Source organism: Chrysemys picta, chromosome 13, assembly GCF_011386835.1.
Source record: "Chrysemys picta bellii isolate R12L10 chromosome 13, ASM1138683v2, whole genome shotgun sequence".
Taxonomy (NCBI): domain Eukaryota; kingdom Metazoa; phylum Chordata; order Testudines; family Emydidae; genus Chrysemys; species Chrysemys picta.
Window position 1 is genome coordinate 52,447,062 of NC_088803.1, and position 143,144 is coordinate 52,590,205.

General features: G+C 47.8%; 4 protein-coding genes across 8 annotated transcripts; 1 reads left to right on the plus strand and 3 right to left on the minus strand.

The window, feature by feature from the left end:
* Positions 1-803: 803 nt before the first annotated feature.
* Positions 804-57,919, minus strand: RAD21L1 (RAD21 cohesin complex component like 1). 5 transcript variants are annotated; one of them, XM_008172185.4, is made up of 14 exons: positions 47,166-49,054; positions 46,235-46,336; positions 36,269-36,445; positions 34,904-35,033; positions 26,549-26,648; positions 24,367-24,473; positions 22,934-23,119; positions 19,174-19,275; positions 18,235-18,348; positions 16,017-16,246; positions 12,653-12,755; positions 9,450-9,589; positions 6,961-7,038; positions 804-2,294 (listed from the first exon to the last, which is right to left on the minus strand). In XM_008172185.4, the coding sequence occupies exons 3-14, from the start codon at positions 36,410-36,412 to the stop codon at positions 2,106-2,108; spliced, it is 1,623 nt and encodes a 540-aa protein (XP_008170407.2). In that variant the 5' UTR covers positions 36,413-36,445; positions 46,235-46,336; positions 47,166-49,054; the 3' UTR covers positions 804-2,105. The 5 variants fall into 5 exon arrangements, with proteins under 5 accessions (XP_008170407.2, XP_008170408.2, XP_065422385.1 ...); XM_008172186.4 differs by lacking the exons at positions 46,235-46,336; positions 47,166-49,054 and adding an exon at positions 55,849-57,919; XM_065566313.1 differs by having other exon boundaries at positions 46,235-49,054.
* On the minus strand, positions 29,563-33,391 carry LOC135975384 (uncharacterized). The gene is made up of 2 exons (XM_065566275.1): positions 31,740-33,391; positions 29,563-31,140 (listed from the first exon to the last, which is right to left on the minus strand). The coding sequence occupies exons 1-2, from the start codon at positions 32,278-32,280 to the stop codon at positions 30,638-30,640; spliced, it is 1,044 nt and encodes a 347-aa protein (XP_065422347.1). The 5' UTR covers positions 32,281-33,391; the 3' UTR covers positions 29,563-30,637.
* Positions 57,920-60,245: 2,326 nt separating the features above from the next.
* Positions 60,246-67,676, plus strand: TMEM74B (transmembrane protein 74B). Its single transcript, XM_024108923.3, has 2 exons — positions 60,246-60,403; positions 61,341-67,676. The coding sequence occupies exon 2, from the start codon at positions 61,381-61,383 to the stop codon at positions 62,050-62,052; it is 672 nt and encodes a 223-aa protein (XP_023964691.2). The 5' UTR covers positions 60,246-60,403; positions 61,341-61,380; the 3' UTR covers positions 62,053-67,676.
* A 7,477-nt stretch (positions 67,677-75,153) lies between these two features.
* On the minus strand, positions 75,154-87,247 carry PSMF1 (proteasome inhibitor subunit 1). Its single transcript, XM_008172184.4, has 7 exons — positions 86,996-87,247; positions 84,329-84,481; positions 83,303-83,385; positions 81,761-81,955; positions 79,207-79,260; positions 76,973-77,131; positions 75,154-76,812 (listed from the first exon to the last, which is right to left on the minus strand). Exons 1-7 carry the CDS (start codon positions 87,122-87,124, stop codon positions 76,761-76,763), a joined length of 825 nt encoding a protein of 274 aa, XP_008170406.2. The 5' UTR covers positions 87,125-87,247; the 3' UTR covers positions 75,154-76,760.
* Positions 87,248-143,144: the final 55,897 nt, after the last annotated feature.

Sequence of the window (143,144 nt, forward strand, 5' to 3'; positions counted from 1 at the left end):
AATTTTTTGCTTCAGTCTTCACGGCTGAGGCTGTTAGGGAGATTCCCAAACCTGAGCCGTCCTTTGCAGATGACAAATCTGAGGAATTGTCACAGATTGAAGTGTCACTAGTGGAGGTTTTGGAATTAATTGATAAACTTAACAGTAACAAATCAACGGGACCAGATGGCATTCACCCAAGAGTTCTGAAAGAACTCAAATGTGAAATTGCAGAACTATTAACTATGGTTTGTAACCTGTCCTTTAAATCAGCTTCTATATTCAATGGCGTTTTAAATATTGGCGTTACATTAGCTATCTTCCAGACAATGACTGGCAATTACAGACCGGTAAGTCTAACGTCAGTACTGGGCAAATTAGCTGAAACAATAGTAAAGAATAAAATTGTCAGACACATAGAAGAACATAAATTGTTGGGCAAAAGTCAACATGGTTTCTGTAAAGGGAAATCATGTCTTACTAATCTATTAGAGTTCTTTGAAGGGGTCAACAAACATGTGGACAAGGGGGATAAATTCATGGAGGTTAAGTCCACTAATGGCTATTAGCCAGGATGGGTAAGGAATGGTGTCCCTAGCCTCTGTTAGTCAGAGGGTGGAGATGGATGGCAGGGGAGAGATCACTTGATCATTACCTGTTAGGTTCACTCCCTCTGGGGCACCTGGCATTGGCCACTGTCGGTAGACAGGATACTGGGCTAGATGGACCTTTGGTCTGACTCAGTATGGCCGTTCTTATGTTCTTATGTGTCTGTTGGTTTTGACACTTTACAGTTGATACCAACAAGATAAGAAGATGTCTGCTTTTGCTTTTTACAGATTTAATCTCAATGGTTTGCACACAAAATACATCAACATTTTGTTAAAATTTCTTAATGTACATTACCATCTCACATTTCAGTATATTTAAGATAACTAATTTCTCAATGCAGAAAACACCAATTTACAACATTGAAACAAAAGTGACAGAACATCGTAGGAGAAAAGGAAGGAAAAGATATACTAATGCACTGAGTTAGTTATATATAAATTTAACAAAGAATTTTAAATGTCAACAAATAATTTTTAAAAAAGTAATCTTTAAGAACAATTCTGAGCAGTATTTCATAGTTTAACATGTCTTCCTGATGTTATATGAATATTTTGAGTCTGGAGGAACTTCTCTACAATGCTCTAAAGAACCAGCAGAGTAACAGAAAATGGAACTATTAGTGTTCTAGAGTAAGAGACATGGTCGGCAGTGTTTGAAAATCTATTAGAGCTTAAAATATAAAGTTTAAACTCTCCTTGTAAGAAAGTTATAATTTTAAAATGGACTCTAATGTTTCTAATAAAGACCACTTAAAGTATCACTGTTATCACAAAGTAGCAAAATATGCTTTAGTGGTGTTATCCAATAAAAATAAAGTTAAAAATAAATACAGATGACTTTCAGTTATGAAATAAACAGACTGTACCATGGCTTGTGATAAACTATATAAGTTTTCAGAGATGTACACAAGTTGAATATCTACATTAGTTAGTAGGGTTTCATGGACCATTACATATGGACATTTGTATCTCACTTATACAATGCCACAGGAAATAGTCAAATCTATTCATGTACCCTGTGACATCTGGACTGAATATTTAATAGGCCTTTTTTGAGAAAAAAAAACCTAGTGCAAAAGATTTTGGCTTAACAGTTTTTAAAAACAGTGTCTGTTGTAACTCTAGACAGGTTTTACAGAACTTTCACGGAGATTTTTAAAAGAAATTTAATATTAAATACAAAAATTTGCTCGAGTGGAATGTTTATTTTTAGCTTTTCTCCAGTAACAAAATATTGAACTATTGATAATATTAAACAAAATATTTTTTTAAAAACCTAAACCTCATAATAAACATCTTCTCCATGGATAACCATGAAATATATATTACACCTACACAAGCTATTATATAACCCGGAGAGGAGGTGCAAGGATGATATAGGGGGAACTATTTGTCAATTCCCCATGGTCTGATGAGACCTTCAACTCCCTCCTCTGGAAAAAAGAATTTTTGAAAAACTCAGAGCACAGTTTTTAAGCAGTCTCTCTGAATGGTATGTGTAGGCTATGCTAGCTCTCAGATAGTATGGAACTTTGTACCCACAGTCGCTATAATATCAGCATAGGGAGCGCACTGTGTAAGCTCAATCGCCAGCTGTTTCTTTAGAACAAGGAAGCTGTAAAACTTGGCTGAAACTTGTTTCCGGTCATTGTTCCTACAGAGCTCCAAAAAACTGACAGAACTCACTCCTGATTTGTTGATGTACTGTATAGAAAAAGAAATGGAAAAATATAGTTAGGTCAGTTTAACTGCTAATAAAACTAGATCCCATGGTGTTGGAACCAAGGTACTGATTTTACAAACATTTTTGCACGGGAGTAAATATTTACAGGATTGAGGCCTTAAGATGGTTTCTTATCTGTATGTTTTAATGTATGTAATTTTCCTAAAGTTATTTATAAATTTTACAGTGTTGCCAACTCTTACAATTTTATCACAAGTCTCACAATATTTTGTGTTTTCTTAACCCCCCTCCCCCCACTTCTGGAATCAAGAGATTGCATGGGAATCTAAGCTTTCGTTTAAAAAAAAATTCTAGCCTTTGTGGTTGTGCAGAAAAGCTTGAAAAGATAAAGCAAGTGAATCCTAACGGGGCCAAAATGCAAAAGGCAAACAAAAAGAACCTAACATTTATTTAAAAATCTCATCATTTTGGGGGGTCTGAGTCACGGTTTTTGGATGGTTGGAGTTGGCAATACTGTTGATGATACAAGATGCAATGTATCCCATAAAAATCTACTTAGGCCTTGATCCTGCAAAACGTTACATGTCTATTTACAGTACAAGTCATTAGTTCCATTTAATTCAATGGGACTACTCAGATCCATAAAAACAATCACACGTGTAAGGCTTTGCAGAATTGCCAGTCCTTATATTATAATTTACTGTGGCTTTTGCTATCTTCCCTACTAAGTACAGCAACTACCATTAAAAATACAGTAAAGTCTATCACAACTTGGTAAATGTTTGTGTGATTTTTGTAAATGGCCATGTGTGACTATATAAACATACACACATGTATCACACCGGATATGTGTGTACACACACACACACACACACACACACACACACACACACACACACACACACGTATATCACACACAAAAACTATGTTAAAAGAAGCTTATTAAGGTTGCAAAATCAAGCACTCCAAAGTTAGGAAATGCTAGAATTAAAGTTGCCTGTACCCCCCTTGTATGTTTGCATTATGATACATTCTTTAATTCTAGGATCACTTACTATTTTTTTCACAGAATCCCTGCCTCATTCAGTGCACAGAATAGTCTAAGCTCAATTAATGCACAGTTATTCAATATTTTGTTTTCTCCTAATTGTTCAATGTGTGTCCCATGCCTTATTTACCACACATTATTCAAATCTTGTTCTGAAGAGAAAATTATTAATTTTCTCATGGGTTTTTCTATAGTACTCATCACTATAGCATCAAGAGAGTGAAGCTTTATAAGGGGGTCTTGCCCCCTGTACCACTTCAGTTCCTTCCACTGCTAACCCAGAGAAACCATAATAAGACTTTGAGAAAGAGGGGATGGTGGGTGGGAACTGTGAATATGCAGTCATCTCACAGAACTCTGGTTACAAGGAAGTAACCTTCATTTCTTCTTCGAGTGGTTCTGCATATTCCCAATTATGTGCAGTGCTGAAAACTCAGGAGGTTGGAACAGAGTCCTGATTAAATAATGACTGAAGCACTGACTCCAGGAGTGGTGGAAGCTCTCTCAAAGGAGGGGGGGGCACCAGCACCCGAACCGTGACCCCAGCTCCCTTGCCACCCCTTCTCCCTGAGACCCTGCCCCCACTCCGCCTGTTCTCCCAAGGCCACCGTATGTAGGTTCAATATGGATGCCATGCAATCCACCAGGTCGTAGAACTGAAAAGTATCCTCAAAAGGGGAAGAACCAGAAAGCACACCCACATGTTCATCAGTTGACATCAGCCCATCAGGTGACATCAAAGTCAGTATCCATTTGTTCTTGTTCAAAAAGAGGAGCTATCTCCTCGTCCTTCTCTTCAGATAGTGTATCAGGTACCATTGCCTGAGCTGCCAATGGATCTGGTTCAACTAGATCCAATGATTGCTGAGACACTGGATCCTTAGCAGATGAAACATCACCTCTCCATCCATAAGGAGGCTGATTCAGAAATTCCTGCAGTGCAATGCAACGGGGCCATGGAGACTAGGACTGCCAATCTCTCCAACAGATGGGATCCGGAAACACACCATAGGAGGAGAAGCAAAGGAGTGAGGGAACCCAGGCTGAGGAGGCATGAACTGGGATGAATCAGGTGTCTTAATTCTTTCTTTCCTCCTCTAAATGAGGATACTACCCCAGAACCACTATGGATCATACCAGAGACAACAACAGAACCAGAAGGCAAAGAGAAATAAAAGGTGAGAAAGATCTGCCAGAGGATCTTGCAGGAGTCTTAGGAAGAGGATGCATTGATGGATCTGGAGAAAGAATATCTCCTCTGCTGTTCTCTTTCCTGGTGAAGAAGACATGGACCATGGAATGAATGACACCCGTCTCTTCTTCATCGTCCTCTGCCTCTCAGTTGGATCTGATGAGTGATGAGAAGCAGGAAGGTGCACATCACACACCACTGTAAAAGTCCTCTTCAGGTCTGAGGACAGTCTCTGAACAGAAGCAGAGGATGGAGCCTGTCCCACAAACTTAAGTACCAGATCCAAGTTTGAAGTTGAACCCAGAACCAACTAGAGTTGCAGAGTCCGAACCACAAACGCCATGTCAGACTTGGATGGAGCTGGTAAATCTGACGTACAGAATCTGGCATTGCTAACACTGGCTGTCTTCTCACTTGTCTTCTTCCTCAGAACAGGTAAGGCTGGAGCCAACCATGTGGCTCCAGGATCCTCAGCAGGAAGATGGCCTTCTAACACCAGTGGTGCCTTCGAAGCCCTGCAGCTTTAACAGAAGGATCCAGAGACCGAACTATTGAAGACCCCAATGTCCTGGGAACCTTTAAGCAGCGTAGTCTTGCTGGAGGAAGCCTCAGGATCTGAAACTGATCTCTTAGGCTTCAGATCTGATGACCATCTAGAACCAGAGGATTTAGCAGCTAAATCCTCCATAAGCAGAAGCACCTTCAGTCTATTCTATCTGTCTTTGCATGCTCTGGACATGAAATCCTGGCAAATGGAACACCCAGAAGGAGAATTATCTTCAACCCAGCACTTCAGACATCTAATGTGGTCATCCAATGCCAGGAAGACAGCTGGGCACAAAGTACATCTCTTAAATCCCAGCTTCTTCTTCTTCTACTGTTCCCCCATATCATGGAACTGAACCTACCAACTCTCCTTAACTATCTACACTTATTACTTAACTACACTGCACACTAAGAACAACAACTAAAACTATCAAAGGCACTATCAAAGGAGGAAAACCCCTGGATCTGAATGGACTGGAATGGTTCACTTCTGTCTGCTGCAGCAACTGGAAGGAACTGAGGTGATAGAGTGCAGTGCCCCCTTACATAGTCTTCCCCTCAGAACATTCAAAAGCATTGAGGGGAAGGCTGGGGCAGGGAGTGGGGGTGAACATGCGCTCTAATAGGCAGTGCTTGGAGAAGGTTCTACTGTTAGGTACCACCAGGTGGGGCAATGTTCATAAGTGGGAATATGCAGAGCCATTTGAAGAACTATTAATTCTTTACCCCAATCTCTCAGACCCAGTCTCCCCACAGCCATCTCCCAGGCCTGGTCTCATCCCTCTGTTTTCTATTCCTCCCAGGCTCCTCCACCAACTGCCTGGCACAGTCATCTGCCTCCACTCCCAGATCTGGCTTATGTCCCCTCTACATTCAAAACAGACAGCTGCCTCTTCAGTGGTGCCTCAGTGCCAGCCTGGGGGCAGGGGAGAGAAGGAGGGCATCAAGAGCACAGGAGAGCCAGTCTCCCTGCTCTCACTTCTGATGCCTGGCCCACAGCAGTCCAGACCTGTAATTTCAGGGAAGTCCTGCTCAGTCCTGGGCTGGAGAATGCCAGATTCTGTATGAATCTTCTGAGTTTTTAGCTGTGAAGCTCTACTAAGCAATTGTTGCAATTGTTCAAAGACTTACAATTTGGCCAAATTTGGGCAGATTTTCACAGGGAAGGCAAACAGCACCTCCCTGACGTAAAGGCAAAAACCTTTGTCAAATTTCAAGATCCTGCTCCAAAGCATATGGACACAAGAGCGTCTTAAAATAAAGATCATCAGAATTTTTTTAATATGGGCAAAACAATGTACGTTTCCCTAACATCATTCTGAGAAATGTCCGAATCATTTGGGCTGAAATTTTCCAAAAAATTTAGCCTGATGCAGACACCCAGCATGTAAAACGTTAGCTTGAACAGTTTGGCAAAATTTGGCAAAGTTATGAGCAATTGAAAATAGGGTCTTACAATGGGAAGTGTCGGGCAACCTTAATAACAGGCAGTGCTACCAGACTCCCCAATAATAAAATCATGGTCCAGTGTTAAAACAAACTTCAGAGTGAGAAATCAAGTACTCCAAAGTTAGAAAATTCTAAAAATTCCAAAAACTGTGCAGGATTTGCCACTATACACAGCATTCTGAAGCCTGAGAGTATCCATGTCAACACAAAATAAAACGTGGTTGTATCACACATGAAACTTTTACAGAGACCAAGTATCAGAGGGGTAGCCGTGTTAGTCTGGATCTGTTAGTCTTAAAGGTGCCACAGGACTCTCTGTTGCTTTTTACAGAGACTAGTTGCACATGTAACGTATCAACAAATGGCAAGTGGTTGTACATTATATTTTATGGTTCAATCCAAGTCAACAGCTGATTTAAAAAGCATCTAATGGCTAAATCCAACGTCATACCCGTAAAGTGTTCAATATTCGAAGAGTTCTTTTGTTCCACCTTCTTTCTTCACTGTCTTGATCATTCCTCACCATCTCCTGTATAGGAGATTAATACAAGCATTAGATGTAATTTATAAAAAATCACATGCCAAAATGTTAAAAATGGGACAAGTATTTTAGCTCGCTCATTTAAATTCCAACAGTTATTTACCTCCCTACCTGGTAAACTTCATTTTTTAAGGCTGCAATTTTTTTCTTATGTGGCCCATGTGTTATCTATTTTGACAATGCCTAACCACATCAGAGCTGTATTAAGGGGAAAGCTGGGTATTTTGGTAGTTGTGTAGGGGACAGTTGGGGCTTTTGGCACCTGTGGAGTACTAGGCTGTAAGGAATTGTAAAAACATTAGATAGAGATTGCTACTCAGATGGGCTCAAATCTTGTTTAACAGCATTTTACTTACTATGCCAGCAGCCCCACTGACTGCAGTGGGGCTACTTGCAAAGTAAGGCGCTTATCAATGTGAATAAGCATATCAGAACCTTTTAACTATTTTGCTACTGTTCATGGGCCAATCTGGCATTTAAAATGTTATCTCTGTATTTTGGAGTTAATGACCTATTAAGATGAATGGGGGCACTTCACACCACTCATAGCTACTGTTTCAAGCTGCCTGCAGACTCAAGTTTAAACTTGGTGCAAATTTTAAAGATTTTTTTCACAACCATTAAGGTCAGAAACTTTTTTTAAATGAAAGCTCACATTCTGCAGCAAGGAGTTGATTCAAGGCAAATTCCAAATGCTTGAATGGTGGAATACACGGGGCCTTACCAAACCAGGGTTTCATATTTGTGCAAATTTTGACAACCACAGGAAAAACTTGACAAACATGAATTCTACATTTTTAAAATAAACAACTTCTGTATTCATTTTTATTTGAAATTTTGGAAGGATATTGTTTTTACTGGCTTCATCTTCTCCTTACAGAAAGGAGTATGTATTACCAGTCTTTAATATCTCAGTATTTTTTACAGTAACTAATTTCCCCACCCCATAGGCAAGGCACAGACTTGTGTTCTGCAGGAGTGATTGCAATGCCTCTGCAATCTCCACTGGAGAGTCGCAACTACCAGATTCATAGTCAGTGTGTATGCACAGACTCCGCCCCAGCTTGTTCCCAACCCTCACCTGCACCAGACTGTTCAGTCTCCCTCTGTGGTGCACAAAGGACGTAGAGGTCCCACCACACCCTTCTACAGTGCACTACAGCATGGCTTTAAAAGCAGCAGAATGTATTGTGGGACCCACCACATTGGTGTAAATTAGGGTTGCCATATCTGAACTTTCAAAAAAGAGGACACTCCATTGGGGGGGTAGCCCCGCCCCCTAGCCACTCCCTCCCACTTCCCGCCCCCTGGCAGCCCCCCCAGAACCCCCAACCCATCTAACCCCCCCTGCTCCCTGTCCCTGACTGTCCCAATCCCTCTCCACACCCCTGCCCCCCTGACAGCCCCCCCAGAATCCCCGACCCATCCAACCCCCCCTGCTCCCTGTCCCCTGACTGCGCCCCTTCTCCAACTCCCCAGCCCCCTTACCGTGCCGCTCAGCTTAGAGCAGGTGTCAGGTTCCGCGCCCCAAGGAGCGCCCCGCCCAACCCGAGCGCTGCCGAGCGGCATGCTGAGGCTGTGGAGGAGGAGGGAAGTGGGGGAGGGGCTCTGGCTGCCGCTGCCAGCGCCACCACCGTGTTCCCTCACAGGCACACAGCCCCGCCCCCCAGCGCTGCCGAGTGGCGTGCTAAGGCTGCAGGGGATGGGGAGAGCTGGGAAGGGGCTTTGGCTGCCGAGGCCCCAATGCGAGCGGCACTTGGCTGCCCTGTCAGCCGCTTTTCGGTCGATAAATAGGCGACCTGGGGGGGAAATCCCGGACATTTTTAGATTTCTAGAAATCCCTACAGCTATTTAAAGAGCGAAAAGCCAGACATGTCCGGGGAAACCCGGACATATGGTAGCCCTAGTGTAAATATAAACTCTGTGTTATAGCAAAACCCTCAAATTAAAACTAACAAAACAAAGACATTTTCTAGTTTTGCTAAGGACACTAAAAGACTTTATAATGTCCAGGGTGATGTTACTAAATATCAGCGAGATCTGAAATCCTATCCTTGATAAAAATGGCCATAACATGTATCTTTTTCAGCACACATAAATAATAATTAGGTTAAATTCATAAGTAGTTTATAAAGAGTTAATAAGTGAATAGATATTTTAATAAATGGTTAATAAATTGGTAGAGCATCCAACGAGTTTGCTTATAAACATGGTTTATAACCATCCATAAGGCATTTTACTAATGTACTTAAAACATCTATAACACAAGCTACTCATGCCTGTAACATACGTAATAAATAATTAATAGATGTTACAAATCTCTGTAAATGGAAACGTAATATAAAGCGTTGCTAATAAATACATGCATTGGTTCTTTTACATTTATTGAAGGTGCTTACTATAGCCTCATCAATGTTATTAGCATCCTCATTTCTGCCATTCTGTAATGCCAACACAAATGAATCGTCAGTAATAGTTCTCTCCGTTTCTGTCTGAGCTGACTCTTGCAGGCAACTTGACTCTTCTCTTATCAACATCTCTATATTAACAAGAAAACAAAGTTTAAAATGAAGTTACATTGACTCTCAAAAATCAACCCCCATTAACACCTAACGATCATGGAGGATAGGAATCAAAATGAGTGCTGAGCAGGAGCTGCATACCCAATGGTACTTAGGGACAAAAAACTAGTGGAAGAATTTTCTTGGAAGCATTTAAAGACCGACCTTTCACTTGCAAGAAAACTGTGCAAACTTTACAAAAGAAATGACTGGTTAAGAAGCAGACTTATTTACCATGGAATAAACACTGTTTTCCACTGCAAGTATAATTCTCTCAACACATCCTACAGTGAAATTCAGCAAGTGACAATATCACAGTCTACTCAATGTGAAGTATAATGCTAGTAGTCACATTCTCAAATTAATAAAGGAGGAGGAGTAAATAAGAAAAGGGACCAATTCCAGCACTGGAATAAAAGGTGCAATTTCTATTGTTTTCTCTGCACTCATTTATGCCAGGGCTGAAATTGATCTAAGTGATACTAGTGCCAAAAAGAGGCAGAATGGCTGTATGTGCTGAGAGAGCTAGTCTGTGGTCTGTAACACTTCTGTCCACACTTCCTTTTGCTTGTTTGGTTACCATGGGTAAGAAGACTTAGCAAGCAGCCGTCATGCAGAAGTGGATTAATGTGTATGTGATACAGGCTGGGTATGACGTGCTGTTTATTCACTACCATTGGGCAAACATTAAAGTATGCCTATACATTTTTATAATTATGGCATGAGGCTGCTCAAAATGAACTGGGTGAATCTGGGTCTGAAAATCTTTTTTAAAAGAGACTGAGTACACTGCTAAGTACTGAGGAAGAATAATTGTGGATATAGAGGTATCCTAATCTATTCCTCTAACTGACTTCTTGACAACATTACAGATTGTTTTCTCTAGATGAATTGAGAACCAAAAATGGGTGGAACACCTGTAATCAAGCGTTTCCGGAAGAAACATGTCTCTTTCTGGATGTTCTGCAAAGTCTCAGTCATCCAGAATAGAATACACCTAAATAGCTGTTTTGGGACAGTGGGCTATTATTGATCAATCTCAGAATAAAATGAAAGCCTTCTTTGGTTTCAGTGGTGTCCTAGATAAAGAGACCCTCACAAACCTAACATACCACAGGGAGAAAAGGAAATGTGCTAACAAATGTACTATGCCTCTTATTCTTAAGCATTTTTTAAACAGGACGTTGAAGTATTTACAAAAGCAAAATATGTATTTCTTCTTTATAACTAATTAGGGCTGTCAAGCAATTAAAAAAATAATTGCAATTAATCACACTGTTAAACAATAATAGAATACCATTTATGTAAATATTTTTGGATGTTTTCTACATTTTCAAATATATTGATTTCAATTACAACACAGAATACAAAGTGTACAGTGCTCACTTTACATTTATTTTTGATTACAAATATTTGCACTGTAAAAAACAGAAGAAATCGTATATTTCTGTTCACCTAATGTAAGTACTGCAGTGCAATCTCTTTATCATGAAAGTTGAACTTACAAATGTAGAATTATGTACAAAAAAATAATTGCATTCAAAAATAAAACAAGGTGAAACTTTAGAGCCTACAAGTCCACTCAGTCCTACTTCAACCAATCGCTCAGACAAACAAGTTTGGTTACATTTGCAGGAGATAATGCTGCCTGCTTGTTTACAACATCACCTGAAAGTGAGAACAGGTGTTCTCATGGCATTGATATTTACGTGCCAGATACACTAAAGATTCATATGTCCCTTCATGCTTCAACCATCATTCCAGAGGACATGAGTCCATGCAGATGATGGGTTCTGCTCGATAACAATCCAAAGCAGTGCAGATCGACGCATGTTCATTTTCATTATCTGAGTCAGATGCCACCAGCAGAAGGTTTTTTTTTGTTTTTTTTTTTTTTGGTGGTTGGGGTTCTGTAGTTTCCACATCAGAGTGTGGCTCCTTTAAGACTTATGAAAGCATGCTCGACACCTTGTCCCTCTCAGATTTTGGAAGGCACTTCAGAGTCTTAAACCTTGGGTTGAGTGCTGTAGCTATCTTTAGAAATCTCACATTGGTACCTTCTTTGCGTTTTGTCAAATCTGCAGTGACAGTTTTCTTAAAACGAACATGTGCTGGGTCATCATCCGAGACTGCTATAACATGAAATATATGGCAGAATGCAGGTAAAATAGAATAGGAGACATACAATTCTCCCCCAAGGAGTTCAGTCACAAATTTAATTAATGCACTATTTTTTTAACGAACATCATCAGCATGGAAGCATGTCCTCCGGAATGGTGGGTGAAGCATGAAGGGGCATTGCAATGCTGGCTACAAAAGTGCCATGCAAATGCCTGTTCTCACTTTCAGGTGACGTTGTAAATAAGAAGCAGGCAGCAGTATCTCCCGTAAATGTAAGCAAACTTGTTTGTCTTAGCGATTGACTGAACAAGAAATAGGACTGAGTAAACCTGTAGGCTCTAAAGTTTTACATTGTTTTGTTTTTGAGTGCATTTATGTAACAAAAAAAATTTACATTTGTAAGTTACACTTGCACAATAGAGATTACTCTACAATACTTGTATGAGGTGAACTGAAAAATACTTTCTTTTGTTTATCATTTTAACAGTGCAAATATTTGTAATAAAAACTAATATAATGTGAGTACTGTACACTTTGTATTCTGTGTTGTAATAGAAATCAATACATTTGAAAATGTAGAAAAACTTCCAAAATATTTAATAAATTTCAATTGGTATTCTATTGTTTAACAGTGTGATTAATTACGATTAATTTTTTAATCACAGTTAATTTTTTTGAGTTATTCGCGTGAGTTAACGGCGGTTAATTGACAGCCCTATAATTAATATAATTGTTGTAACAAATTGGTTAAGTGGGTAACCAGTTTTCTTAAGCTTTTCTTGCCTTTCTGGTTTGTGCAGTGATGCACATTGAATGTTTTGTGTCTGAAACACTAAATAAAATGTGTGAGTTTAAAAAAATATTTTCTGGTGGTTAAATAATAAAATCAGTTGGGACGAGCAGAATTATAAAAATTTCACCTGTAGTCTCTCTCTCTCGTCTTGTTTCTTCAGTTTCAGACTCTGTCTGTATACCTTTTCTTCCAGTCTTAAAGCCATGATACTTAAAGCAATTTGCAAACAACTGTAAAAACAAAGATTTGTTTCTTGAAGAATGTAACTTCAGATTAATAACTAACAACAAAACATAACAGAAAATACAAGGAAATGATGGACAGTTACTGTATATTAATTGCTTTGATCCAAAATTTAAAGCCATTGACTCAGACCCTGTTAACAGAGAATTTTGCTGAGATTCTCTAAGTCAGGAGTTCTCAAAATTCATTGCACTGCGACCCCCTTCTGACAACAAAAATTGCTACACAACCCTAGGAAGGGGGAGCATTAGATGTAACTTATAAAAAAATCACATGCCAAAATGTTAAAAATGGGACAAGTATTTTAGCTCACTCATTTAAATTTCAACAGTTATTTACCCCTTCTGACAACAAAAATTGCTACACGACCCTAGGAAGGGGGGACTGAAGCCTGAGCCCACCCGAGCCCTGCCCCTCCGGTTGGGGGGTGGGGTAGGGGATAAAGCTGAAGTCTGAGGGCTTCAGCCGCAGGCAGGAGGCCTGTAACCTGAGCTCAACTGCCCAGGGCTGAAGCCTTCAGGCTTCGGTCCCAGATGGTGGGGATTGGGCTTCAGCTTCAGCCCCTGGCCTCAGCAAGTCTAAGCTACCCCTGGTGACCCCATTAAAACGGGGTCGTGACACACTTTAAGGTCCCAAGCCAGTTTGAGAACCGCTGTTCTAAGTGAGAAAGTGGCAAAGCTAACATTGGCCTGGATCATCTCCCTCTCCCCCCCCCCCCACCAATAATGAACCCCACTGGAGTGGGATAAGGGAAAGAAAAATCTGTGAGGTTATTCACATGGGAGTTTCTCTCATATAGTTGTGGGGCCATGATTTGTCTCCATGTGGAACAGGGTGTCTGTGGCTCTGTCCCTAAACCTTGCAGATCTGAGGGATCTGTATGGATCCAAAGGATTAACAAGAGGTTAGGGCCATCTGCATGGAAGCCTGTGCCTCAATACCTGCTCTTGCACTCCAGTTCCTCTTCCAGGAGCTCCCCTGGAACACTCTTAAAGGGAGGAATGACCCACTAAAGAGGTGCCCCATATAAAAGGTAATAGAACCTACATAATCTCTGTGGGGCCAGTAGGGGGACACTATATGCTTCCTTTTGCCTTACTCCCACCCAGGTTGGGCTCTCCCAGCAGTCTTCATCCCATCATGGACCCTGAACCTACAGAAGGTTGTCTGGAAGGTCCCTGAAATCATGGGAGAGGAAGCAAGGAACAGTGCCACCAAGCAACTGATACCTCCCTCCTGTGTAAAAGAGGTGAGGCTCCATGCCTGGAAGGTCCTTCCATGCATGATTTGACCTGTTTTTCCAGCCAACATCCTTCAGCATAATAAGAAGACAGTGTTCGAGAGATTCTTATCTTGTAATGAGCTAAGAGATGTAGACATGGCTGGATACAGAGATACGTTTTAGGTCAATGGCACACTACCTAAGTACATTATTATCAAAAAAGATGTAGTACAGTGTCTTATTGCAATTAACCAAGGAAGGTTTGTACTTAAAATGAAAAATTAAAACCATAAGTTGAGATTTTGAAAGCAGTGCAGGGGATTTTGCTACACAAAGACATGTATCTAAATCCCCTGCACTGCTTTGAAAATATTAATCATTATATTTCATGCAAATAGCCTCACTGGTTTCAGTTGCCTTCCTCTAAAATAGTTAATATAAGGGAAAATTAAAAACATTTGAAATAAAAATATAAATACAGATATACCACAGGCTTCTGGTTTAAACATACACACTGTTGTTCAGGATTCACAACATACTTCTTCCTTCTGCTTTGCTTCAACAGAAGTCTTCTTGTGATAATGTTCTATTCTAATTACTTTATTTCCATTATACTGAAAGACTGAAGTCTTTTGTCTAACACTCGATGGACCAAGATAGAGACAGCTGTTCACTATACCATTATTGAATAGCTGAATTCTGACTGGCTTAGAGAAATGACTTGTGTGCTTCCGATAAGAGCTTAAAGTACAGTTTTGTTTTTTTAAAGTATGTTCTATATGTAACTAGATGAAGTTTTATTTTAAATCAGTAAATAAGTAGCCACCACCAGTAATCTGATTAGCTGGCACTATTTCCATTTGGTGCAACTGAAAACATGTTTCAGAAACTAAAATGAATGAAATGACAATGTCAGTAAAACTGGACATGTCCACAGATATTTCAAACAATTTTAACACCATTTCTCTGTAAGGCTTCTTGTCTTATAAGACTGTTAGAATGTTCTTTCTAAGGGCTGGTCCACACTAACCCCCCACTTCAAACTAAGATACGCAACTTCAGCTACGTTATTCACGTAGCTGAAGTCGAACTATCTTAGTTCAAACTTACCGCGGGTCCACACACGGCAGGCAGGCTCCCCCATCGACTCCGCGTACTCCTCTCGCTGAGCAGGAGTACCGGCGTCGACGGCGAGCACTTCCGGGATCGATCCCAGAAGATCGATTGCTTACCGCCGGACCCGGAGGTAAGTATAGATGTACCCTGACATAAGGCTCTTACTACAACAGTACAGCATCAGGTCAAGTCACACATTTTTCCTCAAGCTGATCTTATTTGGTTCTATGAATTTAAAGGTTAGTAATTGTTTTTCCTGGAATTCATTGTTCAAAACTAGGACTTCCTAGAATATAATTCCTACTCAATTAGATTATAGTAATAAAACAATAATCATAATACATTTGTATTTACTTGGCAGCCTGAAGACCTCAGAACACAAACAAAAAAACAAAAAAAAAAGTACTTTGAAATCTATGGATGGAAAGCACTATATAATATTTTTATTACTATTATAACAAACAATAATTGCAGAAGGTCAATATGGTCTAGTACTAATTACAGAGCTATAAATCAGAAAAATAATAACGTACCAGCGTGCAATCAACGAAGGGCTTATATGTGAAATCACAAACATACGCTCACATTTCTATGCCCTCTTGTACTGATTCTTGGAATTTTGAAGATTAAGGGCCTGAATTCTAGAGATGGCAGACTTTTCTGTAGAAGCAAATACCAGAGGATACAAATATATTCATCAGATGTCCAATTACCTGAATTTCTGTACAATTAGATAATGTTCAATTATTAATATTTTCACCTGCAGTTTATTGGACACACAGTTACTTGTGCACACAAAATGAAGCCTGCAGAATTGGAGACCATCTCTGATAATCAGGTCCTAAATATGCAACAATCCCATCACGTATATGGTAATGTCGTAACAGCATACAAAGGCATAAACCGTTACCGTTTGTAGCTCAGCATTAATCAAAGGCTGTGTAGTACGGGACAGAAGTTTATCTACTCCTCCTGACTTCTTCCACATCATCAACTTTCTTGTAGGGGGTGCAAGATCCAACATAGTAAGAGTATCCATGCAGTTGCTAAGCTGTTTGTAAATAGTGCTGCTGCTGAGCTCCTTCACTACATCAACAAGCAACTTCCTCTTTCTTTTAAAGCTCCTTCTCCCTATGACAACTAAGCATAAGAAACAGTCACAAACATGGACGTTTATCACTTTTTCTGATGGACACTTGTCTATTACTGTACTAGAGGGGTTGGGTATCACAGGACACATCGGAAGTAAATGATGCTATTCAAATTGAATTATTTTTTCCATATTTTCATTGTTCAGCATGTTGGTGATCTGAACAGGAGCTCTCCCTTACTCATAGTTCTGAGGACAGCATATACTGTAACAAGAGTGTGGAATGGGGAGGGGCTGGCTTGTGATCTTCTTAATGCAGAAACTTGGATATTAGGCCATCCTGACATTGCTGACCTTCCCCTTGTGGGCCATTTCCCCCACTTTACTCCCAGTCCTCAACTCTCTTCGTAAAACATTTCTGCAGCAACTTAGAGGGCATTTTGTTTATTGCATGTGTACTGGTAACTCTTCTTGAGAGGCCAAAAGTATCACCTTCGTCTCCAACACCCTCACATCCTGAGGTCAATCTTTCAGCTTAAACAAAAAAAAAATGTCAATATGGCAACCACCAGCCAAACAATAAGGGACATTTTGACTCCAGTTTAGAACATTTTCCTCTAATTTCTTGTTGAATTATGAACATATACAAACAAGTTCTGATGCTTTAAAACTTAAGCATGAATATAATAGTTGGAATAAAAAGGACAGGCTGGAAATAGTTTAGAAAAAAGTTGAGTGAACAGGAGAATTACATTGACAATGAGGGGACCTTTTCACCAAAAGTTTTCAGAAAGACAGCCTCTTCATTTTATTGGGAATTCTGTATACTCTCAAGTTCAAATACCTCTAAGTGCAGGAAGATTTATGAATATTGTACTGAAAAAGCTGTAAAGTAATGGTTTATTTAAGTAAGAGGACACGATTAAGTGTGTGAGAGACAGGCATTATACCTTGAAAGCAAGTACCTTCCACCAACAGAAGTAGGTCCAATAAAGATATTATCTCACCTCCCTTGTCTCTCAGGCAGTTTACTCTACTGAGAAGTTAGCCAGGCCAAGAATTGCTAACGTCCTTAAAAAAGTAGTATTTTAGGATTAATGTCTGGTTTTGTCAGTTTTAACCCTTTAAGATGCTGAATGAGGAGACATAGACACCAACACATGGAGACACACATTTATGATATACATGCATCTCAATAGTCATTTGGCAGGAAGGTTGGAAAATGTAAGCATTCTAAGGTTTAGTTTCAATATGAATGGTGGGGGCGTTTATTTCATAACATTCTTTTCCATTGTACTATTTTATATAGTTGATAACACCCACAAATGTACCACATGAGTTGGCCACTGGATGAAACAAATTACACTTTCATTTCTTGTATCTCCAAGGACTGATGATGTCTCTTTGAGACTTCCAATTTTAATCTTCTTGAATAAACTGACTTTGAACACCTGTTAATCACAGTAATGAGGAAAAATTTTCCTTTTTCAATATCTTAGGGAAATCTTTATGTTTAAGTAAAATTAAGACCATGAAACAAAGCAAACCCTGAAAATTCACCCTGGAATCAGAAAGTCAATGTTGGTTCTTTCTGGCTACAACTCACCCACAAAGATTCTGCAACTAGAACTGAGTTAACAATTCCGTTGATGGTATATGAGCCAGAATAGAATACAGTTCACTCTCCTATAGCAATATTGGTTTTGCATTGCTAACAGGAGTGAAAAATAATAAAACTTATTTTAGTAAGTGGAGAGGACTGTGAATAAACATTGGGAGTGGATCAGTTGATGTAAGAAAATGCCCTTTTTGCATGGTAACTTTTCAGAACAGAACTGAACTTTGACAGCAGGAACAGATGAAATGTAAGTAAATAAAAATAATCTCTGATACAAATATTATTAGTAATAATGAGTGAGTAGAGTAAAGCAAGTAATATAACTAGAATAATTTTATATAACATGCTTTTCCTGGTTTTCAATGTAGCAGGAATTGTAATATTTGTATGCACCTAACAGGAAACTGATTGAACTCTGACCTGTAGCATCAACAGGCTCAAGTGTAAATCCTTCTTTTTCATTTGTCAACAGCGTAGATTCACTCATCTGGTGGCTTTCTTCTGGATGCATAGAACCTACATAGCTGAAATTCACTGTAAAACACACATCCCACAATCCAATAAAAATATTTTAATTAATTCATTTGGAATCAAAACACAAATATTAGAGTTAGAAAAAGGAGTGTAAGTCTTAAGGTACACAGAATTTTTTTTCTCCCTGAAACTAATTTCTAAAATAATATTTTAATACACATATTTTGCACTTCTGCAGTTTCTTTCATTATAGGAACATAGGACTGGAAGAGACTTCCTGGGTCATCAATTCTAGTCCCCATCTATCACGGGTAACCCCATCAGATAAACTCATACATTAATTTATCAAGCTCCATCGTAAATCTAGATATCTTTTTTTCCCAAGTACACGTACTGGAAGGCTGTTTCAGAACCTCACTCATCTGATGGTTAGAAACCTGCTTCTGATTTTCTGCATAAATTTATTCGTAGCCAGTTTATACTCATTTGCTCTTGTGCCAACACTGTCCTTTAGCTTAAATAGCTTTTCTCCTTTCCTAGTGTTTACTCTCTTGATGTATTTATAAAGAGCAGTCATATCCCCTCCCATCCAAGGAGCTGATATCAAACTAAACCTCACAACATCCTCTGAGGTAGAAAAAAGGTATAATGTAAAAACATGTTTATATCAATGTTGAGTTACAGACAAGGAATTCCAAGAATTAATTATACCTGAAAGGGGAACAAAGTATAAAAGAAAAAAGGAAAACAGAATCCAAGACAGTAATGAAGCAAAGGATACGATTCTGATCGCATAATGCCTGCATAACACTAGTATTATACATTAACAAATAAGTGAAGTGCTGATTTAGGTAATCAGAAGGAACAGAAACACTACAAACTCACCCACTGCATTATCATCAGGAAGTTCCTGTGACAAAGGAACTTCTTCCTCCATATCAAGAATCTCATAAATTAGGCTATTTTGCTCAGTCTTCAGCAGATTTTCTTGAAAATAAAATGCATAATTTTAATCACTCTAAGCTTTAGTGGTAATAAAACAAATGACCCAGCCAAGTGTTACTATTTAAATATTAGTCTTGCGTTTAAAGCAAGAGACCAACTTAAACAAGTCTAAAGATTTAGAATTAAAGCTTTCTTAATACAAAACAATGTGTATAAAGGAGAGAATTAGACTTAATTTTGAATTTTCTGCCTTTCACCTGTGAAAGTATGATCTTTAATGTTGTTTAAAAATAGTTTTTTATATATAACTTCCTTATTCTAAAAACAAACCCCCAAACCTGTTCTAGCTTATATACAACGGTAATCACCAAAAGCTAAATATATACATTTCAAAATTAAAACTAATCTGTACATTATATTTTACAATACCCTATGGTATATCAACTACATTCATACAAATGTAAATTTATATCTCAAATAAGAAGCTATTAAGTAAATCATAGGTGATCTGGTCAACAGGGTAGACATATATTAAAATGTTTTAAAATAGCATTATTTATGCAATAGGCCAGCAGAATCCATTATAATGAATTATTTAGAAGGAATTATATAGAGCTCAATCCTGCAAGATGCTGTGCATCTCCTGCGAAATCAATGGGAGCTCAGGGTGCTTGGCTAATCAGAAGAGGTGTGCAGAACCTTGCCAATGAGGCCTCAGTGCTTACAGAGAGTGCTTTATAATTAGTAAAATTCTATGTGAACATGTCAAAATTGATTAACTCATATTACAAATTAATCACTTACTAGACAACTGTTTGTAAACAAACTATTTTGAGATAAATAAGTAGAAAATAACACCATACTTTGGTAACATGTCTATTATTTTATATTTTTACATTTTGCAAAATCATAATGAAAATTTAACAGACCATGCACAAAGTGTACTTAGAAGCACATTTTTTTTAAAGTGCTGGAAGAAGAAAAAAATTATTGTTTTTAACTTTCAGGGGGGAAACATAGATGCAGAAACATAGATGCCCACTTATCTGAATAATTTTTTTTGACAAGTAAAATATAAACTTTTTTTTAATTTCATCCTCCTCATAATAGCAAGAGCAGCTGAGTTAAAATGTGTATACCAATTTTTATACAAGTTTTTTTTTATAGTTTCATTATTAACCCTTAAAATAAATGGTTTGTATGTAAATTCTAAGACCATTAATTATAGCGATTTACAGTGCTGTCCTTCAAAACTGCAGGCATGACGACACACTTGAGTTGCCATTAATTTCCAAATATTTCTTTTGAGAAAAGTATTTTGTTGTAGTACAAAAGGAAAGGCTGTAGTTCTAAAATGTTTTTGCTTGGATATAGATGCAAAAAACAAAAGCTGAGGAAAATGTACTGAAACCAGTTTTAAGCATAGATTTCAAATGATGATTTACTTATGATGTTTTATTATGGAAGCACCACTTGCAGTGACATAGGGCACGGCTACACTTGCAGATGTAGAGCGCTGTGAGTTAAACCCGCCTTCGGAGAGCGCATTAGGGAAAGCGCTGCAGTCTGTCCACACTGACAGCTGCTTGCGCACTGGCGTGGCCGCATTTGCGGCACTTGCAGCGCCATTGGAGCGGTGCATTATGGGCAGCTATCCCAGCATCCAAGTGACTGCAACGTGCTTTTCAAATGGGGAGAGGGGTGGAGTGTGACTGGGAGTGTGTTGTGTGTATGTGGGGGGAGAGAGAGTGGGTTTTTGGGGGGCTGAGAGCATGTCAGCATGCTGTCTTGTAAGTTCAGACAGCAGCAGACCTCCCCCCGCCTCTCTCTCTCTCTCTCTCACACACACAGCATTCCCGGCTGTCAGAAATGGAGCTTTCAAACAGCATATACGCATTCCTACAGTGATTAAAAACAATGACAAGAGTGGCCACTTGACTTAAGGGGATTATGGGACCTTTCCGGAGGCCGATCACAGTGCCGTAATGCAACACCTTGTCCACACTGGCGCCGCGGCTGTACAGTGGGTGTGCAGCAAATGTTATTCCACTCGCCGAGGTGGAGTACCAGGAGCGCTGTAGCCGCAGAATCAGAGCGCTCTATGTGCCTTGCCAGTGTGGACGGGGAGTCAGCTGGGGTGCCTGGGGCTCCTTTATTGCGCTGTAACTCACAAGTGTAGCCAAGCCCATGGTAAAGGCAGAGCTGAGTTTTGCACTTAAAGCAGCGACTCAAGCGCTTTGTTACATATGAAGATACGGCATATCCTTCCCCAAACTGCTGTACTTACTCTTTGGGAACAGAATTAATTTTCTCAGAATTTACAAGTAAATTGTTAATTAGATTGAGTTAAAATTAATTAAAAAAGAGATCCTCTAAAAATGTGGCATACAATGTAGGGCTGTTTAATTGTCCTGAATGATCTTAATAACAGAATAATACAAACGATTCGGACTTTATTTACAGTTAAAACTCACTCCATAGACTACATCTGAAGACTTTATTTTTTAGGATTAATGGTAATTTCTCCCTGTTTATTCTTTATAACTGAATGTTTCTCCCCAGCAAGGGGCTAACAAATAACATTCCATTACAATTAATTCTGTCTAGAACTGCCCTCTTTCAAAATGCCTGCTATCCCATTTTTCTCAAGAAGACTCAGGACATAACTTGTCCACAGTTAGGTGATCATTTTGAGAAGGTCACCTATCTCCCATTGTTCTCAATGGGAGTGTGGCCATAGGGTGCTCTTAACAAAAAAGTTGAGTGGCTTCACTCTTACTGGAAACAGTGGAAAGTAGTGGTCATTTTTAAATGGGGTATATTGACTGAGGGAAGATATGGCCTCAGTCCTTCTGAGAACAATGGACTATTGAAACCATTTTGCAAATGGGCAATTCTATGTAAGTTTCACTGAAGAAGATTCTTATATACAAGCTTGTGCTGATGGAGAGACTTTCATTGGTTAAAAAAAATGACAAACAGTGACAATTAATGCTAAACATTTATTTTCAAAAGCAAACTGTTGCACCAGATCTACTAAACAGAGGACAGAAGGGGGAAGCCAGGGATATAGTGTGGGAGTGGATCAGTGGGGAAGGGGAAAACTGGTTTGTATGCACACATATGCACGTGCTGGGAAATGTGGGGTGAAGGAGAGCGGGCCAAACAGGTGACACAATGAGGTGAAATAAAGAAAAAAACCTAATGTATTTTAAAATATCACTTTAATTTAATCTGGAACCCAAAACATTAAAATGCTTTAATCAAAATCATATGGTTATTTCTTGGTGTCACAAAAGGGCAGAGTTAAGATTGTCTGAATGCCCTAACTGTGCATTTCCATATCTTAACATGTTTGAATTTCTTTTAAGTTTAACTTTAACTCTCAATTTCCTGGTTTTATAATGCCTGATTGTGGAATAATTGGAACATTCCCGTAATGTATTTTACCCTAAATTGCTGATATGTACTCTCAACCTTAATTTCATTTTAACGGAGTTTTTGTCTGGGATTATATAAATGAGCTCAGTTTATTATTAAGTAGTGAAAAACTAAAAGTGCAAAAGGAAACACAGTAAATTACAGAAAAAATGTTTTCAAATGCAAGTTCTATTTTTATTTACATTTTGTGTGGGGTTTTTACAGTAAAAATACTTTGGATAGAATTGATTGGATTGTGTTAATCTATGACAAACCATACCAATCATATCCCCAGGAACATCTTCGTCTCCAAAACCATCAAGTTTGAATTCATGTGTGTCGTCACGTAGTATGGATTTGTCTCCAGTGGTGCTCACTGAGCTGTGATCAGGCAAGAGACTATTAGTACTCATTAATATGCCATCATTGAAGAAGCTATGTCCTCTTAGTATTTCAGTCTCCTCACCTGAACAAACATATATAATTACTGACAACTCCTTCTGTCAATACAGATAAAATACACATATGTCAATTTCCTCAGAACTTTATAAAATTCTCAAAATGAGGTTGCATTACAGAACAAACAATTTAAGCTAATTCAGTAAAAACACAAAATATATTAGGCTATGTCTACACTGTGCACTGTACAGTGGCACAGCTGTGCTGCTGTAAGGTACGCAGTGTAGCCGCCCTTTGTCGGCAGGAGAGAGCTCTCCTGCGGACAAAATAAAACCACCCCCAATGAGTCTGGTGTGTTTGTTTTTTCCACACCCCTGACCCACAGAAGTTTTACCAACGAAAGTGCAATGTAGACATAGCCTTGGGCTTGATTCTCCTTTACATTAAGGCCTCTTTACATTCCTCTATCAGAGGAGTGGTTGTGTTAGCTGCTCAAGTATGATCAGCACTCAGGCTTTAATCTGTATTCTCTGATGGGCCAGCCAACTCAAGTGAGAGATTTTTGTGTGTGGACGGGACTTGGGTTGGGGTTAGGTAAGAAGTGAAGTTAACTTTGCAGTGAACACAAGCCTAAATTGCATATATTATGTTTACACTTACTTAAAGGGGCATCAGCATAAATGAGAATTACGCCCATTAGGTTTTAAGTCACTTAGGGTAGGTCTACACTTACCTCCGGGTCCGGCGGTAAGCAATCGATCTTCTGGGATCGATTTATTGCGTCTTGTCTAGACGCGATAAATCGATCCCGGATCGATCCCGGAAGTGCTCGCCATCGACGCCGGTACTCCAGCTCGGCGAGAGGAGTATGCGGCATCGACGGGGGAGCCTGCCTGCCGCGTCTGGACCCGCGGTAAGTTCGAACTAAGGTACTTCGAATTCAGCTATGTTATTAACGTAGCTGAATTTGCGTACCTTAGTCCGAAGTGGGGGGTTAGTGTGGACCAGGCCCTAGAGCCCATTTCAAAGCCCACTTTAGCCAACAGGTGGATTTTCATTGACTTCAGTGGTCTTTGGATCAAGCCCAAAGAGAATAAGTAGACTCCGTAATTACAACAAGCAAACAAATCCTTCATATGAGTAAAAATAAGCTTTATGAACTTGAATACAGTAATTAAATCTTAAAATGTAATTTTATAAATCATTAACAATGTAAATGCATTTGCTTATGAAGTACAATTCTAATAATTTAGAAAAAATGGTGGTAAAAATTCTTACACATTTTTCAAATTCTAATTTATCAGCTGTTCTCACCAAAATTCCCATCACTGGGAAGCACAGTCATTCTGTAATCTTCTGGAAGTGTGATGTCTTCAGGTCTGCTCTGATTCAAAGTAAAGTGTTCAGCAACATCAATGGCACTAATGAGAAATGTAAAGATACAAAAAACAACATGAATTGAAACCCATTGGCCATGTTGCTGCAACGCAAAAAGCTTGTAACCTGAGGGTTCTCAAACTTCATATGTTTTTCTTTAAAGACAAAAAGCAATAAATTACTACTTTTTAAGGCTCCAAAACACCCCAGCTGATGTCAACTCTTGTTCAGGGAGAAAGGCAATCTCCTAGGCGACCAGAACCCAAACCACTTAGGGCTTTATTGATTAAAACTGACACTTCTAATTGCATCTAGAAGCTAAAAGGAAGACAGCATAGCTACTGGAAAATAGATGCTATATATTCCCTACATTTGATACCTCGAAGCAAACAGGCAGCTGCCTTCTGTACTTGCTGAAGCTTCTAGGTAATCTTCAAAGAAGTTTGCACAGCACATTAAATAATCTAGTCTCAAAGTCGCAGAGGTACAATGACTATGGTAAGGTCCACACTGGAGAGAAAAGCGTTTAGGGAATATCTTCACTACCAACGTTAAAGCACTGCCGCGGCAGTGCTTTAATGTGGCTGTGTAGTCGTGGCACCAGCACTGGGAGAGAGCTCTCCCAGTGCTGTAAAAACCCACCTCGACGTGGGCAGTAGCTACCAGCACTGGGAGTGTGGCTCCTAGCGCTGGTGCAATGTCTAAACTGCCACTTTACAGCACTGACTCTTGCATTGCTCAGGGGGGTGTTTTTTCACACCCATGAGCGAGAAAGGTTCAGCGCTGTAAAGTGGCAGTGTAGACAAGGCCTTAGATTAATGCACTGAGGGCAGGTCTTCACTACCCGCCGGATCGGGGGATTGATTTATAGCGTCTTGTGTAGACGCAGATAAATTGATCCCCAAACACGCTTTCCGTCGACTCCGGAACTCCAGCTCGCGAGAGGCGGAAGCGGAGTCGACGGGGGAATGGCAGCGGTCGATTCGCCGCCGTCCTCACAGCCAGGTAAGTCGACCTAAGATACGTCGACTTCAGCTACGCTATTCGTCCCCCCCCCCCCCCCCAGTGTAAACCAGGGCTTAAAAAGAGGAGCTACTGGCTACTGACACTACCTCCAACTACAGGAGCAATTTGTAATCAAGATATATCCCTTGACTGCAAACCTGCTTGACAGGGGAAAACATCATCCCTATCACGTTCTACAAAAACTTATTTTTGCCTACCAACCACACCTTCATCTTGTCCAACTTCAGCTTCTATTATTTTTTTCACATACAAGTCCCATTTTCTGCCAGATACAATGTCACATAATGGACTCCTCAATATAGCATATCATCTGTAAATTAAACCCTATAAACTCTTTAGATAATTTGAAAGAGGGAGCTCCATCATTGTTCCTCACACAGTGGCACATTGTACTACTTGATTAGACTGAAAACAATTATATATTTTTTATCTGTAAGCTACAGGTTTTCTGAAATTAGATTTATAGCAAAAAATAGCAAAGACTTTCAGATCCAAAATAACTAAATTTATTGAGATGTAAAAGGAAAATATCTGTGAAGGTGTACTATGCTTTGGCTCTGACCCTCACTAAAGTCCATCAAAAACAAGTGTTTTAGTTCCCAGCTCTTAGCTTTTGAAGTGTCAGCATGCTGCCTCCCATAGCCTACCAGCCCTCAGGGAGCAAAAGACCAGAATTTTAAATTCAATTTTAGATCATAGCAGTGAAGGACTGCTATGCCATGGATCCAGGCTACCCTGTTCTTACAACCGAATGAAATTTAGGCTACTTGGGCTGCCTCCTCTGGAGCACAGCAGTTCAACTTTTCTGTATCTAGTATTCATTCAAATAAATTAAATGAAAAACTTCTAAAGCCTACGCTGAAACAATTACTTCATTGTGTTCTGTGTTCATAAAATGGGATTGGAAGAACTGTACCAATACATAATTCTATGACTTAGAATATGGAAGAATCAGGTTATCAAATTCAAATAACTGGAATGACTGTACCACCTGCATGCTGAGTAAGGGTCAGATAATAAGCAAGAACATACATTTTTACCTCTAAGAAAATGAGGCCAGACAAAATATAAAAAAAAGTTGAGAAACATTTACTTCAAGTCAGGTAGCTGTGTGTCAAAATCAGGAAATTCTTCAGGCAATGTAATGGAATTATAAGCAGCTTCAAAGCTCTCTTCTGGAAGATCAACAAGTCCTAAAAGAAATGGAAAACATAACAAAATGAGCAGTGATAAGGAGTCATGTTCTCACAAGTGTTTACAATAAGACTGTTAATCTATCAAGGAATTCTGTTGCCATCATCAACTAAGTTTGCCATTGTCATTAGGACCCCAAAATGGAATTTAATCTTTAATTTATGTACATTTCAGAGGCATACTATTTATTGGCATACATACAAATGAAAATGCCTGAAAAATGCTAGAGGTTCTGAAATGCTGTCAATCTACTGGAACTACTATAGAACTGATGAATGAAATTGTTTTTAATTGTTCACTTTATTAATGTAACTTCATAAGTAAAGTTTTATGAATGAAACAATATTCATTCATAAAACCGGGTACCCCAATAACTGGCTAATTAACAATTAAGATGCTTGTTAAGAGCCATAGCTGTTCAGTCAGCTGCCTTTGTAAGTTTCACTATCAATCCAATTCCTGCTTAAATCACTGAGGGTACGTCTACACTACGAAATTAGTTCGAATTTATAGAAGCCGGTTTTATTGAAATCGGTTGTATACAGCCGATTGTGTGTGTCCACACAATAAAATGCTCTAGGTGCTCTAGTCGGCGGACCGCGTCCACAGTACAAGGCTAGCGTCGACTTCCAGAGCATTGCACTATGGGTAGCTATCCCACAGCTATCCCACAGTTCCCGCAGTCTCCGCCGCCCCTTTGAATTCTGGGTTGAGATCCCAATGCCCGGATGATGCAAAACAGTGTCGCGGGCGGTTCTGGGTACCTGTCGTCAGGCCCCTCCCTCCCCCGTCACAGCAACGGCAGACAATAGATTCGCGCCTCTTTACCTGGGTTACCTGAGTTACCTGTGCAGACAACATGGAGCCCGCTCAGCTGAGCTCACCGTCACCATATGTCCTCTGGGTGTCGGCAGACGTGGGACTGCATTGCTGCACAGCAGCAGCTGCTAACTGCCTTTTGGCGGTAGACGGTGCAGTAGACTGGTAGCCTTCATCGGCGATCTGGGTGCTGGCAGCCGTGGGGCTTGCCTTTTGGCAGTAAATGGTGTATTACGACTATTAGCCGTCCTATTACAAGTCGGGTCATCGCACGTTAGCAGAGTCTTCCCCGAGCAGCCGATTGTGCAATAGGCCTGAAGACCATCGTCATACGCCGCCCCGTATTTGCTGCCAAGCACCCAGAAAGATGCCGAGGGCTATCAGTCACGCTGCACCGTCGTCTTAAGATGTAAAAAATAGATTTGCTCTGTATTCATTTGCTTCCCCCTCCCTCCGTCAAATCAACGGCCTGCTAAGCCCAGGGTTTTCAGTTTAATCTTTGGGGGGAACATTCTGTGTGACAGTTGTTTGTGTTTCTCCCTGATGCACAGCCACCGTTCTTGATTTTAATTCCCTGTGCCTGTACGCCATGTCGTCACTCGGCCCCCCTCCCTCCTTCCCCTAGTCCGTCAGATACTACGTTTGCGCCACAGCTCAGAGAGCCGAGAAGCGGTTCGCGCCTTTTCTTTGAATTCTGGGTTGAGATTCCAATGCCCGGATGATGCAAAACAGTGTCGCGGGCGGTTCTGGGTACATGTCGTCAGGCCCCTCCCCCCTCGTCACAGCAACGCAGACAATAGATTCGCGCCTTTTTACCTGGGTTACCTGTGCAGACAACATATCACGGCAAGCATGGAGCCCGCTCAGCTCAGCTGAGCTCACCGTCACCATATGTCCTCTGGGTGCTGGCAGACGTGGGACTGCATTGCTACACAGCAGCAGCTGCTAACTGCCTTTTGGCGGTAGATGGTGTAGCATGAGTGATAGCCATGGGGCTGGCAGCCGTAGGGCTGCATTGCACCAGCCCCTTGCCAGGCGATGGTATATTATGACTGGTATCCATCGTCGTCGTATTGGTGTGGCTGTCAATCATGGCCACCTGGGCAGACATGCTACTGTTTCGATGATGATGGCTACCAGTCGTAATATACTATTTTCTGCCAATTGCCCAGTATTGTCTGCTAAGCACCCAGAAGAGGCCGAGGGCGATGCTGGGTGCTGGCGGACGTGGGGCTGGCAGACGTGGGGCTGCATTGCTACACAGCAGCAGCCCCTTGCCTTTTGGCAGATGATGGTATTTTATGATTGGTAACCGTCGTCATCGTACTGGAGAGGCTGTCACTCATGCTGCACCGTCGGCTGCCACCTTAAGATGTAAAAAATAGATTTGTTCTGTATTCATATGCTTCCCCTTCCTCCGTGAAATCAATGGCCTGCTAAGCCCAGGGTTTTCAGTTTAATCTTTGGGGGGACCATTCTGTGTGACAGTTGTTTGTGTTTCTCCCTGTTCCTGTACCTGTACGCCATGTCGTCACTCGGCCCTCCCTCCTTCTCCTGGTCCATCAGATACTACTTTCGCGCCTTTTTTCTGACCAGGCGCCATAGCTAGCACTGGGATCATGGAGCCCGCTCAGATCACCGCGGCAATTATGAGCACTATGAACACCACGCGCATTGTCCTGGAGTATATGCAGAGCCAGGACATGCCAAGGCGAAACCCGGACCAGGCGAGGAGGCGATTGCAGCGCGGCGACGAGAGTGATGAGGAAATTGACATGGACATAGACCTCTCACAAGGCACAGGCACCAGCAATGTGGAAATCATGGTGTCACTGGGGCAGGTTGATGCCGTGGAACGCCGATTCTGGGCCCGGGAAACAAGCACAGACTGGTGGGACCGCATCGTGCTGCAGGTATGGGACGATTCCCAGTGGCTGCGAAACTTTCGCATGCGTAAGGGCACTTTCATGGAACTTTGTGACTTGCTGTCCCCTGCCCTGAAACGCCAGGATACCAAGATGAGAGCAGCCCTCACAGTTGAGAAGCGAGTGGCGATAGCCCTGTGGAAGCTTGCAACGCCAGACAGCTCCGGTCAGTCGGGAATCAATTTGGAGTGGGCAAATCTACAGTGGGGGCTGCTGTGATCCAATTTGCCAGGGCAATGAAAGACCTGGTGATAGCAAGGGTAGTGACTCTGGGCAACGTGCAGTCAATAGTGGATGGTTTTGCTGAAATGGGATTCCCAAACTGTGGCGGGGCCATAGACGGAACCCATATCCCTATCTTGTCACCGGAGCACCAAGCCACCGACTACATAAACCGCAAGGGGTACTTTTCAATGCTGCTGCAAGCCCTGGTGGATCACAAGGGACGTTTCACCAACATCAACGTGGGATGGCCGGGAAAGGTACATGATGCTCGCGTCTTCAGGAACTCTGCTCTGTTTCGAAAGCTGGAGGAAGGGACTTTCTTCCCGGACCAGAAAGTGACCATTGGGGATGTTGAAATGCCTATCGTGATCCTTGGGGACCCAGCCTACCCCTTAATGCCATGGCTCATGAAGCCGTACACAGGCAGCCTGGACAGGAGTCAGGACCTGTTCAACTACAGGCTGAGCAAGTGCCGAATGGTGGTGGAATGTGCATTTGGACGTTTAAAAGCGCGCTGGCGCAGCTTACTGACTCGCTCAGACCTCAGCGAAAAGAATATCCCCATTGTTATTGCTACTTGCTGTGCGCTCCACAATATCTGTGAGAGTAAGGGGGAGACCTTTATGGCGGGGTGGGAGGTTGAGGCAACTCGCCTGGCCGCTGATTACGCGCAGCCAGACACCAGGGCGGTTAGAGGAGCACAGCAGGGCGCGGTGCGCATCAGAGAAGCTTTGAAAACGAGTTTTGTGACTGGCCAGGCTACTGTGTGAAACTTCTGTTTGTTTCTCCTTGATGAACCCTCCAAACCCCCCCCCACCGACCCGGTTCACTCTACTTCCCTGTAAACCAACCACCCCACCCCACCCTCCCCTCCCGCTTGCAGAGGCAATAAAGTCATTGTTTTTTAACATTCATGCATTCTTTATTAGTTCCTTACAGAGGTAGGGGGATAATTGCCAAGGTAGCCTGGGATGGGTGGGGGAGGAGGGATGGAAAAGGACACACTGCATTTTAAAACTTTAACTCTTATTGAAGGCCAGCCTTCTGATGCTTGGGCGATCATCTGGGGTGGAGTGACTGGGTGGACGGAGGCCCCCCCACCGTGTTCTTGGGCGTCTGGGTGAGGAGGCTATGGAACTTGGGGAGGAGGGCTGTTGGTTACACAGGGGCTGTAGCGGCGGTCTCTGCTCCTGCTGCCTTTCCTGCAACTCAACCATACGCTCGAGCATATCAGTTTGATGCTCCAGCAGACGGAGCATTGCCTCTTGCCGTCTGTCTGCAAGCTGACGCCACCTATCGTCTTCAGCCCGCCACTTGCTCTGTTCTTCCCGCGATTCAGCCCGCCACCTCTCCTCTCGTTCATATTGGGCTTTTTTCATCTCCGTCATTGACTGCCTCCACGCATTCTGCTGTGCTCTATCAGCCTGGGCGGACATCTGCAGCTCCGTGAACATCTCGTCCCTCGTCCTACGTTTTCTCTTTCTAATGTTCACGAGCCTCTGCGAAGGAGAAACATTTGCAGCTGGCGGAGGAGAAGGGAGAGGTGGTTAAAAAAGACACATTTTAGAGAACAATGGGTACACTCTTTCATTACAAGGTCGCATATTTCGGCTTGCAGGCAGCCATCGTAGGCCACAGTGTTTTGGCTTTTTTAACCTTCTTAACATGCGGGAAAGGTTGCAAACAGCAGCGCATTTCCCATATCAAGGATGAATTGGGTTGTCCATTTAAAATGGGGTTTCAATGTAAAAGGAGTGGCTGCGGTTTCCCGGTTAACATGCGGCACAAACACAAGTAAACCCCCCCCCCCCCCACACACACACACACGATTCTCTGGGATGATCACTTCACCCCTCCCCCCACCGCGTGGTTAACAGCGGGGAACATTTCTGGTCAGAAGAGCAGGAACGGGCGCCTCTGAATGTCCCCTTAATAAAATCACCCCATTTCAACCAGGAGAGCTTTCTGGAGATGTCCCTGTAGGATTTCCGCTCCATCCCCATACACGTTAACAGACTTTTCCAGTAGATGTACTGGCCGCGATTGCCAGGGCAAAGTAATCATTAAACACGCTTGCTTTTTTTTTGTAATGTTTACAAATAGTTACAAAGTTACACTCACCAGAGGTCTCCTGTGTGCCCTGAGGGTCTTGGGTGAGTTCGGGGGTTACTGGTTCCAGGTCCAGGGTCACAAACATATCCTGGCTGTTGGGGAAACCGGTTTCTCCGCTTCCTTGCTGCTGTGAGCTACCTACAGTACCTCCATCGTCATCTTCCTCGTTCCCCGAACCGTCTTCCCTGTGTGTTTCTCCAGTGAGAGAGTCATAGCACACGGTTGGGGTAGTGGTGGCTGCACCCCCTAGGATCGCATGCAGCTCCGCGTAGTAGCGGCAAGTTTGCGGCTCTGCCCCGGACCTTCCGTTTGCTTCTCTGGCTTTGTGGTAAGCTTGCCGTAGCTCCTTAATTTTCACGCGGCACTGCTGTGTGTCCCTGTTATGGCCTCGGTCCTTCATGGCCTTGGAGATCTTTTCTAATACTTTTCCATTTCTTTTACTGCTACGGAGTTCAGCTATCACTGCTTCATCTCCCCATATGGCGAGCAGATCTCGTACCTCCCGTTCGGTCCATGCTGGAGCTCTTTTGCGATCCTGGGAGGACTCCATCACGGTTACCTGTGCTGATGAGCTCTGCGGGGTCACCTGTGCTCTCCACGCTGGGCAAACAGGAAATGAAATTCAAACCTTCGCGGGTCTTTTCCTGTCTACCTGGTCAGTGCATCTGAGTTGAGAGTGCTGTCCAGAGCGGTCACAATGAAGCACTGTGGGATAGCTCCCGGAGGCCAATAACGTCGAATTCCGTCCACACTACCCCAATTCCGACCCGCAAAGACCGGTTTTATCGCTAATCCCCTCGTCAGAGGTGGTGTAAAGAAACCGGTTTAAAGGACCCTTTAAGTCGAAAGAAAGGGCTTCGTTGTGTGGACGTGTCCAGGCTTAATTCGGTTTAACGCCGCTAAAGTCGACCTAAACCCGTAGTGTAGACCAGGCCTGAGACTTGCACTGTTTCAGTATTGTAACTTCTGTTCACCATTTATTACACTTGCCTACAGTGTAACTTCTGTTCACTGTTTGCCATCCATTATACTTGTCTATATTGTAACTTCTGTTCACTGTTTGCCATATTGTAATTCAAACCCCATTTTAAAACGCTTACTCCATTTTGTAAGGGCTTGCTGCAACCTTCATTTTTGCAAACCCTGCTGTAATCTTATTAGTTTAGTTTAGATGTGTGAATGAGGTATGTATGGATGATGGAATCAACCTCCAGCCCCAGCCTGTCCTGATTAAATAGAGTTCAAACACCAACGGCTGAAGATGCAGACAAGAGCCCTAACAAAGTAAAAAGAATCCACCCTAAAAAGAAAAGGTACAATAGAAGGAAGATCAAAGCCCGGTCCAAGGCTGAAAGTCATGTCTGCCATTGACGGGTGATCAATCACCAAACCTGGAGGCAGCGTGACACAGCAAGACCTATAGACTCTGGATTCAAACTAAAGCCTACAAAAAGGATGGGTGAGATGGAAAACTTTGGAGGAGGGCAACATTCTGCTGCCAACATGGAAGGGCATCGGTGCATGCCCAACAGAGACCCAGCTCGTCCTTGTGCCCGGCTTTCCTGGCCAGTTAGCCGCCACAAGCTACGAACCCAAGCTGCAAACTCAAGCCACAGACTCAAGCAGGACTGGTAACTATGCAGCAGCTGCAGAACATCTGATGGATGGATGTGTGTGTGTGTGTGTGTGTGTGTATATAGGTATTAGGTATAATGTGTGTGTATAAGGATTAAGATATTAGTTATTGGTCATAAATCAAATTGTCATAATAAATGTGGCATCTTTATCTTGTCCCCTTTAATAAGATCCTGCTAGTTTTTATTGGTATAACACTACTAACTAATAACTGTTCAAAGATCATGGAAAATTTTGGCCACTAACAACCACTATGGCCAGGTATACCCTAGGAAATTAGGTTGACATAACTACATCGCTCAGGGGTGTGAAAAATCCACACCCCGAGCGATGCAGTGAAACTGACCTAATCCCTTGGATAGACAACGCTAAATTGACAGGAGAATTCTCCTGTTGACATAGCTACAACCTCGCGGGGAGGTGGAGTACCTGCACTGACTGGAGAAGCGTCTCCCATTGGCATAGGTAATGTCTTCACTGAAGCACTGCAGCTCTGCCGCTGCAGTGGTTTATGTGACGGGATCCCTGGGGTGTTGCTTGGGATTGTGGGACTGCGGTGCCCCTCTTAACTCTCCAGCCTGGGCTGTCTCTTGCAATGCTTTGCTAGTGACAAGCAGCAAACCCCTCCAGGTGCTGTTATCACTCAACACAACTGCATGTGGAGCCTCAAACCCAGGTAGAGTGCATGAATGCTCCCAGAGCCACTCATGAATCATACAGAGAAAGGCATGAGCCAAATGCCCCCAGCTTCCAGCCTTGTAATTCAGGAATATACCATCTTGCACTGCTCAAGACCCATGGGGCCACTCTGTTCTGTTTTATACCCGTCCCCTAGTCCAGTGGTTTTCAAACTTTTTTTCTGGCGACTCAGTTGAAGAAAACTGTTGATGCCTGCGACCCAACAGAGCTGGGAATGAGAGGTTTGGGATGTAGGATGGGCTCGGGATTACCCCGGGCGGCTCCCGGTCAGCGGCACATCAGGAGTGCTAAGGCAGGCTTCCTGACAGTCCTGGCACCGTGGACCACGCTGCGGCCCGGAAGCAGCCAGCCGCAGGTCCAGCTCCTAGGCGGAGGCGCGCAAGTGGCTCCGCACAGCTCTCGCCAGCAGGCGCCGCCCCACCAACCAATGGGAGTGCAGAGCTGGTGCTCAGGGCGGGGGCAGTGCGCGGAGCCCTGTGGCCCCCCTGCCTAGGAGCCGGACCTGCTGCTGGCCACTTCCGGGCACAGCGCAGTGTCAGAACAGGTAAGGACTAACCTTCCTTAGCCGGGCAGCACTGCTGATGGGACTTTTAGATAGAACAATGGCTTTCAGCAGATCATAACCTTTCCCTTGATAGATCACATGGCATGCTTTAGGTGAAATATCACAATTATATATAAATGATGAATATGGGGGTTACAGGGCACTCCCCCGAGGTATAGAGTGTCACAGTTTAAGTGTAGACCTGCCCTAGACCATAAAAAGGTTAAAGGACTTGAGAAAGATCATATAATTACTCAATGGTATGTTTAGGAATAGAGCAGAATTCGGTACATACCTGGACGAAAGGCCATCTTCATTTTCACTAGAGCTTCACTGCAGTCTGCCAAGAGGTACTTTGCCTTCCTATGATAGATTCGCACCACTCCCAAAAGCAAGTGTCCTGAGGTGCGCAGAGCAATTTTAACCTTTAATAATTTTTTTAATGGTTCAAGTATTAATATTTGTGGCAAAATCATTAAGACAAAACAATTTCAGTTATTATACAAAGCAAAAGGTGTACTAGTGAAGTCTTGGAAAAAATTCTTTATCTGCTAGCTAATTATAGAAAAGTAGCTCAATTAAACAATAAAACAACACAGTATGTGTCATTCTGAGATATTCAGGCTAACACAGAGTTGGAGCTCAAGAGCTATTGTCACTGAGGCCTTGGCTACACTGGCGCTGTACAGCGCTGCAACTTGCTGCGCTCAGGGGTGTGAAAACGCCCCCTCCCCCGAGCGCAGCGAGTACAGCACTGTAAAGCGCCAGTGTAATCCGAGGCTGCAACACTGCACGGTCGCTCCCAGCGCTGCAAGCTATTCCCCTCGGAGAGGTGGAGTACATACAGCGCTGTGAGAGAGTTCTCGCAGCGCTGGCAGCGTGACTACACTCGTGCTTCACAGTGCTGCCACTGCAGCGCTGGGAAGTCCCGAGTGTAGCCAAGGCCTTAAAAGAAGACAATTCCTGGTGGATAACGTACTGGACTAGGACTCAGAAGACTTCGGTTCTGTTCCTGGCTCTGCCACACTTGCTATGTGACCTTGGTTGGGGTATGGGCTTACTACAGGAAAATGATAAAAGACAACACCACCACATCACCTGTGGGCGAACACTTTTCACTGAGGCTACATCTACACTACAGGGGGGGGTCGATTTAAGATACGCAAATTCAGCTACGTGAATAGCGTAGCTGAATTCGACGTATCGCAGCCGACTTACCCCGCTGTGAGGACGGCGGCAAAATCGACCTCTGCGGCTTCCCGTCGACGGCGCTTACTCCCACCTCCGCTGGTGGAGTAAGAGCGTCGATTCGGGGATCCCCGAGAGGTCGATTTCTACCCACCGATTCAGGCGGGTAGTGTAGACCCAGCCTAAGTGATCACTTATCTGACCTCTCAGTCCTCATCCTCAAAGGAAACCTGCACAACACCTTCAAAACATGAGCCTGGGAGATTAAAGGCGTAACTTTGATAGCCACTAAAAATCATGGGAGCAGAGAGACTGAATTTATTGCTTATTATAACAATCTATGCCATTAACAACCCTCCCCCCCCCGACTTCAAATATTGACCTTTACAATATTTGTTGATATATTCTTTTTCCCCAAAAAAAGGATCTACCTTTCTACAACTGGACTTAAACATCTCAGTCAGTTACATACCTTTGGTGAAATGATCTTCTCAATAGTAGTCTCCAAATTGCATTCAAATATGTGAGTTTTTGTGAGCTTCTTCTCCCAGTGAGCGGCGAGCCATATTTTGGCCAATGGCCCACGCTTGTTCATAAACAAATGCATATAGAACATGTTGCCTATACTCAGTAGCTGAATTCACATGAACTAGGGAAAAACATAAGAATTAATCTTAAAAATTTGAATACACAATGTTAATGGAGATTAAAGAAAACTGACTTTAATGTTCATTATAAGATAAAGGGATAAAATACTTTGGATTGGAGTACTTGTGGCACCTTAGAGACTAACAAATTTATTTGAGCATAAGCTTTCGTGGGCTACAGCCCACTTCTTCGGATGCATAGAAGAAGTGGGCTGTAGCCCACGAAAGCTTATGCTCAAATAAATTTGTTAGTCTCTAAGGTGCCAGAAGTACTCCTGTTCTTTTTGCGGATACAGACTAACACAGCTGCTACTCTGAAACCTACTTTGGATTGGATTTTCAGGCTGTTCAGGCCTGCAAAATGTTTGTGTAATTAATCCTATTGTGTGTAGAAATTGTATGACTATGCATGAAAATGTGTCTGGTTAGCTGTTTCTGTGCATAATAGTGGCAACTACACAATTACACATTAATTTTGGGCCCCTAAACTCTCTAAAAATCTAGATCTTTCAGTAAATTATTAGAAGCCATCTGCTTGTTACAGCCACATACACCTCTAATTTTGATAGGGACATATGTCAGATAATCTGTATAAAGTAAAGTGATAAACTGTAAGCTATGCTAAACATTTCTGTTAGAAATCAAAGAGCAGGTGTTTTTTGAGCGGAATGCTTTTTTTTTTTAAAGAACTTGGCTCAGTAGTAGAGAAGAAAAGGGAATATGCAAAAAGCAGGGGAAATGGAGAAAAAGTAGGAGAATTAAAAGGAAATCGATATTGAAAAGAAAAAAGGGCATGAAGTACACCCAACTACAAAAGATACTCTCTTTTGTAGTACTACCTTATAAAGAAAAGAAAGGACCGTTTCTAGCTTCTCAGGGTGGGTAGAGACGAATAATGATACTTACTTTCCTTTGTAAAGTGCTTTGAGATCTACAGATAAAACGTGCTATAAAAGATGTAAGTATTATTATCTCATGACCTGTACAGACTCAAGAAGCAGCCATTGGCTGTCTCCCACCAGATAGAGGGGAAAAAGAGGCTGCCATACTCATTACAATCCCTACTGAAGAAAGGAGCTACTGCCTCTGAAGTACCAGTGAGTCACAGTAGATGGCATTCTAGGGCATGGACTTCCCAAAATGCATTTTAATAAAATGTTGCCATGGTCTTCAGAAAAGGAAGGAGTAAAGGGAATACTATAGATCTGCTGAAAGAAGAAAGTACAAGCAGTTACTTTTCAGATCCTTTTCCAAATACCCTTCCTCTACTTCCTTCTTGTGAATAGCCACCCATTGTTCCTCTCACTCCAATCTACTTTTTTTCACTTTGCACATATTGAAAAACTTGGTCAGTATTATTCATTCTGTACAGTGGCTTTGTAATGTGCTATGACAGAAACTATAAAAAGTTTCTTTAAAGTCTTGGGGGGAGGGAAGGAATTGAAGAGAGCAGCTAAGGCATCCTAGTCCTTTCCACTCCCCATGGACAAGTGTTGTAGTATTGTTTCATAGCAAGTGGAGGCTCATGAGGGGAGCCAAGTGTGTGTGTGTGTAAATGGATAGTTATGACAGTTGGATGAAGGCTTTATCTTTGCTAATGGGACAGTTTTGAGTTAGGAAGCAGCTTTTCATGAAAGAATGGATATGAGAGGAAGAAGTTAGGGCTACAAGGGTTTTCCTTTGTAGGGGATGAGTCTGGAAATTGGAAAGGTTTCACTACCATGGGGATTCAGTTTATAGGAAGATAAGCAGATTCCAGGTGTGGAACATTGCAAAAGCAGACTGGAATGGAACAGAAAGTTTCTGGCCTTCCATCCCCTCTTTCCAATCACCACCAACTAGCCGTCCAGCCTCTTGCACTCCTCCTCTGAGTTTGCCACAACCCATGAAACTGTGAACACCGGAGGGTGCAAAGCAACTGAGATTTGGAACACCCATCTCATTAGCACACACACAACTCAATGTGGAAGTTCTGGAACCACTGCAGAAGGGTCTAAATTTGTTGGTGCAGGGAAGAGAATGTTTTCAAAACATGTGCTGCCCACCTAAGATTTGTTTAGTTTGCAAGAATAGAGAATGAGTGTGAGGGGTATTTGGGGAAATAAAGAGGCGGGGGGTAGATGGAGAGGGGAAATAAAGTTGGAGAATAGAAAAATGTGTAGGGCCAAGGGCTAGGGGAGCAGCTATGAACGAGGTATGTGGAGAAAGCAGGTTGTAAGCCATGTATATGCAGTGGAGAACGAGGTGAAAGAAGGGGTATGTGGGGATGAGAGGTGTATTATATGGCATGTAGAGGAAAGGGGTATAGGATGAGGGGGAAACGTGGGGAGGGGGCACAGGGAGAAGGTGCAGGAGAGATGTGGGGCAGGGATGATGGATCATGTGTAAGAGGAGGGTGGTAGAGGGAATGAGAGGGGTACATGGGAAGAAGACAGAAGGGGCAGGGGTATGATAAGGAATGGGGGTACAGAGTGAGTGGGAAGATAAGGCATATATAAGAGGAGGGGTGAATGGAATGAAGGGTAGAGGCAATATAGGGCAGGAGGGGGCATATATGGAGTAGGGGTATGATAGGACATACCGCATAGGCTGGGTGTGTGTGTGTATGGGGTGAGGGCAGGGGTGATATAGGGCACTGGAGTACATGGTGAGATGGTATGTGTGGGTGTACGGGGTAAGGTGGTACAAGGCATGGGGAATGCAGGTTGGGGAGTATGTGGTACTCCTGAGGGCATTCTGTGCCAAAAAAAAATAAAAAAATTGTGCCAAAAAAATTAAAAATTCTGTTCACAATATTTTAAAATTCTGCAAGTTTCATTTATCAATAAATAAATGCAGAGGCTCCAGCATGGCAGTGGGGAGCACAGGCCACTGGCTGCACGAAGGTGGGAGATCACCCTGCAGCCTCCCCACCCCCGGTCTCAGCAGTGAAGCTGCAGCAGACCCTGACATAGCACAAGGCCTGGGCCTGCCCCAAAACCACTCTGGGGTCCTGCCCCTCTGAGCCAGGTGCACTAGGTGTGGGGCAGGCAGGCTCAACCAGGCAGAATCCAAATGTGAAGGGGCATTGTGTGGGGGGATCCAGGTGTGGGGTGAGAGGGTTCTGTATGGGACAATCTGGGTGCAGGCAACTCAGTGGGGGAGGGGTGTCTAGGTGAGGGGGATCTGAATGCATAGAGGTTCATTAGGGGTAGGTGGGTGAGTTCTAGGTGCAGGGACAATGGGACTCTGCAGGGGCTTCCAGGTGAAGGTGCTCAGAGGGGGGATCTGGGTGCTAGGAGAGTGGGGCTTGGTGGGGTGGGGGTCTGGGTGCAGGTAATTGGGGGTCAGTGGTATGGGGGTCTGGATGTGGGGGCTCAGGGGGGTGCAGGGGGTGGGGGTTTGAGTGCAGGGAGCTCACTGGGGCGTGGCCTGGGTGCAGGGGTCGGAGTCTGGAAGCTAGGGGGGCTCCAGATGCAGGCGCTGAGGTTCAGTAGGGTGGGGTTCGAGTATGGAAAGCTAGCGAGGGTTCTGGATGTACCAGGTGAGGCTTGGCTGGGGTTTCTGGGTATGGGAGGTTTGGCTGCACGGGGGTTGGGTGGATGAGGGAGCAGCTCCCTGCACAGTGACCCCTCTCCCCACAGCTGAGGAACGATGTGGGCCAGAAGCAGGGGAGGTAGCTGAGCTTCCTGCAGCTGGAGGAGGTTTCTGGGGGTGGATCTGACACAGCCCCAGCAACTCCTTGCAGGGGAAGAGGAAGTCCCGTCCTCTACTGCCTCCACCCCAGATGGGACTAGCAGCTGATCCCAGCTCAGGTTCGGAGCCACTGGCTGGGGTGTCCCCAGCCCCACGGTGATTTACCTCTCCTCCGGCTGCCTGAAACGACCTACCTGCACTGCTAGGGAGGGGTATGTGACTGCTCTTGCAGCTTCCCTTTGCTTCCCTGTCAGAAAGTCATTTTTCTGCGGGGAAGCAAAGAAAGCTGCAGGGGACATGAATTCTGTGCACATGCAGAGGCGCAGAATTCCCCCAGGAGTGCTGTGGGGAGTGCAGGTATATGGAGTGAGAGTGATATAGGGCATAGGGTGCAGGTTGTTTGGAGTGGGGGGTGTAGGGGATGCTGGTGAGGAGTACACAGGGGTGTATGGGGTGTACATGGGGGTGCAAGGTAGGTGTGTCAGGGTGCATGGTAGGGTACATGGGGGTATGCGGTGATGGGGTGGAGGACATGGGGTGTACATGAGGCTGTAGGGGGGGAGTAGTGAGGTGAGGGGATGCAGAGCAGGGGTGATGGAGGTCCTGGGGCTGCAGGGTGGGGAACATGGGGGTATGGGATGAGGGGGACAGAGGGTGTGGGGGGGTGCAGGGTGGGGCCGTGGGGGTGTTGTTGGGCGGGGGGCGCTCGGGCAGTCAGAGGCCCCTGGGGGAGACCGTACACACAGCGCAGCGGCGGCCGCCCCACCCCGAGTCAGTCGAGCCCCTGCCGGCTCGCCCGCAGCCCGCCCTTCTCTCCTCAGCACAACCGCCGCCGCCGCCAGTCCGACTGCGCACGCGCAACTGTGGCGCGAGGCGCCAACCGCCGGTGGCGCGAAGACCCCGAGGGGAGCGCGTGCCGCCGAGAAGGGGCTCGCGCTTTGCAGCCGGGGAGCGAGCGAGGGCGCGCGCACGGAAGCCGGGCTGCAGCCGCCAGTGGGGTGGGCATGGGCGTCCCCCCAGTGCAGAGGGGCTGCCGGCGTATGGAAATGCCCCTCTGTTGCTGGTGTGATCACTGCAACACGTTATTGGTTAGGGGCCCAGCTGCTGTTTTCAGGCCTTTGTTGCTGTATATTTGAGTCTGCCAGAACAATAAACAAACAAAAAAATAAAATAACCAAAAACTATAAACACCGGAAACGGTGTGTGTGTGTGTGTGTGTTATGCGATATGTATAACATCAACATACAAATGGACAAACATACCTTTAGTTATACCTGCCACTGACTCTGCGGGTAACCATGAATAAGCCACTTCTCTTTCTGCCTTCATTTCCCCAGCTGTACGATCAGCAAGTACCTAACCTCCCTTGTAAAGCACTTTGAGATCCTGAGGAAAGGTGTGATATTAGTGCAAAGTGCTATTATTAATGATTATTCTATTTATTATCAAGAGCTTTTTGTGGGCTCAGGCCCAGATCCTGCAATTGCTACACACACTGTGGGGGAGGGATAGCTCAGTGGTTTGAGCATTGGCCTGCTAAACCCAGGGTTGTGAGTTCAATCCTTGAGGGGGCCACTTAGGCATCCGGGGTAAGATCAGTACTTGGTCCTCCTAGTGAAGGCAGGGGGCTGGACTCAATGACCTTTCAAGGTCCCTTCCAGTTCTAGGAGATGGGACATCTCCATTAATTTAACTTTAGACACAGGATGTTAGGAAATTGTTTTTTTGTGGCAGTATGTTTGGTTAGGCTGCCTTGGGTTTTGAAACTATCTTTAAAAGAAAAACAAACAGACGCACATAACTGACAACATTTAGAACAAACATCCACGTTTACCCATGGCCCTAAGCCTACTTTAAAATGAACTAAAAGCAGCCTTCACCTCTAGGAAAAGGGACAGACTTTTATTGAAATTCACCTTGCCTATCAGTGAAGAAATGTGTTTGCTAGATTGGCTAATCCAATTTACAGTGGTTGCCCTCTAAAATCTTTCATTACCTGCTCCCATTGAAATCAATGGCAAATCTCCAGTTTACTTTAATGGCAAGAGACAAACAAGTATATTCACCTGTCTGAAATGTGTACTGATCAAGCTACTCTCTGCTATATTCTTTGCTCAGTGGGATATCTGAGTGCCTAAGCTAACATCCATAGGACACAATAAATTCACATTAATTAATAAAAATATGTGTAATGGCTTATTAATTGCACAGCACCGATCACCATCACACCTAGGTACACTAAGAAAGGGCCAAATGCTGCTTTCAGTTATATGGGTATAAATCCGTTGGCTGCAATGCAATTACTTTGTGTTTACACACGGGTATAGGAGAGCAGAATCTGGCCCATAGAATGGAAAGCTGATCTCATGCTGGTGTAGGTAGGACTATTTCCCTTGAACTTGGTGGAATTATACTGGTGCAAGTGAATGCAGAACAAAGCTTATAAGAGCCGACACTAGCTCTTCTGAAATGATGGCCCTTTTTCTCCCACCACCATGCTAGCCCCTCAACAAATGTCAATAGAAAATAACCCAAAACAAAATCAAATAAACCCAGAACAAAATCAATCAGCCCGATGCAAAAGACGATAAACAGGCCTTGTGCCCCGCCACCCTCCAAGCTCAGACTCTGGGGCTCCCTCATGGAGAATGGATTCCAAAGGGCGACAGCCCTCAGCGGAAAGGGAGTTGCCACTGGTCAGAGTTTTACGATAGAAGCCGGCAGCAAGAACATCTGAATTGAACTCAGACATCATGATGGGCCAAGATGAGAGGTGTTTCTCAGATAACAGAGTTCCAGGCTATTCAGAACTTTGAAGATTCTCACTGTCATCTCAGAATCACACAGTAAGGCAGTGAAGTGACTTGAGCACCTGTTTCTACACAGAGTTCCTAGTGTAACACTGACAGACCCCAGTTGTCGGTGGGCGGGATTAAACCTGGGACTTCTGGAGCTAAATGCATGAGCTAAAATCCACATGGCCTTTAGCTAAGGCAGTAGAGCAGACTCATTAACCTCTCTCTCTAAGTGGTCTCGGTGCCACTAGATGGGACAGAACACCACACCCAGAAGGTGTGTGAGTTACACTAGCATTCTGCATCATCTGAAGGATCTGAGCTGTTTCATTTACTCCAGGTAGCTATGCACATATGCAAGAGTGAGCTGGGTTCCATTCTGCCTCCTCTAGTCTCAACAGACATGCCAGCTACGTTCCAGATGTGCCTGCTTAGACTATGAGGCGGAAATCTGGACACAGCTGGATTTTCACATCCCTGATTTCATATGCAATCCTGGCAGTGAGAAAAAAACTACTTTGATTTGTGAACTGAGCACATTTTAAATGAGACTCAATATAGAACCCCCCAGTGTCATTTTACAATCCCTTTTCCAAAATTGCATTTTAAAGAGTAACTTACGTGACCTGGACACCAGGAGGCACTGCCCCTGTAAAGGATAAATCTGGTGATCTGACAGCTGCACTAACAGACACTTCTTCAGTGAATGACACTAAGGGCAGCTCATCGTGAGACTGACAGACAAGTCACACATGCTGGTTTTGCAAGTTCTAGAGAATTAACACAATGGTACATTTCAGTTCATACTCCTGCAGGGAAGAAGGTTCTCACTGCTTTTCTGCAATTCTGTCGCTGTGACTCTCCCGACATATATCAAATTACCCAAAACATTTGCATTGGTGCTAGCTCAAAGTGCATCTGAGTTACTCTGGCTTTGCCCAGTAAGAACCTTCCTTCCCTTTCCGCTTTCTTCATTCAAGAAGGCAGAAGAAGCAGGAACCTGAGTGAGGTGGGAGCATGGCTGAGGGCAGAAAGCCCAGCAAACTAGGGGCTCTTTTGAAAGTCACCCCGTTTTTCATGTCTTATGCTGGGTAATGTTTAACTCCTTCCTGCTCCTATATTCTAAGTCACCCTATGTAGGAGGTGCTCTGAGGGTGCTATTGTCTATCTAGGGATGTGCTGGAAAGGCACAAACCCTGGGCTCCTGTTGCAGTGTGTGGGAAGCTTTTCTGGTTGGGGGTTCCTTATTCTCTCTGTCCTAATGAGGAGTTCCCTTTGAGCCAGCACTGCAGATGGAAATGACTCATCCGGTCCCTGCAAGACTGCCCCAAATTCTGCAGTGACTCCATTTGTATGTGCATTGATAGTTGCGTGCCCAACCGTTGAGCACGTCTGGTAAGCGTGATTGGCTGTACGTCTGCATGCACACAGGTGCATGGTTGTAGATCGCTGTCTCGCAAACAGGACACCCCTGGAAATTTTCCATGAGCTCCAGCGGGAACCTCCTAGCACAGCAGATTCAAAATGTAAACAAGGCCATTTTCCCCAAAGCCTGCAGGGCTCTCTGAGTGAAGCTGAGAATCACCCCAGCACACCACTCTCTCTAGGAGCTTCATGGTGATGACTGCAGAGTTGTTGTAGCTCTGTTGGTCTCAGGATATTAGCGAGACAAGGGGGGGTGAGGTAATATCTTTTATTGGCTCAAGGCAATCACTCTGCTCTTGAATTAACTCACGCAGAAAAATGATAAAAACCCAGAACTTATCACCCCTGGGTGAACACTTTTCACAAAGTGATCACTCTATATCTGACCTCTCAGTCCTCATTCTCCAAGGAAACCTGTACCGCACCTTCAAAAGACGAGCCTGGGAGCTTAAATTCATAACTGTGCTAGACACCAAAAATCACAAAAATAATAAAGACACTGGATTTATGGCTCATTACAACACTCTGTAACCCACTAACCCTCCTTTGTCCTACAGCTGTAGAGGTGTTAGCTGCCCACTTCACTTTGAATGGTCTCTCAGTGGTTTGAGCATTGGCCTGCTAAACCCAGGGTTGTGAGTTCAATCCTTGAGGGGGCTACTTGGGGATCTGGGGCAAAATCAGTACTTGGTCCTGCTAGTGAAGGCAGGGGGCTGGACTCGATGACCTTTCAAGGTCCCTTCCAGTTCTAGGAGATGGGATATCTCCATTAATTTCTCTTGCAACATATGTTAACCCCTTATCTGTTCCACCTTGTATTTAGCTGTGACTCGCTGAGTACTATCTCAAAAGTTCAAAAGCTTCTCCCTCACCAACAGAAGTTGGTCCCATAAAAGTTATTACCTTGCCTACCGTGTCTCTCTTATGTTGATGATATAATTTAGTTTCTTGCAAACATTTCAAGAGATAGGGGTTTTTCCTTTCAGCCCAAGGACTTTGAATGGTCTGATTTAAACACAGTGAGCCTTGTTTTCTCATTTACATCAACTTTACACCAGTGTGAGAACAGAACCCAGTGCAGTTCTGGGAACCTCCTGTAGAATGTACCAAGAAACAGAAGGCAATTTGTAGAAGGGAAATGTGGGCTGGAAGAATTGATGTAGGGAATTCAATATAGCTTGATGAGGAGACTCAGAGGTGCTGTGTCAACCAGCAAACCTCTAACTGGCAGGAACACTGGGCAGGGGATCATGCCGGGTGCTACGGGAAATGATAAATAAAAGTCATGACATGAAATTTCAGAAAAGCTCTGGTCAGACTAGAAATCACAGAGAGCAAAAGTTAGACTCTGTTGTTTCTGGTGGAGAATCCTTTGTTTCTGAACTGCAATGGTGGTGATATAGTGTGTAACTGGCCAGGGGTGAGCTGATAACACGCTGAATGGCACCCTGTCCCTCCCCCTCGCCTCCCACAAATGGTTTCAAGGGGTAGCAGGTCAACCCCATTGATAAATATTCCAGCACAAAGAGGAAAGCAAAGAGAGTTTTCACAGCCTGATCACATCCACTTTGCTTTACATTAAAGCCAAGCACAGATGACAGCCTCCTGGGCTTCAAAGCCTCAGCCTGACACATCAGCTGCCGCTGCCTCTCAGCGCCAGGGACAATTCTTCACCCTGTTGCTTTCCCCATCTCCCCGGTGGCCTGGTGCTAGCGGGAGATAATTAGACTTCAATTATCATCGGTTATATTTTCACACGTTTCCCATGCAAATCCCTGGCACGTCTAGTGGGTTCTGGCCCATCCCCCGAGCAGCTTTTGGCGTTAAAAAATCGATCCTTTGCCTTCTGGTTCGCATATCTGCTGGTGCTAGACCCCCTCTAGGAGAAGTACTTACCTTACAGCACCTGCAGCGTGGCAGATCAAAGGTTGCATTTCCTTATGGGGGATGACTGGTTCCTGGCATGGGGTACTTGTCCTTCCTTCCGCATGGGTTTCACTGGGAGAGGGATAAGCTGCTCATTATACACACATTAGGCCTGAGTGATCGCCCTGCAGTAGGTCAGCTCATTAGCAGGTGTCACTGAAGTCAGTGGGAACCTCTCGAGACAGCTACAGAGAATCCACAGAAAGAGGAAGAAAATGGAGCAGGATGGAACGGTTTTTTATTATTATTATCAGGACACAGCCCCATTAACACAGTCACTGCTGGTGTCTCTACAGCCTCCTCCGTTAGCGGCTGGCTCTTCCACCTCCTTTCTCCTGTTGGCAATCAAAGGCTGTTTGCAATTCCATTCTCCTGGCACTGGGCTATTCCACAGGTGGAGCCATGGCACAGGCTAACCCCGTCTAACAAAGCTCACGTCTCCTGAACAGACTTTGCTGGCTCTGGAGAATTCATGCCCTCCTTTAAAGAAAACCACCCAAGGTGTCCCAGTCACCACATCTCACGTAGGGAAGGGTGCCTCACTACAAATTATTCTTAAAGTGGCTTGAATACAATGGGGGGGGGGGGAGAACCAATCATGGTGGCCTTTCTGGAAGATGCTTTGCCAGACACATGTTATCTGTCTCAATACGGGGTGACATTTAATAGCCTGGAATCTACAGGAGGTCAGACTAGAGGATCTACTGGACTTTTGGGGCCTTCAGCTCTGAATATATGTATCAGACTGGAAGTCACTATCTGGAGAGTCTGCTGGCACAGGAGTGCATGGGACAGCAAGAGACTTCCAGAGCAGTTCTAAATAAGTTCTGTTCTGTTCTTTTCTTTTTTTAAAGGACAGTTCTGATTAAGTCTTAAAAAGAAATTAGTTAATTGAACTTACAGTGCAATAACTTTGAACATTTCCTGCCTTGGTCATGGATTCAGCTGGGATCTGCATTTCCTGTGTCCCCATTGGATATCAGATGGAACTCCTTGCTGTCAAAGATCAGTAAAATGCCAGCACCAGTCGCAGTTATGGAGATACTGGAGTAAAGGCAGGTATCTCTGAAAGCTCTTCTGCAAATATATTATACTCCCACGCGCATACACACACACACACACACACATTCAGATTTAGCAGATAGTTATTTCTATTGATAAGACTGTGTCTTTTCTGAGCTGTGGGTGCATTTTCATGGAATAAAAAGCATAAATCACAACCACTGTAGCACAGTGATAAGCAACCTATGGCATGCGTGCCAAAGGCGGCACGCGAGCTGATTTTCAGTGGCACTCACACTGCCCGGGTCCTGGCCACCGGTCCGGGGGGCTTTGCATTTTAATTTAATTTTAAATGAAGCTTCTTAAACATTTTAAAAACCTTATTTACTTTACATACAACAATAGTTTAGTTCTATATTACAGACTTATAGAAAGAGACCTTCTAAAAACGTTAAAATGTATCACAGGCACGTGAAACCGTACATTAGAGTGAATAAATGAAGACTCGGCACACCACTTCTGAAAGGTTGCCGACCCCGGCTGTAGCATCATGCTGCCACAACTTTCAGTCTCTGGGAACCTTCCTTTCCCTAACGACCATGATAACAGAAATAACAGCTGTCATGGAAGCACTAATCCATAGATGTCAAAGGGCCAGATTCTGATACAACTATTCATTATCTGTGTTAGCTTGACACCTACGAGCCCAGTCATGGAGCAGGACCCTGTTGTGCTAGGTGCTGTACAGACACAGAACAAAGAGAAGTTCCTTGCCCCAGGAGCTCACAATCTAAGTATAAGACAAGAGACAACAGATGGATACAGACCAACAGGAAAGTGCAAGGAAACAATGAGACGGTATTGGTCAGTACAACAGGCAGAGATCCCAGCACGCTAGCAGATGTGCTCTTAGCTACGTCCATACAGCAGCTGAGAGGGTACTTCCCAGTGCGGGTGGACAGATATGTTCTAGCTCCGCTTGAGCTAGTGTGCTAAATGTAGCAGCATAGCCATGGAGGCACGGACAGCAGCTTGGGCTAGCCAGCCCAACTACAAGCCTGTGTGACCCTCTGGGTACATTTGTGGCTAGCCCAAGCAGCTGGCTAGGCCGCCACAGCCACACTGCTATTTTTAGTACGATCGCTCAAACAGAGCTAGTGTGTGTCTGTCTACCCACCCCAGAGAGCACCCATGCCAGCCTGTGTAGACACACCCTTAACTCTGGTTTAGTGGAACCTTATTCCATGAGGAGTCCCATGGACTAATGAGAGTACGGTGATTCTGAATGGCAATAAGGATGTCAGAATCTGGCCCTTAGGTATTACACCAAATCACTTGACAGGCTTCCTTCAATTTGGAAGCTCTCATGAGGATGTGCCCCAAGCCAGGGGCAGTGCGTTGGGAAGTGAAAAGGAAGGTTCATGAAACACGCACGCCTGGGGCAGTCTTTTATTGTGCATGTTGAGATGTTTCCCAGAAGGGGCGTTTGAGTAGAAAACATTCCCTGGTGTCCACTGAAGGAGGCCTGTGTGCCGGGACCATCGTGATCAGCTAGGCTGAAGACACCAATACTGACGTGGCAGTAACACCGATCGATGGAGAGTGTTTCAGACCCTTGATTCAGTTCATGGAGAGAATCTCTGCGTGGCACTGACCAGCTCAGCCCTAAAAGAAGCAGTCACAATTTATGCCTCAGGATGGCCATTAAAAAAAGAGAGCGATGATTTGTTATTTCCAGAGGGCTTTAACATTGACCTGACCATCAATTCTGTTCCCCAAATAGCTTGAGCTGCCTTATGGGATGGAGTTCCTCCTGCTTGTCTCTCCTTTCAGGGATGGAGTCGAGCCTCCGGTGGGAACTGGAGCACCCATGTCTTCTGAACTGGACCGAGCTCTGGCGCGGATCGTCTCCCTGCTCGGATCTGAACTCTCCCAGTAAGCGCATTCCACTTTCAGCTCCTGCATGCTGGTGTGCAGTTGTAACAGCTTCTCCAGCAGCTGCTGATCCTGGAGCTGCATCTCTGACTGGAGCAGGGCATAAAAATAAATATATAGCACAGTGATGCTGGGTCTTTAGCACTGTATCAGCCTTTGGTTTATGAAACCCTTATTCCATCCATCCAGAGAAGGGGGGAAACAAATATCAGGGGCACAGTCCAGCCACTGCTGTGAACTGCCTGATCTAAACGTGATGGAACCAGTGCTGGAAACCCTCAGCTTAACCTTCATCCCCTCCCTCCTTGCTACAGTCTTCCAGCACTTACTAGCATTTCTGAGGGGACTTTCTGAAGGGGGAGTGGACATGGGGGAACAGGCTGAAGCCCAAGGGAGGTAGGGTTGGCGAGTCACGGGTGAGGGGTTGTTGAACATGGCTGTCAGAGTTTGAAAGGTGGGTGGACGAGGCTGAAAGAATGAAGTGATCTTTACGATGAAGGGACAGGCTGGAAGGATCGGAAGTGTGGAAATGTGGGGTAGGTCATTGCATCGTAGGCCTTGTCTACACACAAAAGTAGCAGTGCTCTAAGTACACGGGTGAGGTTAAAGCAATACAGCTCCTCGAATGTGGACAGTTATATTGGTGTAGAGGTGCCTTGTACTGGTCTAGCTACTCCTGTGGGAAGGAGGATAAGCTATAAGCATAAGGCACCTTTATACTGCTATAGCTGTGTCCACACCAGGAGTTATACTGATACAGCTATTTCAGCAGAAAAAAGATCACCCCCTTAACCAAGATAGTTAAGCTGGTATAAATCCTGGCCATACATAAAGCCTGCAACATCAGCTGCTTCAGATTGTAGAGTATGAGTAACCAAACATGAGAATGGAACAGTAGAGTGCGTCACGGAAGAGGGAACATATGGGATAACTCATTGGGATCAGAGAAGTAATGTGCTAGTTCCTCAAAATGGCTCAACTCTTCCTTGTCTTATTCATGCAAGTAGTACCAGTTGTCACGGAGTATTGGGGAACTCAGGGCCCTGCACCCCCGGCTTCCTGCGATTCACCATGACTCTCAGCCAGCCAGTAAAGCAGAAGGTTTATTTGGATGACAGGAATACAGCCCAAGACAGGTCTTGCAGGCACAGACAACAGGGCCCCCCTCAGTTAGGTCCAGCTTGGGGTGCCAGGGCATCCCGCCCCCCCCCCCTTTGGGGGGGGGGTCAGAGCCATCTCTGCTTCCCAGCCATCTCTCCAGCCCGCTTCCAACACTCTGCCTTCAGCGACCCCTCCCACAGCCTTTGTTCAGTTTCCCGGGCCAAGGTGTCACCTGGCCTCCAACCCCTTCCTGGGTTCTCATGTTACACACTCAGGTATTCGCCTTCGGGCAGACTCCCATCCCCCAATGCAGACTATCCTAGCCACACTCCCCTGTCAGCATTCACAGACCACAGTAAGAACAGGCCCAGTTCGTCACACCAGTCAAGATAGTTAAGTCCCAAGGTGACTGTGAAGAGTTACAGGGGAGCTCACAAAACTGGGTGACTGGGCAACAAAATGGCAGATGAAATTCAGCATTGATAAGTGCAAAGTAATGCACATTGGAAAAAATGATCCCAACGTGTGTAATGATGGGTTCTAAATGAGCTGTGACCATTCGAGAAAGTGATCTTGGGAGTCATCGTGGATAGTTCTCCGCAATCTTCAGCTCAATGCGCAGCAGCGATCAAAAAGGCTAACAGAGTGTTAGGAACTATTAGGAAAGGGATAGAAAATGAGATACAAAATATCATAATGCCACTATATAAATCTGTGCTGCATCCACACCTGGAATGCTGTGTCCAGTTCTAGTCGCCCCATTTCAGAAAGGATCCAGTGGAACAGGAAAAGGTTCAGAGAAGGGTCAACAAAGATGATCCAGGGTATGGAATGGCTTCCATACGAGGAGAGACTAAACAGATTAGAGCTGTTCAGCTTAGAAAAGAGATGATTAAGGGGAGAAGGGATTATTGTAGATGCCTATAAAATCATGAATGGGATGGAAAAAAGTGTTATTTACCCTTTCCCACAATACAAAAACCAGGGGTCACCCTATGAAATTAATAGGCAGCAGGTTTTATACGAACAAGAGGCAGTACTTTTTCCACACAATACACAGTTAATCTGTGGAACTCATTGCAATGGGATGGTGTGATGGCCAAAAGTATAAATGGCTTAAAACACCAAACAAACTTAGTATGTCCCTCAAGGCTATTAGCCAAGATGGTCAGGGATGCAACTCCATGCTTGGGATGACCCTAGATGTCTGACTGCCAGAAAGCAGGAGGGCAAGATGGGGTGGATCTCTCCAAGATTGCCCTGTTCTGTACACTTCTCCTGAAGCTCTAGTACTGGCCACTGGTGGAGATGGGATACTGGGCTAGAGGGACCACTGAGCTGACCCCGTATGGCAGCTTTTGCGTTCTTATGTAGTCAGTGACACCATTTGCATGTGAAAGTTGAGGAAGAATTGACCTATTCATGACAGTGAATGATTTCACAATCATAAGGGGTAAGGGCTGATGTAGCTGAGGTTGTCTTGTGCTGTCTGGGAACTCCCAACAGATCAGGGCACCATACATCAGCTTTCCAATATAGAAAGGTCCTATAACAGTGACCCTCTCACTGCAGTCCTTGGAACACCAGTTGTCCATTGATTTTTTCTGGCTGTCCCACACAATGAAACAGTGAGAGAAGCAAGCAGTGGAAGGTTTGGGGTTAGGAGGTGATGTGATGGCTGGGGGATTGGCACAGCAAGTGGACCCATGAGGGAATCTCTCTCCCTTACCCCATGGTCAGCACAATAGTAAAGTTGGAGTAAACCTGTCTGTAGAGCAGATAAAACTGGGCTTCCCGATCAACCGAATGGTGTAGCCTAAATGGGTGCTGCCTTGCAACCACACTTTGCTGGAGATCAGAACTTCGTAGATTGGAAGGAATTCAGCCATCCCAGACTTCAAAGAAAGCATGAAGAGAACCTGAGGCCAATCCAAAGTCCATGAAGTCGGTGGGAATCTTTTCAATGATTTCAATGGACTTTGGGTCAGGCCCTGGATGAGTGAAGCTGCAGAGGGACAGAGACTGCATCTTCCATTCAGCACTGTTCTCCTCTGAACCGCTAGGGAGGGATAAAACTGAATCAGCTTGGGCAGAAATGGAGGTGCAGAATCAGGGTCTAGCTGAATGCAACGAGCGATGGACATAAAAACAGAGCAACTCTCAAAACCCTGCCCTACGGTGACCAATTGTTATTGAGCCTGGCGCCGCTGCCCATGCGCAAAGCTGGGTTAAATTCAGGCCGTTAAGGAGGCCTGTGCTCACAGACAAGTCCCTTTTAGCTCTGCTGAATAACGTGAAAGCAGCCCTCACCTTGCCCCCGGGCTGTTATGTCACTGTGGGGTCCGCAATTCTAAATGACTATCATCATCTTGGCTATGTTTCTGGGTCCCTCAGGAAAGGGCCCATGATAGAATATCATGGAAACATGGGGTGCACTCCACTGGAAATGCCCCTCTCCTTGTATGGGATCTCGTCTGTGAATGGACGATGGGGCCTTTAAACCTTGAATGGGCATGGGAAAAATGCTCCGTTGTGTTTTTAAATGAAAGCTTAGATTCTAGAGAATACGGTGCAGTTTATTAGTGTATTCGGTAGCACCTAGAGAATCCAACTGAAATCAGAACCCCACTGTGCGAGGGGTTGTACAAACATATAATAAGAGACAGTCCCTGCCCCAAAGACCTTACAATCTAAACAGATAAGGCAGACAAAGTAAGGATTATACTATCCCCATTTTGCAGGTGGGAAAACTGAGGCACAGAGGGAGTACATGTCTTGCCCAGGGTCACGTGATGAGTCTGTTGCAGAGCCAGGAATTGAACCCAGGTCACCAGCGTCTTAAGTTTAGTTGCAGTCTATGTGACAGTCCTAATTCTGCAACTCTGGTCATGTTTCCACGATTGCCAAAGGTTAGTGATTTTGAGTATGTTCAAGTGTTTAATTGTGAATAGGGGTGTGAAAGTGTGTGGGCATGAGCAAGGAGACACCATGATTAGGGTGAAAGGGGATGTATCGTGCGTGTGTGCGCGCATATTGCCATCTATTGTTTGTATTTAGAGAGTCTATCTAAGCACTTGACCAGGTGTGTAACAGCAAGGCAGCAGGAGCGTTCGAAAGTGCCTCAGTAGACGCAGTTCTTTGCCTCAGTATGAAGCTACCCTGGAGCTTTTAGCTGGCTCCAGAAATGCTCAGCTGTTTTTCTCATAATCAAGACCTGACCTTTCAGTCACCTTGAGCTGCATTCAGCTGCTGGTGTTCAGTCTGCTGTGGAAAGCTATGAATACTAAAGAGGCAGGAATGAAACTTTACCTCCCCAGCAGAGCTGGGAGCGAATGGCAGCTCTGCCCTGGGCCAGGATGGAGTTCAGCATTCACACACACACACACACACACACACACACACTCTTCCCCTTTTCCTCCAGCAAAATAACAATGCACTGGAGGAACCTAACTGAACAGAACCAGCGTCACAGCCCTGCTCATGTATCTCTCTCTTTCCCCTTTTCCATTTTTTCACTCCCACCTTTCCTCTTTCTCCTCTCATTTATGGGCCATTTATCTGCTTCGCATCTCACTCTCTCCTTTCTCTCTTCTTCACTGACAAGCAGGCTCTCCCTCCCTTTCATACTGTGCTGCCACTTTCCTACCGGCCAATCCCTTCTTTAACCCCTCTTCTAATTCCTCTTCTCAGCCCCCCCCCCCCATCTCTCTGTCCACCAGTGGTGTCTCTCTCCTTCCCTCCGACCCTATTTCTCGCTATTTTCCCAGCCCTCCCACCATCTCTCCCCCACATCCACTGCCGCAAGCTCACTCTGATTTTTCTCCCTCTAACCCCTCTCTCTTTTCCTTTGGCATCCCTGAGTGTGGTGCTCCCCTGCTGCTCCTCCTCCAGACTTGTAGGTTTTAATCTTGGCCTTCTCCTATCTAGCCATCCAGCCCATCCTGGTTGCCATGGTATCGGAGCTCCTGAAGTCTCTATTCCAGGGTTTTTCTTCTTGTAGATCATTTGGCTTTGTGGTCAGCCCTCCCGAGTAGCAGAATTTACCAGGGAAAGCGTCTTCTACCATCCTCAGCTTACGTATCTTGGGGGGAAGAGGATCCCTGCTCATCCTTTAACCACTGCCCACCCCGGCAAGGAGCACTTCAGGTTTAAGGTGACTGGGATTGCTTCCCCGTGCACGCCGACCCAAACCCATCAGAATCTGGGTGGCATTCTGGATTAGGCAGCCAAAGGTGGTGACATAAGGAGGACTTTGCTAAGATCACCCCCAGGTGCATGGAGTGATCTCCCCCACAGGTATGCTATTGCCAGACTAGCCCATGATGTAACACTCAAAGGTATTCCCAGTGCTAGGAGCTTTAGAGGCTGGGATATAAAACTGATCACATGGTAAGTTCACAAGCTCCCTTTCCACCTCACCGGCTGCTCTACTCCCCAGCTTCATTCCACTCCAGACCTGCTGAGCATGGGCTAGCCAGTGCTGACCCAGCTGTGGTGAAAGGGACACGGTGCGCACATGCGTAGCACAGAGCAAAGGGGGAGGCTGGGGTCAGCCAAAGAGACTGTCTCAAGAGACAACAAGGAGGGGGGAGACAGCCCTTCCCAACGGGGGCAGGGGGAATCCTCGGGGTAGGAGGTAGCCCTCCTTCCCAGCAGGAGACCCAGGCTACAGCAGTGCTACAGGGACACAGTGGGTCCTGTGGAGCTAGCGCCCGCCAATGCAGGGTGTGGGAGGAGGTTTACTGCGGCAGGTGAGGAGTCAGGAGGTGATTGGGACAGACAGCAAGGAGCACTCTACAGTGTCTAATGGGGGAAGGTCAGCAGGTAAGGATACCAGGGATTAGTCATTCTGGGAACAGGTGCCTCCTGGGTTCTAATCACTGGCGCCAACTCCCCCATGGCCTTGGACGAGTCCGGTAGGGCCTGAGCCTGTTGAAGTTAGTAGGAGTTTTGTCACTTACTTCATCTGGAGCAGAGGAGAACACGATCTGGTCGGCCTGTTTCCCCCGCCGTCCCTTTGAAATAAAACCTACCTAACTCACAGCAGTGCAAGGGGATTCGGCACCTAGGGCGTGCAAAACGCACTGAATGTGAAAGTGCCATATAAATGCTAATTGTGATTAGAGAGGGAGACTCATGCCTGACGTGCAGACTATTTGCTTACATGTGTTTGTCAGTGCGCCTCTGTGTCTGTCTGTGTGGGCACACGTGTGGGTTTGCTGCTGGGAACGTGTATTGCTGCTGGCAAATGCATGTTTCTCTGAATGTTTCTGCATGTATGTTTGTGTGGGGTTCTGTACGAACGAATGTTCATGCTTGCATGTTTATTTCAAAGGTGTGTGCACAAACACTGACCGAGAACAGCCCCTCTCTGTGGCGGTGTGAGCTTGCACGTGTGTTTATGCAGGAGCTTTGTGTGTGTTTCAGTGTGTGGGTTTGCATGTCCCCCTGTGCTCGCAGCCTTGGCTGGGTGTGCGTGTGCATGTTTGCATCTCTCCCTGACTGCGCAGAGGGAAGGGAGGGCTGTAAAATTGAAGATGTCTTACCAGTTCTCTCCTCAGCCAGGCCAGCGTGTGCTCTAGATGCAGTTTCTGCTCCTCCTCCAGCTGCATTCTGGCAGCCCAAAGCCACCAGGCAATCTGCTACCCTGCTGGCTGGGCACACTCATGGGCCTCCTAAGCACGCTGGGACATCGTCTCTCTGCTACCACCTCGTCCTTGAGCAGATCAGAGTCGGCTGCACAAGCTCTGCAGCTTCCACGGTGCAGCAGCACCGAGCAGTGAGCAGAATAAAAGCAACTGGTGACTCAACTTTGAAAATGTGTGTTTTTGACTGCGGCACTCCAAGCAAAGCAGGGAGGCAGTAGTGAGTCATGGAAAACACCACCTGACCTCAAGTGCTTTGACAGAGAATACAGGAGAGGGCTCCTGGCCTCTGTCAAAAGAGAAAACAACCCAAGCTAAGCAAGAAGGCCAAGAGCCTCTCTCTCTCACGGCAGATGCCCACCGGGCGGGAAGAAGGAGCACACAGCAGCGGGGAGAGGCGGGCAGGAAAAATGCGAAGGGAGCTTGTTATTCTGGTGGCAGTGTTTCAAGTGCAATCGCTCAGGTTAACAAATGCAGAGTGGAGAGCAGAACAAACATCAGGTGGATTTAGTGATTGTCTTAACTGCATAAAGCAGAGCTAAGCGAGGAAGCTAACCCAGTGCAGAGACGTAAGCAGAGCATGCAGACAGCGCCACATGGATTGGTCAAGAGAAGGTGAGAGAAAAGTCCTGTTGGGCCATCAGGTTCCTTTTCCCACAAGTCCAAGAGAGGGATGGTAGCAGGGAGGAAACTGATGCCACCTCTCAGCATAGACAGGCCTGATTCATCCCTGCACTACTCCATTTTCATTGCAGTGTAACTCGACTGACATCGTATGGGCTACACCGGCATACAACTGGAGTGGCACCATGGTGAACCAGGCTCCAAGTGTAGACAGTGTGTACGTTCACACACATCTCAGGTACTTATATGGACCCATCACTGCAGTATTTTAGCATCTCGCAACACCCCCACGGGGCACGGCAGGGCTGTTTGCCACATTTTACAAATGGGGAACTGAGGCACAGAGAGGCTAAGTGACTTCCCATGGTCTCAAAGGGAGGCTGTGGAAGAACAAGGAACGGAACCTGGGTCTCCCAGGTCACAGGGTAGGACTCTAACCACTCAGCCATCCTTCCTGGGTGTGCACACACACATGTGCCCTTGTGGTGGGTGCCTAGGATGAAGATTTACAGCTCTGACACACATCAGAGGACCTGGGATTGACTGGGGTGTACAGACACCGGGAGCAGTCCACTGGGGACAAGACGGTTGAGGGCATCGTGTCTGCCGACAGCTCAAGGGCTCGAGGTGGGATTGTATTTGGGGAAGTGGAGCTCAGAGAGCGCTTCCTGGAAAGAAGAGCAGAGCATTAGTCACTGGGGAGCTGGAGGGAGCTCTCGGCCCTTTGCAGCAGCCACTTGTTAAAACCCTGCTGCCCTTTGGAAGGGAGAGTGAGGGGTTTCTCTGCTTCTCACGCCGTTCACTGCTCTGTGGATGCTGCTGTCCAGCCAGATGGCCCCTTGAGCTCCTTGCTTTTGTGTTGCCTCCCTTTCTCTTCCTCTCTGTCTGTCTGTGGTGAACCTCAGCTGTAGTGGTTCATCCCACCTCCTGGCAGTCTCCAGCCTGCTAATCAGCATCTTTCCACAGCCCCTCTGAGGTTTCTCTGCCAGGGTGGACTTAACAGCCACAGCTGCGCCCCTTCAGCTCTCTCAGCAAGCAGCTCCAATTTCACAGCCATACACTCTGCTTTAGAGAGAGCAAGGCTGCCTCTTTTATAGCCCAGCAGGTACCAGTTCCAGTCACATGCTCTCCAAATCCTGGCCTTAAAGGGACGGAGACCTGTAACTGACAAGCTAGTGGTGCCTGGCCTTTAAAGGTTCAGCTTGCTCTGTTGTGGGGCCTGATTCTCAGAGGATGGTGCTCAGCTCTTTCTAGGGTGACCAGATGTCCCGATTTTATAGGGACAGTCCCGATTTTTGGGTCTTTTTCTTATATAGGCTCCTATTACCCCCCACCCCCTGTCCCGGTTTTTCACACTTGCTGTCTGGTTGCCCTAGGTCTTTCAGACAATTGGACCCTCGCTGGCTGGGCACCCAAAGTCACTTGTCACTTCTGAAAATATTGGCCACCATGTTCTGAGCCCCATAAAAAGCAGCTCACAGACAAAAACAGTGAGATAATAAATTAATCATTGCTCTGCTAGAGGGCATCTTGGCTGGAATTTTTTTATTACTATGAATTCAATATAATTAGAAGTGTCTCTGTCTAGTCGATAGATCTGTCTCTTATGTCAGTATCTATCCATCTGTCTATTCACACACTTATGCGCACACCCTATGCACACATATTCCCATGTGGATGTATCATTCTGGATTAAGCATCTACCCTGATCTACCTGGTTCTGAGGATCTTTTCCTAGCCCTAGGAATGTGTTGCTCTGGAAATCTATGTACACGTGGTTAACATATTGGGATGCACTTTTGTTTATTTTTAATTCTGCTTTTAAGGCCCCAGTTATGGATGCATCCTGGGGAACAACAGATTCTAGGCTCCTGGAAAGCGTTGTGAGGTCTGACAAAGTACAAAGATGGAATTGGAGAAATGAGTGAGTGGCTGCATTGTATGTTCAGGCAGCATACCACAAAATTCAATGCACACGTCTTTAAACAATACTGTCGTGCTCAGAGATGCATCGATTCTAAGGCCAGAAGGGACTATTGTGATCATCTAGTCTGAGCTCCTGTGTCACAGAGGCCTGAGAACTGCCCCGGCAGAATTCCTCACCTGACAAAAACAGAGACTGGATCCCCGTATCTATGGAACAGGTACAAGACAGCGAATGACAGCGCAAACCTCCCTCACAATGCCCCAGCAATGTGCCCCAGCCGCGACCTTCAGAGATTGCTTCTAGGGGTGAGAGGAAAGTTCAGTCTCCGTTCCTAGTCAGTCCTTGGCCTCTCTGCTAAGGCTATTTACAAGGATGCCATTTAGTTCCCGCTGCAGTGTGGACACTTTTCTACACTGGGCTGAGACCTGCCGACTCAGTTAACAGAACTGGGTGCATCCCAGTCAAATCAAAAAGTGTGACAAAGCAGCTAAAATCCACACCCCCGCCCCAAAAACCCATTACCAATAGGGTAATTTTTTTTTAAAAGGTAACATTAAAGCTTACTCCGAGATGGATAATGAAGATAAAGGTAATCCATACAGTTAATCTTATGAACAGTAGTGATAATGGGCCAAATGTATCCATGGTGGAACTGTGTCAGCTACAATAGAATCATTGCTCCTGAGATAAATGGGGTCCAGTATTTTAGTCTATTCTAGTTAGTTCACCACACTCATCAGCATGGTGTCAGTCTAAGAACTGTATGTATTGTTATGGCTGAGATCCTGAAGCTGCCTGAGAGATAGCACTGCATTACAATGCCTGGGCATTGGGGTCTACATTCCCTAGGTGGCTTTGAATACCCCCAGGCCTCATATCATTTTGTACTTATGCCCACAACACAATCTCTAGGTACAGGCACTAAAACTAAAATAACACACCGTTTAGGAACAAATAAACTAAAACCACTCTCATGCCAGCAGGTCACCACAAGGATTGGGGAATGGAAGGGTTAACATCTGACATGTCTGGAATATGTCATGTGCTGTATGAAAGAAGCAGGTAGGAGAAATGTGCCAAGGAAGGCGCACTGGGGTGTGTGTGTGTGTCTCAGAATCTCAGACTGTTCTAGGGCCGGGGCATGGTCCTGCTGCTCTGCAGGGTGTTATCTGCCCATCTTTTCATCTGCTGTGTATTTCTACCTGCCTACTGTATGTTCCACTCCACGCATCCGATGAAGTGGGTTATATCCCACCAAAGCTGATGCCCAAATAAATGTGTCAGTCTCCAAGGTGTTACAAGGACTCCTCCTTGTTCTTGCTGATACAGACTAACACGGCGACCCGTCTGAAACCTATGAGCAATTTGCTTTATCATTGCACAGATCGGAACCTGTAGGGCCTAATCCCAGAGTCCATTGACATACATTGACTTAGTTTGCAGGAGCGGGGCCCTGGCCCCAGCCCCTATGGGACCCCTCCCTGCTTTGAGTGACGGGTGAAACGACCCCCCTGGTCTCTGCGTCGCCCCCCAGCACACGCCCAGCCAGGGATGGGCGTTCGCGGACTTTCTCCCCGGCAGGTCTCTCTCGCCAGCCGGGATCTGGTTCCTCGCGCTTGGCCTGAGCCTTAGCATCTGGCTCGGGGCTGGGCCTCACAGCTCCGTGCCCCCCCCTCGCCCTGCACCTCCCCTCCCCCCAGCCCGCAGGTATGTGCCCTCATTGGCTTGCCTCTCATCACCGCGCCCGCTCGGCCCCTCTGCCGGGCTCTCCGCAGCCGGCCCCATTGGCTGCCTGGCACGGAGGGGATGTCTCCCACCTGCTCCGCAGGGAGCCCGGTCCGGTCCGCCGGAGCAGCCCGCGGGCACGATCGCCTTGGCAGGGCGGCTCCGGCTCTGCCCAGCCAGGTAGGTGCCCCCGCGCCCTGGCCTTTCAGCCGCGCATTGTCTGGCAGCAGGTGCCGGATCTGCTCCATTGGGCGGTTGCGTGAGAACCTGGCGGCGCCTTTGTTTACCGGCCCCGGCCCCTGGTTGGATTCGCCCCCCCGCCCCCTGGCACTGAGAGGCGAGCCGGGCTCCGGCAGAGCCAGTTGGGGGAGGGGGACGCCGCTCCCCGCAGCGCCCCGGGGGACCGAGCCGGTTCCGGGGGCTCTGGCCGGTGGCTGAGTCGGGTGCTTTGGAGCAGGTGTGTCTGGCGGGGCCAGGTGCTGCTGGGGAATGTCGGGCGGCCGGGCCGGGGAGGGAGGAGGCTGGTGCTGAGCTGGGCGGGGGATTGCGTGACTCGACTCCCGGGGCGGCGGGGGCTGGACAGCGCAGCCCCGCCGCCGTCCTGACCTCCATCCATCCTTCCCGCGGAAGGGCACCGGGGGGCGGGGCGCGGCCCCGGCCGGAGCAGCGTCCCCCCCAGCGCCCAGGGCGGGTGGCAGAGCGGAGCTCGCCTGCGGGCTGCCCGGAGCCCAGCCCGGCCCCCGGCGCCGCCCGCCCGCAGTGCGCGGCCCGGGCAGGTAGGAGGAGAATAACAAGGGGGCGGGGGGGGGGGCATTGCCGTCTGCAGCCGGCCGGGGCTTCTCCATGCACCCGCAGGGCGATGCACCCGCAGCCCGCGGCGGAGGCGCTCGGCAGTGACCCCCGGCCGGCCCCTGGCTCGGGGGGTGCCCGGCCATGGGGCGCTGGGGCGCAGGGCGGAGGAAGCTCTGCCCTGCCCAGCGCTTCCCGAGCCCGGAGAGCGGCCGCTCGGCCGCCCGGTTGCGCTGAGCTCGCCGGGGCCCCTGGCGCTGCGGGGCGCGGCCCGGGAGCTGCGGGCTGTTCACAGCCCGGCCTGCGGGCCCGTCTCGTGTCTCCGCAGACCCGGCGCTGACGGGGATGCCCCGGGGAGCTGCTGGCCCATGGCGACTTCCTGCCCCCTGGAGCTGAGGGGCCTCGGGAAGGGCCCCGGGGGCTGCACAGTACCGCGGACAGCTCCCACCGCCGGCCTGGACAACGCCTCCTACCAGGCGCCGGAGGACGAGGAAACCTGGTTCCGGAGCGGCGAGGAGGCGGGGAGCGGCCCCGGGGGAGGCGCCGCCCGGGCCAGGGCGCAGCGGGGAGACCTCTCGCCCAGGTCGGAGGATGGGCCCCTGCCCGAGCCCGCTGGCCACTCTGTGGACTATGGGTTCATTTCGGCCTTGATCTTCCTCGTGAGTGGGATCGTGCTGGTGGTGATCGCCTACACCATCCCCCGGGAGCCCCGGGTGGACCCCGCCGCAGTGACGGCCCGGGAGATGGAGAGGCTGGAGATGTACTACGCGCGCCTGGGCTCCCACTTGGACAAGTGTATCATCGCAGGCCTGGGGCTGCTGACCTTGGGGGGCATGCTGCTCTCCGTGCTGCTGCTGGTCTCCATATACAAAGGGGAGCTGTACCGGAGACGGACCTTCCCGGGCTCCCGGGGGCCAAGGAAAACCTACGGATCTATAAATCTGAGACTGAGACAACTCAATGGCGATGGGGGACAAGCCTTGGTAGAGAATGAAGTCATCCAGGTGACAGAGTCTACAGCAATCAGCCAGGGGTCTTAGACCCCTCACTCCTGCTGTTCCGCTGGGGCCTTCACGCTTCTTCTTTAGGTGAACAAACCGCTAAAAGGGGTTTTTTAACTGTTCAACATGGAGGTTTTACATTAACTCCACAGCTCGGAGCAGAGTAGGACTATTGGAATGTCACCTACTGCAAGAAAATATCTGGGAGCAAGAACAGACATTGAAAATGCAGATCGGACACTCACCTGACGATTGGATATAACTAAGTACCTAGTCCAGCAGCCTTTTGGAAACCAAATGTTTCTTTTTCTATTTCATCTTGGGAAGAGCTGCTTTCCTAAGCCCTGGCATTAGAATGAAAGAAAACGTCAAGCTATCTGGAAGTTTTCTGTGCCATGTACAATACTATCTCCTCATGACCTTTGACTGACATGCAGTAATAAGTCTAGCCAAAGTTACAGATCAGTGGTCCTCTGCTAGGTTACTGATGGCACACAAAGCACATGTAGAGTCTGTGTTTTGGTTTTTTATGTAGGGTATAATTTTCAGCAGTAAACAACTTTTTAGCAATAGTTAATTGTAAAACTTGTGTGGCATCGAATCTGAGCTTTCACTGTTCCTAACTAAAAGGGAAGAATATGTGAAAAATGTGACCGTTTTTACAAGTTATGTGAATAGAAAAGACTTCTCCAATCCTTCACAATATTTGCGTTGACCTATCCTACTTCTGAAAGCGGGACAGAGAAATGGACAGCACACAATCTTCACTCCACCTACCAGTCACACCAGCAAATCCACGGTCCTCGAGCCTTTAAAAAAAATCTGGATCTTTGTCCAGAAGAAAAGAAATAGGAAAACGACTTGCATTTTAAACAATTTCCAGATTTTCATTTTAAATGAACGGTTCTTCCCCATTCAGAAGTCTGAGTCTGATCATTTGTGCTGATGCCAGGAGACATGGTCTGCAGTTAGGAGATGAAGTAACGTCTTGGCAATAAAACCTGAAATATAAGTAAAGCACAATATTCTGCATAGAGAGAGAAAAAACAGTATAAGTAGGAAGTTTAAAAGTGGAATTAGATAGGCAAGTAATCCAAACAAAAGGTGACATTTGCAGTGTACTGCAATAAATATATCATATATAATAGTATATAAATATATATATACTATTAATGGCTTAATTCAAATGTGGCTAGGCACATACAAATATAAATTTAAATAGCCAAACAAAAATGCTTACAAGCAAAAAAATAATTTTGCTTGTGATGGAATTGCTCGTCATATTTTATTTCAATGCTTCCAAAAGTTATCCATAAAATAACTATTAAAGTTCTCCAGCTTTTGGGGGGTTGTCAATACACAGGCAGGTATTTTTTCTAGCAGGTTGAGGTTGGTTCTTGCTATCATTATAAAGCTACAGGGATGAACTATGGTCTCTATCACCCTGGGGAAAAAACCTCCATTGAAGTACCACATTTCTTAATGGTCTCCAGAGGTCATGATCTGTGTGTAGTTAATTACAGCTCATGTGCTGTGTTCTTTAACTCCCTGTCAAGCGTTTAGAAGTCTTGGTGAAATCCTGCTAAACACCTGATCCAAAACCGCACTGAAGTCAATGGGAGTCTTTCCATTACCTTCACTGGGTTTGGATCAAGACCTAGGCCCCGGAGTGTGAGCCTCCTTCTGCTGAAATCAGTGGGAACCAACAGTGCAATCCTTACTCAGGCCTCTTATCCAACATCGTTGTGGAGGTTTGCTTGAGGAAGATCTGCAGGCCAGTAAACAGCGTGTGTACATCAGTGACTGAGGTTAAAATCAGTGGGCCAAATCGGTGCAGGTGTTGAGCAAACGCCACGCCCACTGAAGTCAACCAGCCTGACCCTGTCGGATGCAGAGCAGTAACTGACACTGGTATCAGTAGGTGATCAGGGCCCTCGGTGCTTTCCAGAAGGTGCAGAATAAGGCTCAATGGGAGTGGGTTTGGCCCCTTGGGATTAGTCATGTGAATAAAGGGCGCAGGGATCTGGCCCTAGGCTATAAACCTGATATAAGAACACAAAATTCACTTCCAATGATGTCTGGATTAAAGATTAAACCCCTCCAACAAATTAAAAGAACCCCCGGAATACCAAATTACAGCGATGAGGAGACCAGTTCTGAGAATAAACCCATTAAAGGAATAAAACTGCGACCATCCATTTCTATCACTTTAAATAAGATAAAATGCTTCTTAAGTGATGAAAGGATGAACCTGTTAGGAGATTAGATCTGCTGAACAATTGATTTATGTGAGTATAAGAAGGACTCCGTTTGTATTATAACATAAGACTGTTTAAGAAGAGAACTTAATGGAATCGGGCTGTCATTGCTTTCTCAATGTTACTGTATTATCCCTTAAGGAGGTCTGGAGGATGGGGAAGAAGAAAGCCCCTTGAGTGAAATATAAATATTTAGGATGAATGAAGTGTATCTAGGGAAAAATTCCATTAGAGAGAGAGGCTGCAGCATCAGACATCTCTAATAATTGAGAAAGATTTAAAAAAAAAAATCACCCAGATGCTGGTAAACTCTAATGTACACGCAATGTAAAGCCTCTGTTTTTGCTGGCAAACATTCACCTCACATATAGGTACAGATATCCACATGCATCCAGTACTTGCTCTTTTTTACAGTTTGCTTTACTTTTATTTTCTCTTTTTTTTTGGTTCTGCTCTTTGCCCAGTGATTTATTTGTTGAATTCATAAGATGGAGGAGAAAACCAACCCAGAGAGCTTGAAACTATGGACTAAGCTGAATAATAGGCAACAATGAATTTAGCAAGCGATAATAAAACCCACAAACATTCGAAGGTGAAGGGGAAATCTGTTCCTTGGCTGGGAAAATTTTTGATCTTAAGACCAGAGCTGCTTTCTATTAGCTTGGGAGTCCGATAGGCCCTAGAGCCAAGGATCAGGGTTTATTTGATTCTTTTAGGGCAGGAAGTGAGTTTCCCTCGCTTTTCCCACCCACTTGAATAAAATCACTGGCTGTCATTGGAAGGAACTTTGCGATCACTCTGGAAGACTCTCGACTATAGAGAGTCTTAATTCTGAAGTGGAATGAACCAAAATGAAACAGATCTCCACCCTAGTCTGTTTCACATGCCAGTTACATTGTCAGACCCTTTCACATTTACCTGTAAAACCAGGTTTGTTTGTAAATGGGTAATTATTTTCTGTCATGAGTTCTTCAATCAGAGAAAAATAGAAGTTATCATGAGAAACAAGAAAAGGGCTATTTAATCCAGGCCTCCCTGCAATCTTTGCTGATTCGACTTTGTGGATTTCTGCCTTAGGAGTATAAAAAGAAAGAGGGCATGCATGCTTGAGTGCTGGACTGTGTGTCCGTGGTGGCTTGCAGAGCTGTGCTTTACCATTACACTGCAGCAGCTGATCAGATGGGCTCTGCCTTCCAGGGGTTATATTCTCCTGCAGCAGGACTCAAGTAACTTCCATTTACCTTAATGGGCATTACTAATCTCCTGCAGAGGGAGAGTAGCGTACAATTAGTGCCCGAAGTGTGGCCTATGGAGGGGCCTCCATCAATGTGAATGGAGTGGGGAGGCTCATGGCAATCACATTCCTGTATCGGGTTGGAGCATTGCATGCAGGACCTGTGGTCTTCACCCAATATACCATGTTAAAGATAAAGGCAGCTGCCATCTGCTCCAGTTTATGCAAGTTACGCAGGGTTTGTGGCAAGTTGCCAATATGACCGTTGGATGACTGCTGTTAGAAACCATCGGGAGCTGGAGAAAGTCATTAGCACTGATGTGGAAAGATTTCCAAACCCACTGGGAAAGAATTGGTTCTAGAAATGAGCGAGATTAAAACATTCTTGAATTATCAGGCCCTGGACAGAATGGGTATGTGGGGATCCAGGGCACTGCACTGCATGGGAATGTGGAGACACAGGGCACTGCACTGCATGGGAATGAGGGGATACAGGGCACTGCACTGCACGGGAATGTGGGGATCCAGTGCACTGCAGAGCATGGGAATGTGGGGATCCAGGGCACTGCAGAGCATGGGAATGAGGGGACACAGGGCACTGCAGAGCATGGGAATGTGGGGATCCAGGGCACTGCAGAGCACGGGAATGAGGGGACACAGGGCACTGCAGAGCATGGGAATGTGGGTACACAGGGCACTGCAGAGCACGGGAATGTGGGGTTCCAGGGGACTACATGGGGACTGTTGCATAAGGGAAGTGCATCTTGGAACCTTAAGCCCCCTTGTTCTGAAGTTTAGGGAGAGAGGGGTTGATTCTCTGTTGCCCTGCACCTTGCACAGTCATTTACACGTGTGCAAAGTGGGTTAAACGTCTATCCAAGGTGCGAGGTAGGCCCAAAGACCACCGCTGGTGAGAAATGAACCCCTCCCCCGCCATATCTCAGAACATGGGGCTGCAGCTCGTCTGGCCTTTGCAATGCTCCTAGAGGAGCAATGGGACAGAAAGGGCCCAAGTTTCCAAACTGACTCGCATTTGCACCTGCAGCTTCGCCCACAGGGTTCGTTGTGCGAGCAAATACCACTAGGGCACTGCTTGCTCCGTTCTCAGTCTGACAAGCATCCCCAAAGAGCGCCTCACAGCAGTACCTACAAGGAGGCCCTTTCTCTCACTCCCGCCTTCTCCTGCTTGTGCAGTGTATGACGAGATCTTCAGATCCACTGACCGGCGAGGAAAGCGTTGTAAAGCTGTGCACCAGGAACTGGCAGCCGGCTTTGTTACACTGTAGTCCTGGTTATCTCAACCTCTTACGCTGTTGGAACAGAGACGAGGGCTGGGCTCGGGAACCTTAAACAGCCACATAATCAACTGTGGCTTGGTCTGCTCATGCCATTTGGCTTAAGCAATGGCTTGCGTGAAGGTGCTGGAGTCAGCTTCCATCAGACTCCTGATCTACAAACTGCTCCCCCAGTTGACTGTCTTGTTCACTGCAGATCAGGGTTGGTGGGAAATCATGCCAGGCCTTTCTTGCGAGCTGTGCCTTGCGCCTTCCGTCAGGAGGGGGCGTTCGGAACACCTGGCAGGTTTGGGAAACCAAGCGAGGCTTTTCTTACTGACGTCTCCCCTTCAGCCATTTCCCCTGTTGCTGGCTTGACCACCCTTACTGCTGGTGTTCTCGTGTGAGACCGAATGGGTGTGAAAAACCGAACTGAAATCTTGCAACGCATTCAGTTCTGTGATCTAGATGTGGGGCCTAGTCTGCAGTAGCTGAAGGGGCCCATTCACTCCCCTGCCTTATGAACCCCCATCTTCCCCCAACCTCTCGTGGGGGATGATCCAACAGTGGCCTTGGTTCTTTCAGAGGGGGATGAAGACTCAATTGACCAATATAAGAGAACTGTGAACTCTTTGTGCAACAGTCACTCGATTCCTCCTCTCTCCCACCACGATACCAGCGGCGTACAGCTACTGAAGCAGCCACGTGTTGTAAGAGCATTCTGCCTTGAGTAACGTGTCTGTGTCCTTTATTGTAAGCTAGAGCGATTAACAGGGAGCCCTGCAGAGCAGATGGATTTCTAGCTGGGGTTTCTCGAAACAGTGCCCTTATTTATTGAATTAGTTGTTGTTGTTGTTGTCTTCCTTGGACTAATTAAAATGATTCATAAAACACTCAGTCACTTTTCTGCCCTTTGGACACGCCGGTCTGTGGAGTGATCCTGTGCGATTGTTCTGCTCTCTAGCTGCTGGCGCTTTGGTTGTGTGCTGGTGTCCGTTTCAGTATCGATTGGCGTGAAATGCTGATATTGCTGGGGAGAGCTGGGCGCAGGGCCCAATCCTGCTCCTATTGAAGTCACCGTGAGTTTTGCCACTGACTACAGTCGGAGAGGATTGGGCCCATAAAGCAAGCTGGGTGGGGCAAGTGCCCTTGGACAACCTTGACAATGCCTTTCAGTCCTGACCTGCAGCCTCCCCGCTCTTCTTTGGGCAGGATGGGAGAAGGCATTGGGGGATTCTTTACCAGCCAACGCCAGGTTGTGGACAAAACTGAGATGTTGAGAACAAAATTAATCAAGGAACCAAAGGATGTGAAGGGAAGAAATTCTTTAATTGCTTGAGCCTGGGTGACAAACAAGAGGCATGGGCATTGCTGATTTATAAGCATAAATTCCAGCTAGTTGGCATTCCTGAAACCTGTTGGGGTGATTCGCAGGAGGAGGGTGTTAACCGCAGAACAAACGGGGAGGGTGAGAAGAGGGAACAAAGAGGCATTCATTTAGAACAAAATCAAGATGCTGAGAACAAAATCAATCAAGACACCCAAGGATGTGAAGAGAAGAAATTCTTACATTGCTTATACACCAATGCTAGGAGCTTGGTAATAAACAAGAGGAATTGGAATTGCATATTAGTGTGCATAAATTTGATCTAGTTGGTTTTACTGAAACCTGCTGGGAAGATGCATATGACTGTAATGTTAAAATCAATGGCTGTCACCTTTTTAGGAAGGATTGAGTGGGCAAAAGGGGAGGGGGACAAGCACTTCATGTCAAAAATGGCATTACCTGTTTCTGAGTCACTGGTAACATGGAAGAAAATTATCCTGAATGTTTATGGATGAACAGATAAATCACAAATGGGGTATTAGTTGATGTCTGCTACAGACCACCAGATCAGGGAACAGGATGACTGGCTCCTTATGCACCTCTCTAGAATGCGTGGGAGGAAAAAGGACAATTTCACAAAGCTGAAAACTATTACAAGCCAGATCAGCTGGGAGGAAGAATTCAATCCAAAAAATGTGAATGACAAGTAGGAATTGTTTAAGAACACCTTACTAGATGCTCAAAAAGACACAATCAAGGAAGAAGGCCATGTTGATTAAAAATTGATCTTGTTTAGAGGGGAAATGAAGGCAGGTATAAAAATGTTTATATAAAACAAATGGAAGAAAGGGGAAGTTAATAGTAATGAATATACTTCAGAACCTAGGAATTATAGAAAATTGATAAAGGAAGCAAAGGGAACTCTATGGCCAGCAGCATTAAGGACAATAAGGTGTTTTAAAATATTTTAGGAACAAAAGGAATCCTAAAAACGGTATTGGTCTATTACTAGATGAAAATGATAACATTATCAATAATAATGCAGAAAAGGCAGAATTGTTCAATAAATATTTCTGTCCTGTATTGGGGGGAAAACTGATGATGCAGTCATACCATATAACAACTCTCTTTCCATCCTACTAGTATCTCAGGAGGATGTTAAAGAGCAGCTACTAAAGTTAGACATTTTGAAATGAGCAGGTCTGGATAACTTGAATCCAAGAGTTTTAAACTTGCTGGCTGAGGAACTTGCTGGAGCTTCAGTGTCGATTTTCGATAAGTCTTGGAACACAGGGGAAGTTCCAGAAGCCTGGAAGAAAGCTCTTGTTGTACCAATATGTAAACCGGGTAAATGGGATGAGAGTCCCTTTAGCTCAGAAGTGCAGCACGCTGGCAGGGCAGCACCGGGACACTTGCCCCATTCATTTCAGGGATGAACAGAGGGTAGGAGAGGTCTGGGCTGTCTCCTTTCCCAGCACTGCACTCACAGGAGGAGTTTGCTGCCTGAGCCATGTCTTGCTCAACCAGAAGTGATGGGCTCAGGGCAGGAATTATGGCCTGGGTTATGCAGGAGGTCAGACAAGGTGAATGTAATGGTCCCTTCTGGCCTTGACATCTACAAATTTCGGCCTCCGAAGAGCCACAGACACAAGCAGTGTGATAGGCATAGCGAGTCATAAAGAGCAATTGTTGATTTCAGTTCCAGTCTCTCTAGGCACTTATAACACAGGGAGCACAGTGTTAGCGGGTGCAAGAGAGAACAGCAGAGCGAGCTGTTGGGGAAAAGAGACAGGCAGAGGGAGTCAGGGAGCCAGCAAGGCGCATCTGGATAGCGTACAGAGTGGGGGTCTCTCTAGGGGGGCAAAGGGGTACTGAAGACAAGGGAGGAGTGGGACACAGCAGGGAGAACATAGTAGGAAGAGATGTGACAATGGAAAGGGAGTACCGAGGCCTGGTGGCGCGACCCAGCTCTCTAACTCAGCATTTCTCAAACTTCATTGCACCATGACCCCCTTCTGACAACAAAAATGACTGTCTGGCCCAGGGCAGGGCGGGCGGCAGGGCCGAAGCTCATGTCACTTCTTTGCCCTTGCAGAGAATTGAAGGCTCTCCCATTTGCCTGACGCAGCGAGTGCTGTATCAGCACTGCATGGGGCTTTGGAAAGCACAAACACACAGTGATTATCTGAAATCCACCTTCTAGAGAGCTGGGCGGCTGCGGAGCCCAGCAGCTGTCCAGTGGGCGTTCTGTAATCCCAGTGGGCAGACGGTCTGCTGGATAAGTAGCAGCAGGAACTGTTCTCTGTCACTGGTCACCGGCCAGGCAGGTGTTGAGGAAATGGGACACAGAGGCAGGCAGCCAAAGGGTCCTCAGTGAGCTTGAGCTACTGCCACTCCTCTGGCAAGTACGGTTCTTCGACCATTACATTCAGGTGTCTTGTCTCTAAGCCACGGAGCAGTAGGGCTGTTCCTTTATTGCCTGAGGTGTGTATTGTCCAGCCTCCGTCTGTCTTTATGGCCTATCCTGTGTCTCACATGACCTGTTCCTTTACACATTCATCTGTTCAGGCTCTCCCACGTACATGGCCTCGGAAACGTCCGGGACACAGCTAATCTCAGCTCCCGCCGGGACTCGGAGGAGTGGGCTGTGGGGGATTCCATTCCATCCCACACAAGACGTGCGGAGCCGCAGACCCGTTCTTGGTTTGGGGAAGACTAGGGAGCCCAACCAGATTTATTGTTAATTCAAGCCTGACGCTGCTCTGAGAAGTGACTATGCTAAAACGGGCAGGTGGAGGTGTTCACGCCAGGGTTATTGTCTTGGTGTTAGTTATTGTTTTTAACAATGATCTTTTGTAGTGTGGTAGCATCTAGGAACCGCAGTCATGGAGCAGGACCCCATTGAACAGGGAACTGCACAAAAAGAGGATAGTCCCATCTCAGCTAAGGACAACCTGTTTGTCCCTGACTGCCAGCCTGTGAGGGGTCACAGGTCTCCAACCCCAGCAGCCCCGGGCAGTATTCAGACCCTGGCCACTCCCAGCAGCTCCCTAGAACCAGTGAGCAGGGGGGCTATCAGAGCTCTCAAAGCTCCTGAGTGGGGGAAGCATCCAACCTCACCACTTGGCTCAGAGGAGCTACTTAAGCCAGGAGGCAGCATAGGAAGTTGTCTGAGCAACTAGGTGAATCCCTGGTTGGCTGCCAGCCACTTTGGACCCTACCTACTTGCCTAACTCCTGCGCCTTCCTGCCTATTCCTGCTCTCCTTATCCCAGATCCTTCTCTGCTCCACCCATGACTCGGACTCCAGCTTTGACTCCCGCCTTGGACTCCCGCTCTGGCTCCCGACTCAGACCACGAGGCATGACCCCCCTCACCCCAGTTCTCACAGAGCCCTGCAACCTCACCCAGGAATCTGAAAGTCAAGCTGGTTCTTTCCCTGTTGTGCACCAGCCCCAGAGTGATTGTAAACATAATATAGCAGAACCCCTGCTCCAGTTGCCCTGTCATTAATTCTACCTAGTTTAGGGTTACCTTCTTATAGCAACTCCCCCCGCCCCCCAGCATGTCCTTCTGGGGCCAGCCCCTTAGAGCCAATCAGCTATGATTTTAGAGTGGCTCCTGCTTATTGGCTCTCCCTTTTCTCCAGCTGGTAAGAATTCTCATTTCCCATTAGCTTTTGCTTGTCTTAAATGGGGAAAGCACATGCTCCTAACCAATGACAAAGGCTTTGGGTGCTACCCATCAGATATTGGCTCTGTTCATATCTCTGCACCATCAGCAAGTTTAAAACTGGTAAAAGGACTCCCCCCCCTCCCCCCCAAGCAGCACATATAATTAATCTGTGGAACTCATTGCCAGAAACTCTCCTTCAGGACAAACGCTTTGTAGGATTCTCAAAAAGGTCTAGCCAGTTATACAGATCAGGAAGATGTCACCTTTGCTTTGACAGGGCTTTAAAATAAGGGAGACAAACTTGAACTGGCTGAAAAATGGGGAGGAAATTGTTAAATTGGGGAAACATTTTTCCTATTATACTTGTCAACATTTCTGACCGTGTTGACAGATTCTGAGCAGCTCATATATAAATCCCTCTGCTTTGAGCCATGAGTTGCTACTCTCCAAGGGGGGCCAGTAAGAAATGTCCCCTATGAGCAGGTTGTTCTATGAATTTCTAAAGTGACAAGGGGATTTAGGAACATGGGACACGTACTCATTTGTGAAAATCTCCCCCTTATTATCCACATTGAGGATTTCAGAGCCAGGATGAGGGGCTTTGGAGACCAGTGGTCTGACTCTATATTGTTACAAAATGAGAGGCCAAGTCAAACTGCCTTTTAAAACATATCCTTTTGTCTTTTCCCCTCCAGCATCACAGAGCCATGAGCCAGCTGGGGTTAAATACTGCAGCCAAAGGAATGTTGACACAGAGAAAAAAAACCCTCTCACACAAGAGCTCAACTGACTTTAATTGGCCTCAACAGAGCAGGCTGTATTTCTCCTCCTCCCCAAAGGTTGCAGCGCATGATTAATTCAGCCAGGAGAAAAGCAATGCCTCCTGCAGAGGAGAGCACAGTGTTGGTAAAGCCGCTGCTTCAGAAACTGCAGGGAAGATGATCAGTGGGTTGAATAAGGGGGTGCAGCTAATTGACTTGCAGATAAGCTGGCCGGTATTTAAACTGCGTTCTGTAGGCGGCCGAGCACAGTGGGCACTGAGAACGGAAAGGGCACAAGACAGGGGGAGTTCTGCTGTCCTAGCCGTGCGCATAGTCAAAGGGTTCGGCTTGAGATTTTTCCTCTTCACAAGAGCAAAATCTAATGCCCCCTCAGAAGCATCCACAGCAGCTCCTGGGTCTACAGAAGACTCCAATGCCCTTCTGCAGTAGTATTACCCCTATTTCACAGAGGGAGAAGCTGAGGCACAGGGAGGTGAACTGACTTGCCCAAAGTCAGAGGAAATCAGTGGCAGAGGCAGGTTTAGAACTGGGGCTTGCTGGCCCTCAGTTTTCTGCCCCGGCTCTTTCTATAGCTAACCATCCTGACAAATATAATCTACCCCCTTTCTGCCTCACAGCCACCCACAGGAGAGAGCCAACCCCCCTCCTTGCTACCACCACTGGGCATTCTCGGGCAAACGTTTCAGCGGGGAAAGGGATGGTGCTGGCTGCGTGGGAGCCCCTTGTGAGCTCCACAGTTAGGCCCAGCTGCAGCAGGGCAGGTGAGACATGGGGAGAGGACGCAGAAGAGGGTTCTGGCCTGTTCTGCTCCAGTGTGGTTGCTGACTCAGCTGCAGCACAGCAGGAAAGCAAACTGGGGTCTTGCACGGGGGACCGTGACGGGGGCTTTGCTGGGGTTCTTTAGCTATTGCACACGTGAGCAGGGACGAAAGGGTCTCACCGCTTCCATTGCAGGGAGAGGTCGGAACAAGCAAAGCTCAGAACACTGGCTGCTGTGGGAGCTGAGGGCGCTCAGCTCCTTGCTGGATCAAACCTTACACACACAGGAGCAGGGCATGTGCTCTCCCCACCACAGGCAGGGCAGCGGGAGTCCTGCTGCTCTCTGAGGCGAAGCAGCCTTCCTCTCGCTGCATGGGACATCTCTTAACCGTGCCCGCGCACACCCAGCTGTCCCTTTCTTGCCAGGGAGGGGCTGCTTTGGATCAGACTATCCGTGTTTGAGTGACTAATCTCCCAGAGCAGGGTGGCTGCGGGCTTCTCCGTGTCTTCTCCTGGCTATTCCGAGGGTGGGGAAATGGAGGAACGGGGGGACCGTTAAGCTCTGCCCATCCCACGCAATGACACTGGGATCTCACCTGCGCCTCTGTCCTGGCACTTAGGGATGATTTATGCCAGACGCAAGCATTAAGCACCAAGCCAGCTGTTGCTCCGCAAGTGGCATTAGCCAATAAACGTGCACAGTCCTCCTGGCAAGAGAGACAGCAGAGGAACGCGTTTGCCACTCAGGAGCCAGAACTTCCTACTGGCCCCCCCTTTGCATACCGGGACCGGCATGTTAAAATTCAATTCAATGCCCCACGCAGCATCTATCCGCTCTACCCCCACCATTGGGACAGCAGGGAAATGCAAGAGGTAGCCGTAGCTCACAACTGGGCAGATTATGCCCCCACCCCCCCCACCCCACACATTCCTGTAAGGAAGGGATGGAAATGACAGTTTCACTTGTTGTACTAAACTTTTCTAGGATCTTTGAAAAGCCCGGTTACCAACGGGCAAAACCTGCTTCTCTCTTTATAGCTACCTGAAACAATCACAGAGCCTCTGAAAGGGCTTTGAATAGCCCCAGCTCCAAAAGGGAGGGGTCTTCGAGGGGAGGGGGAGGTGCTTGAAGAATATGAAATTGCAGGATAGGTGGCGAGGGCAGGAGACTATCCCTGATGCAGGAGCTGGCCACGGTGCTGAAGTGATACCACCGGCTGATCCTCTCTAACCCATCCTCAGTTCCCAGCACAACTACCCTGAGAACCATAATGTGCTGGGAACTCAGCTGTTATCAGCTGCACCTGTCTGCAAGGGGGCTGAAAAGGAAAAGAGAGAGAGTGTGAGTGTGTGTGTGTAAAAAATCAAGAAGGGAAGGATTTATTTCCCCCCTTTTGCTTTCTCCTTTGGGACACAATTGCCTGAGTATGGCACCTAGGACCCAGGAGATCCAGTGATTTTAGACCACGTAGCCACAGGTAATGCTGATCTTTCCTTGGGTTGGACATTCACCTCACACAGATACCTTGTCTTCTAAGCAAAGTGCCCAGTACTGCTTGCTGGGGGAGAAGGTAACAGGCATGACTAATTTGTTTCACAGCCTGGATTTTCTACTCATAAAAAAAAAAAAAAAAAAAAAAAAAAAAAAAAAAACATGTGGATCCGGCCGCAACAATCTGAAATTTCTAACCAGGAAGAGAGGTGAGAGGGTGGGGAAGCCTGAGGAAACCTTTGCTTTGTCATTGAAGCAACGATGGAAGTGCTGAAATTTGGAGAAGTCACCTCGTTGTCTTAAGTCAGAGGAGGGAGCAGAGTCCAGGAAGCACACAAGCAGCAGTTCACCCAGTTTTTATTTTAGTTATCAGATCCTTTAAAAAAATTCAAACCAAGAGAAGAATCAGGAGAATCAGTCACTTACATTTTCAAAAGTAACTAATAACGCTGGGTCCCAGCCTAATGATCCTGCAACGGCAGGATTTTCAGACCATGCTAGGCACCTGCCCTCTGAAAATCAGGCCCCTCACCTCAGACACAGCGGCACCCCAAATCAGTAGTCACTTTGGAAAACTGACACCACTGAATTCGACTGGACAGGATCGGCAGAGGACGGGAACTGTCCTGTTAACATACTAGCCTGGTGTGACCGAATTAACGAAACGAAGAACAGCCATCTGAAAAATCCCTCCCGTAAAACACAAGGGAAGTCAAAGCACAACCGCTCTAAACGACCCCCCACCCCATTCTTACATCACCCCACCCAGAAACTAAACACCACCCTGATCTCAGCTACTCCAATGTCATTTCAGCACGCAGGGACTCCACCAAGACAGAGTTATTCCAGATTCGACCGAGCACGGGCGGAGAAAAAACATTCTCCGTCTTTATGCATGTCCCCAGCTAGTTCCCTTTGTGCGTTTGACAGCACTTGGGATAGAGTCAATGCATCTTCCCGATGTCTGTGTAAGATTCCCTCTCAGCAACAGGGGAGAGAGACTTAAAAACAGACACGTGGTCATAAGAACCTCACACACCAGCAAGGGAGATGCAGGGGCAGGATCTGAAACGAACGGTGACTTTTTTTTTTTTAATTGACTAGATTGCATGTTGGTGTCTCTAGATCTAGGGGCCAGATGATCAGCTGGGATAAATCAATGTAGCCCCACTGAAGCCAATGCAACGAGGTCTAGCTACACCAGCGGAGGATCTGGGCATGCTGCTCTAGAGGCAGAAATTCGAAGAATTAATCCATGGCCCCATTCAGCCCTTCCTAACCCCTTGCTCAACTGGCAGCTGAAGGGCCAAGGTGAGCCCAGAGCAGAGGAGAAACCACAGATGCCTTTACAAGCCCTTCTCACACTGCAGCTTCCTACATCAACACCTCAGTAGCTCACTGCGCTCCACACCAGGCCTGCTTGAGACGTACACTGGCCAGCTGGGAGCAAGAATGGAACGTGGGACTCTGCACCGGCAAGCTCGTCAAGACCGAGTCGTTACCAGACAGGTGGTGGGGAGTGAACGTTTCTCTCTAGCAACAAACAGCTGAGTAAATCCCAGAGCACACATCACGTCAGTCCCGAGAAGGCGATACAAGGAAAGCAAAGGAAATGACATCTTTTCAATACAGTTCTCATAGGGCAGTTCCAGTTCTGAATAACACACCCCAAGCAGCTTTCTGTTCTTAGCGCACGGCAGTCATGTTTCAACAGGTGTTAGATTACAAATGGCGAGGGATGTCCCCGGGGGATCAGGCGGAGAGATGAGATCCACACGCTGCCTTCACCGCTGTTCTATATGCAGTGAAACCTTTACAGCTGATCTGCGGTGTAGGGAAAGACTCTAGTGCCCGGGGAGAAAACTACTGCTGAAGAGAGTCTTCCGAAAAGGGGAAAGGTGGGGAAAAGGTGCTTCTCTCTCAGTGAAGTCTGAGACGGGAACGTCCTCACATGAACATGTCGTCGTATCCCGGAGGGGGAAGGTGATCTGGATCTGGCCTGCAACAGGATTGGAATGTAGAGAGCAGAGTTACAGAGTGAAAACTCCCCCCGCCCCCCCCGAAGAGTCCAGAGAGTTGGGTGCAGTTTGCGAACAACAGGAAAACTCCAGCACCGTTATAGCCAGTAAAGCAACGTACACGCACATCCAGATACCCACCCGGCAGAACGGCCGCTCCCTGGTCCAAATGGGTCGAATCTGGCACCTGGTGGAACGGCCCCAGGAGGAAGCCTGTTTGGGAGACCTGACGATGGGTCGATAAGAGGCCTTCGAAATCCGGAGCGGAGTGGATCAGCGATCATACCGCCCCTCCGGCCCCTGGGAGGAAGAAGAAAGCAGGATGAGAGCAGGATCGCAATTAGCTCTAATTGGAGATAAGAGTAACCAGCTCCCGTCTACTCCGACTACAGATGGGATGGGAATGCGTGCGTACAGCGCAGCAGAATACGTGCTGGGAAGAGTAATTCAGTGAGAACAAGAGCACGCAGTTAGGTGTGAACACGAGGCTGGGGGGGCTAGACGGGTATGGAAGTATACAAGGACGAGACTTCCCGCCTTGTTCTCATTTACAATAAGGCCCCTGTGGTTTGCTCCAGCCATGTAAAGGGGCCTTAGGGTGAAAAGGAATCGGCCCCCTCTGTCCAATGCCTGGTATCACTACCCTTTGGACTCGTCAATACTGGGAAATTCCGCAGTGTTAGAACACATGTGCACGAACATGATGTAAAACTTGGCTTAGCACTCCGTGCAGACAAGGGCTGTCGTAGTGAACATCCTGTCAGGGGGCTGTGATGAATTCACACTGGGGTGCACACTGCCCAGGGTGCTAAGTAGCGTCAGTTAGCACATGTTCTACCGTGACGTGCACTGGGAAATGACAAGCCCCTTCGCTGTCCTTAATGCAGCCTGTTTGTTCACCCACGAAGAACGGCATCTTTTGCAGTCCCACTAGCCACCTCCACAGGGGGCTGAGCAACGAACAGGGGGAGGCTTAGCAGAGGGGCAGGTTCTATATTCCTCCAGCTTCTCAAAGGATTCAGGAGACCCAGGCCAGCAGTGAGTCAGACCCCCGCTGCTGCAGACCTGGGCAGTTTTAGGACTTGTCAGACACCCCTGCCTTGGTTTCCTTTGCTGCTTGATTGTTATTCTTGAGGTTCATTTAGCTCTATGCTTTTGGTGGTCTCCGATTAAATGCAAGATTTTCTCCCCCCCCCCCATCCCAACGCAATGTTGCAAGAGTTCCCAGACCCCTTCTTTGGGAGCAGTGGCCTGGAACCTTTTCCAAAGCCGTGCCTGGAAGCCATTTGCTAGACCAGTTCTGCCAGCCTCAGCGCCTTGCAGCTGGGTCATGCTGTGCACTGGCCTCGTACTGTATGATCTCAGCTGGAGCCTCTGGACGCTACCACAATAAAACTAATTAACATCAGCCCCAGTAAGCGCCTTTCTGACCGCTGGCTGCTCGTGGAAAGTCCCACGGATCCTACGCAGAGGTTCTGGGGCTCAAAATCTGCCTCCAGCAGGTGCCCACTTTGGATCAAGACGCTATATTCATTTAAGAAAGAAATCTCTTTAGGAGAGATGGGAAGCGGGGTGGCAAGGACCCGTCCTGATTGCCCCTTCCCTGTGGTACGCAGGGCTGCTTTCCAGCCACCTCCTTAGCCCTCCGCTGCAAGCTCCTCTTTCCAGCCTCCAAGGAACATTTCCAGAAGTTCCCTTTCTAGCCAACCCCTGCAGGACAAAGCCCCCCAAGGAGAAATAAGTCCGATCCCGATCAGCCAGAGGCTCCAAATGGCAGGACTTCCAGGACTCCATAGTGACTGGGTAGTGTTCCCATGGACTGGTTTTACTTGGGTTACATTGTTCTTTTCCTGGAATGGAAAATGATGGTCAGGTTCTCCCGCTCCCTCCCCAAATTGAGCTGGAGCCCCAGAGCAGAAGCAAGGCCCCCTGCAGCATCCCTCCCTATGGCTCCCATCTCCTCGGGCAGCTGTCTCTCCTCTCTGCTCTTGGGTACGTCAGAACAGCCCTGCAGATCCGGGGGCGGCTGGAGAATCCGCGGGCTAGACAAAGCAACATTTTAAATGGGAGGCTTAAATTCACTTAATGATGTCTTTAGCTTTGATTTACTGGAGGAATTACAGCACGTTAAATGAATACCAGCCGATTATGAAACCGACGCAGATTCCAACCAATCAACTACGTGAGAGACAGGATCTTAGTACAATATTAAAACCATATTTCGGTTTAGAACCAGCTCTTGGTCCCTGGGCAGTTCACACACAAGAACTGTTTTATTGACGTCCTTGTTGGAGACACTTCACTGAACGCACCAGTGAGGCCAATCCGAGTTATTTCAGTCACTCCCCACATGCTCCTCTCTCGGGGGTACTCACCCAAAGGGGTCCAGGTCCTCTCCGCCCACAGCAAAGGGGTCCCGGGGATCAGGCCTGAAACACAAGACACAATTACCCCAGTGAGAGGTGTCGATTTCCTCGGCAGGTGGGTACGGGGTATGGAAGAGAGTGCACAGGGGACAGGCACAGGGGACAGATTGAGAGCTCAGGCAGATGCGTGTGCCCGTGTGACCAGCAGAGCGGGTCACTGGAGAAGGCGGCTGTGCTCAGGGGCGATTCTCTGCTGTAGCTTGGTCTCTGTATTTGAGTCCACATTACAGATGACAGGAACCATCGAGTGACCTCGCTGTGCAGACTGGTGTTACCAGAATGTCACCAGGGCAGCGTGCCGCTAATGGTGTTTTGTGAGGTGGCCTGCGGCTTTAATTGGTGCGGACGTGGGACTGAGGGAGACGACAGGTGGCAGCACACATCGCCCCACCGGAGCCAAGCAGCCTGGTACGCAGGACTCTGCAGTTACCACCCCCCCGTGCTAGGGGCTGCCGGTGGCTGCCATCTGCTCCGTTTTATGGAAAGGCAGCTGCAGGCCTGGAGCTCCCGGCAAATTGCTAACACAGCCCTGGGCAGAGCCTGAGAGGGGACAGGCGAGCCCAGCAGTACAGGGACCGGCTCCCAAACCACAGCCCAGCCACTGCCACTGAAACCCGGCTCCCGCGAGTGCGAGAGGAGGGCAGGGTGTGGGGGCCTGGTAGGGAACGTGACGGTGCCCAGCGGGAGCTCAGACCCAGCTTTCAACACTCACGCTGCGCCTTTTGTTTCTGGGGTTCACAACGAGGGGTTTACAACTGCACGCTGCACCCCTCGCCTGCTCCAAGGCAAGCCAGCCACTGGCAGCCATGTCTTGGACCCCCCCAGACCCCCGGCAGCCCCAGAACTCCAGCACCTGGGGCATGAACAGCAGCGGTGTGACAGGAACCAGGGGTAAGATGCTACGGACTGTCCCTCGGATCTCTCGAGGGACCACTCTGCAGGCACCGCCACAGGGACAGTGGAGAGTGCTGACGGCGCTCTGGACGGCCACAGCAGGCTCGGATTTCCTACCTGGCACTTGATTAAAGGGGAGTGCGGGGGAGGGGAGAGAATAAAGAGCCCTGCCCCTCTGCTATCCCAGAGAAAGAGATTATCAGGGCACAGGAGCCCACAGACTGATCCCTCACATTGGGGGCGGCGGCAGGGAGCTGGCAGCATGGCTGCAGCGTCACGGTTTTCCATCCAGGATGTTGTGCTCAAGAGCTGGTCCGAAGGAAGATCATTGAGAAGGGAAGCAAAGTCAAAAGGCTTTTCCTCTCCCTCCCATAAGCCTTCTGCACCTGCACCCGCACAGCCGCGCTCAGCCCCTGGCAGCGTGGGAGGCACTGCTGGGCAAACGGCCCCTGGACGAACTGCTCTCTCTGCCACAGCCAGGCAGGGTCCCCGTTCTAACCCCCCCCCCCGAACACAGCTCTAGGCTCGTCCAGCGGGGGCTCCCCCACCAGATCCCAGCCCCCTCCGGGGATCAAAGGGAGCTCTGCCATCTGCCCTCCCGCCTTCAGTCACAAAGCACTAGGCTGTGCAACCCTCGAGCCCACTGGCCAGCACTGCCACGAGCCGCCCCGCTGGACTCAGCAGCCCGAACTGACCGCCCATCCCTAGCATAGACGTGGCCAGCTCTCCCATCACTGAGCCGTCAGCCAGCTAATGGGGCCTTCCTCTCCCCATGGCAGCCCCTTGTCCCACCAGCCCTGCACACCCAGCCCCCCCTAGGCAGGGCAGACCTCAGAGACTGGCCTGCTTCCCTCTATGTCCTGTGCCCTCCTGACGCTGGCTGCAGGACCCTCCCCCCAGCTTGGACATTCCTGACAGATCATGTGGCATGGGGCAGATTTCAGCCCGTGTCTGGGCCAGACCATTAATCCCTTCCTGTCCTGTTCCAACATGGGGTTTGCACACTCTACCTCAAGCTGCTACCCCTGATGCTCAGGGATGGGAGGGGAAGGGGCCCCCTGAACCCCTAGGCAAGGAGGTAAGGCCATGGCACAGGGGCCGAGCAACACAGGTGCCTTATCCATGCTGGGGGGGGGGGGGGGGGGGATGTTACCTCACTCTTCTCCCAGGTGGCCAACTCTGGCAGCATCTCACCCAAAACACAGGATGGGGTCCCTAGCTCCAGACAAGACCTCCCACTGGTGGGCCAGCTTAGAGGGAAGCCAGCCAGAGCCCCATGCCAACAGCCTCCGAGGGTCAGGATCAGCCCGCGGGTGACCCGGAAGCATGGGATTTATAAGCAGGGCTGATTGGGGTGTCAGGACACGGGCTGTTTTAAAGAATCCCCCTCCTGCATCGCTTGGATCCCTCCAAGGACTAAACTTGTGACACAGAGCTAGACCGTGCACCGGTGCCCATGAGGACACGTCTGTGACAGAGGCTGGTGTGGGCGGGTGCGGGAAGGAACCATGAAGGGCCAGATGCTCCGTCACTGCTTTCCTGCCCCCCACCTCATCTGAAAGAAGCGCAGGTTACGCGGCCCCCATCCCCTCACCAGCATCTGACTCACCAGGATGGCTGCCGGCCACCGAAAGGCTGCCGGGGAGGAATCCTTAAGGGGTCATAATCCTGAGTGGAGGCAGGCGGGACCGTTTTCTCAGGCTTGGGCTCCTTTTTGGGGTCGCCCTTCTCTTTGGGAGCCCCCAACGGAGAGATGATGCCTGTGACAACCCTGGTCTGCAGCTCCTCGACGTTCTTGTACACCCTGCAGGGGCGAGAGGGAGAGTCAAGGCTGACAATGGACAGCACCCAGGGCCCTGCTAGGAAGGGTTTGGTGGGAAAGCCCCTAATACAATGGTGCGATGGGCCCCCAACATGACACACACACAGAACTGTCCTTTCCAACTCCCCAGCAGTGCCCATGGCACGTTCATCCCGCGTCCCTGGCCAGATTGCCTGCAGATGTCAGAGCGGGAGAGGGAACCTGGTGGATTTGGGCTTGTTTCTTGTTTGGAATTGCTGGCTGGTGTCCAAGCCATCTAAGATTTCCTTATCTGCAGATGGAGGGGCTGGCGGCAGCACAAACAGGGCTTTCAGGGGCTCTGGTAAAATGGAAGCTAGAAATGCCGGAACAATCTCAAGACCCATGGCACGGGCGTTTGCTGATGTCTCGGGTGAGACGCAGCATTCAGGCATTAAGCAGAGAGCACCTGGGCAAGTCTGATCTTCACCCAGCTTTGCAGCAGAGTTGATGGAGGCAGGAGGGAATCTCCGAACTTGGAGGTGGGGGGAAAAATCCCTATGAGATAATACAGCCCCCCCTGCTGATGCAGCATTGCTCCCTACAACACACGTCGGGTGCTCTGTCCAGCCTTGTGTCCGATGTCCCAAGCCATGGCACATCCACTCCCTCAGGAGACTATTCCACAGTCTATGTGCTCTCAAGGTCAGAATCTCCCCACGGTGACACACAGAGGGCTGCATGCAAATATCTAAGGAAGTACAATCACTTTCCACACAGCAAGTCAGTAGCATATATATGGAGATATACCTATCTCATAGAACTGGAAGGGACCTTGAAAGGTCATCGAGTCCAGCCCCCTGCCTTCACTAGGAGGACCAAGTCCTGATTTTGCCCCAGAACCCTAAGTGGCCCCCTCAAGGATTGAACTCACAACCCTGGGTTTAGCAGGCCAATGCTCAAACCACTGAGCTATCCCTTCCCCCTACAGCATAGGCCTGTACTGTGGTAGATTCAGGCTGCAAGTTCCTTTGGGGCAGGGTCTGGGCTTTCATGCAGGGAACACATGACGGTCAGCACTCTGGAAATAAAGTTACAGAGCCAGCGGCTCAGCTGGGATTAGAACTCCCGAAGCAGCGAGCTCCCAGAGGCCACGTGGCCTAACTCCCTCTTTTCTGCCAGCCTGAGCTTGGGGTGCCATCTGGGAACGGAGGAGGAGGAGAACATGTGGGGGGTATTGAAGATTTATCTGCAAAGAGTCCCTCAAGTTCCTCCTAACGCACCCTCTCCTCCCCTGCCCCGATCGTCGCCTGCCTCCCCTCCCCGCGGGCTCAGACACTTGTGTGGAGAATCTCCATGAAACGCAGTTACCTGTGGAAATCATCCAAGTGCTCCGGGTCGATGTAATCTGCCACTGTCAAGGTCAAATCCGCCACCTGCTTTGAGCTGCAATCCTGGGGAAGGACAAACAAAACGCTGCCTCAGCAGCTAAACTCACGTGTGGGGTGGGGGGGGGAGGAGCAGACAACAGCAGAACGGGGGGGCGGGGGGGGAAGAATCCAAGGCAGGAGCAATCACTGGAGTTTGCTCCTCTACTGGCACTTGTCAGTGCAGAATCCATATGTCTGGATTCCCAGCGGTCTAAACCCAAGTGCAACCAACTTGCAGCGGATTGAGAAGGCTCTTTCCCAGCTCTCCCTGCTCGGACTGCAGAGGGTTAGACAGGTACTGAGCCCGCGTTCGATCAGGAGGAGAGGTGTCATTACACCGGGGATGGGGGTGACAGAGCAGGAACAAGGATCCGGAATTCCACAAGACGCACCGAGGCTGCAACTCTTCCGCCGGCGTGGGCCGAGCAGGAACGACGTCACAGCTTCAACCGAATGGATGTCTGACCTTAGCTTGCTGCTTCACCCTGGACACAACACTTCCAGGGCCAGTTCCTCGGCTGGGGGGAAAAGGCACTGCTCCATGGCAGGCCGTAAGCGAGACTGATTGACACCAGCGGCGAGCTCTACATGACTTCACAAGCACACAGCATTCTGCATGCTTTTGAGGACGTTACGTGCCAAGCTCCGCCCTGACATGTATCCTGAGCGCCTTCCTGACGTCAGTGACGCCGAATCGCATGCAGCCAGCACAGGACCTGGGCCACACTGGCCCCCTCTCCACGCTTTAGCCAGCTGGGTTTCTCATCGAGCGTCTCCCACTCAATAGGCGCCAAGGGCATTGGGGGACACAGGAGACCAGGAAAATGGATGCTCAAGTGAATCACAGCTCTTATTCTTTGCCTCTCCTCCCTTACAGGGGGTGGCACTGACTCCCCACCTCCTGGGGAACCGAGACTCCCTGCAGGGACCAATCCTTACATAGCACCCAGCCAGCTGGGAACCTCACCATGACGTTGAGAATCATGCTGGTGTCCACCATGATCGCCTTCAGCAGAAGCTCGTGGCAGTCGTCCGTGGACCTGTATCGCAGCGTGTACAGGTCCTTGTCGGCGTTCCACCCGGCCGGCAGCAGCTCCGACTTCCTTTCATTGGGACCCGGCTGCACAAAGGCATCAGAGAGAACAAGCTGGAGTCCCAGCTGATACCAACGGGGCAGCAGGAACAGATCCCGGCTGGACACAGGAATCTGGGAGGAGGTTTAAACCTCCCAAAGGGATTGCATCGTAGTCTGCACGGGTACGATTGCGGGATCGGGGCCCCTGGTTCCACTGTACAGGACGCAGCCTACCATGCAGGGCAACCTGAATTACTACCACAAAAAATGCTGCAAACAAACCTCTCCCCAAAAAACAACGAGGAGTCCGGTGGCACCTTAAAGACGAACAGATTTATTTGGGCATAAGCTTTCGTGGGTAAAAAACCTCACTTCTTCAGATGCATGGAGTGAAAGTTACAGATGCAGGCATTATATACTGACACATGGAGAGCAGGGAGTTACCTCACCAGTGGAGAACCAGTGTTGACAGGGCCAATTCAATCAGGGTGGATGTAGTCCACTCCCAATAATAGATGAGGAGGTGTCAATTCCAGGAAAGGCAAAGCTGCTTCTGTAATGAGCCAGCCACTCCCAGTCCCTATTCAAGCCCAGATTAATGGTGTTAAATTTGCAAACGAATTTTAGTTTCTCTTTGAAGTTTGTTTCTGAAGTTTTTTTGTTCAAGAATAGTGACTTTTAAATCTGTAATAGAATGTCCAGGGAAATAGAAGCGTTCACCTACTGGCTTATGTATGTTACCATTCCTGATGGCCGATTTGTGTCCTTTTATTCTTTTACGTAGGGACTGTCCGGTTTGGCCAATGTACATGGCAGAGGGGCATCAGGCCCTGACAACACTGGTTCTCCCCTTGTGAGGTACTCCCTTCTCTTTGTGTGTCAGTATATAATGCCTGCATCTGTAACTTTCACTCTATGCATCTGAAGAAGTGAGGTTTTTACCCACGAAAGCTTATGCCCGAATAAATCTGTTAGTCTTCAAGGTGCCACCGGACTCCTTGTTGTTTTTGTGGATACAGACTAACACGGCTACCCCCTGATACTTGACACCTCTCCCAGGTCATGAGCAAACTAGAGGGACCCCCAGCTCAGGGTATTTTCTGGCATTAGCACTTGATGACTATAAATGTAACTTCCTTCTAAAGGAGCCCCCAGGCCAAGACCTTCTCTGCCAGCGAACAGCCAAGATCCTTCCCTTCTCGAGGGCAGACATAAAGTGAATGTAACCCATCACAGCTCTCTTAGGACCCAATCCTGTCCATACTTGCTACCGGATGTAATGCTTACTGCTGTGAGTAATCCCCAGCTATGTCTACACTGCGCAAACCAGCTGTGTTCTCACATCGAGATGAATAACTCACTATAACACTGGAGTGGAGTCAAGGCACTGTAGTTTTCACCTCAACGCAGCTAACGGAGGTAAGCCCCAGACAGGGGGAAGGTATAGACTGGACAAGGTACACAGAGGTGAGAACTACCCGTACTTTGTCTGCACTAGGATCTCACATCAAGGCAGCGGTCTCGATGGAAAAACACACCTGTTTTTTTTTTCAGGGAAGACCCATCTCCCTAGGGTTGGCTGAGTCTGCAGGATTGGGCCCTGCAAGCTGATCCCCACGGGCTGACCCCTGTCTGCAACGCGTTCCAGCCCGGTGCAGGGGGTCCCCCTGTGCCCATCAGCCTGGAGCATCAGAGAGCCTCCTCTGCTCCTAAACGTAAGGAAAATAACTTTCCCATCACTAAGGTTGATGTGGGCACAATCCGGTTGTTAGTGTTTGTCTTTGTCTATCTGAGAGCAAAGGAATCCTTTAACGGTGAAATATTATAAACAAACGGCACAAATTCTTTAAAAAAAAATAACGTTTTTAACACCCCAAGTAGAGAGGAAAGAAGTAGCAAAGCCTGCAACTGCCACACCCTCGTGTTCCCTGTCAGTGGATTTGGTCTCACATTTAGGTTTTGTAAAAATAAACGTTCACGCCAGAACAACGAGTCTGAGTTTCTAAACAGGGCCAAGTTGGTGGGAGCCGGTTATTTCTTTCTCAACACGCGTCACCCTGCGGCCTGGTGCTGGTAGGGACCATCCCCAGAGCAAAACCCACGGAAACAAAAGTGAAACTAACCCGGGCATTAGCACGGTCCGTGCAATCCCCAGTGGACGGGGGAAGGACGCGGAGACCAGGCACACAAACAATGCGCAATGCCCAGGCCCTCGCCCTGCCCGGGGCTCTGCCGAGCTGGGCAGCACCAGGGCGTTGGGCTGCAGGGCACCGGGGGGGCAGGCAGCGTCTGTCTCCCCCATTGCCACCCCCAGGGGTGATCCCTGACACCGGGCAGCGGATTTGCCCCTTCTCCTTTCACCTGGCAGCGCAGCTCCCAACGGCGCCCGTGGGCGTTGGGTACACAACGCCCCCCCCCTTCGGGCTTGTGCTCGGGGGTTTGTACGGGGGGGGGTCCGGGGGAGCCCCGGAAATACACCCCCCTTGCAGCGCGTGCACCCCGGGCCGGGGCCGGGGCTTGCGGGGGCCCCTCCCGTCCCCCCAGGCGGGGGCCCCTTACCTGGTCCCCGGTGCCCAGCGCGCGGTACTGGTGCGTGACCAGCTGCCAGTGGACGAAGCAGAGCAGCGAGTCCTGCGGGCGGGAGAGGCCGGGCGCCTGCGAGGCGTAGAGCAGCTCCAGGCCGGCCATGCTGCCTCCAGCCCCGTCGCCGTGCGTCGCCGGAGCCCGGCCAGCCCCGGCCGGGGAAGGGGAAGCGCCAGCGCCGGGCGGGCCCCGCTGGAAACGCGCGGCGCGGCACGTGGGTTCCGCTGCAAGAGAGCCAGGGCCGGGCTGGAGCGGGGTGCGGTGCGGCGGGGCCGGGCTGCCCCGGTCAGACACAGCCTGGGGCTACCCGCAGCCCCGGGGCCACAAGCGCTGCATTGCCGCAGTTTGCTTGAGCAGCGACTGGCAACTTCCCCGGAGTCCTGTCCCCCTCCCCTCCCTGGAGTCCCGTCCCCCTCCTGTCCCCTTCCCCGGAGTCCCGTCCCCCTTCCTGGAGTCCTGTCCCCTCCCCAGAGTCCTGTCCTGTTCCCCTCCTCTCCCCAGAGTCCTGTCCTGTCCCCCTCCCCAGAGTCCCATCCCCCTCCTGTCCCCCTCCCCAAAGTCCTGTCCTGTTCCCCTCTTCTCCCAGGAGTCCTGTCCTACTCCTCAGAGTCCCGTTCCCCTCCCCTCCCCAGAGTCCCGTCCCTGTCCCCCTCCCCAGAGTCTTGTCCTGTCCCCATGCCCGGAGTCCCTACCCCCTCCCGAATCCCTCCCCAGAGTCCTGTCCCCCTTCCGGGAGTCCTGTACCCCTCCTGTTCCCCTGCCAGGGTCCCGTCCCCCATGATTCTCCATGCATCTGAAGAAGTGAGGTTTTTTACCCACGAAAGCTTATGCCCAAATAAATCTGTTAGTCTTTAAAATGCCACCCGACTCCTTGTTGTTTTTGTTGATGATTCCCTGTTCTGTTCATTCCCTCTGGGGCACCTGGCATTGGCCACTGTCGGAAGACAGGATACTGGGCTAGATGGACCCTTGGTCTGATCCAGTAGGGCCATTCTTATGCTCTTATGTTCCCCCTGAGATATATTTTCAGGCTGTTTTTAGTCTGGGGACTGAGGTTTAATGACAAGGTAAAAAACAAAAAAAGTCTCCAACATCATTTTGGTTTAATAACATTTGGGACGTTTGGCACTGGGGAAAACTCAATTATAGAGGAAAAAGTTGGAAAGTATCTTGCAATCTGGTTGCACTTTATTCATGGGGAAAAAACCAGAAACTTCAGTTGTTGTCAGTCAAGCTCATGGAGTTAGTGTGACTGGTTATGGGTTTGTAACTAATTCCTGACAAATAGCTATCAGTTCAATAGGTCCTGTTGTGCTCATTTGGGCCCTGATCCCGCAAACACTTCACAGAGCAAGTGTCAAGTGATGCTCATGCATAAGCGTTTGCAGGATCTGGGCCTTAGTACTGACATTTCCAATTGTGCTCAGTATTGATGTGGAGAATAATACCCACTAACGATTCATAATAACCACAAACAAAACACTTACGTCTTTATGCAGAGTGAATTATTCAGAGAATTTTCTGCCAGGTGACAGAACTACAAAAAACCACCTTTCGTTCATGGCACTCTGATGCTAACAGGAATGAGTGATCCTGTCCATCGGGAAGTATGTTAGAGAGACAAGGTGGGTGAGGTAATATCTGTTATTGGACCAACTTCTATTGCTGGGTATCTGGGAGCAGGGGAGGGTTCTTTTCAGGAAGAAGTGGCTATCTTACAATAGCTAACTAACGGATAACACTAGTCAGATTAATTTCTTAGGCCCTGCTACTGCAAACATTTCCAGGGGTGTTTAGAAATAAGCACCGGCACACGTGTGAACAAGACCAGGGCCTTACTACTCAAGGGTACCCAGATTGGACAGATAGTTTCACAAGCAGTTGTGACCACGCTGGAGCCCAGCAAGCAGGGGCGGTTGGCGGATTTGATTGTAGGTATGTAATTAATTACCAAGAGGTAACCATTAAGTAAGCATATACATTCAATCCCAGTGCCCCTTTGATCTGAGATTGGAGTGAAGGGCAGAGCCCTGGAATTAATGCTGGCCTCACTTCAGTGCCAGTCCAGATGAATGCCTTTGAAACAGTGAACTTGCTTGGGTGGAAAATTGTCGCGCGTGAGAGCAGAATCGGGCCCTCTTTGTATTAAGAATAACAGGTCCCCAGATGAATTCAGCGGGGACTCAGTCTGCCGTGTGTGTTACCAACCTTTCCAGCTGCACTCCACCACTTCTGAAATGATGCAGTTCAGCCCTGCACAGGTTAGATAGAGGGGAGGCAATGTGAGGTCAGGTGCTTTGGGTTCTGCCGCTTTATTGCCCTGAGGTTGCCGAGTGATGATGTTTCTAGTGTTCTGAGTTCCAGGTTCTGAGCTGTCCCGGGGTATGGAGACTGGGGCAGAGAGCGTTCTCATCTGCTCAATGGAAATGCCCCTGACCTTACCGTTAATTGAATTGTCTCCTTAGACTGACCTCACACTTAGTAAGGCAACTCCCATCTTTTCATGTGTTTATACCTGCTCCTGTGCTTTCCACTCCATGCATCTGATGAAGTGGGCTGTAGCCCACGAACGCTGATGCCCAAATAAATGTGTTAGTCTCTAAGGTGCCACAAGGACTAACTAAGGTGATACAGACTAACACAGCTACCACTCTGAAACCTCACCTGACAAGCAGGCTGCTGTTGTCTCCAGAATCCATCAGACCAGAGGAACAGGAAGCCAGTGATCAGGGCCACACCACTCCAGTCTGAGGGTATGTCTACACGGCAATCAAAGGTGTGATTGCAGCAGGGAAGACGCGGCAGAATGGGTTTCAGTGCAGGCTGCCCAGGTACGACCAGGGACCCAGGGCACGTACTTGCATAGCTAGCCTGCGCTGAAGCCCCAGGCCTCTGTATCTTCCATTCAGCTTTCAGCCATGCGAGCTAGATGAAAGCGAGTGCTAGTAGGCCTACTGGAGCGGCAATAACGCAGTGTAGATGACCCCGGGATTTTCCTGGGAGCAGAAATATTAACCCACGGGAAGGAAACTCTGGAAAGGGTCTTTCCTGAAATAAATAAAATCCCACCTGTTGCCTCTGTGTCCCACAGTGGGGTCCTGGGGAGAGAGGGACTGGGCAGCAGGAAGGATCTGTTACGTGTGTGAAATCACCGGTCAGCGTGAGACTAGCTGAAACTTTGGTCCCAAGTGAGAGGATGGGTGCTGTACAATGCCACGGAGACAGCTTCTCTCTGCAAGTCTGCAGCAAGGGGCAGTCTAAATCAGTGCTCTCTTGTGACGAGCGATCTCCTCCCTTCCTGGATTTATCTTCCTACCTGCAAACCCCAGCGCCTGGCATGAAGTGGGGTTGGATTGTTCTGCACTCCTCACAGAGTTATTGGCCCATTCCTGTGTCCTAGATTCATGTGAAACAGGGCAGAGCCCTCCTCCGGTTAGTAACTTCCAGGCCCTGCTCTCGACCTGCGATGGCTCCAGGAACTAAAAGCGCACACTAGAGGGCCCTCTGTCTCTTTCAATAGAACCCCAGGACTGCACTTTCTCAGGCAGAATGTCTGAGCCCAGAGGTGAGTCTCCATTTCAAGGCTGCACGAAGCTTGTACTCCCAAGGAGAGGCATTCCTGACTCCTCCACAGGGGTAACCCCATACCTGCCTCAGACGCAGAAAGGCCGGGGGAGCCCCCTCTGCAGCCCCCCAACTCCCTCCCCCATTGTAGAGAGAGAAGGGGTAGCAGTTAGAGAGACAGAACTAGAGGTGGGTCCTGCAAAGATCAGGTTCCCCACCCAAACTGCCGCAGATGTGGGAGTGTTTGAGGGCAGGATTCTGGCTCAGGTCCATCCCTGTAGGATACAACTGCTTTGCCGTAACAGCCCTGCCGTAATAGCCCCCCACTTCTTCTCAGCCTGCTTTGCACACAAGCCTTGCAGCACCCCGTGAAGCAGGCACCACACCCATTTCGTAGCTGGGTAGACTGAAGCACAGAGACATCAAGGGATTTGGTCCTGGTCGCACAGCAGGTCGGTCGATGGCAGAACCCAGGAGTCCCGTGGGAGCGGAACAATCAGACTGTAATAGGGATGAGGAGCAGGGCTAAATGCTGGTGCTTCAGGCTAAATCTCTTTTGTGAAAGGAAGTCAGGGCCCCAATGCTGGGCCAGGAGAACTCTGAGACGGGTGAATGTCTGTACAGTAATTAGCGAATGTGTGTACAGTTGTTTTGAAGGGGAGAGAGGTACAACAGAGAGAGCTCCGAGAGGATCTCAGGGGGACTCCCTCTGCCAGCAAACTCCCAAATAAAACAAAAACCTACTGAAACAAGTCACTCTACTGCACCCGATTCCCCGCTGGGCAGAGAACAAGGGACAGATGTGTAGTCACGTTGCTTAATGTGCTATGGGAAGGCGCTCAGATACTACAGTGATGAGTGTGGTAAAAGAACCTAGACAGACTAGACTAGGCTGGGCGCTGGCTGATCCGGCACCAGTGCTAAGACAGAGGCAGAAGGAGCAGGCGTTTGCAAAGCAGAAGGGTATCTGGTTGGGGCTGGGGAAGGGTGTTCACTCATCTGCTTGGTGTCCCAGTGAGTCACTGCACACAAGGGCCTCTGTCAACAACTGGTGGGAACCAGGCACATGGAGGGAGCCCCGCTGAGCAGTTCTGCTGAAACCTCAGACATCACTCGGGGGCTCATTAAAGTCTGCGGGACTCCCCCCTGGAGCTGACTCCTCCCAGAGGCACTGAGCCAGGCTGGAGACAATGGAGAAGCAACAGGGACACATCTGTCCCATCTTAGCCTCTGAGAAGCACATTCTGCCCTGGCTTACCCCCGCCCCCCCCCCCCCCATGTAGCTCTACTGAAGTCACTGGGGTGGCTCTGGGGAAAAACCAGAGCAGAATCTGATCCTAAATCAACCCCAATTTTACATGGGGGGAGGGATAGCTCAGTGGTTTGCACATTGGCCTGCTAAACCCAGGGTTGTGAGTTCAATCCTTGAGGGGGCCACTTAGAGAGCAGGGGCAAAATCAGTACTTGGTCCTGCTAGTGAGGGCAGGGGGCTGGACTCAATGACCTTTCAAGGTCCCTTCCAGCTCTAGGAGATCCTAAAATTAAATGGGAGAGGCAGCTTGATGCAGTGGACGGAGCATAAGGGTAAGGTCCCAGAATTCCTAGCCCAGGCTTGGTGAGTGACTCTCTGTGTGGTTCAGGAGGAGTCACTTAGGGCCAGATTTTCCAAAGTGTCTGTTAACCTGGGGTTCCCAACACTAGACACCAAGGGCCTGAACCCACAACTTGGCTGAAGTCACATGGGAGCTGTACGTGCTCATTACCTCTGGAAACCAAGGTGTCTAAAACTGGGGCAATCCAAAATTAGCCACCCTTAACTTTTCTGTCCCAGTTTCCCGGTCTATAAAAGGGGGCTAATACTTATCTACCTCCTGAGGCTTAATTAGTGAATGTCTGTACGGTGCTTTGAGCATGCAAAACTCACTACATTATAGAAGTGTTGGTCTTATCTCAGCCCCCAGCTAATCACATCTTGCCATCTTCCTCCTAGGTTTCCTTCCTGCCTTCTGGTTGCCAGGGAAATAGCTGTCTTGGTAACCAGCTGTCATCTATCTTTTACCTTTGATTGTACCAGTCTGCTGGCATCGCTCCAAAATTCTCTCTTGTTAGATCTGTGAACGGCAGGTTGTTTGGTTTGATGGTGACAGCCCAAATTGATCATTCTCAGCCCCTTTTCCTGCTACAGTATTGTGCTGGCTTTCCTGCCACCTTGGGGTGGTAAATGGGACTGGAAAGAGAAAAAACGGTGTAAGATCCCAAATCATTAAGGTGCCGTATCAGAGAGGAGCAGACTGTGTCAGGTATACAAGTGGGAAAGGGGACATGATGTCTCCACCTGTAACATGATAAAGGAAAAGTCACCTCAAATATCCCATGCTGCTCCCTTGAATTGTCTCATGGCCTGCTGATATACAATTGCAGTCCAGTTTCATTCAGTGTGAAACCCTGTGTGAGACCATTCGGCTGTCAAAGGTTGACACACTCCCACTTTGAAACGATAGGGACTGATTTTCAAAGAAACTAATAGCACTGTTCCATGAGCAAAGCAAACGCTCAATTGTGAATCTAATCTGCATGCTCAGTTGGTATGTTTGTGTCAGTAGATTCAGTAACTCTGCACATGTAAAAGGGTCAGTTCTGGTCAGTTCTGGTCATATGCAGTTACCCAATTTGGGTGCATAATTTTGGTAACTGGGCATGCAACACGGACACACACTTTGTGTATGTAGTTGAAGGGCTCGCTTTTTGAAAGTCTGCCCTAGGCTGTTTTCTACTTTCCCATCTATATTTCTGCAGTTTAGGCCTCTGCAAAGCAGAGCTTGCCAACATCAAACCAAAATATTTGCTAACCTAATTTTTAAAATAAAGACAATATTGCAAAACATGAAAATATGCTTCAGTGTCACGGTTGGATTTTTTAAAAGAGCATCTCCTTCTGCTTCTCGAAGGCCCTTACGGCTGTACCACAATTAAGGACAGCTATTCATGTTGACAGGGTTATTTGCAGCTTTGTACTCTCGTTTTTCACTGAGACACTTTGTTCGTAACATGTTCAGCTTTATGTTTTGTGGCAATCTGAGTTGAAATATTTTCAGCAACTTTTAGTTTTCTGCGCCAATTAATTTTAACTCAACTAAGTCAGAGGCATGTACGATGTCAGAGGAACCACAAACCACAGAAAAGTGAATGTAACATCATTAGGGGAATATCAAGGTGACCTTGCCAAAAATAATCTGGGAGGGAGAAATCAGAACATCCTTTGTGAGTCAGCAGATTTTCTTGCCTTCCTGAGGCCACAGGAAATACACTCACACATTTAACTTCTTGGGCATTTGGAAAATGCTGCTGTTAGAAATACATACAGGGGCTCATCTGGAAGACTTTTACTATCACCTGAGATACAAGGTGGGTGAGGTAATATATTTTATTGGACCAACTTCTGTGGGTGAGAAAGACAAGCTTTCAAGCTTACACAGAGCTCTTCTTGAAGTCTGGGAAATTAAGGGCAGGACTACACATAAAACGCTGCATCAGTCAGGCAAGCTGTATAAACCCAGTTGTGGGTTTGAAGGATTAGAACCGAGTAGAGCCCTAGGTTGGAGTTGGGGGAGACCGCTGGTGAGCTTTTTAGCAGGTGGGTAGGTTCTTTTAGTGTTTTAATATCTTTTCTCGGTAACGCTTTCATCTTAAGAATAAATGTGCTTCCTTAGAAGGAGCTGTGTGGTGACATAACTGCAGGCAGTTCACTGGTCTCCGCCCAAGAGAGGTGATGGCTGGGAGCCAGAAACCTAAAGTGGGTGTCCTTGGTGGACCACAGGCAGGGGGAATACAGGTGTAGTTGCCCTGAACTGAGACAAACATTATTTGCTTTCCCATAAGAATGGCATCAGGCCCCTCTACGTCGGCTCCTGTATCCCTTTGCCAGAGTATCTGGTTCTCACTCCCTGAAGCAACATCACTGCAACTGTCCTATAAACTAGGGCTCAGAGCCACACCTGCGTTCGACCAGGAGGTACCGGGAATCAGCCTCCCACCGAAGGCACTGTTGGAGAAAGGTCCTGGGAAAGAGCACCAGGACTTGTGTGGTAAATTAGTAACAGGGACAGGATTTGTTGCCATGACAGATGCCCAGTGAACATCCTGAAATGAGATTAACGCTGCAAGGATAAAGCTCATGGTTGCTCTTGGCTTCGTCAGTTAACTTCGCTACCCTTCTCCCCGCTATGAAGCAAAACGCTGGGAAGGGAAGTTAGCCGCTTGCTGCTGGATCCGAATGACTTCAGGGAACAGCCCGAAGGCCTTGAGCAACCTCCAGATTGCAGGAGCCAAGGCAAAGCTGGAAGCGGTGGGGGCAGCAGCCTGGTGCGCTCGTTAAGTTCCCGTGGCACTAAACGAGTTGGACCGGCTTGAAGGAAAGCGGTTGGGGCGAGCAGCATGAGGCAGGTAAACCGATGTGTCAATCGCCGCAGAATCTCACGGTCGGCTCCATCTCCGTCACGCAAACCACAGCCCTTCCTGGCGTTCATACTTTCCCCTTGGCTCATTGCTCCCGGTGGACGGGCCCTGGTGCAATATTTCACTTTAACGAGGGGAAAAGAAAACAGATTTCTCAATCGACCGGTCAGACACAAATTCTAGAGACATAAAGGACAGAAACTGCAGCCAACTCATCTGAAGTGACGTATGCACATCCTGCCATTGGGGGGAGAGGCGGGGGGCGGCATCCTTGTATCCCACTCAGAGCCTGTGATCCAACTTCCATATCAATACAGAATGCAGCGCGGCCGCCGGCCACCAGGGAATTCCTGCTGTTAAACTAACCAAAGGGCCCTCGCTCTGCACACAGAGCAGCCGTAGCGTGGTAGGAATAAATTAAGTAGACGCACTGGCTGTGGAGCATCTCTTCACTGCAACTCTCTCAGCTAATAATCCTGGGACTTGGCTTTTCAGCTGCTTTCTCATTGCCAAGGACCTGTAGTTCCTGGCACTGGGCAGCTGAGAGGGGCTGTTGGCGCACGTCCTCCTGGAGGTGTCTGTGGTTGAGGTTATGCTAATGGGCAGCTGCCGCTGGTCAGTTCTTAAGCAGAGCCAATCGGATATTCCTGGAGTCGGGCGCTTCGGCACCCATACCCGTCGCGGTTATATGGGAAGCCTTCTGTTAGGGAGAACAGAGCTGGTCCTGGTGCCTGAATGACTTGTAAGGAGCTGGCTGTTTGGGTGAATGGCTTTTCCTCTGGGTAGCCAGTTGCCAGCAGAGGTTAGTGGAGGATGTGCCCAGTGGAGGAGATCACAGAGGTCCTTGTGATACTTTGCTGGTGAAGGGCTGAGTCCACTTTGGAAGGAGAGGGGGTGAAATGGAGCCCACGGAGGCTTCAGCTCAGGTACGAGTGTTCAAACCTCCTCTCCCCGGCAGCTGGGGGGTGCTGGGAGTTAGCACGTACTGACGTTCTGGAGCAGGGCAGTGCCACAGCTTTTACCAGGCTGTGCGGCCTGCAAGCCCTCCCTCCCCGGTCTGCCTCCCAGTGCCTGGCTCAGTTCTGCTTGATTGTTGGTGCCGGTAGCATGGGGGCCCCGCCCAGGTTAGAGCTGCTTTAAAGGAGTGGATCGTTCTGTCCAAGTCCAGGTCACATCCTTGTGCAGGAGACTTTGGCACAGGGCAGGATGCAGACATGCACTGCGAGGAGGAGAGATTAAAAAGACTGGGACTTTTCAGCTTGGAAAAGAGATGGCTAAGGGGAGATATGATAGAGGTCTATAAAATCATGACTGGTGTAGAGAAAGTAGATAAGGGAGTGTTGTTTACTACTTCTCATAACACAAGAACTAGGGGTCACCAAATGAAATTAATAGGCAGCCGGTTTAAAACAAACAAAAGGAAGTATTTTTTCACACAACGCACAGTCAACCTGTGGAACTCCTTGCCAGAGGATGTTGTGAAGGCCAAGACAAAATAACAGGGTTCAAAAAAGGACTAGATAAATGCATGGAGGATACATCCATCAATGGATATTAGCCAGGATGGGCAGGGATGGTGTCCCTAGCCTCTGTTTGCCAGAAGCTGGGAATGGGCGACAGGGGATTGGTCACTTGATGATTCCCTGTTCTGGTCATTCCCTCTGGGGCACCTGGCATTGGCCACTGTCGGAAGACAGGACACTGGGCTCAATGGACCTTTGGTCTGACCCAATAGGGCCGTTCTTATGTTCTTATGAGAAAGCGGGGGTCTGACTTCACTGAAGGACACGAGCAGTTTGGGGCTCCCCATGGCTCCCTTCCTATACTGACCACGAGGTTACAGAGGGTGGCCCAGTAGCTGCCCTCCTGTGCAGACCAGGCGCATATAGATGGCTTTCCCGCTGTCTTTCTTCCTGTACTGACTTGCACTATCCTCACCCTTACAGCCTTCTTATTCTGACAGAGCTCGAGACACATGCGACTGTACAATCCAAACTCAGAGCTCTTCCCTCCTGGTTTGTTTTACTTTCCACCTGTAGCCTTAGAATAATCGTGTCGTATGGGAGCAGCCGCAGTCTGGTCGAGTGCAGAGGGCACCGGCTGGCTGTACTCCCACCCGATTCACTCTGTCACTTTGGGTGAATTGACACCATTGCCCTGTGCCTCAGTTTGACCATCTGTTAAAAATATTGCTAATACTGCCCCACCTTTGTAAAGTGCTTTGAGCTCCTTGGATGAAAAGCAGCCTCCAAACCGCCCCATGCTTTCATATTGGCAATGCTGTACGTGCCACGGATTATTAACCTCAGATGAAATATGGGGCATCAGTATACATTGCAGGGAAGGCAAATTCGGACTGAAACCCTTTACTCTCTTAAAACCAGAGCGTTGTCAAACGCGGCCAGCGGATGAGTCACAAATCTGTTAGTGTGATGCACCCTCTACAAGCAGAACTTTCATCACCGCTTGAACAGGCTGTTCTGAGAGCACAGAAGATCGGGCTTGTTCTCATTGTTTTTAAACCCTTTTGGCAGCATTCGTCAGACCTAGTTGTGTCTGTTTTAAAAGCTAAACTAATTTATGTAACATTTAACATCACTGTTGATAGATATATTGCTCTGTCTAAGTGTTCTTTTACTGTCTGGTTCCTTCTAGTGCTACTGCTGCTCACTCCCCCAGCATGTGGTTTCAATCTCTTCCCTGTAGGAAAATCCCCTCTCTCTTTCCATGTGTATTATGGTTTCATTGTTCCAGGGGAATGCAATTTGGGAGAAATTAACAGATGAGGCAAAATGTTGTGGCAGTAACCACCCCCATTTCAAGGAAATAGGTCCGTCAGTGGCTATTAGCCAGGGTGGTCAGGGATGTAGCCCCATGCTCTGAGTGTCCCTAGCCTCTGTTTGCCAAAAGCTAGGAGTGGAGGACAGGGTTGAGGATTGCCTGTTCTGTTCATTCCCTCTGGGGCACCTGGCATTGGCCACTGTCGGCAGACAGGATACTGGGCTAGATGCACGTTTGCTCTGACCCAGTAGGGCTGTTTTTATGTTCTTAAGGAAATAAAGGGGAACCCTTTAATAACACAATAAGCAATGCTTATTTTTAAGAGACACAACCCCACAATGTTTAGCCTCTTGATACAAGATCACACGTTTGTATCACAGCATGTGATCCTTTGCTTGGAGACCTTTTTACTTGCACCAAACACATCTCAGTAGCCCCATATCAGATAAAGGTCATAGAATATTAGGCACCGTCCTAAAGGATGGGGACAGGTTCTCCTCTGAATTACATCCTGCACAGCCCCATTGGCTTCTGTGTAATTCAGGCAAGAATTGTTCCATTTAGCTTGGCACTGAAGGGTTTCCTTCTCTTTCCTTTACTGAGCGGTTTGCTAGGAAATGGGCTGTTGCACGACAGTGGGGTGAGGGCAGTTCTGGCCAGGAACACAGTGTGAGCAGGGACTGAGAGCCAGGCTTCTTGGGATCTATTCCCTCCTCTGCCACTGACCCGCCATGTGACCTGGGGCAGATCACATCATCACTCCGTGCCTCAGTTTCCCCATCTATGAAATAGGGATAATAGTCAGCTACCTCCTAGGGAGGTTGGGAGGTGACATTAATGAATGTCCCCTCAAGTCCACTGAGATCCTCACATTGCAAATGCTGTGGCGTGTAAGTGCAAGGATCCTTATCCAGTTCATTGTGGGGCTACGACCCACTAACGGGCAGGCTGAGCCACTAGAAATCCCTGGCTAGCCTGCTAGCCAATGACAACACATTTTGGACACACTCCTGCCCTCTGCCCCTCCCCACCATGGAGGCGACTCACTTTCTACTACTCTCCAGGGATCTTTGGTGTGTCTCCTACCGGCTCAGCTGATCCCTTAAAGAAATGATCTGACTTGCAATGGTCCAGCTGTGAAGCAAGGAGGTTGAGCGTCATTTTACTTCATAGAGTGAAAACTACTTTCACATGAAAGCCACTGCTCCTTGGGGCTGTCTTGTGCACAGACCAGTCGGCTGCTGGAGCCCATGAGCTCTCACCTCTGCACCGGCTTGTCTAGGCCTGGGGAAGGGGCCAATCAGCATATTAAAGGCGTCTGGTTTAAAGCGATGCGGTTAGGCTGTGTCTGAGAGCCTGGGAGGAAGCAAGCGATGGCGAAGAGGGCCCCGCATGGCTTAGCCACCTGCCCCCAGGGAAAAAAATGGCCAATGACCCATTCTGGGTGGGGCATGCCAGCCTGTGACAGAGAGCCGAGGGGGTCTGACCTTTTCTTACGCTTTGGCAATGCCCGTCCCGCTTGTCCTGCCAATAAAGTCTGACTGAGTTGGGCGTTACCTCGGCACTGCTTGGGCCGCACGTCATTCAGAACAACTTCCCTACGCTTTGGTTGGGAGCAGATAAAGAATAAATGAAAAAAAAAATCCTCGGTGCTGGCTCATGCCTCCATAGACCTTTCCTCCGCAAACCCTTCGGGAACGATACAAACCACACCCAGTAGTGGGCAAAACTCAAAAAGGCCAATGAAGAAGGAAGAGATTTTCTTCCATTCGCCACAATGCTCATTTCTCCGGAGTGCTGTCCAGACAGTCAAGGCTGAGGACAGTACATTCATTTTTGAATGGCACCGTCAGCCAGCTAGCATCCCTCCCCATCCCAAGCAGGCCTGGGTATTATCAGGCAATGTTCTCTGGAAGTATCTGCTTCTGCTATCAGAGCTGTTGAGTAATTAATAGTCTTTGTTGCTGGCAATCGATAGCCACAGAAAATACTCATCAACAAAAAGAGGCCTCCATGCAGTTTACCGGGGGCTGGATGCTGCCAGGTGCCGAATTCTCTGGCCTTCATCCAGCGACACATTTCAGCACGTCTGCTGTGCTGGATCGGGGCCAGGATCAATCTCCAGGTTCAGATCTCTTGGGTGAAACCTTTATAACTGAGTCTGGCCCTGTCTGGCTGGAGTGAACATCACTGATCCGCTGGGACTTTTCACGCGAACAAGGGTTTGTCTCAGGAGCCTTTGCCAAGATTTCACCTCTGCCCCCTGCATTGTTGTTGTTCTGTTTCTTTTATCCTGGTGGCCACTCGGCATCTCCACGGTGGTTGTGTTGATTGCAGTGGTGCTGTATTGTTTGCGAGGCACTTTGAGCTCTTATGGGCTGAAAGGATGCTATACCCACGCAAGGACACACTACAAAAGCTGAATTGGCCTGACTGGATGTACCGGCTGGTCATACGGACAATTCGATCGTGAGATGACCCCAGGCCTGGATCTGGTTCCCCAGAGGTGGAGGGGTTTTAGATGGATGTGTGTTCTGGTTCAGACCTGTTCTATGGGGACCGGAAAGCTTGGGTCTGAATCTGGATTAAAAAACCACAAGGGGTGGTTGGACCTGGCTCTCCAGGCCACTGCCTGTTTGTGTGCTTGTCATTCAGGCACCATTAAACATCGGGGGCAGCATCTTTTATTAATATTGTCTTGTCATTATGATTTATTATTATTACTGTAGCACGTAGGAGCCTCACTTATGGACCAGGAGCCCACGGTGCTAGGTTCTGTACAAACAGAGAACAAAGACGGGCCCAACCCCATGGAGCTGACAATCTAAGTATAAGACATGAGACAACAGATGGATACAGACCAATGGGGGGGAAACAATGAGACAGTACTGGGCAGCACGATGTTGTCAGCAGCACAGCAGAGTTTCAAGGAGGGGTTGGAGGAGGGAAATGAGGTGGGCTAAAGAGTTATTTCTTGCTTTAACGATTTGGGAAGAAAATAGATAGAAAAGATAAGCAAAGAGGCTTCCCCAGCGACTCCCGAAATGTGTGTAGATGCAGCTGACGATGGCAGCTCGAGAACCAGATAGGACAGGAACGCTCAGGACTGTCCATCAGAGTCGTCCCTAATGTAAGCCGCATGCAGAAGACTGGTTTATTTAACGGTGGCAACACTTTGCAGTTATCTCAATCAGCAGATTGCTAACTAACCGCATGTCTTCTAAACCAGGAAACCTCATGTGCGGTGCAAACACTGCGCCCGGGTTGGTATTGGAGGTAAGCGCAGCTATTCCATGTGCACCATGGACCAGCTATTCCATGTGCACCATGCAGCCCGATCTCTTTACACAGGAGACACTGAGTAGCGGAAATCAGATCGTGGGGGTGGGGGCTTTATCATTTAATTTAAAACCGGATCGGTTGCTGTGACTGCAGGGTGATATTACCAGCCTATACCACAGGGTATTTATCTCTGCCTAATGGTACAATAACGGGTATTTGAAACCCTGTAGGAATAAGCCTCCTTCCATTGCAATTTGAGGTACAGGCTCACATATGGTATGTAACAGACGACGTTTTTTCCAGTTCACTAATTAAGATACAGAATAAAAGTCATAAAAAAGTAGTGCTGGATATTTCAAGGGAAAATTCTCCTGTGGGAGCCAGGTATAATTAAGAGAGGAAGAGAGAGGTGTAGCCACAAGCTGGAAAAGGAATATATGGAAAAATAAATATGCCTCAAAAGCAGAGAGTTTCCAACAGCCGAGATACTGAACTGCACAGCGTCGGTTACCCGAACATGGTCATGACTTTCCAGAAGCCGTTTGATCTTGTATTTAATATAATGGCTCCACACCACGCAAAGCATGGTGAGAATACTCCACGTCACGCGGTAACTTAACCTGCGTTTCAGTGGGTGAGCGGAGCGGATTCTGACTCCAGAAAGAGGCTCTGACTCCAGGAATGGCAACCACCCAATTGTAGCCATTTGCCAGTCCAAAAGCAGGCTGCTGCTGGAGACAAAGACGTTAGATCCCCCGGAATGCAGCGGGGTGGCATGAACGGATTGTTCAAAGGGAGGCAAGGGGGTGTCAGCCACTCTCCATCAAAACCAAAGCGAGCTAGAGGGGATTTAGCTACAGAACATCCAGGCCCTTAGGAGCTGTTACTTGCCAGCTGTCAGGATGACTTTGAGAGACCCCTGAAGTGATCGGAGGTGGCAATTCCTGTGTTCCTTTGGAAATATGCGCAGATCAAACCCTCATGAGTAAAGAATTCTAAGCTGAGGCTGAAACTCACTCCCTAGCTGCACCGATGGGTGTGGGGGCCTCCGAGGTCCCAGAACAGTGGCTAGTCTCACACATATGGAGCATGATTTGGTTCTTAGTTACTCCCTGTATTTGGCCCTAACTAGGAAGGTGCTTGGAGTTCAGGGATATGTACGAAGGGACAGACAGAGTGCTATATATGTGCATCTATATTTGCAAGAAGCTGGGAACGGGCGACAGGGGATGGATCACTTAATGATTCCCTGTTCTGTTCATTCCCTCTGGGGCACCTGGCATTGGCCACTGTCGGTAGACAGGATACTGGGCTGGATGGACCTTTGGTCTGACCCAGTATGGCTGTTCTTATGTTCTTGTAGCTACCCTAACTTGGGGAGGTGCAAGCTATCTCTTAGGGACCCATTCTGCTCTCCTTTGCATAGAGTGATCCCTCTGACGATAGTGGAGTTGCCCTGGATTTACACACATGGAACTGAAGCAGGATTTGGCCCTTGGGCTGCATTTCCCCAGAGATGTGCCTGATCTGCGCAACCATCACAAGTCTAAATGCAGTTGCATTTGCACCCTATTTGACATTTTCCACGGGCAGGGCTTACGAGGATACAAATCTACCGAGCACCAGAAATAAAAGGCTAAAAAAAGGAGAGTGCCTAACCCAGAGCATGAAAATAAATGGGCAGGCCGGGGACGTGCAATTTAAATATGCAAGCTCCTCTTCCAACAGTTAGCAACCTAAATGTGGTGCTTAAATACAGCTGAGGCATTTACACATGTAAGGCATTAGGGTTTGTTTAGAAGCCCTTTATTGCAATACTTGGTTCTTTATTTCCTACAAATTAAATTTACTGAGGGATACATTTTGATTGTGCAATTATTTTGAAAATAGTTCCTTTGGGCTTTTTAATTTCCTTTGTTATAAAGATTTACAACGCTTAAAATGAAAGGACAAAAAAAAAGAGAGGACAAAATACAAAGAAGGAATGAAGGTGTGTGTGTGGGGGAAAGGTGACTTAATGGAGATTGGAAAAGAGAAGCGTCTAGATCCAGGCTGCCTATGGCATCTTGGATGTGTCTGTGTCACTTTCCCCATCCATTACATAGGGGTATTGATCTCAGCGGGTGGCATTCGTTCATAGGTAATTCTCTGGACACACAGTGTGGGAGGCGGGGCAGGGCTGTTATCCCCACTATACAGATTGGGATTGGAGGCACAGAAAGGCTAAGTGACCTGCCCAAAGGTCATACAGAAAATCTGTGGTAGGACAGGGACTCGAAGCCAGGTGTCCCTTCCTCTCTCTGTCAGTTGCTATGTTTCCAACTCTTGCAACCAGGGCCGGCTCCAGGCACCAGCAAACCAAGCATGTGCTTGGGGCGGCACATTTTCAGGGGTGGCATTCCGGCTGTGACGGGTTGGATCACAGAAACCCCCTTGGGAGCTGCCACCCGATGTGCAAAGACTACCCCTGCTTCTGTTTTCCCTGCCAGCTCAGGACTCCAGCACCCTGTCTTGCTGAGCCAGACACTCCAGTCTGCTCCAACACAGACCCAGGTCTGAATCACTTGTCCCAAAGCTGCAAGTTTACCTGAAAACAGCTCACAGTAGTGTGCTTGTCTTTAGCACTCAGATGCCCAACTCCCAATGGGGTCTAAACCCAGATAAATCCGTTTTGCCCTGCATAAAGCTTATGCAGAGTAAACTGATAAATTGTTCGCCCTCTATAACACTGATAGAGATATGCACAGTTGTTTGCTCCCCCCAGGTATTAATACATACTCTGAGTAAATTACTAAATAAAAAGTGATTTTATTAAATACAGACAGTAGGATTTAAGTGGTTCAAAGTAGTAACAGACAGAACAAAGTAAGTCACAAGCAAAATAAAATAAAATGCGCAAATCTATGTCTAATCAAACTGAATACAGATAATCTCACCCTCAGAGATACTTCAGTAAGTTTTTCTCAGACTGGACTTCTTCCAGGCCTGGGCACAATTCTTTCCCCTGGTACAGCTCTTGTTGCAGCTCAGGTGATAGCTAGAGGATTCTTCATGGTGGCTCCTCTCCCTCTCTGTTCTCTTCCACCCCTTTATATATCTTTTGCATAAGGCGGGAACCCTTTGTCCCTCTGGGTTTCCATCCCCCCTCACTGGAAAAGCACCAGGTTAAAGATGGATTCCAGTTCAGGTGACATGATCACATGTCACTGCAAGACTTCATTACTCACTTGCCAGCACACACATATACAGGAAGACTCACAGGTAAATACAGCCATCTGAAGACAATGGGAGTCATCAAGATTCCAAACCATCATTAATGGTCCACACTTTACACAATTACAATAGGCCCTCAGAGTTACATTTTATATTTCTAGTTTTAGATACAAGAGTGGTACATTTATACAAATCAGATGATCATACTCAGTAGATTATAAGCTTTGTAATGATACCTTACAAGAGACCTTTTGCATGAAGCATATCCCAGTTACGTTACATTCACTTATTACCGTATTTTCTCTAAAACTATCTCAGTTACATTATATTGACTTATTATCAAGTTTTTATAAAACCATATAGACTGCACAACGTCACACCGGCCATCTTTTTTTTTTTTTTACTTGGGGCGGCAAAAGCCTAGAGCCGGCCCTGGCAGCAGCAGCGCGTCCCACATGGGAGGCGCCCTGTGGCCGCTGCGGTTTGCGTCGGGGAGCAGCGCCCGCACCTTATGGATGGGCAGACTCCGAGTGCAGGAACACTCGGGCTGGGGGCTGCCCCGCGGGGCACACGGAGCCGCCTGCAGGTGCGCAGGGCGGCCACCCCCCAGCTCCGCAGCCGGGGCTGGGCGAAGCAGCCCGAGCCACCCAGGCACTGCGGCAGGGCGGACAGGAGCAGCAGCAGCAGCGGGGCCATAGTGGGGACCGGTGCCCGGGTCGCTGCCGTGCGGGGCCCGCGTAGAAGCTCTGCTCCCTTTGGGGCTGCCCAGTCCCGGCCGGTCCTGGAGGCGGGAGCCCGGGCTGGAGGGACCCTGGGCTGAGGCGTGGCCCGGGAGCCCCGCTGCTTACCCCAACCCTGCCAGTGCCAGACCGGCTGGAGGCGAGGGGGGAGCGGGCAGAGTCAGCACTGGTGGGGGAAGCCCAGAGTTGGGGTGGCAGGGAGTGCGGGTGGGGTGAGGGGGAGAGCCCAGAGTTGGGACGGCAGGGGGTGCGGGTGGGGTGGGGGGGAGAGCCCAGGGCTGGGGCGGCAGGAGGGTGCGGGGGGAGCCCAGGGCTGGGGTGGGGGGCAGACAAAATTTTTTTTGCTTGGGATGGCAAAAAACCTAGAGCCAGCCCTGCTTGCAACCCTCATGTTATTTGCTATTTTCCTTAAGGCCCCAGCTCCTGGAGTCAGGTGATTATGGGAGAATCTCAGCTTTCTTCTAGACCTTGTGGTTGCTGAGAGAACTTTGAAAATAGGAACCCTAAAGACTCAAAAAGCAAAGGCAAAAAGAGCCCAACATTGATTATTTTCTGGGCTCTTATGCATTTCCTCTTTATTTTTCTAGTTGCTCCATTTGTGTAGCTCTTGACTTTTGAGCATGGGGAGGTGTGCAATGCACAGGGATCCTTGTAAGCAAACTATTCAGATACACGGTGGCAGACCCCTCACAGAAACACATGTGCACACATGCTCATACACAGAGCAATTTTCTTTTGCTGACACGAAGGTGATGTGGTAAATAAAAGCCATTGGCCGGAATATCGGATACCTGTAAACAATTTCCTGGTGATAATCGTTCAAATTATCCTTCCAAGCTGAAACCGCTGCACAAAATTGAGCTCATCCCCTTGAAAAGAGCTGCTACATCTTAAATAGTGTCCTACCTCCTATGGCAGCGTGCCAGGCACACACCTGCTAGGAGCAGCCCTCCCTCGGCCCCATCCTCCATGTTGGCCTTTCCCACCTCACTGATGTTCAGACACATTTTTCATCTCTTACATTTTTTTTACTGTTATCATCGTCGTTTCACCTTCTGGGTCTGATTCACCCCTGTGTCTTGTGTCATCACTTAGCCCCCTGCGTGCAAGTGTGAAATATTACCGGATTTGCTAGCATTTTCCAAGAGCCAATGACTCACTACTCAAGGCACGAGTCCGTAGAGAATCAGGACAAGCCCTTTGAGACGCTCAGATCCTCACCTCTAAGGGAGATGTTTCACCATCAAAATATTTATCTCTTGTGTCTATTTATTTTGGTAAAGTTGATATCTGTATATACCACTTCCCCCACGGATTGCAGCGGGGAGCTGGACTGGTGCCAGACCAAAGGTGGGCGAATTGCTTAGAATTCTTAGAGCCAGAGCCTTGCGTGGTGTAATTCGGTGTAGACCCATTGAAGTCAAGCCCTTAGCGATAGGATTCTCCCACGGGAATCATACTGTAAGTGCAGTTCTTGTTGTTGATCATTACCATGCACAGGGTGGAGGAATATCAAAAAGACTTGAAAGGGAAATTGATTCATGAATCGCACATTTGTTTGCTCAGTGTGAAAACCTCCCCTTTAAGAAAAGCTTTCCTTTTTTTTAGCCCCTCCTGTCAACAATTCTTATTCCATCTATAAACCATAAGGGAATTTCCTTCCCATCTGGTTCAGCAATGACCAAATTAGCAAAAAAACGGCTGAGAAGTACCCAGCCTCCACGTTTATTTGGAACTTATTTTACCAGGAAAATCTCAAGGACATCCATCCATCTTGTTTCCACCAGCATCCCGATGCTCCCCTCTCAGCGTCTAAAATCAGGGTGAAACGCTTGGAGCCATCAGTTCTTCCCAAGTGAACCAAAAATGCCCCACCGTGAATGGCGAGTCCATCAAGCGCCAGAGAACAGAGGAAGGAAACAAGTGGCTTTGAAAAAATGCTCCCTAGCCAGTTTGCTATTTCATTAACAAAGCACAACCTGACGGAATAGACGTAGAAAAGGCTCTCTTTCGAAAAGGTCTCTCTCCGGTAATAGTTATTGGGAAACTTCCTGGAAGTTCAAGTTAGATTGAGGCTGACAGATTAGCTGCAACACAGATCCAATCCAGAGCCAGCTCCCAGGCTACATTCATCTGTTCTATTGCCCCCTGAATTTCATCACCTACTCAGGATAAGGAGTTACCATGAATGAATTCTCCGCATGACCGTACAGGTAATTAATCCTTTGGAGGATAATACTCTGTTTACACGCCTCAAATGCCTGCCCAGAACTGCCAGCGTTCCTTACATATATGGCTGTAGTCTGCCACCTTGTCTCTGAGAAATACTGCACCATGGCCTGGATTATAACCCCCCTACACTGGTGAGCAGGTACTCATTGAAATCAACATGATTACTCATGTGAGTAACTGCTCACCAATGACAATAAGGGTTCACCGTCTGACCCTGTGTGAACAGTCCCACTGATTTGCATGGACTATGTGTGGAGCGTGGGGTTACTCGATGTAAGTAAGGGGGACATCACCTGGCCCTATCGTGAGTGTGATTGAGAGAAGATTTCATTCCACCCCCTTCACTATCCTTCCCCCCCAGCAACAACATCAAACCAAATTCTTGCTCCTGAACATCCCCCCACCCTTCCCCACACCTGCCCAGAGCCCTGTCTTTGCTGATATTATGTATCTGTAGCAGGTTCCTACGATAAGCCGCGGAGACACTACTGCTAAGTTTTAAAATTAGCAAAAGTTACATATTTTCCATTCACCTTGATTTCCGAAGTGGTTGAACCATTTTTGCTTAAACTTTCTCTCTCTCTCTCTTCACACAAACACACAGATGCATGCACAGACACACACACACACAAATGTCAAACTGAGGCACACACCTGGCATGGGAAATTTCAGCCCGACAGGTGAAAGTCTGTCCAAAGCACGTTACACATCTGAAAACAGAGAGGTACAATGGAAAGTGTTAGGCAACCTGGTCACTAGGCACCACTGCTGCTCCATCTAAAGGCTCTCTCTAGATAAAGAGATGGAGCCATAGAGTATCATTTGTGGTAAGGATGTTGAGGGCTGGTGTATATTCAAAATCTCCTTTGGAAGGGTAGTCGGGTGTGTGAAACTCCTTCCCCTGAGCCTATAAACTCAGTTCAGTCTACTGAAAAATGTACAGACTCGAGGAGTGAACACCTGCCACCCTGATGTCAATGGCACAATTCCCATAGACTCAGTGGGGCCAGAGTTTCACCCCAAGAGATCTAGAAGCAAGACTTCAGGGGGAATTTTCTAAGGCACAAAGGGCAGTTAGGGGCTTTGCTTCCCTTTGTGCCCTGGAAAATTGTCTCTGGATTATCTCCAGACGTGCAGAACTTTGATGCGTTGCGTCAAAGCCACACTGTATCGTCATCGGGCCCTCAGCTGAGTGCAACGTGGGAGACCGCGAGTGACAGTGACGATATTTTTTCCTGTGAAATTACACATGACCATTTTTGGCTATTGTTGGTCAGGGCTATTTTGCAACTCGGCATTTGGGGTTTTCCACAATGATTCTGGGAAATGGCCCTTTTTACGTTGACAACATGGACAGTTTGAAATTTTGCATGTTTTCTATGCAAGTAGATGTTTGCCCTATCTTGAAATTTTGTATTTAAACTACGGCGTGTTTCTTGATTGACAATAGGAAACATTTGGAATGCAACGGACCCATTTTCACACAAACCTGAGCGTAAATGTCTGTGAAATTTTGCCTCATTTTGTACAAACCGGCAATTTTTGCACATTCAAATAATAGGCAAAAAAATCTCAATGCCAAGGTGTTGAGATTTGCTTCTGAAACACAGCATGTAACAATGCACGTAGCAAGAGCCAGATCTATGAAATAAGACCTCAGACCAGGGCAAGATCACTTCCATGTTCACACACAACTGCGTATAGTGTCTCCAGGTTCCCAGTAAAAGAGAGTTTCAATTCCAAGTGGCCTCTCAGCAATTTTCCTGCTGTCTTTGAGTTTGTCTCCTTTTGTTTGGTTGTTTCACTATGGGAAAAATAAATCGATGTTATGATTTAATCACTGGCCTTAAGAAACTGGCTTGAAGGTCTGGAGTGAGAACTGGCAGAGGTCCAATGCAAAGGTGGAGTTTAGTGACCCCCAGTCGGTGAAAGCAGGAAGACTATTCCCTGACCCTTAAACTTTTCCTTTGGTTTGATCAATGGAACTTCACCAGTGCTGGTGCTTCTGCATAGGGAACTTGATCTATTACTTTAACCTGTTGTTGTACAGCTCTGGGTCTGGTTTGCTCTACCCTGCCTCCCCCTTGCAGCACTAGTATAGGAGCCGCCACTCTACAGTTTAGAGTCTGACACCTCATTTTCTTTGTGTTCCTGGGCACGATGACACTAGCAGGCTCTGCCCTCATTGACACATGCCGCTGCCACATGCTAACCCCTTGGGCAACTGGAGGTGAAAGTGATTGAGGGAAGGGACTGGAGAGCCTCCTGACACTCCTCTCTCACCCCAGATTCACACCAATGTAACCCCATTGACTCAGTCGTGTGACTCCTGATTCACAGGAGAGAAGAACCAAGCCTTCAGGTCTTATCTACACTATTCTTTCCCATCCTACTCTCTAACTTCCCAATGTTGCTACCACCCACTTGGTTCCACCAATCCGAGGATGGGGTGCCCTGGTGTAGAAGAGACACCCGTGGCTGCTAGTGTTTTCATCACTGTGGCATTCCCCCATGCTCAGAATGGGGTAGGCAGCACCATGGTGAAAATGGTGGTGGCCATGGCAGTCTTGTCTACCCAAGCACCTCCCCCTTTGCTGTCACTGGTGAACCTGAACTGGCGACAGTGGGAAATTTTGAGGACAAAAGGGCAGTGTAGACCTAGCCATGGGTTCCAACTTGGACCAATGCTTTGTGGCTGCAAAGAAGTTTCTTAGGAAACCCATCCAGTTAGTTGGTGCAATTTAAAGTCAAGAAAAGGGCGATTAAGGACTTTGGGATCTGGATATGGCACACAGGTTCAGCCTTCATCCCCCTTCTATTGCAATATCCAAGGACGCACCACAGCAACGATTTCAAATTTCTTTGATGCACCAACATTTTCTTCTCTCTCTGAACCCTGTTGGCACCCCCCATTTATCCCATCGCCTTTTTCTGAAACTTGGAACCAAGCGAGATGATACAGCGGTCAAATTTCTCACCCAGCAGCCCCCTAGGACGAGGGAAGCTCTCTCTCCCCTCCAACACCCCATCACCCCTTCAAGAAACTCTCCCTACTTGTGCTCCGTTCACATTTGGTTCCAGTTTGGGTGATTTGCGACACCTGGGGCGTTGTATCCCAGCAGCAACAGATTCCAGAGCCCGTTACCACCTTGTAAATCTGACGCACATTAAACAGCAACACGTGCAGGGATGTTAGTTCTGTAGTAATCGAGGTTTCTTTTTTAATGACAGGAAAACCCTCTGGGCATAAACCATGAGCTACTGACACACCTCGTGCTCCAGGAATATGTCCCACTTGCCCGTTTCTCTCTGGAAAGTCTGGGATTCGCTTGCCAGTGGTGCTAGGCAGAGGACGGATGTTGAGTCCCTTTATCTCTTCTGGTGGAAAATTTGTAAGTGGACAAAATCAGGAGTGGGAGGAAGGCAGTGTGGAGCAGGAGGTTGCTGGGCTTTTGTGACTGTCGGGCACAAGGAGCATCAGCCGGTAAGTACCCGCCATGCGGTGCCCAGCACGTCCACAGGTCGCTGATTCCCAGCACTGCATGTTTCTAGAACGACAACCTCCGGGCATCTAGGTCAAGACAGATCAACCCTCTCGAAACTCCCTGTGAAAGGTGTGTGTGTGGGAAGGGGACATCCCTGGCACTGCGGCTGAACTCAAGGAGGCTTTGAACCCTTTGGGCCAGGGATAAAACCACAGTCCTCAATCACTCTGAAAGGTCCACAGTCGTCATATTTCCTGTTAGCTCAGCACTTCGGTTATAGGCTTCCTGAGCCCCCATCTGCCCCTGCTACCCAGCCTCACCCCTCACAAATGACTATGCAGAGGAGATGAGAGCTAGGGAAACTGGCTCACACCTGGCAGCAGGACTCTTTGACAAAGGGTCATAAAAACATCACAGACACCTTGAAAGGAGACAAACCCTGAGCTCCCGCCCTTCTGATGTCCATCTTCGATGTTCCAGTTTCATTGTGGACATCGTTTTCCTACTGGAACCTATTAGCGGGCAGTGGAATGTGATGCTCACAGAGATGAAAATGACCAGCAGCCCTTTAATGAGAAACAGTGACATTTAAATGGGGTGGAACGAGGGAACAAAATGCAAAATTGGCCAAGAGGATGAATGGGTTCCTTTATGAGGGCAAGCTGGGAAGACATAGCTGCTACATACTGCACTCTTAGGCCATTAAATAAATGCCTGAGCTGCAGGAGGTGGAAAGAGACAAGTAATGTGGTGGAACTGGGATCATTCAGCCAAGGAAGGGTGCTATTGTCTCTACTGGACAATAGGAACAAAGCATCCCTGGAAGTTCCCATATGGGAGAACGACAGAAAAACACGATAGAAGATTTCAGTAAGAGGAGGGGTAAAGGAGGCTGTTGTGAGGCTGAGCGGCCTCTCTCCGAACTGGAGTGTGAGGGAGGGACCACTACACTCCCCTGGGTGGGCGGAGCCAAACCCGCCCCGCCCCCTCCCTGGAAGTACCAGGAAGTAGAAAAGGAGAGCCCTGGAGCTCAGTGGCTGCTGAACCACAGGACAGACCGGACGTCTCTTCTTGGGAGCAGACCCCTCTGCAAGAGCCCGGTCCAGCCCCGGAGCGAACCGACGTCTTGCTGTCAGGGGAGGCAGACAAGGACCCTGAGGAGCTGCTGGAGTGACCAGTGTACCCCGAGGAGACAGGGGATCTTTGGACCACGGGACCTTCACCCAGACTGTGGTAGGAAGTAGCCCAGGGGGACCAGACTCTAGTCCGGTGCTGCTGCCGGAGTGTGAGTTGGTGTATTGTGGCGGGAATCCCCGCTGACCCAGTGCCAGATCACCCTGCCACTGTTAGGGCCCTGGGCGGGGACGTAGTGGAGTTGGGTGGGACCGCGTCCCCCTACCCCCTGCCACTCCACCATAGGCCAGGAGGCCTGTGTTGGCATTCACCCCCTGCCTGAGCCCCGAGACTGCTTTGATGCTCACCCCTGCAAGAGCCCTAACTGTTTGCCAGCCTGCCCTGCTTTAGGGCCTGGTCTTATAGACTGCTACAGCTCTGCCTTGAATACAGGCCAGAGCCCTAACTGTTTGTGGTTCTGCCCTGCCCAGAGGGCCAGAGCTCTGTGACAGACTGCTAATTACAGGCTGTTAATTACTGTCTGCCCTAGCCAGGTGGCTGTGGGCCAAAGACTGTTTGTGGCTCTGCCCCGCCCAGAGGGCTGGGGCTCTGTCCTATAAGACTGTTACTTGTGGTCTGCCAGTAGGCAGGCAGAGTGGCCTCCCTTCCTGCTCGAGCATGAGAGACCCCTCCAGAGGCACCATCAATTCCTAGAGACACTTGCATTGTGAAACGTATCTTTATCTTCATCTTCTCTTTCCATCCATCCATCCAATTTTTAAGGCCCCCATCATTGTAGTATCTCGACTGAAGATACATCCGGGATGCTCTGAGAAAACAGATTTCTGAGGAGTTTACACAAACTGAGCAGATGAATTGGTTGCCTAGATCCCACTGTGAAAGCGTTGTGTTATCTCCTGGGAGAATAGCCATTGACTGGGTGGGAGGAAAGTTGAGCACTATGTCTTATCTATCTTATCTATCTATCTTATCCCTCCACACTGCTCCACTGTGGAAACATGATTCTGACCTGCACAGACCACTTTCTCCTGAGTGAGACGGGATCTTCATCCTTCTTCATTCCCAGGCCATGCCAGCTAGCCTGCTTGCCCTGCTGGGAGACATCTGTCTCACCTAGGACTCTGAAGAAAAGCTTCAGATGAGAAAGGAATTGCTCTAGTTCCTGACAGCAGGTTTGAATTTCCAAACAACAGGGAGTGTTTTCTGTTTTCTTTTTTTTTTTTCGTGGCGGTAAAGCAAAGAGGCATGCATAGCAATCCCAACCATATGGGCATGGGCCGACTGCTAATATGGAAAATAATTAAATGGCTGGATTTTTCTATTAATAACAAGGAAGGGGAAGAAATTAGAGCGAGTCTGACTGTGGAAGGAGGACAAAAATATGCCAGGAACCTCCATAACCAGGTCATTTAGATGTGTAGGGTGCGATTGGAATCCCAGAGACATGGCCCAACCAGGGGAATGCCTGAGGGTTTTAAAATGACCTGTGAACATACCAGCCCTCCTGGACGACCTCCCATAGGGAGAAAGAGGAAACCAACTCCTAATGAGAATGTAACCGCCATACAATATGGCCCTGCAGCAGGGAAGATGGTTGTGGCTTCATTCTGTGCCAATTACTTCAAGGCAAGCACTATAAAAGGCACGGGATCCCATTCCCACCCAATATGGAACCATATGCCCAGTAACCAAGTGCGTTTGCAGCCGGCACGGTAGGTGGGAGCAGGAGTCATTGCAACATCACACTTGTATGTTATTACAAGGGAAGTGAACCAAAGAAATGAACTGAGCAGAAACAAACTCAAAATGATCCCCAGGCTAGGGACTCCGTGTGCTCTGTGGCTGAGCCAGGAGACACTCAATGCAGGGCAGGACGGTGACCATCACAGCACACAAATGCTCCGTCTCCTGTTTATCAGACCCATTGCAGATCTCACCACAACTGCCCCCTGGCACCAACGGCTCTGCCCCTGCTGGGTCTTCATCATTCCTACCTCAGCTGTCTCTGCATCTGTCCTGCCACATCCCTATCTGCTATGCCTTTGCCATTTCACTGTCCACCACGCTGCTGTCTGTCTCTCCGCTATCCACAGTGGCCTCTGTCTTTCACATGTCTCTGCTCTCTCTCCTCCTGCCCCAGATGCTGCCATTCCAGGTTCTGTCCCTGCTCCACTATAGCATCTGTTTGACCTTATCTCGGAAGCTCACCATGCCCCTTTGCCATGAGGATGAGGATGAGGGGTGGCTGACCGTTTTCCTGCCAAGCGGTTGGCAGAAATTTGACACAGAATAACAGACTCAGCCTTTGCTCTTGGGGTTCATCAAATTTTAGTTATTTCTTGCTGGGAGGGGTCTGAGCTCCTAGGATTCCAACACAGCAAGAATCAGGGGGGCAGGAATTGATGCTGGGCTGAAGGGTCCCAAGGACATAGCTGGGGATGGACCCAGGAGTCCTGGGCATGGAAGCCTATCCCTAATCATTCTGTTCTTTATTCCCACTACAAAACGTTACGTTTCATTCTCCCGTCTAAGGACAGATTGTTACGTGATCAGCTGGCTGATACAAGTATCAGGGGGTAGCCGTGTTAGTCTTTAAGGTGCCACCAGACTCCTTGTTGTTTTTGGCTGATACAGTCTCGCTGCTCATGGTTGTCTGCAGCCAAGGCCAATGACATGCACGTCTGGCTCAGAGTTTCCGTCACTGTGATTTTCTTCATTCTCTTTGAAGGTGGCGGTTATATCCAGCCGGTGTGACTGTGGCGACCCCTGTGTTTTGACCGCAGTCCATGTGGAACGACGGGTGGACTTGCATCAGTCTGAACAGAGGACACAAGCCCCTATCAGAGGGCTTCTCTTCAGACCAAAACCTTGGGGGTGGAACTTAGCACCCAGGACATGACAGAGACTAGTGGAGCTGCTGGAGAAATGACCCTTGGTTGTATCTAATTGGTTCCACACCGGGGTCAGTGACAGGATGTTTGACGTGGGCCTTGAGATCAGCGCCAGTGCCACTAAAGAGGATGCCAGTGAGGCAGATGAAGATAACGATTGTGAGGCACAGGATGATGTTGGTAAAGCAGATGCAGATTCTTTAACCTTGAAAAAGTTTCCCACATCACCTTTTAAGCTGCATTAAAAATACCCTTAGGTCCAGCTACAATATATTGAAACATCTCGAGCGCTTTCTTCTCAAGCAACTCCCTAGTGATCTGAAAGTGCACGTGTGGGTAGATTCCGTGCTACTGATGGCGCTGCAGAGGGACGAAGGCATTATTTTTCCTGAACGTAAGGATGGGCAGATCCTCTGAAGAATTCCTTAAAGAGCTTTACAGAAACTCAGCTGCCTTTGAAGTTACTGGCTGCAGGAGACTCAGTTTTTGAATGGAAAGACACCAGGACATCATTAGTGAGAATAGAACTAGGTGAATGCAGTCTGTGGCTGTCCGTTCAGCTTTCTGAACATATCAGCTGGCCTTTGTTCTCTTTCTGCAGATAGTCTAGCTAATTGGCTTGATTCATGTCTTACTTATACTAGTGTGAGACTGGAAGTGTCAGGTAACCATGGGTAGGTTTTCTATAATAGGTCAGTATGTGGTTTCTTGTACCTTGCTTCAAAGTACCTTGTTTCAAAGACAATGGGCTAGATGGACCTCGGAGCCAATCTGGTCTGGCCAATCCTATAACAGGAAAGTATCCTAAGATTAAAAGTACAGAATGATTCACCAAATCCCTCAGCTCCCACAGTACAGAGTGACTGGGGAATAGATCATGTGCGCAACCCAGCTGGTCATTGGAAATCTCTCATGATATCGACGTTGCAGGGTTTTAAAGTGCATTTCTTGACACTTTTTGTTGCTCTATAAATGTTTTATAATGTCTGTCTGTCTCTGACTCTTCAATAAATCCACAATGCTTTGTAGGCTACATTGCACCTCTTTGCCAACAGCTGCTCTGTTCCGGTGGCTAAGCCCGACTGCAGGAAGCGCTGAATACAAGCGGCTCGATCCCGCTTCAGATCACAAAGCAGTGCAGAATTATTTCAGCGGTTATCAAATTAAAATCACCTGAAAGAACTGAAGACCCGCAATTCTATGTTTATAGGTGGGACACATTTCAAAAAGGGCTTTTAGATAATTTCACTCAAAATAAAGTATTTCTAAGGAAAGCGAGACCCCTAGAATTTAAAAATACCTTTTCACTCCCTTTATCAAACCTCCACAGAGGCTTGAAATGAAATGGCTTTGCCTTCCTTGCTATTTGCCAAATATTGGTTTGCTTCTTGTATTTCCAGCAATGATCCTTTTGTTTCCCAATTACAAATGTTTTCACTCATCTAGCCCAAAGCGCCAGCTGCACAACACCCACCCGTCAGTGCTCAGCGGATCTACATTCAGTAGGTCCAAGGAAAGTCATCTCTGCTTATAAGAACCATTCTGCAAACGGTACTGCAGAGGGGCAATTGTTCTGAAGTCTCGCCCGCGTTCATCTGGTACAGATTACAGCTGTGAAGAGGCATAGGCCAGGCTGCCTGCATACATGTGAGAAAAGTATCCAAAATACAAAGGAGATCCGAAGTGTAGCCAAGTGACCATCCCTTGTAGGGACCTGGATCACCAGCCCAGCCCTGCTCAGGTTTTTGTTGAATTGTGTTTAATCCCATTCTGTTAATTTAGGGCCTATGGTAAATAAATAGACTAATAGCGCTTCTCTGTGTGCTAACTGCAGGCTCCCCCAATACCAAATGTTATGCCTCATTTACATGACACCCCCAGATTATATAAAGACTAGGTGCTATTCACAATGGGCTTGACCCTGCAAAGTGCTGCTGAGTGCTGCGCTCCGATCCAGCCCGGCCCGTTCAGGACATGTGTCTTTTAGAAGATGAGCAATCCCATTGGCTTTAATGGGGGCTGCTGGGGGCTCAGCATGTTTGAAAATAAGGCCAATTATCTAGGAGCCTAAATATAGGTTTAAGCAACAAACGGGAGGTCCTCGTTTTTTAAATCTTGGCTTTGATTGATGGGGAAGCACAATGCTCTGTCAAGGTTTGATTTCCTTTTAAGTCACTGATATGCATTTACTGCTAACCCCATCTTAACAAAGTCTGGATTTCTTAAACTGGGAATGCTCTTAGGGCTTTTTTAGAGAATCAATGAAAGGTGAGAATAAAAACGAACACAATGCAGAACAAAGCCATGAGCTTCTGCAGGGAGCAGGCTGCATGTGTTCGAAAAGGATGGGCTGCATGTGCACTGCGGGGAGCAGGCTGCATGTGTTCGGAAAGGATGGGCTGCATGTGCACTGCGGGGAGCGTGCTGCATGCGCTCGGAAAGGATGTGCTGCATGTGCACTGCGGGGAGCGTGCTGCATTCGCTCGGAAAGGATGTGCTGCATGTGCACTGCGGGGAGCGTGCTGCATGCGCTCGGAAAGGATGTGCTGCATGTGCACTGCAGGGAGCGTGCTGCATGCGCTCGGAAAGGATGTGCTGCATGTGCACTGCAGGGAGCGTGCTGCATGCGCTCGGAAAGGATGCATGCACTGTGAAGGGGCACGTTACATGAGCTCTAGACAGATGTACTGCATGCAATCTAGAGAGATGTGCTGCATGCTCTCTGGAGGGGTGGGCTACCAGGGTGCTCCTTTCTTCTACTCCCCTTTTTAGATCTCGCCCATGTGTCCACAGGGAATTCCCCCTCCAGGCCAGATTGACAATCTTCTGTTCAATCCCCTGCCTAGGTCTTTTCTGCTCATTGGACGTGCTGGGACAATGAAACCTTCCTTCTGTTGTGAAGATGCCCCAAGCCAAGGGAAGACTGTCTGGGTTTGGGGTTCACATTGTGATGTCTTCTGGTTAGGGAATGGGCAGAGAGCAGCAGTTGTGCTGAAGGTGGCTTTGTTACCTCCGGGTTGTTAGTCTGACGGTTTCTAAATCACACAGCATGTTCCCCAGCATGGAGTCTCCACTGGCTCCTGTCATGGATGGATTGGCTTCCATTAATCTGGAATCAGGGAGATACCAAGCATTATTCCCTTAGCCAGGCAACTGTCGAATGCCTTTTGCCTGAATGAGAAATGCAAGTTCTTTTTTTTTTAAATGGTATTTATTTGTTTGTGGTCTCAGTGGTCTCCAGTTGTGTTTGTTTTAGTCTGGAGCTAAATGAGTTGTTGTTCGGATATCTATAGCCTCCACATACCCCCAAACCACCAGCACTGTAAACCTGGATGCATTCAAGTATACAAGGCCAAATTCTGCTCTGTTTCACACGGACGACCCCTTGTACTTCAATGGAGTTGCTCCAAACGATCTGAGAGCAGAATTGGCCCCATTGTGTTTGAAGGCAATGGGACAACTCATGGGACATCAAGCGATTGCTTTCCCTTAATTATGCGTTTGCAGGGTCCAGGTAGCTAGATCACTGACCTAAGGGAAACACCTTCCAAGCAGTGAAGAGAGAATTCACGAGTTTAAAAAGAACGGAGTCTAGGGGAAAGAAGGAAGAGCAGCAAAATCCATTTTCATTTATTCTGCTATTTTGTGGTTGCCAGAATCAAAAACAACAAGAATAAGTCAAATTCAAATTCAGTTTATAGCTCTTGGAATACATTGGATTCACCTCTCTCTCTCTTTGAAGTCTTCTGCTTCCATGGACAATCATCTCTAGGACCATATTGCTTTTAGGTGGATCTTTTTTGGACTCAAGGCAAGTAACTGACGGAAACAAAGGATTAACATGGAAGCCCTACTCCTCAGTAAGCACCAGAGAGAGATTTCTCAATGGAAAAAGTACATGAGAGGGTTTCTAGCCAAGAAAGTGACCGTTCGTTGTGTGGTCTTCAGAGAGAGCCTCAAAATAGCAAAACAACGTAATTAAAAAGCACAGCACGCCATTGCTTGTAATGATCCCCCCCTTTCCCATTAGAGGAGGCATTCTACATTGGGGAAGGGGGGTTGTGCCACTCTCCGCTCCTTCATTATGATACGGTATTAAGATATTTTCTGCAAAAGGCCAGCAGTTGGAAACAGAGAGGTTGTACATTGCCACGGTGCTGCCTTTGTCTTTGCTGTATATAGATCTGCAATGAGCAAAGAACATAGGCCAACGTTTTCCAAAGTGACTAGTGATTTCAGGTGCCTCAATTTGGGGAGGAAGGCGATGAGAAGCCTTAAAGGGGCCACATTTTCAGAGCGCCTGCTCCCTAAAAATCAGGCCCTTTAAGATGTCTCAAGCTGGGCCACAGATTCTTTTCCTGCAGCAACTGCCCTGCTGTCTTCTGCAAAGAGGAGGAAAACTGGTTATTACAAACCGATGTTTCCCACAATGGAATAGGGCCTCAGTTTCATCCTGGAGGAATTATTCGCCTTTCGGTCATGAGGGAAATGTGCCTTTATTCACATTTCACTGATGGAGTTTGAGGGAAATAATTCATCCTCTTCCTTCCAGGTTTTCCCACACTGAGTTATTCAGCAGCTGGGAGAAGCTCTCCTGGAGTGGAAGGCAGGAGATGGGCATTTTCTACTATCCTTATTAATTTGATCAGTACACAGAATTAGAGCTGTATTGGCAAAGGAAAGCTGCGTGAGCCAAAACAGGACCATCTAGGCAGAGAGGAAGGATTGTCCAGCAGTTAGACAGCAGCACTGTGTCTCCTGGAAATCTGTCCTTGATGTGTCAGAAGATTTTTCATTCCATCACCTCACTACTCCATCCTTGCCTTTAATACTGGGCCATTTTCATCTGATTCCCAGTTCCCACCCCACCAACTTGCCGAGGCCTTTCGCCAAATGCTCTTGCTTTGTCTCTCTCTCTCTGAGTCTGTTCCCTTTTCCTCTCAGTTTTGCGGTTCAGCATTTTTTGAAAGGATCGTAAATGGAACTTCATCTGTGCACTCGAACCGACGCGCTTCCCACAAAGACATAACATTTGAAACAACTCAAACATATTAAAGCGAACTTTGTTTTTAGTCCAACTCCTGAAAATTAAATTTGGTGGTGGTATAAACAGGATATAAAGTGCTGCAAAAAAAAAAGGGCTCGGAGAGGAATATTTTTCTCCCTCGCTCACCCTGAAAGAGAGGAAGCAACCTGTGGGGATCACATCACATGGCATTCCTATACAATATTAAAAACCCAACAGCTAATCACAACCAGATCCGCTTCCCTTTACTCCATTCTTTTTAAATATCGTCCGAGAAAATTGACATCCGTTCAGTTTCATCTACGTGCCACCAGCAAGCTGATCAGAACGTTGTGCGTTGTGGGAAAATAACAGGCCAATGAGAGTTTCCGCAGAATCAGATGTTTTGTTTAATTCTCACATGGATGGATAAAGATGGGGGGAGAAATGATGGGGGTGAGGGGTGAAGGGACATCGCTTGAAAACGGGAGACAGAATGTGGGATGGCAAAGAGACAGGACTGTGAAATGAGACCTCTGAAAACACTGCAGCCAGCACAGTTCTGATGGGAGCTAAAGCCTGCTATCCTAAAAGGGGATGAAGGATTTAAAGCCGCTTGATTCAGCAGTACCATTCTATGGCCCTTGACAACTGCTTCCCTCAAAGGAGGCTTGCAAAGCGTTTCCTTTAAAAAAACTCTCATTGTCATATTGCTTTTTCATGAAACCTTTATTGTCTGAGTGTTTCATTTCTTAATTGGGTGTATTTCTGTAATTAGAAAAAATCTTTTTGTGAGGCCCCAAAATAAATGGGGATAAAATAAAATCGAGTGAGTGAAACCAGAATGACGAGTCTGTTTTTACACACAATTTGAGAAGATTTTCTGCTCCTTTAATTATGGCCAGAGTCTGAGTGGAACTAGGGTGTTCTTTGTTCCCTGGGCCTGAGAAAGCAAGTTCATAAAGTCCCAAACCCTAGAGTGGGAACAGCTGGACAATGCAGCTAACAGAGCATAAACCATTGTGGAGATATTATTTATTAAGGACAATTACTTACATTTCTAATAGCACCTTTCACCAGAGGATCTCAAAGCACATTCACAAACATTCAGTAACTGAGTCTATCAGCTTGTGGTAGTTGAGGGACAGCAGTGACACCTGGAGGGTGGGATTCCGCTGCTCTTTAGCCCCCTTGGAACAGTGGGAGGCAGGAAGCGAAGAAGACGATCACATCTGGACGAGAAAGTCCTGACTTCAGACAGGATTTGGTAAAACCGCAAGGGTGAGCGCCACGCCTCTACTAGACATGAGTTCTTTAATGACCACAATTCATTAATAGTCATGCTCTGTATTATAGTTGTATCGAGAGGCCCCCAGCTCCAAGATCAAAACCCCATTATGCAAAGCACTGCACAGACGTAATCAAGATCAGGGGCCCCCTTGTGCTGGGTGTGACGGTGTACCCCATAAGGCTTCATGGGAATATGCTTATGAATGTATATGTGGTATAACTGGAATATGTTTTATGCTACATATGCCATGTAACATATCTATGTAAAGGTTATGATCTATTGAATACATTCCTCCTATTTGTATGCATGTATCATTTTTGTACTTGAAGTTAGAAATATCAGCTGTATACTTGTTTGATTTCTAAGTAGTCTTAGTAAAGCATTTGGTCAGCTTCTTGGCCCATCAGTTAGCAGTTTCCAAGGGGGTTTCTGTGATCAAACCCGTCACAATGGGCACAGACCCCCTTGTATCGTCACTTTGTCTAGGCTCCTTGCTCCCATCTCCTGACCCTCACCGTGGTGTCTGGACACTGCACCCCCGACTCCTTTAGTGGCGGAGGGAGCTTCTGATTTGAGAGTCCTGCTGAGGTTAATTTAAATCATAAACCCGAGTGGTCAACTTCAGCTTCTGTTTATGCTTCAGTTTCACTAGGACTTAAAGGCCCCTAGATGTCCAGTACAACTAGTTCTTTGCATTAGAGCTGATGGAAAATGTTTGAATTTAGAATTTTTCTGACGAAAACAGGAACATGTTCTTTGCAACCAATGTTTCCATTTTCAACCACCTCTAACTCGATTTATTTTTACAGCTTGCCTGGCGTTTTGGCAGACCGCCTGACGCCGTGGTGGGGGATCAGGAGAAGAAAACAAAAACAACCTTTAATTACAAATAAAAACACATCACACGCAAACAAAGTAACGCACAGTCGTCAACTAATCACACCGTCATTGCATCATTTGCGTAAAATCTCCTGATTTCTGGACTATCGGCCTTAGCCTGTTTGTGGTAGGACTTCAGTTTTCTGCTGCGGTTTAATGGCACCTCCAGCACACAATGCCACATCATACCATGTTGATGAATTGGTTCAATCCTGACTTGAGAGCCCCTAACACCTAAGAGGGTCAATGATATAATGAAAGGTTTGAACCAAAAGTCACCTTTCTCCAAAGGGACTGGATGGCAAGCTGCTTAGCTCCACCACGCAGTGAAAAGGGAGCCGATGGGAATGATTCTCAGATGCACCAAGGCCATTTTACACCTCTGCCAGAGCGGTGTGAAACAGTCTGGCGTGTAAATAAGAATCGGGCCCTGTAAGTTTACAACCAGGAGATTCTGTTACAAACTCTCGCAGGGCAGTTTGCCCACATGGCTCTGCCTTGGCTGGTTTGTAGAGGAGCCCCCAGGGGCTGACGTTCGTTTAGACCATGATCCCACAAAAACTTATCCATGTGCACCTTTAAGTCAGCGGGGGCCACTCACATAAACGGAGTTACACACGTGTGAATCTTTGCATGACTGGGGCCTTGCCTGGTAGAACACTAATCCACCATCTGGTGACAGTAGTTGGTGTTTATTATAATCCAGGGGTTTATATCTCTTTATATTAGTAAGTAAGAATTGTGCGGCTGCTGAATCATTGAATATTTCACTCTGTTAACAGCAAATTCTGTAGTAGAACAATGTTCCTCTGAGGAATTTGCTGTTAAGAGAGTGAAATATTCAATGATTCAGCCGCCGCACGGTGCTAACCTACTAATAAAAAACACCAAGTCCTCCTGAGGCACATTACTTGTTGGGTGCAGAGAGGAGGCGGAGCTGAGAGTGAGGCTGAGTTTGGGTCAAACTTTTCACGCTAGTTGCACTCGCAGCTTCTCTTTGAGCTGGGGCTTACGTGAGCTGTGGTGCTGCATTGGCTGAGGAGAGAAGGTTGAAATCTCCATGTGCAATGCAGCAACTCTGCCCCAGCAAATGTACCGCTGGTGACGTCATGTAAGCAGCCGTGTGGCTGGCGAGGTTTAATATGCCCATTTTAAAGACAGAGAAAGTGAGATGAGGAGCAGCTAACTGACTTTAGGCCACACCAAGAATCAGTGGCAGCGCTGGAGCTTGGAGGTGAGCCCACCCCAGGCTCCTTCCTCTCTCCTGGCCGTGAATCTAGACGTGAACTCTCTGATCGATCCCTAGCTGTATAAAGGGCTGAGGTGATTGCCTTCGACAGCAGGGGTTGGAATCAATGACCCATGAGATCCCTACCAATCCTGCATTCTTAAAACCCCACCTTGAAACAACACTAAGCTAGAGGGAAGTTCAGGCTGAGATCCAAGCTTTGTGGCCATACCCAGGAGTCCTAACTCCCAGTCCCTGGCTCTAACCTCTGGATCCCTACTACTGCTACTCGCATGCATCTCTCATCTCTGGTCCTCCACCCTACTACCTCCAAAGCAACCAGACGGCAGCGGGTTGAGATAGCACTGTGTGCTCTGCCAGGGAAGATTTCCTGGGAAAGTTTTCTTGTTAGGTTTGCAATTGTTAAAATGTGAGCCAAGCCCCAAGACGCTGAGAGGGGTGTTCCGGAGCAGCCCACCCCTGCAGGGCAGCTCTATTAAGCCCTGCGGTCCCAGCCGTTCCTCTCATCTAAAATGAAAACTTTTCAGTCAAATAAACAAAAGTCCTGTGATTTGGCAGGTCATTTGAACTGGCTTCTTCCAGTTCCTGCCATTAGAACTATTACCAGTTATTTTTTTATTAAAGCAAGCATCTTCCCCTCACCATTTCCGCTTTTTATTTTTATTTTTCGCCAGATTTTCCGAAATTCACATAGGTTTGTGGTGCTTTCTGACATCAGCGACGACTGCAGCTTCTCAGGGGAAATGATTTTCTCAAATTTTGACCAAAAAGATATAATTACTGCTCTCATTCCACTCCAGAAATATTGAAGGTTTTTTCCCTCTGGTTTTATTAATTCTGAGAAAAGCATTTGTAGGTCACCTTAACACAGGCACACAGACTCTCTCTCTTCCCCGCACTGCTTTACCAAGAATCCAACTTACTCAGACACTTCAAAGAGCTGATGTCTGTCTGGTGACGAGCTGTTCCCCGGCTATGATCTGTTTAGCACTCACAAGCTAGGAAAAGCAGAATCCAGTTAGCGCTTTGGCAGGAGATCTCCAAGGTAAATAGGATCCTAGATGGAGAGGAGTGGCTGAGAAACCAAAGATCTCCTGTGGTCCTACTAGAACAGACAGGATAGCTGGCGAGATAGTTAGAAGCACCAGCGGTGATTTATTTGTTTGGGAAGGGCAGAATTTATTGGGGAAGGGAACTGATTGGAAGGCAGAATTTATTGATTTGATTGGGGGCCAGGTTGATTATTCCGGGAGTGATGGAATGGAGTTTTGGGGGGTGGGGCTGACTTCCCAATGGGAAACCTACATGATGTGCTAGTCCCCAGCAGACTGAGCTGAAAAAACAAAGTTCCTTCTGGGAACCATAGCCCATGAGCTATTTTGTGGTGTGTGTGTGTCATCCTGATCTGGCTCTTAGGAAAATACGATTTCCAATGAGTAAGCAGACAGATAAGGATGACCCTCAAAGGCCTATTCCCTAGGGGACATGTCCATTTCCCCCAAATCCAGAACCTACAAGTGCCACAGATTGTAGTTCCCGTCATCTGGCAGTTGCTACAGATTACTGGGCTAGACAGGCCGCAGTAGGGTACCGTACAGCTGAGCTGGTGTGGCTGGTCTCAGGGTTGGAGTGTTTTCTGACTTTCATAAAAATTGGAACTGAAAAACAATAAATTGGAAAAATCCAATCAACCAAAGGCCGGGATGGGGGAAGGAGATATGATGGGAGTGGATTTTATCATCAATCTGTCTCTCTGTTTTACCAGTGCACCGGAGTTGCCACTGTGCATATGGAAACAGGAAGACAACATCACAATACTCAACCTTTTCAAGAGACTTGGAGCGTCCCAATAAAAGCAACACATGCAGGCGAGAACTGGGCAGCCCACTGCAGAGGCTCCAGATGTGGAGACATGAACTTTTAATTAATAATAAAATGCAATGACTGAAAAAAGGCCCTGTCCGTTCAAGCTGGCTGGAAAGGGTTTTGCATGACTGGGCCCTCGTTGAATTACAAAGGAACAATATGTTTTCACGTTATTAAGACATTAAATCAAAGCCCATGTTGTGAACACCAGCATACCCCATCTCGAAGGGACGTGTGTCAAATTAAAAGTCAAGCGGTAAAAAAAAAGTTTTGTCAGTTGCTGCATCTGCGGCGTGCCCCCTCTTTTAAAAGGCTGGCCCGGGGTTGTCGTTCTGTGTGGCAACGGAGCATTGCTTCGAGATGTCAAGATGATTTAGGGATCCCGGGACACATTTTCTGAGGTGTGGCCTCCCTTCCGGTGATTCCACACCAGTGTTTGCATCACGTGTGCATGTAACTACCCACCCAAATCAGGCCGACGTAGGTGCACATTTGATGGGTGCAAAGGGGCTGGTGGGCCTCTTCTCAGTTGGAAATATAGACCTATCTGTCTGCCTGGGCACTCTTGTAAATGTGCCGTCTGTTCACAGCGCACGCAATATGGTCCAGCCATTGGCTTTCTGCTCCATAAAAGACATCAAGGTGGAGAGTGGCCTAAGAGATACTGTGACTCGCATTGACATGGGCCTGTTTTTTGCACTTTGGCCTCCACTGGTGCATGCTCTACAGGGGACAAATACTAGCGCCTGCAGGGGCTAGGTTCTGCTACCTGGAGACAGGTGTTTTGTGGGAGAGAATTCCATCCCCTGCACATGCCGTGTTAGAATCTTCCAAGTGCACAGGCGGGCATTAGCGGAACGAAATGTGTGCAAGTTGCACACGTGGAAGCTGGGTTTAAGCCACAAAAGAAATCAGGAGCTTTGAGATCCTTGGAGGGAAAGTGCTTGGTGCCAAAAATAAGGTTCTGTATAGAGGTAAAATAGATGTACAACTATTAGGGGGAAACAGATCATCTGGATATAAAATAACTGTTGCAATTGGCCCCCTTGTTGGGTTGGTCTCAGCTCTGGTATCAAGGACTGCATGGAAATGCAGGCTCACCTGGCCTTCACTCTTAGGACTCGTCCCTCTAGCCTGCTTAGGGAGCCAGCACCTAGCAGGATTGAGCCCTCAGGCCCTGCCCTGCCAGTGATCTGTGTGAGCAAACCCTTTGGACCGTGCGTTGCCTTCCTGCGGTGGGACTCTGTGTGGTGAAAAGGCCTTCACTGGAGGGGCACATTGCAGAACTGGGGGCTTAGGCTTCTACCCAGGCACATTCACTACAGCGGCCCTAGAAGCTAGCCTGAGCCCCCGGCTCTGCAAAGCGCTTCAGCAGGTGCCCAAGTTAAAGCACAGGTGTCAATGGAGTTATGCACATGCTTAAGCCCTTTGCTGGAAAGGGTCCTGATCAGGAGCTCAGGACCCGGGGATACTTTGAACTGGGCTTGGAAGGATTAGACCGGTATCGGTCAATGTCAGTAAATGTGGATTCACGGTACACACAAACACTAGAAATGTACAGATAGGCCGGGTGAGAATAACACTGCTTGAGAACTTATTCTAAGGATATTGACTTTGTATTTTTTGGCATGCCATGTTGACAATTGGTGTTTTAATGGTTACAAAGCTTTAACTTTTTGAATCTCAGCATCTACTGGCATTAAATCTTTTCTGACCTCCCATTTTGTCTAACCCGCCCCCAAAATTTCCTGTGACTGAAAATTTAAATCAATACAAATAAAATGCTTACAAACATACACTGGTCTTAGCCATTGAAATGATACAAAAAAAAGATGTCTGCCACGCCTTCTTTGAAACAAGTTGAGCGAGTCACCCCAGGAAATGCACATCCATTTCTTCAACCAACGAACTTAAGAACCTTCTTCTTCATATGGCTGATGTAAATATAGAGCAACAGCTATAATTTTACATTTACATGGTTAAGCCGGATCATTGCGTCTGGAGTAGCAGAGCGTATTGCTGTGATGCCTCCTTCGTATTTGTGAATCGGGCACTGAGTGGCTATACGTTCCATGGTCTGTTCTGGATGACCAGTCACTCACTGGAGAGTCTTTAATTTTCCATTTGTGCAGCAAGAATCCACATCTTCCATGGTTTGTGTGGATACGGTCTAGGGTTGCCCATGAGCTTCATGGGAGATCGAAGAAAGGATCTTCTGCATCGGGTCTTTCACGAGGTGTTTATTTGTGACTTGTGAACTCCATTCAGCTTTCCAAGCTTCATCAGGGTTGAAGTTGCGTTGTTGAAGGTTAAATGTGTGGGTCCAAATGGGCTTATGCAACTTCAAGCAGTGTTGAGGGACATTGTTAAGGTCCCGGTGGATGGGAAGAGGTTCATTTTCCAGTATCTGCTGGAATTCCCAAAGGGTTGCAGCATCGCGGCCAATAGATGGGGGAGCAGTGTGTAACAGCACTGGTAGCCATGGTGTTGGGGTTGACTTGAGGGTTCCAGTGATGCATAAGAATAAGGCAATGGATTTAGAATGGTAGGAAAGCTGATGGGTTTCATGATCTTTAAGATATATCGGATCAGACCACGTGTATTTACTATGGCTAGCTATATTGTAAGCCTTTCCAGTAGACTCTAGATGTTGTAACATATGTTTCACATCTTTATGTTTATGAAACACATTTGAGCAAAGATCTTACATATAGATGGCCAGTGAGTATATGTTCTTTTTCCTTATGACTTGCTGTACAAAACCTGGGTAATCTGTTTAGCTTCTGGTAAGGGAATTCAACTAGAGAGGAGATTACAAAGCACCAGCCTTATTAGTTGTGCCGGCTGGATAATACCATATTTACAGCAGGGATCTATAACGGGCTGTGTTTACTGTTAATGCAGCCATTCAACCACCCGACCTAAGATGTATCTATATGGTAGGGGAATGCGTACAAGGAAATAAACATCCTCTGTGGTTTCGGAAAGTGCTGGCTGCAGAATGAAACGTGATCTTTGTGCAAGTAGGTTTTTTGCTGGGGACTTGCTCTTTAGTCTGGCTATTATTGCTCTGTTGCTTTTTACATCCATGATCCCGACGAGGACTATGGAACTGAATTGGTGGAACAGTCTGAATCCATTCTTGCTGGGTGTAAAAATCCACTCCGTGACCAACGCTGGTGGTAAGTGTTGGGTGTCAGTAGGTAATGGACTCGCACGCTGCTGGACACAAAATAGTCTTCTCTTGTCTCACAGGGCTAGAGGACTCACTAAGGCTAGGGGAATCGGCTGGCTCAAAAGGCTTGGTAATGGGATGAGGGACCCTTCCTCTCCTCATTACTGGTTCAACTCCAATCCAGGTTGATCGGAACAAAAAGTCAGAACAGACTGATGGATGTCCTGGGCCCATTTGAGTGATTTGGTGAGTCTCAATCCATTACCCAGCGGTGTCCATCTCACAAATGCCCCCGTTCCAATTGGCAACTAGAAGTGGCACCTGCTTCTATAGGTGGCACCTCCAGACCAGGGCTGAGATATGGCACCAGGCCATAGGACGCTGCCTGTGCGCTCTGCTTTCTGTTCTGGGGCAGAGAGAGGATTTCACTCCCCATGGCTCTGGGCATGGCCCCTTTCTCACAGGAATAGTTCATACTCGTGAGCTTTCTCCCATTGGAGCCACAGGGTTGATTCACTTGCAGGATCAAACCATCGACCCGCTTTGAACTATCTGAAAAGGAATAGAACTCCTGGGTCTGCTGAGTCCTGTGGAGTCAGGCACTGACACTGGGCTGGATCGGTCAATTGACGCTCCCATCAGTCCCTCCAAACGGCATGATATGGTGATTCTGGGCATACCGGATTCCGAAGAGACCAAGGGAATTCTGGCTACAAAAACACCCTCGATTCACTGAGATCAATAATAAACACAGGAGCTGCACGGCAAGAAAACCCAGAGACATCTCACGGCTACAGACGGACGGCAGGAGAGGAGAGAGAGGTTCAAACCGGGGTGCGCTAGAAGAGAGTAACCTGCCGTGTGCAGCTTAGGGCCCTTTCTTTCTTTTATTGGAGGTAGAGGAGTCATTGGAGACTGCACACTCCGGACCAAGTTCTGGCTGGCCCCTGAGCAGGTGAAAGAGCCTTCCCGCCCCATCTCCCCCAGGGCAACCGGAACATAGTGACAGGGAGCTGGGGCATGCTGGGTAGGAAGTGCTAGCCCTACTGACCGCGCTAGTGACTCCGGGGGGTCTGGGAGGGGGCAGGGCGTCAGTAGTTAGGGCACATCCTTCCTGTGTGACCTGGGGCATGTCACTGAGTCTCTTTGCCTCAGTTCTCCAGCTGCGAAGTGAGAATAATAGCAGTTCTCTACTTCCCAGGTATTTGTGAGGACAAATAAGGGTTAAAAGAGGATTAAAAACATTGTGAGGTGCTCAGATATTTTGGTTATGGGGGCCATAGAAGTACCTCAGCCAGACAGACCAGGGCCTGCCCCAATGCCACACATCAGCAGGGGTGCACTGTAACGAAGAACCCAAGCTCCGTCCCAGTACGCAGGAGACGTGCCTTGCATTTCCAGGAGCCTTCTAACCTGCCACTGCTCAGCACATCGTTTTACCCAGCATGCTTAGCTCTTGCCAGGGCTTGCAAACCTGCCTTCTCTCAGCAACGAGTCTGCTCCAGTTCCAGCATTTATACTTGTGTCCCATGGCAACAAAGTTCAAAGTGTGGCATCTTTGCCAGACTGTTGTCTTCATTTCAGAACCTCGTGGTGCTCGGAGTCTAGTCAGAGAAGTGGCTCAGGGTTTTGGAAAAGTCCCACATTTTGGAGGATTTCCAAGAGGCTGGGAAATCCAGCCATTTATTTTTTCTTGGAAAAATGGGGGGTTTTTTTGCAATTGTTTTGGCTGTGACAGTTCTGATTTTCAAAGAACAAGCAGCAGGGCTGGCTGTCATCTTTCCCGTTAAGGGTGATAGAGCTACTTAGAAATTTGGAACACATGCAGCGTTTCAAAAGCAAGTCTGCCAGGGCTTCCAGGGACCGCAGCTCTGGGATAGACCTGCCATGTGATCTGCCCCAAAGCCAGGGACCCCAGGGCTTCCGGATTCCTGGGCCAGCTTGTTCCCAGCACTGCCCGGCGCCCGTAGCCTGGCATGGTAGGGCGTGTTGGGTGTGGGGCCAAAGCCCACAGGGCTGCAGAGATTCCAGGCAGTTCTACAGCCCAGGGTCTATGGTAACCCCCGAGGGCTGGCTCAGTTATTCCAGGAGCTCGCCAGCTCCGGATCAGCGGGGTGCAAAGTTGGTTCAAATCCACCTTGGCTTCCCCTCTGCCCAGGCTGCGTGTCACCCATGAACTATATCAACCAACGCCATTTCTGACCCCCAAATTGAGATTTTGTAAAACCAATCGATTTCCAAGCCCCGAAGGTCGAGTGAAATGTTTATGCTGATTTTCCTGTACAATTTCTAATGGAAAATGTTTGTAAACAAAGGAGCCATTCCCCAGCTAAACTGGCAACCCAAGCTAGTCAGCTCCCCGAACTGGCTGGCCGCACGGGGCGAAATGGAGGATTTTGCACTGTCTGGAGAAACGTAAATAAAAGCAAATGAACAGTGAAAAGCGACTAGAAACAGAGCAGACAATACAGATAAAAAAGCACATATGTCATAAGCCCCTAATCCTGCAAACCTTTCCACACGCGCTTCAGCATGTGTCCTGCTAAAGCCCGTGGGACGAGCACGTGCAGAAGTGTCTGCAGGGTCAGGCCGTACGTGGTTGTTATGTGGGCCGTGCTCCTGGATACTTTGAAATGAATAAAAAAGCCCAAATCATATGAAATGGGCACAGAAAGTCCATTGACATCCCAGCAGCCAGGGCCGGGTAACTGCAAGAAGATTTGAGCTACTGCCCGAAGGTGTTTCTTTAATTTTCTTTTGGCGGTGGGGAGCGAAGGCAAGATAAAAGCATACTTTCCTTCCCATAAAGGTTCATGGCCTGGCCTCCACTCAGCCGCGCTAGGGGCATCAATCTCTCTTCTACCAGACTTTCTGTCAATGGGAAGAGATAACCGCTGACCTCATTCGGCCCCCCTCCCTGGGGAGCTGCCAGCACTGGCCATGGGGTGAGGCTCTCCTGGTTCTGATTAGGATGAGGGAGGTGTGATCCTTCCCATGATTCCCAGCCAAATGGCCCAGATCCCAGGAAGGGGGAAGAGATTCCTCATCTCTGGGAGGGGAGGCGTTATTCAGAGCTCACTCTCTCTTATCACCTAATCCCATCGGCATCTGGGTCTAAAACACTCACAGACAAGTAGAGTGCAGAAAGGACTCTGCTGTCCCTCCCGTGGCTTTCCTTTGTCTCCTCCCATCCCCATTTTCGCTGGCTCATGCTCTGATCCAAGGTGTAGGAGCACCTCCTGGGTGCCAATGGGAGCTGCCTCAGAACCCTGTCCCGTTTCCCTCCCACCTTCCCTGCCTCATGCTGATGGACACAGCCCGGCTTCTGTGTCCCCAGCAGCCAGGCCTCTGAGGAGTGAGCAGAGCGGGGGTGGGGGGAGAGTTTATCTCCTCTGGCAGAGATAAAAAAGGAAGCTCTGCTAATGGGAGGGCAGCTTTTGCGGCACAAAGATGGTGCCCAGGCCAGAGCCTGAGGTCTCCAGCGTCCTGCAGGGAAGGTGATCAGGAAATGGAGATGGGAGGCTGCTCCCCAGTCCTCGCCTCCTTCTCAGTGCGGTTTCTCACCGCTCCTCCTAATGCCGTTGGATGGACAAGGGGCGGGATTGCATCGAGTCCAGTCTAGGAACAGGGGCTGGTCTGGGTGGGATTAACACGGGTATAAGCACACCCCGCCTGGCACACCCTGCCCCTGTTTGGGATGGCAGCAGGTTTCAGAGTTAGGATGAACAGGGCAGGTCACACCCCGTGGAGTGATTATTTCAGGCTGGCTGCAGATTCAGGAAGGCAACCGTTCCACTCGGGTCACAGTTCCAAGCTTTTCTTGGCCTCCAGAAGGGCTGGTAACTTTTTCCTTTTGAAGTAAAAGGTGAGATTCTGATCTCAGGAGCTGGGGGCTCTAGGCCTCTGCCTTCGTCTGGCGCTGGATATGGCCTAACATGCCTGACTGCAGCTGGCCCCACATCCGTTGCTGAGATTCTGTCAAGCGTTAACTGATTTTCACACATCTCCATACAGCAGGGCGGGGCTGTTTTCTCCATTTGACAGTTGGGAACTGAGGCCCAGAGAGAGAGTAAGTGACTTACCCAAGTCACACAGGAAGCCAGTAACTGAGGAGGGAACTGAACTCAGGTCTCACAAGGCCTAGGTTAGCCTCCACCGCCCAACCACTAGGCCATCCTTCCTTCCCCTTCTATGCTCTCTGGAGAGCACCTTGACCCTGGGGTCAATGCCTGAGCCAGCTCCAGCCCCTGAAGTCTCTCTCCCTGATGGCAGTGGAACTGGGGTCCCTTTGCTGGCACGCAGCTCTGCACAGGCGGTGTTGTATGCCAAGCAGATTGAACATGGTCCAGTGCCACCCAGACATGGAGTCCTGGCCTTCGGGAACTGCTGCCCTGTATTCTATTTTGACAGCTGTAAGAAAATTGGAAGATGCTGTCTACATGTGTCAGCAATAACCAGGGAGCTAGTGCCGAGGGCAGTTTCTGTCCTGGCCACCTATAGGAGTCAGGCCTCTGCTGGCTGCAATCATGGCAAGTAGCGGCTGTAAAATAAAAGTATTGTTTCAATTATTTCCATTATATAAAGTCATGCTATTTAATATATTCTACCTCAAAGGGACGAAAGTAAAGAGATACAATAATATCTGCCCGGGGAATCTGCCCAGCTTGCAGGAAGGAGGAATGCCGTTTCAACACCTTCCCTTTTCCCCTTTCCCCTCTTCTCCCCATCTGTTTCTCTTCTCCTCCCCTATCTCCTTTCCTCTTTCACTGCTAAATACACATTCCATTTTTCATATTTGCTTCTGTTCTGGCACCAAAATTCCTTCGCAATCATAGAGTACTTTGACAGCCGGGCTCACACCACAGCTGGATCAAGGGTGCCGCAGGATTTTATTTTAAGATGTTCAGTTTCTGTCCATGCTCAATACCCGGTGGCATCTTTGGGCCCCATCCAGGAAGTGGGGTCCCACAAGCATCAGAAAATTGGCTCTGCCTTCTTGGCGGGGAGGAAAGTAGAGGCAAGCCCCTCCTGGAAGCTCTGATTTAAGCTTCTTGCCTCCCCTCATCTCCGGTGTGAAGAGCAGACGCCAACGCTGGGCTACTGGAAGCAAAGGAGCTGCGCTGATCTGTTTGGCTGGGCCATGGAATGATAGTTACAGTGTCAGTTTCACCACATCCTTTCTGACCCGGGAAGGTGTCAGGACCCAGATACAGAAAAGCTGCCTGGCTTCTGCTGTAGCTTGTTTTGCAAAATCACGTGAGATGGGGCGGGGCGGGGCGGGCATCCCTTCCAGCCGAAAGAATCCGGTGCCATGAGAGGAATTAATCTCTGCCTATGGATGCAGCCCAGGTGTGGCTGCAGACAGGATCTGCTTCTGATTACCCTCGAATTCTGCTGGGCCGCAGCCCTGGGGCTGGATCAACGTCTTCTAAGCTGCTCACGTCAATGGCAGACAATTCTTGCTTGAGAAGAGGAGGTGGGGACTTGCTCAGATTTACGGCGCTGTAAGTGCAGGCCAAACTTTCGCAGCAAGCCACACCCATGGAGTTAACCCAACAGCACAGCCCTTTCCTGGGGTTTCTTCCTCTCAGGCACTTCTGACCAGACCCTCGCTGGAGATCCAGTCATCAAACCCAAGCAGAGCTCGCCCTGTCTCGGGGGAGGCAGAGACTAGTTCCCTCCAGAGTCACCCCGGCTGTGAGGGAAGGAAGCTGTTTATAGCCTGACCCCTTTCCCAGCATGCCCCACTGAGAAGGCTCACAAATCTCCGCCCCACTGGCTGGCTGAGGGAGAGGAGAACCTGGCCCCACCCACATTTCAAAGCGCCAGTCCCACACCCCAGACAACGTTAGCGGCCTGGGTTCCACCACTGGGACCACTTCCTCTCTCTCAGCCCTGCCTCCTGCGTGCCCTGGGTCTCCGCAGAGAAACCCCTGCCATGGGGTAGCATGGCCCTGGAGACCTCCCTCGTCGGTGTTAAAGGGCCCAGGTACCCCATTAGACACTGACTCAGAGGTTCAAGCCAGATTAAAAACAGCGAACATCCCTGAATGGAGAGGGCAATTTCAGTGCTCTAGTGCAAAGCACTCTGGGTAACATGATGCAAATCAAATGACCTGGCAGCCCTGTGAGGCTTCAGGTTTGGGCCGAGCGATCGTGGGTGGGTCAGCCAGGACCGGTGCTGCTCTTTTTCAGCAGAAACCTGACTGGCCCAACACTGTCTCCATCTCCCCTCTTGGACTTGGTAGCCCAGTGCCTCCCCAGGAGTGGCTCACTGCTGCCTTATTCCAGGTCGGTCCACGCCAGAGAATGGTGCCAGGGGTGGGGCTTCCTGCTGGGAGCACAGCATTTTCTGGATAGGACGTACAGTCAAGGGCTTGTGGGGTGAAGATCCTAACCCCACAGTGGGTTCTTGTTCCTGTCTCTCTGCCCTGTTTAAGTGTATAAAGTAGGGTGACCAGACAGCAAATGGGAAAAACTGGGACCAGGGATGGGAGGGGGGTAATAGGAGCCTATATACGAAAAAGACCCCAAAATCGGGACTGTCCCTATAAAATCAGGACGTCTGGTCACCCTAGTATAAAGGAAGCTTATAGACGCTGCCAGCTGAACTGTTATTGAACAAGTTATTGGGCTCAAGTCAGGAGTATCTGTCTGAAATTCGGTAGCTCATGTTACATAGGCGGTCAGCCTAGATTATTACAACGATACCATCTAGCCTTAAAATCTAGGACTCTGTGAACTGGCGGCTAAGGACAAGCGCGATGCTTTGGAAGCATGACTCACCAGAGATTATTATATTGAGCTGGGACATATGCCACGGACATATGGACTATTCTGAGGCTATTGTATCTACTTCCAAAATGTTCTGTGTCCTTAGGGGCTGGCCAGTGACTGTGTTCCTGGCTCAGTAGGGCAGCTAAACGATGTTTCTGCAGGAACTGAAATCACAGGGGGAGGGTAATTAATGCAAATCCCTAATGCAGGGAACAAGTCTGGGGAAGTTACAGCCCTTCCGGAATAGCATGGATTGGTCTGACCTGATTCAAGAGGCCTGGCAGGCAAGGAACAAAACGCTGTCTATAGAGACAGCCCTGATCTGGGAGAAGGTCGCTCTCACTCGCTCCAGGAACTGACATGAAGCCATGACCAGGAGAGACAGGTGCTGTGTCAAGGGCCTGAAGTGGTTTAGCGCTATCGGGGCTCCATGTGGAAGAAGGGGAAGTGCCTGGCACACTGGACGTCCATATAAGCCGTGTATTGTTTTCATTATGTTTTCTATAACTAGAACCTTGCTGCATGAGAGCTGGCCGCTTGCTGTCTTTGCTTCCGGGAGAACAGGACTGCAGGTGCTGAACTCAAGTCAGACCTGCTAAGATACTCCCAGTGAACTGCAGGAGTCTGCAGCCTACAGTCCAGGCATGGAGGGAGAGATCTTGGGTCTCCTCTCAGAGAAATGGGGACGGCTAGAGGCCTGAGACCTGAGTGGGGCACTCACAAAGGGTGAGAGGGGACGTCACCTCAGGAACTGTGACTAACGGTAGATGGAATTTACTTAACCAGACTAAGGACTTGATTCTCCTCTCACTTGCACCAGTGGAATTCATTGGCCCAGCTCCCTAGCAGCAGTGAGGATGCAGGACAAAGTGGCTCACCTTCTACTCAACTAAGCTTTAATGACACAAAGCTCATCTCAGTGTCATGAAGGAAGGTGGCGCTCTTTGAAGAACCCAAAGTTGCCATGCTGTTCGATGCATCAGCTGCAGGGCTGAGAAGCGGAGGGAGAGAGCTCCAGTATTTCCTTTGAAATGTGCTGTATCCATACACATTTACTAGAGAAACTGCTTTTGAAACACTGGTATGCGAGCTGCTGTGAATTTCCATTCTTGTGGGGAATGGCCTGCTACCATCCAACCATCTGGGGTTGTTATGATGGAAGAAGAATGCTGACTATTTTTCATCCTTATCCACGGCCATCCATTCAAATCCTTCACTGATCAAACCCATATTCATCGTTTTGGATGCACTTGAGTTTCTCCTTTCTCTCTTCCAATGTTTACTCCAACACAAATACATCCATAAAAATGTTGAGTGTATCTAGGGCGAAATTGTCTGTTTCATTCTTGGCGGCTCCATCAGAATTTCTCCTTCTTCTTTTCTTCCATCATTACATTCATCCCTCTGTTTTCAACAAGCTACAGAAATCTCTTTCTCTCATTTCACTGCACTGTCCTAAGCCAAATACCCCATTGCATGCATTTCTTCTCTGTTTTCTTACCAGGTTTGGCGACGAACAATTCCATAATAATATCAAATGGTCCCTCCTTCATCCGGCACAAGCTTATATGTGAAAAGCCTTGAGATCCTACAGCAGGGATAGTCAATAGGTGGGCCGTGGTCCAAATCTGGATTGCCAGACGCTTTTGAACAGATCCTGAAATCTTTTGATTTATTATTATTATTATCATTATTGTTAGTTTTTTTAATTATTTTCTCTGGAGTCTGGATTTTGATTGTATCTTAACCAATAAATTTGGACCTTGACAAAAAATAATGGACTCCCCCCATCCCCCAGGAACATATGTTAGACAGGACAGTTGCTTGGGTGTCTTCGACCATTAATTATTTTGGAGGGCCACAAACCTCTTCCAAAAATTAAGTGAAAGAAATGGAAGTGTTCCATTCCCTTCTGAGTGGGTGAGATGAGGAGAGATGATGGAATTACTCATTGGGAATAATACTCGGGTATATTTAGCCCTTTGTTCTATTTGCAAATCATTCCTGAACTTCTTCAGTGCAATCCTTATTCGTACATATTTGCTGGATGGGTTTATGCAAACAAACTTCAGCCTATGGAATGTTCATGAACGGGTCACTTGGTATATGAGGTGTGTGACTGTTTGCCTACGTCACATGGTATCATTTGCATTCCCTGACAGGGGAACGAAAACTTTTGAAACAGAAGAACCAAAACCGAGTGAGCGCTTAAATAGCAAATAACAAATCGTTCATTCCCAGAACAAGTTTTCCGGGGAGCAGTCACACCCATGAACATTTGTGAAAATGTCAGTATTCATCCGCAGTGTCACCAGTACTCAGAACCCACCCGAATACTCACTAGTAACAAGTACTCCACATCACCCAGAGCAGCAAACTTAACTCTCTGCTTTTATTTGAAAAGCTCTCCTTGTACTATTCAACCAGCTCAAGTGAGGCGCTGAAGGACTTGCTGGGTGTTTTTACCCAAGGGCAGAATGCTAATGCAATCCAGCTGATCGGGGGCTTTCCTGAAGTGGACCGTCTTCTGTGAGTAAGTGGCTAGGACTTGGGCCACAATCTTTGTATCCGATGAGTGACATTGGCTTACAGTAAGAACATGAGGAAGATGGTCTTGTGGTTAAGGAGTTCTAGATTCCGTTTCTGGCTCTACCATAGATAATAATACTGCCTTTCTTTTGTTTGTTTTGATTGTAAACTTTGGGGTAGAGACTATGTGTTTGTACTGCACCTAGCACAATCGGGCCCTGATCTCAGTCACAAATAACAACACCTTAGCTCGGGATCATTGCTAAAGAATTCCCTCTACTTCCACTAAACCCCAAATGTTTCTGTGTGAGAAGCAAGCAGCTGGCCATCAAAGAGAAGATAATGGAAGCTGGTGGTATTCATTCTGAAATTTGTGTTCCTTATAATATGGGGAAATCTTGTCAACAAACTGAGGGCAGGACGTAGATTCTGCTCTAGGGCTTCTACTCATCTTAGAAAACAGCACATGACTGAAAAAACCCAACTCTGAGACTCATGACATTTCATCTCACTTTTTTAATAGATCTGACTTTGGGGCTGTTTTTCAGGAATTTGTTGTCAGTTTCAATTAAAGATACAAAAGACATAGATCTGGGGAAAATGGGAAGATAAAGGCTGGGGTTTTGGAGGAGAATTTTGCTGAGCTTAAGTATGTCAGCTGTATGTTATGTACTGAATAACATTATGACTCGTCAGAGAAGCACTGCTTCGGTGTCTCACAAATGGTTTGATTTACAAGGGGGCTTCATCTCAGTACTAGCCAGGCACGAGGGAAGTTTTAATAAGGGAGAAACAGCTTGCCTGGGATTTAATTCACTTGTGCCAATGTTGGAATAATGGGCAGGAAGGGGGCACCTCTCTGCCCCCTTCATGTTGTTTTATGGCCAGTCCCCAGGACAGCACATTAGATTTCCATTTACTCAAACTGTTTCCATGGGGAGCCCAGGAAATGAAACTACAGATGAGACCGATATTAATGTGAGAATCAGCTCATCAGAAGCTGGTGCTTAAAGACCTGAGATGATGTGAGCGTCAGCAGGATGGTACTAAAATGAATGAATAATGCTGGGATTACTCTACTGACTGTAACAGGTTTACATCAGCGACAAATTGTCCCATTGTGTGTATCAGACATGACACACTTGTACCAGCTCAACTGTCTGCCTCAGGTGTTTGGAGAGTCGTCATATTTCTGTTGCCCCAGCACCCACGTTTATCAGCTTCTACAGACAGAGGGTTAGGCATACAGTTGCATGTGCAAACTGCATGTACAATTTGTGTGTACACCAACCAGCATTGCTCACACCACTTGGGTTACTCCTTGCACAAATAGCCAATTTACCGTGGAATTGCTGGATGTGTGAGTGCCATCATGGCAGTGGGGTGGTACGCACAGGCAGGCATACAATTTTGCATTCATTTTACACACACAACTGTGGGAGCATTTTGTGCATGCAACTGCACAACTAAACATCATGGAAATCTGGCAAAAAGTGCACCCTGATATCCATCCCATACTTGAGCATGACCCAAAGGTGGATCAAAATAAGCTAGGTTTAGAATTCTGAGCCTTTCCCTCTTGAGTGATGAACTCTCTGAATGACACTAGAAAGGATGATTTATTCATACCAGTACTCCACAAGCACAGACTGGGACAAAGCAGGGGGTGGGACTAGATGACCTCCAGAGGTGCCTTCCAACCTTGATATTCTATGATTCTATGAAAGACATGGAAACATCACACAAGCAAATCTTCAAAAACCTCAATAACAAATTTGCATTTTCCAGGAGCCGCAACCCTGTATCCTCAAAGGAGTAAAACTTTTCTCTAACAAACATGCTCAGTAACTTCCTCCCCCAGCACCAGCTGAGCCACTAGACCCTTCAGAAGTGATCTGCTGCAGTATAATTGTGTGCCAGAGGGCCTCTTGGGAAGCCCAGGGTCACCTAGTCTTCATTCCCGCTCCCTTGAGCACGTTCTGAGCAGTTGCAGAGACATTGACCTGCTTTGCACCAACTCATCCTCAACTCATGATCTAAACATTCTCTATCCTAGATCCCCTCCACCTCCAGACAAAGAGGGCGCATGATGGGCAGTTGCCATGGTGGTAGCTGATGTCACCTCCAGAAAATTTTCCATGTTTCAGAGACCAGCCCTAGCAGCTCCTCCCATTACGCCACTGTATTACACTGGTCCCTCCGTCCTACAGGGAGGGCAAAGGGGCAATTATGCGGGGCACCAGCTAAAAAGTATTTTTCTTAACAAGTAGAGCAAGTGTTTTCCTGCCCCGATCTCTCTTACCATCAGAGAGTAGCCTCTCTCCGTAACATTAACCAGCTGTCTGACCTACTGTACTTTGTGCTTAACCCAGAGATCAAATGCAGGGCAGAGAGCTCTTCTTTTGCCTGTTTAGGGCTAGATTTTCAGCAGGCCTTCCTAACTGCACCCATGAATTTGCACGAGTACATCCATCTCACATGTGTACAGCGTGCAGTCACGCAAGCAAAATGGGGATCTGCACCCACGGGTCCCCATTGGTTTTTCTGTGTTGTGTGCGTACAAATTAGATGAGCTCAGAAAGGTACAATTAAGCTGGCTGAATAATTGGCCATGAAGACCTCTTTGTCTTGATGTTTCAATAAATCTGGAGGGTACCGAATCTAGACAGCTGTGGGGTTGGGGCATGCCATATGTCTGGAAAGGATTTTCCACAGCATTGCAAAAGCAACCTCAGCAGACATACATTTCCAGCAGCAGCTGTGTATTGAGGCACAAACCCCACAAACGTGCATCGCCACAACCGTCCCTGCTCATCCAGCTCCATCCAGCAAACGCAGACACGCATGGTCACACACGCACACATGGAATGTCCCACTTCACCCTTACACATATACACAGCGAAGCTGACACACTCCTGGAATGATCTGCGCCTTCCCTTACACGTACCCATACACACTCGGGGTGCCCTCTCCTGCACCACACACACACGCACGCTCTCGAGAGATATGGGAATTGAATCACTTTAAGGCATTACTTTCAGCTTGTTTGTTTATGGAAAGAAAAGCCAAGCCAGCTGCTGAAAACCTGCGTTTTATGGGTAATTTTTCAATTTATTTCACGCTGGCATTAAAAAAAAAATCCAACCTTATTACTTTTGCTTTCCGATGGCAAGGGCCGAAGGTTCTCAAATGGTCTCTTTGTCATCGGAATCTTTAACTCTTTGGGAAAGGATTTGTGTGTGTCTGATGAGCGTGGTAGGGCTGGGGCAGAGGGAATGACTGTAAGTGGTAGGAAGGGGGGAGCAGGGGAGAAATCCAAGAGAAGGAATGAAGACAAGAGAGAGGGAGATCCTGCCCTCACACACATCCTGTTGATTTCATTGGCAGCTGACTGCATGTATCCGGCGGGTGACATTTTGCCCAGAGACAGTGGAACGGATGGGAAGAAAGGAAGGCATTAACGTGGACAGACATCTCAGTCTGCTGTAGTCAAAGCCCCGATCATGCTGGGATTCCTGTTTAATCCGGTTGGTTCGAGCAGTGAGCCCAGGGATGAGCGGGACATCCCTGCCTGCGAAGTAAGAGCTCTCCGAACTCACCAGTCTAAAGGGAGCTGAACCGGAGGGACAGGCTAACTTTTGTGCCAGCGGGACTCACGCTAGTGCACTCAAGAGAGAGGAGCGGCCGTTATGGCTCAGGCTGGAGCCTTGGCCCCAGTGTTCAGAGCCTGTCTGCACAGCTCTGTGAGCACCGGAGCACAAGCCCCACTAACACAAGGCTGTGAAGACTCGTGCCCAGCTGCAGTATAGACACACCCCTGGATGCCGGGAGCCATTGCTGAGTGCCTAGCAGCTTGGGGTCACTGAGCCATGGATCCGATCCCCACTGCGCTTGCAGAGGGGGTCAGGCGTGGACTCAGGGCTGTTTCCAAATCGCCCCAGTTCTAGCATTTCCAACCCTTTACGTTTTCATTGCCCAGTGAAGGCAGGCAGGGCTCGCTGTCCAGGCCGCCAAACTGGCACTGCTGGGGAAGGGAGTGAGTTCCTGTTGCCACGGCACAGGCTGCAGAGAACTGAAGCTAATAACTGCTCTTGGCAACAAGCACCTGGAGCAACACCCAACCCAGCCTCTTTAACAGGGACTTGGGCGGGGGCACTTCCTTACAGATTCATTGCTACTTCTTTAAAGCCCGTGGCCCATCCGTAGGTGATGGGTGGGATAGAATAACCCTTTACCTGGCCAGAGACTCCCAGATTAGTATTTATTATTAGTCTTGTGGTAGCACCTAGTAGTAGTAAGCACTCACATAGAGTGAAGAGATGGGTCCTGTCCTCAGTTGCTTACAGCCTGAGCTGAAGCATGGATTTTGCCGGATACCTGCGTCTAGAGCAATGCACCTCCTGCATGACAGGCCATATGCAAAAGGGCTTCCCTGGGGCAGGGTTAGGAGGCACTCATCTCTCACCCCCCGACATAGAGCAGTGCAAAGGAGAGGAGAATCAGGCCTCCAGAGTCACCCCCAGCTGACCTGAGAGTCCCCAGGGGCTGCAGGGGCGAGGTAGGTTTGGTTGGGGACTTGAACCTGGAGGGGGGCATTTGGGAGAGGTTTAACGCTTGCGAGCTGGAAGCATTGCCATCACAATCCCAGTCTGAGAGTAAATGCTCGTGCATCAAATAGACGCAGAATATTCGGTGTCCATTCCCGTCTGTTCCAATGAAGAATTAACCCGTTCCAGATGCCCTGTGCTTCCCTTGCAGGATATGAGTAACTTCCATTAAACTCACTGTATCCATTGAGGGGGTGGATAAGGCCAACATCTCCTTCCATTGACTGGAAGCCAATATAAAGGGCAAAGTGTGTCTGTATTTAGGTTCCAAGCCAGCAGCTTCCTCCTGAACACTGGCTGGAAAGGACAATGCTACTGAGAAAACGAGACGTGGGACACAGGACGCCAGTCTGTATAGAGACGCAGGCCCGGGGTCGCTGTTCCGAGCGTTCCTAGCGTGGCTTTGGAGACAGCTGTGAGCTGTCGGGGAATGCTGGGTATACGGACGGCCAAACAAGCTGTATGGCACACAACCCACTTTGCATCTCAAGTTCTCCCATGCGACCACCGCCAGAGCCCAAATTCAGGCTGCTAGTTCTGCATACGCCTATGAGGAAAATGAGGTGGAGAAGTGTCCCCAAGGCCCAGGCTGTTCACACTCACAGACCTTCCGCAGCCTGGGCTGGGGCGTCTGCGGCATGAAACAGTCACTCCTTTGCTTTACTCCTTTACCTGGCTGATAACTCTGCCTGTGTGGGACGTAGCAGCCATTTTCTTCTCAGAGCACACGGTGCTCTCTCCTATGGAGACTCCGCTATTGTTCTTTCTTGTTTCGTTGTCTTCTCTTAATCTTATACAAAAGGAAGTGAGACTTTGCTCTTTGTGTATCGGGGCCACCTGGGGCAGGATTTGAGATCAGGAGCTTGGTCACTGAGCACGTTAGAGAGCATGTGACCTAAGCCAGCCAAATTCCAGATGGAATTTGGGGACACAGAACACGGCTGCTCATGCTGGAATTTTGCCAGGACCT

What these genes read in the sequence shown, in the direction of transcription:
- PSMF1 (XM_008172184.4), bottom strand. Translation starts at nt 87,124, where the DNA reads ATGGCCGGCCTGGAGCTGCTCTACGCCTCGCAGGCGCCCGGCCTCTCC. An exon ending in GGTGGCCGGCAGCCATCCTG is followed by an intron (nt 79,261 to 81,760) that starts GTGAGTCAGATG and finishes CTTGTGTTTCAG; the next exon opens with GCCTGATCCCCGGGACCCCT. An exon ending in GGGAGCGGCCGTTCTGCCGG is followed by an intron (nt 76,813 to 76,972) that starts GTGGGTATCTGG and finishes ATCCTGTTGCAG; the next exon opens with GCCAGATCCAGATCACCTTC.
- RAD21L1 (XM_008172186.4), bottom strand. Translation starts at nt 36,412, where the DNA reads ATGTTCTATATGCATTTGTTTATGAACAAGCGTGGGCCATTGGCCAAA. An exon ending in AGAAGATCATTTCACCAAAG is followed by an intron (nt 35,034 to 36,268) that starts GTATGTAACTGA and finishes AAATTATTAAAG; the next exon opens with GTTAAAATTGCTCTGCGCAC. An exon ending in GAAGATGGCCTTTCGTCCAG is followed by an intron (nt 26,649 to 34,903) that starts GTATGTACCGAA and finishes CATTTCTTTTAG; the next exon opens with GACTTGTTGATCTTCCAGAA.
- TMEM74B (XM_024108923.3), top strand. Translation starts at nt 61,381, where the DNA reads ATGGCGACTTCCTGCCCCCTGGAGCTGAGGGGCCTCGGGAAGGGCCCC.
- LOC135975384 (XM_065566275.1), bottom strand. Translation starts at nt 32,280, where the DNA reads ATGGAGTCCTCCCAGGATCGCAAAAGAGCTCCAGCATGGACCGAACGG. An exon ending in GGGCACACAGGAGACCTCTG is followed by an intron (nt 31,141 to 31,739) that starts GTGAGTGTAACT and finishes CTCCTCCGCCAG; the next exon opens with CTGCAAATGTTTCTCCTTCG.